The sequence below is a fragment of the Ochotona curzoniae genome, unplaced genomic scaffold (genome assembly GCF_017591425.1).
Source record: "Ochotona curzoniae isolate NIBS_2020 unplaced genomic scaffold, NIBS_Ocur_1.0 contig_523, whole genome shotgun sequence".
In the NCBI taxonomy this organism is placed as follows: Eukaryota; Metazoa; Chordata; class Mammalia; order Lagomorpha; family Ochotonidae; genus Ochotona; species Ochotona curzoniae.
Window position 1 is genome coordinate 10,912,009 of NW_024466459.1, and position 135,296 is coordinate 11,047,304.

Sequence of the window (135,296 nt, forward strand, 5' to 3'; positions counted from 1 at the left end):
GCTACAGCGGAGGGACAAGCGGCTACCCCTCAGCTGGGTTTTGAGGGAACAGAAAAGAGAACTTTCCGCCACGGATCCACCCCGAGGATCATGGAGCGCCAGCGTCCGCGCCTTTTATACGACAGCGCGGCCCCGCCCAGCCCCTCGCGAGATCCCGCGAGAGCGGCAGCGTGATCCCGTCCCAGGGCGGACAGCGCCCCGCCCCCTCAGGCGTGGCTTCTGCATACGCACGCACGCACGCCCCTAGTCTACGCGCGTGGTGAAGTCACTTCCCGGCGTCGTCGGCGGCGGCTCGGGGCAGCTTCCGGCTTCCGCCGGGTGCGCGCGCTCTGCTCACGGGCGGCTCGGGATCATGGCGGCCGCGGCCACGATGGCGAACTCGGGGTCGGCGCGGAAGCGTCTACTCAAGGAGGAGGACATGACCAAGGTGGAGTTCGAGACGAGCGAGGAGGTGGACGTGACGCCCACGTTCGACACCATGGGCCTGCGGGAGGACCTGCTCCGCGGCATCTACGCCTACGGTGGGTGGACGCTGGGCGGGACCGGCCGGGGCTCGGGGCGCGATCGCGGCTGGGGACGCGGGAAGAGGACCCGGCCTGGACCTAGGGCTGGGGGGACCCGAGCGGGGACGTGGGCTGCGGGAAGGGGACCCGGCCTGGCTCTGGGGCTGCGGGGACCAGGCCCGGGCTTGGGGCGCGGGGCGTGGGAGACCCGGCCGGGATCGTGGGCTTCGGCCCAGTTGGCGGCAGGAGTTTGGCCAAGGCTCCTGACAGTTCGCTTGGCCCCGCGGCGACCACCGAGCTAGGGCTGCAGCGTCCCCCAGGGAGATCCTTGGTCACCCGTCTTCCACCTGCGCTAGGGTGGGATGCACAGATGAGATGGAGATGGGGAAGGAGAGGGAGGGGAACAGCTGGCGCCCCCTTAATGGGGTGGGTGGAGGCAGGTGGAGGGGCCGGATCTTCCACGTGTGAAGGCGATGCGGTGGTAGTCGCGGAAAGATTTGAGAGATGTCAGGTGGCAGGGGCGCAGTCACATTGAGCAGCTTGGTAGGTTATCAGGGCGTCTGGGCTTAGGACCCAGGGACCCCCTGCACTGACCGAGTTGGCTGATGGATTGGACCTGAGTAGCCAGGGAAGGGGGCTGGGCAGGATGCAGGGGACTCCGAGTAGGCCACTGGAGGGTGTTTGCACGCTGGTTAGCAGGCCTTTTCTGCCAGCTGTGTCCGCCTCCCTGGAGCCCTCCAGCTGCTGCAGGGGCGGAGCCTGGGGTGGTTGTGGACAGGCCTGACCAGCATGCTCCCTGGGTGGTGTGCACCCGAAGTCCGGATGGGGACCCGTTTGTCTGCCATGCTTGGTGCTGGAGTGAGCTGGAAGGGTGAGGCCGTGACGAGGGTCAGGTTGCCACTGGCCACTGCTGGCTCTCTGGGTGCTCTGAGGGGGCGGCGCGTCTGCCCAGGCGGGCTGCACAGAGGGAGCTAGGTGTCTGCACGGTCCACTGCTGTTTTACTTGGGGCAGTGATTCCTTCAAGAGTAGTTGCTCACTGCCTGGTGTGCTGTGGGCAGGTGGGGCTGTGGACACCCCATGGACAATACCACTGACTGCGGTGTTCCTGGGGTTAATTCCCGTGAGCTGAGCAGGACCATGTGATGACCCAGGGCCTTGTGTGTCCCTGCAGTGCCGGCCTCCTGTGGGCCCATCCCTCAGTCCCTGCCCCTGTGCCCACACCTTCCAGGGCAGGAGCAGGGGCAGGGCCTGCGGGCCTGAGAGCAATCCCATGTGGATGCTGCAGCCAGCCGGCGCGTCTCCAGCCGTGCTGAGCCATTTTCCGCTTTTCCCCGCAGGGTTTGAGAAGCCGTCCGCCATTCAGCAGCGCGCCATCAAGCAGATCATCAAGGGGAGGGATGTCATTGCACAGTGAGTTGTTTGTGCGTGGGCGACGGGAATCGGGCCGGGGTCCGCAGGGCTGTCTGCCCGCTGTGGTGCCGACCCCTGACGAGAGCAGAGGGCCTTCAGTTACTCTCCCTGCTTTCCATCATAGGAAGCTTTCGTTTTCAGCCAGCTTTGCGTAGCTCTCGGTTGGCCGTGGAACTGTACACTTTGTCAGTAGCTTCATGTTCTCTTTGCGTCTGTAGAGGCTCCTGCTGCCCCACGTGCAGTGCTAAGTCAGTGTTCGTCACCAGTGAATAGAGGCCTGTCTGTGTTTCTTTCTTCCTGCTTGTCTTCCATGTGAAAGGCAGAGGGTCAGAGCTGTCGGTTCACTCACTCTGTGCCCGCTCCAGGCAGGCCTACCAGGCCGGGCAGGAATCAGAACTCCTTACGCAGCGTGCGTGCGGCCCTGTGTGGCCATGTGAAGCCCTGTGCGGCCATGTGAAGCCATCTGCGGCCCTTTGCGGCCCTCTGTGGCCCTGTGAGGCCCTTTGCAGCCCTGCGTGGCCCTGTGAAGCCCTGTGAGGCCATCTGTGGCCCTGTGCGGCCATGTGAAGCCCTCTGTGGCCCTGTGAAGCCCTGTGCGGCCCTGTGCGGCTCTGTGCGGCCCTGTGAAGCCCTGTGAGGCCCTGTGAGGCCCTGTGAAGACCTATGCAGCCCTGTGCGGCCCTGTGAGGCCCTGTGCAGCCCTGTGCAGCCCTGTGCAGCCCTGTGTGGCCCTGTGTGGCCCTGTGAGGCCCTGTGCAGCCCTGTGAGGCCCTGTGAAGCCCTGTGAAGCCCTGTGCTGCGTGTGTGCAGTGTGCTCAGTGTGCGTGGTATTCTGCGCCCTGACACCTGCTGCTTGCTGCATCTGTGCTTTCTTGTGCAGGTCACAGTCTGGTACTGGCAAGACAGCCACTTTCAGCATCTCTGTTCTCCAGTGTCTGGACATTCAGGTAGGGACCACTCCCCGCTCCCCACAGCACTGACCCACGGGGGGACCACTCCCCGGTTCAAACCCTCTGCTTGAGTTAATTGAGCAGCCTTTCCAGAGGCTCCTTGCTGCCTGCCCAGCACTCCTCGCGTCAGCAGAGGGAGTTAGTTCACTTTGTTAGTTAACTCTGTTCTGGTGAGATCCCGATATTGCCATATTGCCGGGTGTGTGGCGTAGGTGCCCTGGGGACCTGCTAACCTGTGTCGACTGCTGTGGTCGCTGTGATGGTCCTGGGCTCCTGAGGCATTGTCTTTCCCACAGGTCCGAGAGACCCAAGCTTTGATCCTGGCGCCCACGAGGGAGTTGGCTGTGCAAATTCAGAAGGTGAGGCATGCAGGGTGCTGGACTGAGCTGGGCTGGGTGCTACGCTGGGTGCTGGACTGAGCTGGGCTGAGAGCTGTGCAAGGTGCTGGGCTGGGCTGGGTGCTACGCTGGGTGCTGGACTGAGCTGGGTTGAGAGCTGGGCTGGGTGCTGGGCTGGGCTGAGAGCTGGGCTGGGCTGGGTGTTACGCTGGGTGCTGGACTGAGCTGGGTTGAGAGCTGGGCTGGTGCTGGACTGAGCTGAGCTGGGTGCTGGGCTGGGCTGGTTCCGCAGGGATTGTGGTTATGATCTGGCTGTACCAAACTGGCTTATTGGCTTCATGTAAGTTTTCCGTTTCCTCCAAAAATCATTTTCTTGACTGCTGAAGTTTTGCTGTAACCCGTCTGTCATTGGAATTTTGGCTGGTCGAGGCTGGGTGCTTTTGGTCACCAGGGCCCTCGGTGCAGCGTTTAACTGCGAGCTTACTTTGATAGAGCTCGGGCGCTGACCTGCTGCGTCCACTTTGGGAGAGTAGGTGCTCATGGTGTTTGGGCTAGACACAACTGTGGACTTGACCTGTTTTCCACTCTGGCTCCCCTAAGAAGGGGAGTTGGCTTCCCCGAGTGCAGGGAGGACCAGGAAGCTTTGGGCCCGCGTGGCACAGGGCGCCATCAATGGCCATCAGCGTGGGGTGGCAGTGGTCGGGCTGTGTCTGACAATGGAACCCGTGCTGTGCCCAGGGCCTGCTTGCCCTCGGAGACTACATGAACGTCCAGTGCCACGCCTGCATCGGGGGCACCAACGTGGGCGAGGACATCCGGAAGCTTGACTATGGGCAGCACGTGGTGGCTGGCACGCCGGGGCGGGTCTTTGGTGAGTGCACCTGTCGCTATGGCTGTCCTGTGCAGGGTGTTGGTGCCACGCGTGAGGGCAGTGTATCCGGCTGTGCGGGGAGAAGGACTGAGTGTCCACCCCCGCTGCTGGCCTGGCCTCACCCCTGCCCTGTTCTGCCCTGCCCTACTGGCCTGGCCTCACCCCTGCCCTACTGGCCTGGCCTCACCCCTGCCCTGCTGGCCTGGCCTCACCCCTGCCCTGCCCTGCCGGCCTGGCCTCACCCCTGCCCCGCCCCGCCGGCCTGGCCTCACCCCTGCCCCGCCAGCCTGGCCTCACCCCTGCCCCGCCCCGCCGGCCTGGCCTCACCCCTGCCCTGCCCCGCCGGCCTGGCCTCAGCTCTCCCCCCACTCTTGTAGATATGATCCGACGCAGAAGCCTGCGGACCCGCGCCATCAAGATGCTGGTGTTGGATGAAGCTGACGAGATGCTCAACAAGGGTACGCGTCCCCACAGCCTCGGCCCGCCCTCGTCCCAGCGTCCACTGACGGACAGCGCCGACGTGCAGGCGGGCAGTGCTTCCTCTTGGGGGAGGATTCTTTACACCGGGAGCGTGTGTGGCTCTGGTGGGTTGCGTGGCCCAGAGCCTCAGGGCTGGAGGTACTGCTCACCTGGGTGCCTGGCGCTGCCCGAGTGGGGAGGTGCGCAGGTGCGGTGGGTGAGCTCGCCGAGCTCAGTCACGGGCCGTGTCGCTCCGTGTCCTTGCGAGGCTGTCTCGCGCAGCTGGGTGGCCGGTGGAGTCCCGGCAGCTTCTGCTGCTTAGGAAGGCCGTGGAAGGTGTCCTGGTGACTTGGGCCCCGCCGGCCCCTGGGAGACCAGGCTGATGCTCTGGGCTCCTGCTTCGGCCCAGCCATGGATGGCGGCCATCTCTCCTCCTCCACATCTTTCTCTCTTGCTCTGCCTTTGAAGTGTGTGATTATTTAAGCAGTGAACACACTGCTCGGGCTGCCCGCCTTCTGAATTGAGCTTCCTGCTGGACCGTGGGGCACAGTGGGAGACCCAGAAGGGGTTGCCGGCTCCTGGCTTCAGCCGGGCCCGGGCCTGTCTGGTGGGCGTCTGGGCGTGTGTGGAAGCACAGGGCATGCCGGGTGTGTGCCTGTGGGATGGAGCGTGCTGCCCGCACTGCAAGCAGACACGTGTGTGCTCTTCGGCGAGTGCTGAAGCGCTGCCGGGTGCTGGCCTTGGCATCTGTGGAGGGATGCCTCCGTTCTTACAGGAATGCAGGTCCTCACCAGCCCCAGCTTCTCCCCAGGGCAGACACTGGGTGACAGTGCTCCACCGGCCACGGAAATTGGAACAAGTGCAGGCCTCTAGTTTGGCCCAGTGGAGGGTGAGGGCCGGAGGCTCTGAGGGCCCCCCAGGAGTGGGTCAAGGTCAGATGAGCCCCGAGGGGCTGAGGGGGTGCGGAGTGGGTGCTCTGTGGGGCGTGGAACCCTTCTAGCCACCTGTCTGAGAGGCTGTCAGCTCTGAGTGTCCCTGTTCCCCACCTGTCCCTGAGCGGTGGTGCGGGCTGAAGGGCAGGTTCCTGGGCTGTGTGCACTAGCCCTGCGGTCCTCCCTGTCTGGCTCTGCCCGGGCACCATTCAGTCATAGCAGTGAGCTGGCAGCGTTTCTCATTGTGAAGTTTTGGGTAAGAAATCCAGGCTGATCTGGGCAGGCCTTGAGTGGGCTGAGATGGCGGGAGACTTGGGGTGGCCAAGGTGGGGAGTGGGCCAGGGCGGCGTGCTGTCCCTGCCGGGGGCTGGGTCTGACAGGGTCTGTGTTTGGGTTTGACAGGGTTTCCCATGGTCTGACTCGGGGTCTCCCTGGCCCGACGCGGGGTCTCCCTGCTCTGACGCGGGGTCTCCCTGGCCCGACGCGGGGTCTCCCTGGCCCGACGCGGGGTCTCCCTGGCCCGACGCGGGGTCTCCCTGCTCTGACGCGGGGTCTCCCTGCTCTGACGCGGGGTCTCCCTGGCCCGACGCGGGGTCTCCCTGGCCCGACGCGGGGTCTCCCTGCTCTGACGCGGGGTCTCCGTGGCCTGACGCGGGGTCTCCCTGGCCCGACGCGGGGTCTCCCTGCTCTGACGCGGGGTGTCCCTGGCCCGACACGGGGTCTCCCTGGCCTGACGCGGGGTCTCCCTGCTCTGACGCGGGGTCTCCCTGGTCCGACGCGGGGTCTCCCTGGCCTGACGCGGGGTCTCCCTGGCCCGACGCGGGGTCTCCCTGCTCTGACGCGGGGTCTCCGTGGCCTGACGCGGGGTCTCCCTGGTCTGACGCGGGGTCTCCCTGGCCCGACACGGGGTCTCCCTGGCCCGACGCGGGGTCTCCCTGCTCTGACGCGGGGTCTCCCTGGCCCGACGCGGGGTCTCCCTGCTCTGACGCGGGGTGTCCCTGGCCTGACGCGGGGTCTCCCTGGCCCGACGCGGGGTCTCCCTGGCCTGACGCGGGGTCTCCCTGGCCCGACGCGGGGTCTCCCTGCTCTGACGCGGGGTCTCCCTGGCCCGACGCGGGGTCTCCCTGCTCTGACGCGGGGTCTCCCTGCTCTGACGCGGGGTCTCCCTGGCCTGACGCGGGGTCTCCCTGGCCTGACGCGGGGTCTCCCTGGTCCGACGCGGGGTCTCCCTGGCCTGACGCGGGGTCTCCCTGGCCTGACGCGGGGTCTCCCTGGCCTGACTCGGGGTCTCCCTGGTCTGACACGGGGTCTTTCCCTGGTCCGACGCGGGGTCTCCCTGGCCTGACGCGGGGTCTCCCTGGCCTGACGCGGGGTCTCCCTGGCCTGACTCGGGGTCTCCCTGGTCTGACACGGGGTCTTTCCCTGGTCCGACGCGGGGTGTCCCTGGCCCGACGCGGGGTCTCCCTGCTCTGACGTGGGGTCTCCCTGGCCTGATGCGGGGTCTCCCTGGCCCGACGCGGGGTCTCCCTGGCCCGACGCGGGGTCTCCCTGCTCTGACGCGGGGTCTCCCTGCTCTGACGCGGGGTCTCCGTGGCCTGACGCGGGGTCTCCCTGGCCCGACGCGGGGTCTCCCTGCTCTGACGCGGCCCCTGTCGTCCTGCCCCACGCAGGTTTCAAGGAGCAGATATACGACGTGTACAGGTACCTGCCCCCAGCCACCCAGGTGGTCCTCATCAGTGCCACGCTGCCGCACGAGATCCTGGAGATGACCAACAAGTTCATGACAGACCCCATCCGCATCCTGGTAAAACGGTGCGCGCTCCCGCTGTCCCTGCGCTCGGCTGTCGGGTCCCCGTGGGAGTGGGAGGGGGCGTTGCAGCGCCTGTGGGGAGAAACAGCTTTTGCTTGCTCACTTGGCCTTGAGCCGGTGACTGAAGTTAGAACGCCATCCTGCCTGGCGGCCAGTGGGTTTTGTGTGGAGTGTTAGCTGTTTCGGCTGACCCCTGACTGGGGCGTGGGGTAGAATGAGGACCTGGCGCCGGGCCTGACCTACGAGCTGGCGGAGCTGCCGTGGCGTGACACGCTCTGTGTTTGTCCTCCAGTGATGAGTTGACTCTGGAAGGCATCAAACAGTTTTTTGTGGCGGTGGAAAGAGAAGAGTGGAAGTTTGACACCCTGTGTGACCTCTACGACACCCTCACCATCACGCAGGCGGTCATCTTCTGCAACACCAAGAGGAAGGTAGCGCCTGCTTCCCCGTGGGCTGCCCACTGCTTCCCCGTGGGCTGCCCACTGCTTCCCCGTGGGGCCTGCTCACTGCTTCCCCGTGGGCTGCCCACTGCTTCCCCGTGGGGCCTGCCCACTGCTTCCCCGTGGGGCCTGCCCAACTGCTTCCCCGTGGGCTGCCCACTGCTTCCCCGTGGGCTGCCCACTGCTTCCCCGTGGGCTGCCCACTGCTTCCCCGTGGGCTGCCCAACTGCTTCCCCGTGGGGCCTGCCCACTGCTTCCCCGTGGGCTGCCCACTGCTTCCCCGTGGGCTGCCCAACTGCTTCCCCGTGGGGCCTGCCCACTGCTTCCCCGTGGGCTGCCCACCTGCTTCCCCGTGGGGCCTGCCCAACTGCTTCCCCGTGGGCTGCCCACTGCTTCCCCGTGGGGCTGCCCACTGCTTCCCCGTGGGCTGCCCACTGCTTCCCCGTGGGGCCTGCCCAACTGCTTCCCCGTGGGGCTGCTCACCTGCTTCCCCGTGGGGCTGCCCACCTGCTTCCCCGTGGGGCCTGCCCAACTGCTTCCCCGTGGGGCTGCTCACCTGCTTCCCCGTGGGGCTGCCCACCTGCTTCCCCGTGGGGCCTGCCCAACTGCTTCCCCGTGGGCTGCCCACTGCTTCCCCGTGGGGCTGCCCACCCGCTTCCCCGTGGGGCCTGCCCAACTGCTTCCCCGTGGGCTGCCCACTGCTTCCCCGTGGGCTGCCCACTGCTTCCCCGTGGGCTGCCCACCTGCTTCCCCGTGGGCTGCCCACTGCTTCCCCGTGGGCTGCCCACTGCTTCCCCGTGGGGCTGCTCACCTGCTTCCCCGTGGGGCCTGCCCACCCGCTTCCCTGTGGGCTGCCCACTGCTTCCCCGTGGGGCTGGTCTGCTTCCCATGGCGTCTGGTCCCTTGTCGGCCCAGATGCTGCCCCGTGGCCCGTGCCTGCTGAGCCCCGTGGCCCGTGCCTGCTGAGCCCCATGGCCCGTGTGCGTGTGGCCTGCAGGTGGACTGGCTGACCGAGAAGATGCGGGAGGCCAACTTCACGGTGTCCTCCATGCACGGGGACATGCCGCAGAAGGAGCGCGAGTCCATCATGAAGGAGTTCCGCTCCGGTGCCAGGTGGGTGCCCGCGGTCAGGCCTGCCGGGCTCGGCGTGAGCGGGCTTCTGGGGTGTGCTCCGTGACACGTGTGTCCAGCCCGTCTGGCAAGTGTGGGCCGGCCCTGACCCGGTGGTTCTGGGGTTCTCGCTCTGTCCCCCTGCCTTGAGCTGCTGTGGCGGCTGGAAGCGTCCTGTCTTCTGAGGTAACAGTGTCGCTGGATGTTGGTTTCCTTTAGATTGTAATAACCATGGCAGTCACCCGCCTCCCTCCTGCCTGGTGCTTCACAGCCATGGGCTGGAGCTGGGAGCTCCACGGGCAGTGCCAGGGCCACAGTTACTTGGGCCCTTACCGCTGCCCTCAGGGTCAGTGTTGGCAGCAGCTGGAGCTGGGTCCGCCAATGGAAAGAGCAGAGGTGCAGAGAGATGGTGGCGAGGGCTTCCCCCTGCTGGCTTCACTTCCCGGCCAGGGCTGGGAGGGCTGGAGGCAGGAGCAGCGGCCGAGTGTCGTGCGGGTGCCTGGGACCAGGCTGTGGGCCGTCCCCCGCTGCCTCTCGGGGCACGCCCTGCAGGAAGCTGGACCGTGTGCCTGGGAGCCAGGGCTCAGTCGGGCCTAGTGCCTGACACCTGGCTTTCCCTCCTTGTCTTCAATGTCTACACTGAGAGTTGGCGTAAGGCAGGAGAGATGCAGTCCTGCAGGAAGGGGGCGCCCGGTGGCTGGTGCCGAAGTGGCTGGGACCCGGCACAGCAGGAGCCGAGAGCTTGGCCCGGGCCCTGCTGGTCCTGGGGTGTGCGGCTGTCAGAAGCCTGGGGCGGGAGAGCGGGATCTGGGCCTGGACTCGGGCACTGGGACTTGGGAGGTAGGCACCCCAACTGGCATTGGTGCTGTCGCCTCAGACACCTCCCTGTGGGGCCAGGTGAAGCGCGGGGGGCGTGTGCTCAGCTGGAGGGTGTGGCTTGGTGACTAACGCACCAGCAGCCCCTGCAGCCCCTTCAGGTCTGTCTCTGGCGCTTGGGTCTGGGGGGCTTTGGAGGCGGCGGCTGCTCCTCCCGGCTGAGCTGTGCTCTCTGCCCGCAGCCGGGTGCTCATCTCCACTGACGTCTGGGCCCGGGGCCTCGACGTCCCCCAGGTGTCGCTTATCATCAACTACGACCTGCCCAACAACCGCGAGCTGTACATACACAGGTGGGGTGGCCGAGGGATGGGGGAGGGCCGGGTGGGGTGGCCGAGGGCCGGGGCGGGAGGGGAGCGGTCCCCAGAGCCTGGTTTCCGGGTGCTGAGCGGACTGTGCTCCATCTTGCAGAATCGGGCGGTCAGGGCGGTACGGCCGCAAGGGTGTGGCCATTAACTTCGTGAAGAATGACGACATCCGCATCCTGCGGGACATCGAGCAGTACTACTCGACGCAGATCGACGAGATGCCCATGAACGGTAGGGGGCGCGGGGGACGGGGTGAGACGGGGGGGGGGAGAGATGGGGTGAGAGACGGGGGGGTGCTGGTAGGGTCTGTGTGTGTGTGTGTGTGTGTGTGTAACGGTAGGGGCGGAGTGGGAGTGTTTGTGAGCGCGCTCACGAGGGGCAGTGTGCATGGGGCTGGGCGAGCCCACCGGGGCTCCCAGGGACAGCCTTGTCCGGGCATTTCCTCAGTGTGTCCCTTCGCTTGCAGTCGCTGACCTGATCTGAGGACGTGGCACCTGGCCACCTGTTCTCCCGGGAGCGGCCCAGCGGTGGCGTCTCCAGGGACCCGTGTGGACTCGTGTCAGGCCCCAGAAGCCCGAGGGTGGCGAGTCTGTCTTTTCTTAACACATGTATATAGTGCGTTTTCTTTTTCATTAAATCTTGGAAACTTTTCCACGCAGTCTGCTTCTTGGGTGACTCCAGCTCTCCAGTCACCCGTGGTTACAGGCAGGTCACTCAACGTGGGCCCTCATGTTTGAGGTGGCGCCTCAGCACTGCCTGGCCCTCCCTGCCCCTGGCAGCTGGGTGGCCACAGCCTGCTTGTCCACACGGGATCCCTCTGCTCGGGCAGGTGGGCAGTGGGGAGAGATGCGGGTCCCTCAGCCTCAGGCGGGGGCGTGGAAGGAGCCGCTGCTAAGCCTGTGGTGTAGACACGAGGGCAGTGGCTGCTGACTGACTCCTGGTCCCTGAACCGCCATGTCGGTCTCTTGCTCTGGCCAGGAGTCCCGCAGGGGCAGGCGTGGGGCCTGGTCCTGGCGTGCCCCCGTACTTCCCAGTGTCTGTGTGGACAGGAGGTGGCTGTGGGTGGCAGCCAGTGGCGGGAGGGTTTGATGCATTTATGTGCAGGTGGGCTTCGGCTCTCATGGCTGCAGGTGCAGACGGGGATGGGCCCAGTGTGCGTGGCAGAGTGCGGGTTCAGCCTGTCCCTGCCATCCCAGGTAGGTCCTCGGGGGTGTGCTCACTGCAAACAGGAGTGTCCTGGTGGGGCAGGGGCACAGTGGGCATCTCCGGGGTGGCTGGTGGAGGCTGTCTTTGGGGGCAGCATCCTGGCTGTGGGCATGTCCCTTAGGCTGCAGCTTGGCCGCCCGAGTGCCATCTTGTCGCCCTCAGCGGTAGGCAGTGCCTGTCGGCCGGGCGTGCTGCCGACAGCAGCCGCGTTCACATCAGTGCTGAGTGGGGAGGGGAGCCCGCTGGCCTCCCAGCTCAGGTCCAGCCGCCCCCAGGCAGGGGGTCCTGAGGAGTCCTGAGGCTGGTACCTGCCCCGTGCCTAGCTGTCCCAAACCCTGGGTCCATTTCACCTCGAGCTCGAGTGGAGCTGTAGTACCAGTCAGCTCCCACGGGGGCCCTCTGCAGGTCACACGCCCTCCCCGTCCTCCTGGGCTGTTGGCGTCTGCCCCTTCCACTGCGAGGTGACCTGGATGCCCGCTTGCCCCCGTCCCCCTGCCCGTACCAGCTGTACCTGCCAGATGTGCAGGCTGCCAGGGCTGCAGAATCTGGGACACATGAAGGGGGATCTCCCGTGAAAACACTGCCCCTTTATTGTAAAACCCATGAAGCACACACAGAAAACCCCGTAACAGCCCCGAGCTGCCCTGGCTGCACGGTGGGCCCGTCACCTCATGGTCCTCTGCTGGCTGTCTCACACTGGCCTGCCCCCCACCCTGCCAGCAGGAGGCAGTTCCTTGCAGCCCACGGAGTCCTGTCTGTGAGGGAGCAGGGTTGGCAGCCATGCGGGTTGCTCTGCGTGTGTTGCCAAGTGGTTCAGCCATGGACACTGCCAGGCACTTAGGGACTGGGGGCAGCTGAGCCAGGGGTTGGGGTCGGGGCTCTGGGCCAGGCTGACTGGTGTGGCCCCAGGGTCCAGCGGCTTCTTAGAGGCCACTGGTGCGGAGAAGCCCACAGGAGTGGGCCACAGCCAGGAGCAGGAGGCTGCCTCGGACCCTTGGGACCCCAGGATGCACATTCACCTCGGGGCCGGGCGGACACCCCAGGCCTCAGTCCAGGAAGCAGCCTGAGGCAGAGTCCATCCTTTCAGAAGGTGACCACGGGGACTGACAACCTCCTTGTTTGATGCCCCATGTGGGTTACTGTCCCCATGGCGGCCAGTCCGTCCAAAGCTGTGACTGCATGGACGAGGTTCAGACTTGGGTTAGCACCGCAGTGACTGCAGCTGTGGCGATGGGCATGGGGCACATGTGTCACATAGGCACTGTGGGCCCCAGGGCTGGGTGTGGCTGTGCCCCTAAGGTTCCCCCAGCCCCGAGCTGACGCCTGTGGGGTGGGCGTGATGCTAATGCCACCTTCCCTGGTGGCGGGGGAAGGGGACCGCCAGGGCAGCTTGCGGCTCTGTGGCCGGGCCCTGAGCCCACAGTGGTACATCCTCTGGGAGTTGGCCACTCCTGACTACGACCAACTGATGAGAAACTGCTTCTCCACAGACAGCACAACCGGGACCTCCAGGGTCTGAGGAGACGAAATGACCAGTCAGGTGGCTTGAGGCCTGGAGCATGCGCGCCCATCCCCGGGTGGCCCCGCCCCTCTCTAGCTGGCCCCGCCCTGCATCTACTTCACCCCAGCTGTGTGGACTGAGCACGCTCCGCCCCCCAGGGCCCAAGCTCCTCCCCACGACCCAGCCCGGTCCCCACCCTGGGGCTGCAGCCCCCTGCCCACTGGGCCTCTTGCCTTGGAGTCAGGGCTGTAGGTGAAGTTGGGGACTGGGACACCGTTGGAGAGGACCTGGCGTGGGGCAGTGGCCACCCCCAGGACAGTCAGCTTCCTCAGCTGCAGGCCGGCCGCCTCCCCGGCCACATGCTCCAGGTGGTTCACAATGGTGTTCTGGCCCAGCAGGCGGGGCGGGAGGGGTAGGAGGACATGGAGGTGGCCGTCAGCCTCAGCCCACAGTGGTTGCGGGGTCTACTGGGACCTGGCCCATCCAGCCCACGGGCACCCAGCCCTGCCCGCCTCCTCCAGCAGTCACCCACAAAAGCCTGCCCACAGCCAGACAGGTCCCAGACTCACACTCCTGGCCAGGAAGGTGACCTTGGTGAAGGCCCCCCGCTCCAGCACCCCCAGGCTCTCCCCGTCGTCCCAGAAAAGCTCCCCGCGAGCCTCGCCAGTCCGGTTCAGCGCCACGGCCAGGGCCATGGGCTGCCTGCGGGACTCTGTGGTCGTGAGGCCGGGGCCCTGGGGGAGGGACAGACATGAGTGACGGCTGAGGCCTCCAGGGTCATGAGATACCAGGCCCAGACAGCCTTGAGTTCAAGAACACAGGATGTGGGGCCACACCCTGTAGTCACCGCACTGAGCAAATGGGTCAGAAGGGTCCACGTCCCTTACAGTCCAAGGCCTGCCCACCTGCAAGGAGGCCATCCTCCCAGCCTCTGGCAGAGCCGCCCCGGTCCTCCCGCTGGCTGGCACCCCGGGGTCCCCTGCCCCCAAGCCCCTCCATGCCTGTCCACACTGCACAACAGCCAGCCCATGTACCTGCAGGGGGATGATGTACCCAGCCCGCAGGTGGACGTTAATGGTGTCCAGGGGGGCTGACAGCGTCATCCACTGCCCCTCACTGTGGATGGCAGGGCTGGGGGGAGCCAGAGGCGGGAGGCTGCCCAGGACTTCGAGTGGCATCTGCAAGGAGGGCTCACGTGGGGAGGGTCCAGGCAGCGCCAAGCCCCCACGCTGGCCCTGGGCAACCTGGGGGACATGGTAGGGACCTGGCCTCTAGCAGGGACTGAGCCCAAGAGGCCTGACCTCAGGTCTGGGGCAGGGCAGCAAAGGACACTGAGCAATGGCCATGGAACCCCAGTTCCCCCAGCTGGAAAGTAGGACTGCCTTGAGGAGTTGCTGGGCTGAGGCCCCTGGCCCATGGGCAGAACCCGCATCCGGCCCAGCCACGGGTGAGGACGGCCCGCACCCGGCCCAGCCCACGGGTGAGGACGGCTGGCTCTGCCCATTGCTAGTCTCAGGGTCCCCGTGACTCACTGTGTGCAGGGGGTACCACGTGCCCGCAGGGAAGTAGCCGGTGACGTTCACCTTCCCTGCCTGCAGCACCGGGGTAACCAGCAGGGCCTGCCCCCACAGGAGCTGCTGGTCCACAGCCCAGGTGTGGGGGTCCTCAGGGAACCTTCCAGAGGGAAGAGCAGGCAGGTGGGCCTGGTGGCCAGGGCTGGCGAGAGCAGCAAGGACCCCAGGGGGCAGCTGTAGGGCAGCTGGGCAGGGGGCAGTCCCTGCAGCCAGAGCCCTGGTGACCTTCCTCACCTCAAGGTAGAAGCTGGGGGAGGGGGTTTGGCTTGGGGGAGTGTGTATCTGTGTGTGTGTGTATCTGTGTGTGTGTCTGTATCTATGTGTGTATCTGTGTGTAGTATCTGTGTGTCTGTGTGTGTAGTGTGTGTGTGTGTGTATCTGTGTATGTAGTGTGTGTCTGTGTGTATCTGTGTGTGTCTGTGTGTGTGTGTGTGTGCACGCGCAGCTCCCAAGAACACTGAGGACTTAACGGTTCAGTCCACAATGAGGGGTTCCCTGTGAGGTGCCAGTGCTGGTCTCCTGGGCTGGTCCACAGCCCTGAGGTGAGATCTGGGGACCCATTAGGAGACAGGCATCCCCGGCACTCACTCCAGGAAGAGGGGCCGGGCCATGGTGTCCCCGTGGACGTGGGCCCGGTGGAAGAGCGTGTAGAGGTGGGGCAGCAGGGCGTAGCGCAGGCCCAGGGCCCTCCGCATGGCCTCCTGGGCCTCTTCGCTGAACCGGTATGGCTCCTGGGGCTGGGCGGGGCAGGGACACGAGTGGGCACAGGTTCTGGCGCCAGGTCGTGTGGGGTCTCCTAGCCCCTGCCCCCGGTGGCCCCGCCTACCAGGCTGTGCAGGTCATTGTGGTTCCGCATGAAGGGGTAGAAGGCGCCCAGCTGGGTCCAGCGCACGCACAGCTCCTCGGAGGTGTTGCCTAGGAAGCCGCACACGTCCGCCCCCACCAAGGGCACCCCGAGCAGACTGAACTGCAGGACCTCTGTGGGGCAGAGCCAACAGCTCAGAACGTGCGGGCAGGGCCCCCACGCTGGTCATCATGACTGTTTCCTGGCACGGGTGGGCACAGCCACCTGGCCCCTGCTACAGGTTTAAGGCCGAGCCCTGGCTTCTGAAGTGTCCCCCTGCTTCAGCTAAGACGGGGTCACTGGGCAGCCGCCATCAGCAGGACTGGTGTCCTGTGAAAGAGACGGCTGTTAAAAGGCACAGACACAGCGAGCAGTGTGGACGACAGGCCAAGACCTGAGTGACGTGGCCCTGGGGACAGGCTGGTGCCGACACGGGGCAGCAGAGCGGACTCTCCCTGCGGGCCCTGCATGGTGGCCTCAGGACTGGAGTCCCCTCCTAACCCACTGTCCTGGGCTCTTGGGCCACTCCTGGGGCTTCAAGGCTCTGAAAACCATGATCAAATTCCCACAGGCAGAACAAGACCGGGCGGGCAGAGGGCACTCCACAGACAGGGTGACAGTGCGGAAAGTGGTGCCAGAGCCAGGTGCGGCCTGGGAGAGGTGGGAACCTGGCGGCTTCTAGGGCAGTGGCCGGGCAACCCGAGAGGGGAATGCGTGCAGGACCCACCGCAGGCAGACCACACAGGAGGGCTGATTCACACAGGTGGGCTGACTCACCCGGGTGGGCAGACTGCACAAGCTGACTCACACAAGTGCCCTGACTCACAGGTGGGCAGGTGCACAGGCGGGCAGTGCTGAGCCCAGGACCTCCTCCCTGCCCCCGCTCTGGGCAGACCCACTCCAGAGGGGCCCATGCTCTCTGGGAGCAGTCCCCGTCACCTGGCAGGCATTCTCACCTGGCACGGAGTAGGCCAGGTGCTCCCAGCTGCTCCACACATCCCCCGTCCAGTGGCCAGCATAGTGGCCGTGGCCAGCGAAGGTGGAACGGGAAATGACAAAGGGGCGTGTCCTCCGGGTGTTGACCAAGGCCCTGAGCAGAGCAGGGGACCCATGACCTCTCACCACCCACCCCTGCGTGCAGGGCCTTCAGCAGGAGGCAGAGGTGGTGATGGGAAAGGTGGCAGGCAGTGGCAGGGAGCAGGGTGGGCGGCAGCCGGCTCCCCCACTGGGAGCAAGCCCCAGGCCCTCCTTGAAGCCCAGAGCTGGGCAGCCGGGGCAGGAAGCTGGGGGGCAGGAAGCTGGGCTCACCTGTGGGAGGCGATGGCCTCGGTCAGGCCGTACAGATTGTGCAGGTTGTAGTGCGTGGACAGGAACTGGCGGCTGGAGACGCAGATGGTGGCTGCCCGGAGGGCTCCGCCCACCACTCCTGGAAGAAGGAGTTGTTCCTTGGGGCTCCCTCCCCGCTCCTCTTAGCCCTGGGGTCCCTGCCTCAGCAGGCTGGGTCCTCAGCCCACCCGCTCCTGGGCACCGATGCAGGGTGCTCACCTGGCAGGTAGGGAGGGTTCTCCAGCTCGTTGTCAGGGCAGCCATCCTCAGAACCCTTCACGAAGTTGGACGGCTCGTTCATGTCCTACAGGGAGATGGCAGGTGGGCCCATGCCCTAGCCAGAAGCGCGGAGCCGCCCAGGTCAGGCTCACACTTACAATCCACATGCCATCGAAGGGCACCTGGGCATGGAACTCGGCCACCATGTCCTGCCACCAGTCCAGGGCTTCGGGGTTGGTGAAGTCGGGGAAGACAGTGGATCCTGGCCACACCTAGGGGACAGGAGCTCAGGGGACCCTGACCCCATCCAGAGCTTGCTCACAGGGAGGTAGCTCTGAGCAGAGTGGCAGGGCAGGTTGGGGCAGCCTCCTGGCCACCAGGCCAGGGCCCAGGGAGTGGGTCTCCTCCCATGGTGGCAAGAGCCAGAGGGACACTAGTCCTGGGAGAACAGGGGAGCCCCAGGCACAGCCCACTGGGAAGAGGGGTGACGGTGGCAGGGGCCACCTCACCTCAGCCTCCACTGTCAGCCCCAAGCCTTGGAGCCACATCTCCCACGCGTGCACACGGGTCTGCGCAGCCCCCTCCCTCAGCTGGCAGCAGTCCTGTCAGAGCTGCTGTCCACTGCAGCTGTGGCCCCATCTGCTGGCTCTGCTCCCCTGCGACCCGCCCTCCAGCTGCCCCTCCCGCCCCCAGCGCACTACCTTGCCTGTCAGCGGCTGCCCGGTCTCGTTGGTGATGAAGACCCCTCTGCGCAGGCCCTCGTCGTAGGGCCGATAGCTCCCAGGGGGCGCAGAGCTGCTGATGGCAGGATCCTGAGGAGACAGCCCCCTCAGAGGAGCATGCCTGGTGCGGCCACAGGTCCGCACGGGGTGGAGGGGGGCGCTGAGGGGTGGGCACCTGGGCCCCTTCTCCGGCCTCCTGACTTCCCATGTGCTCTGGGGCCCACTCACTTCCTTGAATGTTACAAGGGTGACAGCTGAGGGCTGTAGACACCCACGCTGCTCCAGGCGGTCCCAGCTGCACCCGGAGCACACACAGTGCCCAGCCTCTTGGCAGCCATGGTCTCCCCTGGGGTTCCCAGGGGCTGCCAACATGCTCTCCCTTCCTGCCTCCTCCAGGCAGGGCCAATCCTGGGGTGGCTTGCCTCAGGCTGTGGGCTGGGCCTGGAGGTGGACCACTCAGGGAGAAGCAGGGCCAGGGCCACTTGGCTGCTGCCACTCTCATCCCCCGCCCCAGGCCCTTCAGGCACTGGGGGCACTGAGGGCTGCCAGTCTGCCAGCACCCCTGCTCCAAGGCAGCTGCCAGCACCCCTTCCTGAGTCCTGGGCCCGGAACTCTGCACAGCTGGCAGGGCCCATGTCTCCTCCAGGACTCACCACAATCATGACGTAGTGCCGGCCGCCCTCATGCAGCTCGCGCACCATGGCCGGGAAGTCGGCGAAGCCGGCCTTGTTGAAAGTGAAGTCCCTTCGGCCGTCCATGTAGTCCAGGTCATTCCACTGCACGTCCTGCGGCCGCACGCAGACAGGGCCGCTGTGGGGCGGGCCTGCTGCTGCCTGGGGGTCCCCCACCCCACTCCACCCTCCTCACTTACCAGGGGGAACCCAGCCCGGGTCATGTTCTCCACCACCTGGCGGGTAATGGCCGTGGATGAGTAGCCCCAGCGACAGAGGTGGAAGCCCAGCCCCCAGTAGGGCGGCATGAAGGGGTACCCTGCGGGCCAGCAGGGCAGGTGAGGCGGGGTGGGACAGGTGTGGGGCCGGTTGGGTGGGGAACGGGCCGTACCCACGACATCCAGGTACTGCTGCACCACACTCTTGGGCTCTGGGCCCAAGAAGACGTACAGGTCCAGGATCCCTCCAGTCGACCGCCAGGTGAGGGCCGGGCTTGGCTGAAGGACCACGTCTGGGGAAGGCAGCGTGGGCTGAGGGACCATCGCCAGGGCCCTTGGCATCGCTGAGCTGGGCCAGTGGGGAAGGCTCTGCCTGTTCTGCCCTGAGCCGGCGTTCCTCAGCCAACCTCCAGCAGCAGGCACCGGGATGACTTACCCATGGCATTACTGTTGAGCAGGAAGACCCCGTGGGCCATGCCACCCTCCTCCAGTGCCAGGTAGAAAGGGTGTGACCCATACAGGTTGGCACCAGGCTGGGAGCAAGAGGAAGGCACCTCAGTTCTTGCCCCTGGGCTCCACACCTGCATTTGACCCCCAGGCACCCTGCTGGGTGTCCCTGCCCCCATTACCATGGGGGCCACGTCCCGGTTCCAGAGGGTGACCTTGGTCCAAGCGGTGCTGAGCAGCAGTGGGCTCAGGTGCTCAGCCAGGCCGGTGAGGAAGTGTGAGGGCAGCGTCGTGGACAGCTGCAGGAACTGGTCAGCGAAGAACAGCGGCGCCACGCTCGTGTTCAGCCTGCAGGGGCACCGAGGGGCTGGCACCACAGGCCCACATGGCCCCCAGCCAGCAGCCGCAGCATCCCCAAGGGGCTACCACAGCCATGCCTGCCACGGAGCCAGGGCCCAAGCGAGTGCCCTCAGCTCTGAGTGGGTTTATGTGGGACTCTTTCGTCCACGCAGGGGTCCTGCCTGAAGGCCAAGCACGCTGTACTGTGGGCAGAGAGGGACCAGGTGGGGCCTCCAGCGTCACAGCTGTGGTCTCGGAGTCTGAAAATGAGCTCTGGCCACTCCTGCACATCTGGCAGCTGGGGCATGTGGGCAAGGAGCACTGGACGAAGCCTTGGTGCCAACATGCACAGCCAACCCCCCTGAGGGACACAGGCTCACTCTGGAGTCTGCCTGAAGTCCCTGGCCTCTCCCAAGGGCACGGTGCACTTGGTAAGCCAGGAAAGTGTAGGTTGATGCCCTGCATGGTGGGTACCCCGCCTCAGCTCTCTGCATGCCAGCGCCTCCCCCATCTCCTGGTGCGAGCTGACAGCAGAGCAGGGGGTGCTGCTGTCTGACCTGCAGACAGAACAACCCCTCCCAGGAGCTTCTGGCCCTGGGGGTTCACTCTGCACCTGCCCACCCTATGAGAGAATGTGGGGACCGGGCACTCACAGCACCCGGCCATCCAGCTTCCGGCGTACAATCACCCCAAAGGGCTCCTCCGAGAACTCCACGCTGTAGAGCGGAGATGGGGCCGGGCCTTGGGCCCGCGGCGTGTGCAGGGGCACCTCATAGCGCTGAGCAGCAGGGTCCTTAATCTGGAAGACAGACCCGTTCTTCATCCTCCAAGGAGCAGGGACCCAGGCTGTGCGGCGTGGGCTGAGGCAGACCATGAGACCTCTCTGGGCCAAGGGACAAGTATGCTTCCCATGCAGCCAGCCCACCGGGAACCCTCCAGCAGCGATGTCCCTTCGGTGCCCGGGGCTCCTCCCAGCGGCCCTGCAGTCAGACTCTGGCACACGACCTGCCCAGGGTGTAACCATAACGGGCACAGTGCGCTCAGTGGCTCCCGGAAGCCTTGGAAGGTGACAGCTGTTCCGAACTGTTTCCCATGCCCAGGGGCGGCCCACACAGGGGCCGCCAGCAGTCAGCAGCTGTGAGCCCAGTGCCCATGGCCCAGAACGTCTCCCCAGGGGCTTTTTCAGAACCCAGAGGGTCACTTCTGGGGAGGCTGGTAATAGTCTCCCACCCATGCCCTGCCCTGCTCCTAGGCCACCCACACAGCAGCAGATAGCTGCCTGAGGAGTGTGTATGTGTCCCTGCCCCGTCCTCCCCGGGCCTTGCGGAGGCCTCTCTGCCCACCGTGAAGTGGAGGCGGCTGTCCGTCTCCATCAGCACGTCCAGCTGCAAGGTGAGGATGTCTTTGGGGAAGAAGGTGGGCACATCACGGGTCAGGGTGGCCGTGTAGCCGGTCTCCGAGGGGCGCAGTCCCTCCAGTCTGTAACTGGGGTAGTTGGGTGGGAAGAAGCACCAGGGCTGTCCCATAGGGGCTGCCTGCTGCGTGGGTGCGTAGCAGCAGCCGCGGGCCTCGCACTGCTCCTGGGTGATGGCCCGGTCCGGGGCGCAGTCGAAGCGGTTGTTGGGGGGCACGTCACACTGAGTGCGTATGGTTCCAGGCCGGCCAGGGAGTGCCTGGGAACCCAACTGGCGGGCTCGCGTGGGGACCTCGCGTCCTCGGAAGACACTTCCCAGCTCTCGGGGGACCAGCGGGAAGTCATAGAGCAGCACGTGGCCCAGGAAGGCAGCTGTGGCCAAGGAGATGAGGACGCAGAGGCCCAGCACGGGGCAGGAGCAGCCCTGCATGTGCATGGCGGGCAGCGTGGGCAGCTCCCGGGGAACCTGTGAGAGAAGGAGCCACGGTCAGTTGGCAGTGCTAAGCGGTGCTGGGCTGCCACCGGGGCGGGCTTACCCTGCAGCGCCCAGGGGGCCTTGACAGGTGGGCACACTGACCCAGGACAAGGGGAGGCCAGGGCAGAGGGAGAGCCGCACCGCTAATGGGGGCACTGAGAACTCTGACAAAGCAACACAGCTAAGGGTGTCTCACACACACACACACACCCACACCCGAGGAGCAGCTTGAGAGTGCCAAGGCCCCATCCAGCCCACAGTGACAGTGGGGTGAGCAAGCCCCGCTTCTACCAGGAGGCCAAGAACAAAGTGGGGGCACTGCCCCAGGCCTGGTCTCTTTCCCACACACCTTGAGCACAGGGCCTGGGCGCTGCACTGCCACCCAAGTCAGAGGTCCTGACCTCCGATGACCTGGCAGCTGGGGCCCGGCTTGCCCTGCATACACAGGGCCCTGGCCCAGCAGGTGGGCGCTCACCTGCACTGGCTGCCCCGGCATCTGCAGGTAGGGCCAAGCCCCTTCCTGGAGCCCCACCCTGCCGTGGCAGACACAAGAGCACCCGAGCAAGGCTGCTGTCCTCCCTCGGAGCTCGGGGAACGTGCGGACACGGATCGCATGGGCGGGAATGTGGCCTCCCCGCACTGTGGCACCCACGTAGGTTTCCCTCTGCGTGTCTGAGAGATGGCTGGGAGAGTGGGTGGACTCACTGTGTCCTGGGGTAGGGATCCAAGGCCACGGGGCTTGGGGAGGGACTCCTCAGGCCACAGTGGGCAGCATGTTGGACCAGGCCAGGTTTGGATGCCACTCACACGGACTCTGGGGAGAGCCAGCTGCAGCATCCCCACAGCGGCACGCAGCAGAAGGGGCACCCAGGCCCCACCACCTCCGTCTCAGCTGTGCAGGTCTGCAGCTCCCGGCTGACCCTGACCACCTGCTGGCCAGGCAGGCCCCCTCCACACGCCACCCTCAAGGGCACCGGTCACTCGCTGGTGGCTTGGGTAGTTCTCCAGGGCCGACCACTTCACCATGAGCCAGGTACAACCTCGAGCCCCTGCAGGGACCACCCCTCCTGGGGGGACATGTCTCCTGCCCGGCCTTCCACTCCTGGGGGAGCTGCAAGCCAGCAACCAGGGGCACAGGGCAAGGCCAGGCGGCCGGCCCAGACATGGCAGGCACCTCGGGCACGCGTGACTCAGCCCTCAGCAGGCGCCGCCCAGCACACACCCCAGGGCCCAGGCGCCCGGCCACCTGTGCTCACCGCCCACTGCTCTAACGGCAGGCTCGGCTGCCGGGCCCTTCTAGGAGAGGGTGCAGCGCAGCCCCAGGCCCAGGGGTCCCGCAGGACGGTTAGCGCCGGGCAGCCCGCCGCCTCCAGGCTCGGACTTAACCCCAAAGGAGGAAGAGCTGAGCGGAGGTCGGGCCGGTCCCGCCGGGGCGCAGGGGGCGTGCGGGGAGGCCCGCGCGTCCGGGGCTCCCTGTCCGCGCCCCGTCCCGCCCCGCGCGGCCGCGGCTCCCACTCGCTTCACCTAACGCTCCGCACGGAGGAGGACGACCGCGGCCACCCCGGCCACTCCGGCCGCCCCGGCCACTCCGGCCACTCGCCGTCAGGTCCGCCGCCTCAGGCTGCGCGCACGCGCGGCCGCGCTCAGGCGGCCTGGTCACGTGGTGTGGCCGCCGGCGCAGGCGCCCGAGGGGCGACTGCGGGTGCCCCTGACGGGGGACCCCGGGGTGCCGGAGCCCGTCCCTCGGCCTCCTGATGGGGGACCCCGGGGTGCCGGAGCCCGCCCCTCGGTCTCGGTGACTGGGGGATCCCGGGGTGCCGGAGCCGTCCCTCGGCCTCGGTGACTGGGGGACCCCGGGGTGCCGGAGCCCGCCCCTCGGTCTCAGTGACTGGGGGACCCCGGGGTGCCGGAGCCCGCCCCTCGGGCCTCCTGATGGGGGACCCCGGGGTGCCGGAGCCCGCCCCTCGGCCTCGGTGACTGGGGGACCCCGGGGTGCCGGAGCCCTTCCCTCATCCTCGGTGACTGGGGGACCCCGGGGTGCCGGAGCCCGCCCCTCGGTCTCGGTGACTGGGGGACCCCGGGGTGCTGGCAACCTCTTTGTACACACTCACTCGTTGCCTATTGGGAAAGAGCCTTTATTGTGCCTCAGCCGGGTTGTGGGCTTTTATTTCCACAGGGGCCAGAGTGGGGGGGAGGGCTCATGGGGGTCTCCACCCCGCACCCCTAGGCACTGGACTGCCCTGCCAGCCCTGCCTGGAGACGGGGTGACCAGGGGACTTTCCTCCCTTGGGGCCCCCCTACCACACTGTGGTTGGGTTCTAGGCACAGTCAGCCTGTGATCCCCTCAAACCCAACTCCTGCGGGGTCGCATCTTCTCTGTCTGGGCCAGTGGGGCTTTGCCAAAGGAAGGAAGGGTCGTCAGTGGCCAGCAAGGGCAGTGGGCGCCCAGGGTCTCACGCTGCAAACTAAGGCAGCCCCCCAGTGCTGAGCCTGGGCCGTGCTGTTGTGAAGAGCAGGTGGAGATCTCGTTCTGTCTGGCCGCAATCTAGGTGGGCCCCAGGGACCGGAGCTGGCTGGAGACCTTCTGGCTGACCTTGTGCAGGGCCTCCTGGAACTGAGGGAACTCGGACTGCACGTGGGCCAGCACGGTGGCCAGCTGGGCCAGCCGGTCATCCAGCCGCCGGCGCTCCAGCTGCAAGGCCGATGGGGAGCGGCACAGAAACACGTACCGCCCGTCCTTCACGGCCTGCAGGTGCTTGAGGCACGTCTGCAGCGCCACGATGTCCAGCAGGTTCTGGGCAGGAGAGAACCCTGTCAGCCGCACACAGGCCTGGAGGCACCTGCTGGCCTCCTCACAGACAGCCTGCTGCGGGGCGTGAGGCCTCCCACAGGCCCTTCCACCTCGCGTGTGCCAGGCCCTGCACCACCAGCTGCCCCAGCTCGCCCTGTCTGGTCTGGCTGGAGCCCCCTAGGGGGCTTCAGGCACATACCACCACAGGCAGCGGCCCCCTGTCTCCCTCCCATCCAACTCAGCAGGAAGAGCTGCTGAAACCCGTCTCCTCAGCCCAGCTCAGCCCTGGGAGACCACCTTGCAGCCCCCTGCTCCCGGTCCCTGGATGCCCTTGGAGGAGTCCCGAGCTCAGCCCTGGGGGACCCCCTTGGACCCCCTCTCCTGGCCCCTGGATGCCCTTGGAGGAGTCCCGAGCTCAGCCCTGGGGGACCCCCTTGGACCCCCTCTCCTGGCCCCTGGATGCCCTTGGAGGAGTCCCGAGCTCAGCCCTGGGGGACCCCCTTGGACCCCCTGCTCCCGGCACCTGGATGCCCTTGGAGGAGTCCCGAGCTCAGCCCTGGGGGACCCCCTTGGACCCCCTCTCCTGGCCCCTGGATGCCCTTGGAGGGGTCTCCAGCCTCCCCCACATGTGAACTCAACATCTGTTGTTTCTGACGCTCCTGCTGCCCACCCTGAGGTTTTTCTCCTTGGGGTCTCTCCTGGGGACACCCCCCAATCTGTGGTCAGCATGGGTTCCAGGTGGGGGGCAGTGGTCTCTGCTCTGTTCCGTGGCCCCAGTGCCCAGGGTGTAATGGGGCTTAAGGAGTCGCTGAGTCGTTGGCCTGGGAGGGCCCAGGCGTGCACACCTGTCTTTTGAGGACCGTGAGCGCCTCCAGGTCAGCCTCGAGCGTGTCCAGCTCAGCCTGTATGGTGGACAGCTGCTGCTGCTTCTGCAGGAGCGAGCTGCTCAGCTGCTTCTGCGTGCCCTCTAGCTCCAGGATGGTGTTGCTGCACTCCTCAGAGGCCTGGGGGACGGGAACGCCGCAAGCATCAGGGCAGCTCACACGCACTGCGGAGGGGTGTGACCACGCGGGCCTAGGGCAGCTCACACGCACTGCGGAGGGGTGTGACCACGCGGGCCTAGGGCAGCTCACACGCACTGGGAAGGGGTGTGACCACGCGGGCCTAGGGCAGCTCACACACACTGAGGCTGGGACCACTCACCCCATGCTCACAAGTACTGAGGAACAGCAGGCCAGGCAATGAGGTGAGGTCTGAACCGGGACAGGAAACGGCGGGAGGCCAGACTTCCTGTTGCCATTTGGGCTGACAGACCCCTCCCTTGCATCTACCCGCCTCCATGGCTCAGTCAGCTGGGAACCCACGTCTCAAAAGACCCAGAGGCCTGGGGGCCACACAGCCTGTGTACGTATGTGCATGTGTTTGTGGTCCTAACTGCCTTCATTCTCTCCCAGACGGGGCTGCACAGGCTGGCAAAGGCTGAGGGCCAACCTGGGAGAGAGCAGCCTCGAACCTGGCAGAGGGCTCCTGGGGCAGCGCTGGCCCATCCCCACTCAGGACAGAGAGGCCTTGCGGACAGGGCACAGCTGCCCTCAGCCTCCATGCACTCCCAGGCTGCACACAGGGCAAGACCTGGGCAGGTGGCCGCCCTCACAGCCACGGCCCACGGAGGGCTCAGCAGCGTTGCCCTGTCCAACGGCTGTCTGTTTGCTGCACCGTGTCGTGGCCCCTCTGCCTGGAGCTGCGTGAGGCCCCCTGGGGGACACCCCTTCGTGGAGCTGCGTGAGGCCCCCTGGGGGACACCCCTTCGTGGAGCTGCATGAGGCCCCCTGGAGCACACCCCTTCCTGGAGCTGCGTGAGGCCCCCTGGGGGACACCCCTTCCTGGGTGGCTGTTCCCCACCTTGTGTGTGTCCCTGATCTTGCGACGCAGCTCCGCCTGCCGGTGGTGGAAGTCCGTACGGGTGAGTAGCTTGTTGTCGGCCTTGGCCTGGCTCTCCGCGCGGGTGGTGATGGTCTCTCTGTGGCTCACAGCTGCCTCCATGGCGTGGATCATCTTCTCCTGCTGTTTCAGCAGCTGCCCGAGCCGGACCTACGGTAGGAGACATGGGCTGGGCCGGTGTTCCTACTGACCTGCCCATTGCAACTGCCTGGGACCCTGGAACCTTGCTGACCCACGCCTGGCAACCACCAGGGCTGTCCGAGTGGCGGGGAGCCACTGGTGAGCACCCTTTGCGACAGTCCCTGCCCAGCTCTGCGACTGTCCAGAGGTTGCTTTCTGAGCCAGGAATCCCTCCACTGGGAGTCCGACAGGCTGATGGAGGAGGGGGGCCCTGGGCAGTCCCCAGCAGCCCGGGGCAGTCCCCAGCGTCCCCAGCAGCCCGGGGCAGTCCCCAGCGTCCCCAGCAGCCCGGGGCACCCTCACCTTCATGCGATGAATCTCCGCCTTCATGGCACACATCTCTGTCTGACCCATCTCCGAGTCCACTGAGGCACGCATCTCTCGGGCCAGCTGGATTCTCTTCTCCCAGACCATCATCTGGTGTCTACAGGGGCAGAAGAGGCAGCACCAGGGCTGGGGGAAGCAGGGGCTTGGGCACTGCGGGCAGTGAGCACCTGCTTTGAGGCCTTGGCACAGAGGCTGATGATACGGGCAGCACAGCATTCCATATGGTCACCAGTCCCAGCGGCTCCATTTATGATCTAGTTCCTTGCTAATGGCCCGGGAAGGCAGGCCAGGTAGCCCCAGTGCTTGGGCCCCTACCCTCACGTGGGGACCTGGAAGAAGCTCCTGGCTCTTGGCTCCTGGCTTCAGGCTAACTCAGAACCAGCTGCTGTAGCCATTTGGCGAGTGAACCAGCGGATGGAATACCTCTCTATAACTCTGATTTGCACAACATAAGATAAATCTTAAAGCACAAGAAGGCTGTACAGGCTGGCAGAACCGGACGCTCTGCGTCCACCCCTGTGCGGAGGCCTCTGGCCTTGGGCCCCGTGGTGAGGAGCTGGGAGCAGCACGAGTATGTGACCAGGAGAGCAGAAAGGTCAAACGTTACCTACAGAGGGCGGCTGGCCGGAACAGAGCAAGGGGGCTCTGAGCATCACCCCGACTCGTGTCCCCCGTGGGCCCAGGGCCCTGGTGGCTTTGTGCATGATTCTCTCCAACTGCTGGGAATGGCCGAGCCCACACCATGCGCGTGGGGACCCCACACCGTGCGCATGGGGACCCCACCTCCCTCAGAGACCAAGAGGCATGTGCACAGGTGGCCTCCGTCCACATGGAAGTCACACTGCATCTGGACTGAATCCTGCAGATGCCGGGCACGGCCAAGGGCTCCCAGGTGGTTTCTGAGGACCTCCCCCAGCACCCAAGGGTGCCCTAGGCCCAGGACTCACTCGGCTTCCACCAGGTCCCTCAGGATGGCCGCCTTCTCCTCGGTGAGCTGGCTCAGCTTCTCCTGCAACTCGATGGTCTCACGCTCCAAGTCCTGCAGGGGCAGGGAGAGCTGTGTGTGTGTGTGTGTGTGTGTGTGTACGTGCGTGCGCAGTGGCGCTCCGGACTGCACACGAGGACCCAGGTGCGTCACGGCTGGAGCGGGGCGCCTGACCTTGAGCTCGCGCACGAACTCGTTCTGAGCCACCAGGTTGCCGTGCTGCAGCTCCTCCGAGCTGCTGCGGTTCTGGCTGTTTAGCACGTTGAGCTTCTTCAGGTCGTGGTCCAGGTCCCGCAGGTGGCGCTCTATCTCCTTTTGCTCCTTCTTCTCCTGGTCAATCTTGCCTGGGTGGGGAGGGGCATGAGGGCAGGGCGGGGCCAGGGCTCCTCTGTCCCGCACTGTCCCGTCCCCGCCCCGTCCCTGCCCCTGCCCTATCCCTACCCTGCCCTGTCCCTGCCCCTGCCCCACCCCGTCCCCGCCCTGCCCTCTCCCCACCCTGCCCTGTCCCTGCCCCATCCCTGCCTCGCCCCATCCCTGCCCTGTCCCCGCCCCTGCCCCGTCCCCGCCCCACCCCATCCCTGCCCCATGCCCCCTCCTGTCCCTGCCCCACCCCGCCCCGCACTGTCCCGACCCGTCCCTGCCCCATCCCTGCCCCGTCCCCACCCCTGCCCCATCCCCGCCCCGTTCCTGCCCCACCCCGTCCCTGCCCAGCCCCGCCCCTGTCCCGCCCCATCCCTGCCCCATGCCCCCTCCCGTCCCTGCCCAGCCCCGCCCCTGTCCCGCCTCGTCCCTGCCCCTGCCACATCCCCGCCCCACCCCGTCCCTGCCCCATGCCCTCTCCCGTCCCTGCCCAGCCCCGCCCCTGTCCCGCCCCGTCCCCGGGCTCACTCTCTGTGCGCAGCTTCTTCTGCTCCAGGATGTGCATCTCCTTCTTGACCGTGTCCAGCAATGCCAGCTGCTCCTCGCGCTCCTGCGTGGCCTTCACCATCTCTTGCTGCAGCCGCAGCCATGTGCCCTGGGCCTGCACCAGCTGGGCTCCCTGCTCCTGCAGCAGCTTCCTCAGCCTCTTCAGCTCCAGTTCCAGGGGCCCCATTTCTTCCCCCTGAGGGAATCGCGGCCGGCTGGATTGGAGAGCCGAGCCTCTGGCCACTCGGAGGAGCCCCTGTCCGTCCCCCAGTGCTGGCCTGCTCGGGCTCCAGAAGCTGCCTTTGATACCAGCCTGACGCGGGCTGTCCCATGCCTGGGCAGCCCCCCTTGCTGCACCTGCAGCGGGCTCCTCGGCTGGCTGACAGGCGCCACTGCTCCAATGCCCACACTTGTCCGAGCAGGTGAGTGGCACACCACACCAAATCCAAATAATCAAAACCCAACAAAACCAAGAGGGTTGTGTGCTTGAGAGGATGCCAAGGAACACATACTGTGCCAGAAACCACGAGAAGGGCCACACACACACGGCCACACAGGGCAATGCCATAGCCACACAGCCTGCGCCGCCCCGGAGCTGGGCTTGCCCCACGACCCTCGCTGCTTGTGAAGTGAGCATGACAAGTAGTGGAGGGGTACTGGACAAGGATGCCATAGTGGATTCTTCCCTCACCCAGGGCTCCTCCCCCTCCTGCCCTGCTCCTCCCCTGCCCAGGACTCCTCCCCCTCTGACATGGCTCCTCCCCCTCCTGCCCAGCCCCTGCCCTGCCCAGGGCTCCTCCCCCTGCCCAGGGCTCCTCCCCTCTGAAATGGCTCCTCCCCCTGCCCAGGACTCCTCCCCCTCTGACATGGCTCCTCCCCCTCCTGCCCTGCTCCTCCCCTGCCCAGGACTCCTCCCCCTCTGACATGGCTCCTCCCCCTGCCCAGGGCTCCTCCCCTCTGACATGGCTCCTCCCCTTCCTGCCCAGCCCCCGCCCTGCCCAGGACTCCTCCCCCTCTGGCATGGCTCCTCCCCCTGCCCAGGGCTCCTCCCCTCTGACATGGCTCCTCCCCTTCCTGCCCAGGGCTCCTCCCCTCTGACATGGCCCCTCCCCTTCCTGCCCAGCCCCTGCTCTGCCCAGAACTCCTCCCCCTCTGGCATGGCTCCTCCCCCTGCCCAGGACTCCTCCCCCTCTGGCATGGCTCCTCCCCATGCCCATGGCTCCTCCCCTTCCCGCCCAGCCCCTGCCCTGCCCGCTGCTCACCCCCAGCTCCGACACGGTCTGCTCCAGCTGCTTGTTGAAGAAGTTGATGAGTCCCTGCTTCCTCTCGATCAGAATGGTACGCCGGGAGATCTCGTTCTCGCTGTTGGTGATGAGCTCATTCGCCTTTTTCACCTCCTTGTCCAGATCGGCCAGCGCCTTGCGGTGCGAGTCCAGCCTGCAACTGGTGTTGGTGATGTCCAGAGTGGTCTGGGCGATGTCCCCGTCGATTTTGGAGAGATGTGTCACCTGTGGCCGGCAGGGGACATGGGTGTGAGCTCTGGGCTCTGGTCCTGGGCCCAGCTGTCCTCCCTCCGCATCCTGGCTCTGTCCACCCTCTGTCCCGGCCCCCAGCCCGGTGGGCCTTCCTTGAAAAACCCCAGAGGATGTGTCTGTTGACCCAGTTCTCTGCTGGACACTTGCGGCAGTACAGGTGTGACCTGTGGGCATCTGGCAAGGGGCAGGGCTGGAGACCCAGTGCCAGGGCACCTGGGACCTGCCAGGCGGTGCCGCTGCTTCCCACTCGGCCCCTCTCGGCTTCCCCAGCACACCTGCTTCTACTGCCTGGCAGTCTAGCTCCCTTCCCAGCAAAGCACGGGCAGGGTCCCCCACCCCAGCCTCATCATGTCAGCCAGGACGCTCCAGGAGCCTCAGCCGGGTCCAGCCCTGTGTGCCGCGTGTCCCTGGCACAGTCTGGGGGATGTGCATGTGTCAGCGTGTCTGAGTGCATATGTGCATCTCCGTGTGCCTGTGGCCCCACCATGTTGGTCTTCTCCTTCTGCAGGCGCCGCAGGAGCTGGCTGAAGTACTTGGTCATCTTGTTGGACGTCATGTGCTCCTGCAGCTTCTCCAGCATGGAGGCATCTAGGCTGCGCTTCAGCTCCAGCTCCTGCCGGACGCCCAGGCGCACAGCCTGCAGCTCCTCCATGACTGCCGAGTGCTCCTGGCACGGGAGAGAGGGAGGGGAGGCCAGGTGAGCTGGTGGGCCCTGGTCTCAGCCATGGCCAAGGGTCAGATAGTGGTGCTGTGGGCTGGCCCAGGTCTCGACCATGACCATGGTGCTGAAGAACGGCTGTGGGCCTCTCAGCCATGGCTGTGGGTGAGCTACAGTGCTCTGGGCTGGCTACGGGCGGACCAGGCAGTGCTGTGGGCTGGCTACGGGTGAGCCGGGCAGCACTGCAGGCTGGACTCGGTTTCGGTCATGGCAATGGGGCTGTGGGATGGCCCCGGTCTCAGCCATGGCCATGGCTGTGGGTGAGCTGCAGTGCTCCGGGCTGGCTGCGGGCGGACCGGGCAGTGCTGTGGGCTGGCCCCAGTCTTGGCCACAGATCAGCCGGGCGGCACTGTGGGGTGGCTCTGGTCTCGATCATGGCTTGGGGAGGTGCACCTGGTGGCCCTTGGCCAGGGCGTCCTCCGTGTCCTGCAGGGTGAGCCTGTAGGTGTTGAACTCGCTGTGTAGGGCCTCCTGCCTGGCCAGGCACTGCGCCGTGAGCTTCTGCATCAGGCTGGCCTCTGTCTCCACGCGCGTCAAGATGCGGGCCAGCTTCTCATTCCGCTCTTCCTCCTGGACAATGGACTTCTTGTAGGCCTCTACCTCACCGTCCACCGACTTGGCATGGTGCTGGCACTCCCTGCAGAGATAGGTGAGATGGCCAAGCCAGTGAGGTGCCCGTAGTATGGCTGGCTTGCAGCTACACCTCCCGCCCTGACACTGACGATGCTCATGCCGGGACGCCACCCATGGGCCACCCATGGGAGCTGCTGGCTCACACTAGCCATCCAGTTCCTCGGGCACAGACAGAACCACCACCTGCCAAGCTCACAGATGGCACAGACAGGACTATGCCCAGGACGGGGGTCTCACCTCGTCCCACAGCTCATGGTGGGGACCCCAAACTCAGGCCACTCCGTTACACAGCTTGTCCCAGGTGGGCAGTGGATTATGGCCCCCCTGGCATGGAGCCACCTGCCACAGGGACACATCACACCCCAGAACACAGACACAGGACAGTGGGGTCCTGTGGGGAACACTCTCAGGGCCCTCTCCCCGCACACAGCGTTTCCTCTGGACATGTCCTCAGACACCGAGCAGCCCCGCCGCGCCCTCCCAGGAAACTGCGTCTGCAGTCTTGGCAGGCATGGTGTGTGCACACGGGCGTGCAGTGTGGACGTGTGGGTACTCGCCTGCACATGGCTGCTCTGGACATGTGTGTTCACACACGCGTGCATGTGCCACAGGCGAGGCTACACACACATGAATGAACACACGTGAATGAACACATGTGCCTAAGTGTGCAGGTCTAGTAGAGGTGTATGTGTGTGCATGCATCCATGGATGTGTGTTCCTGTATGTGGCCATCTTTGTGCGTGTGGCGGCTCAGCATCTCCTGTTCTGTCTCCTGGCTCTTGGTCGGCCGTGGAGATCTCAGCTCCACCAAGATGCATCTTTGTAGGCACGGTGCGGTTAGGACTGAGGCACATGGTGCGGTTAGGGGCCGAGGTACAGGGTGCGGTTAGGGGCCGAGGTACAGGGTGCAGTTAGGGGCCAAGGCGCACGGCATGGCTAGGGACTGTCGGTTGCACCAGCTTTCCCTGAGACTCCCTCATAGCACAGCCCACTCCTGAACATGGGCAGGTCTATCAGGCCCACAGGACCCCAGACACAGCTGAGCCCTTGCCAGTCCCCTGGAGCAGCTCAGCCGAGTCCCTGCGTTGTTGTTGCATCTTAACTCTGCTCAAAGTCACGCAGCATTCTGCGTATACGCATTCTGAGACGCAGGATGCCTGGCTGCCTCTGCGACCCACCCGTGTGTGCATTCCTGTGTGGGGCATTCCTGGGGTCCCACAGGCAGGGATGTGACTGCACAGTCCCTGGAACCCAGGCAGCCCACACTCGGTGGGTGCAGCCATGCACACCAGAAACCAGCCTGCGACTTGGCTGCTTGGCCACCTGTGAGGGGCTGACCGGAAGAGCTGGGGTCCTGGGGGGACCAGGACGCTAGCTGAGTGGCAGGGAGGAGTCAGCTCGCCAAGGACAAGTGAAAAAGTGAGGGCAGGGGCTTGCCACTCCTAGAGGAAGGGAGAAAGCCCCCAAGACACACCTGGCCCTGGCACAGGAGGCTTCACCAGGAAATCTCTGAGATCCTGGATGCCACAGGGAGCCTTGGGGTGGAGCCGGGAAGTGCCAGCTGCAGGGCCCTGGGGGCTCCCTTTGTCCCTGGCGCTCACAAGGACCCCACGGGGAGGCTGGGGCTGTCTCGTCCTTCTCCATCCTCCTTGCTCCTGCATCCTCGCAGCATCACTCCAAGCCCTGTCCCTTGGACCCTGCACCAAGGCCCCTTGTCCAGCACACCCGGCCCCGCCCACAGCCAGCCCCGCCCCCACACCTGAGCGCCTCCAGGATGGCCAGGTGCTCCTCGTCGCGGTGTCGCATGCTCACCAGGCTGCTGGCCCATTGCCGTAGGATGCGCTTCTTCTCCAGGCTGATGGTCTCAATCTCCATGGAGGCCTGCGGCCCAGGGCCGGGTCACGGCGCCTGTCTGGCCGCCCCAGCCCCAAGCACGCCCAGCTCCCCAGGTTCAGCAGAACCCTATCCCCAACTCTCCAGGAAGGTCGGCCTTGGAACCTCTGTCCCCAGCTGGGGAGCCGGGCATGGCTAGTCTGGCCAGACCCCAGGATCCTGTGGTGGGCATTCAGGGAGTGAGCCAGCAGATGGAAGATCTCTCACTCTGTCTGCCTCTCCCTCTCTCTCTCTTCCTCTGACTCAAATCTTTCTGAACGAATGCAAAATGAAAATACATTGTCTGCTGTAAGCTGCTGTTACAAGTTAGCCCGCTGTGAGCAGGCTGCGCCTCAGCAATGCTCTGCACCACGGGGCCGCCACCGTGTGTAACTAAGGCCTGGGCCCCATGACACGGTGGCGGCCACGGCTGCTGGCGGCTGCTGTCTGCGTCTCTTCCCTTGAGACAAAGTCCTCCTTGTATCGTCCCAGGAGGTGAGAGGGCCTTGGCTGAGGGAAGGCACCTTGACAATTGAAGGCAGAAGGAGGCCAGGGCAAGGGTCCTGCCAGCCGCCCAGCGCTCACGGCTTCCAGCAGGTTCCCTGGAGCCTGGCTGCAAGCCTGGCACGGGGAGGCCGGCTTCTGGGTGCTGGTGTGCAGGCGGAGCCACTGGGCCGACCAGGGGAGGTGTGGGCTGTCCTTCCCAGGCAAGCAAGTGCACAGTGCCCTCCTGCCCAGGCTGGACTGACTGGCAGTCATGCATGCTTCCTACCCGATGTCTCCTGTCCACTCAGCGGCCAGCTGTGTCCAGCTGCACAGTCCTTTCAGCACTGTTCCTAGGTCCTGCCTGTCGCTGGGAGCTAGACCCCAAATGTCCCGTGTCCTGACGCCCACCTGAATGCCCTGGTCACGGTGGCGCGGCTCAGATGCTCTCTGTCACCTGCTGAGCTTGCTCATCAGAGGCTGCCCGCCCCCTTGGCTCACTGCAGCCCAGCGGGGGACCATTGCCCTCCCACCCACTGGTCCCAGCAATGCAGGCAGGGTTGGCCCTGGGCACTTCCTCTAGCCGCTCTGAGACTGCCCCAGAAACAAACTGTGGCCTCCCTACCACGCGGCCTGCTGGCCTGGTGTTCTCGGAGGCTCCAGCACTGCCACTGGCTGACAGCCGGGCGCTTGGGGGTGGGCGTGCTGACAGCCGGGCGCTTGGGGTGGGCGTGGCTCTCACCTTGCTCACTGCACTTCGCAGCACCCGGGTGTCCTCTGCCTGGGCAGCATACTGAGCCTCGAACAGGGCGATGTTCTCTTCCAGCTGTTTGGCCCGCGTGGTGAGCTGGTCCACGAACAGGTCCTGGAGGCAGCGACAGCGGTGAGGATAGGGCCAGGGCCCCAGGACTGATGGCGGGCAGCCCGGCCCAGGCCCAGCAGCCAGCAGGGCACACGCACCACACCCAGCACACCTGCTTCTTCTTCTCCATCTCCGCCCGCATCCTCTCTGTCTCTGCCTTCTTCACCACCTGCTTCATCACGCAAATGTCATCCCGCACGTCCTGGTCGACATTCTGCATGTAGAACAGGTGCAGGGCCAGGTTCTCCATCTCCGTCTGGAGGGTCGCCACTGCCGAGAGGAGAGGGGCTGCTCCAGCTCCACCCCATGGCTGGCAGCCCCTCTGCCTGTGCCAACGAGGACAGGGGGGCTGCTAGGGAGCTGGAGAGCCTCCCCAGCCCCTGCCCCTCAGGCCTTCGCCCTGGTAGTCTAGTCTGTGTCTCAGCCAAGAGCCAGGACACAAGTGTGTGGCCGCCGTGCCCACAGCACCCTGACAGAGAGCACATCCGACCCGGGAGGCGAGCCATCGTGGGAGGGTCCGGAACTCCCGAGTGTGGCTGGCTCAGCCACCCGGTGCCCCCGTGCTGCCCAGGCCAAGGCACACGTGGGCTGGACAGCCAAGACAGCACCATTCACCCCGACTCAGGCATGGGCTCTGGTCCTCACTGCTGTCAGCAGAGACCAGTCTTCAAGGGCTGTCTGGATGAGACCCACACGAGACTGTGACGGCTTGTGTGAGTGGAGTATACTCACGCTGTGGGGCGTCCCTGCTTCTGAGGCCAGGCCCTGTAGGAAGCCCAGGAGAACAGGGCCCAGGCCAACTGACCCTAGCAAGCATTCTGGGACTGAAATCGGTGCCATGGCACAATATGCTAAGGCTCCGCCTGCAGTGCCGGCATCCCATATGGGCACAGGTTCAAGTCCTGGCTGTTCCACTTCTGATCCAGCTCCCTGCTTAGGGCCCGGGAAAGCAGCAGAGGTCGGCCAAAGGCCTTGAGACTCTGCCACCTGTGTGGAAGACCTTGGCGGAGTTCTGGGTTCCTGGTTTGGGTCTGGCCCAGCCCTGGCTGTTGTGGGAACTTGCAGTGTGAAACAGCAGGTGACAGTTCTCTGTAACGATAAAAGCGCGGCAGGCCTTCAAGGGACTCCTAAATGCCGCTGGACCCGCCCTCCGGGACTGGCTGCTCGCCTGCTCTCGCAGCCTCATGCTGTGCTGGATGTCAAAAATGGCCTTCATTGCCCTCCTTCTTCAAAGCCTTTTCAGGGATCCCTGCCAGGGACCGCCCAGTGCAGGTCAGGCCCAGTATGCCGGGGGTCTATGCCGGGGGTCGGGGGCAATCTCCTCACTGGGTCTGAAACCTTGTCAGCCTGCATGGTGCAGAGCCAATGCCAAGGCCGGGGTGGGAGGCATGGCACCCAGACAGGGCGAGCACCATGAATGGACCCATTTTGGCTGACAGACACCAACACGCATAGAAGCAAGCCCATATGGGTGTCCAGCTCCTGGCTGACCCGTGCACCAGGCCTTCCTCCAAGGCAGGGGTGCTGTGACACCCTGCTGTTTTGGTGCCTTTGGCGTACAGAATGGACCTTGGTGTTCACCCAAATGTCTTCTTTTCCTTTAATGTATGGGTGGGTCCGTTGCCACCCTTCACCCGCTGACCCCGCACTGAGGGTTTTTGCACCTGCCGGGACTGGGGTGGGGCCTATCATGGCTCCCCTTGGCTTTGGTGGCAAGCACCCAAGGGCCTGGGGAGGGTCTCCCACAGGTCCTGGCCCCTCAAACACTGGGGACAGTGTTCCGAGTTCCTGCGGGACACCTCGTGCTCAGCTTCCACAGCATTCACCCTGCAGGGACCATATCACACCATATCTGGGACTCGTCTGAACGCTTGCCCCCGAAGCCGCTGGCTCTGCCTGGCTGCTTCCTTAGCAGTGTCTTTGAGCTGGGCCTGGGTCGGGATCTTTGTCCTCTGGCGCCTCGTCCACGGGGTCTGCATAGGAGGGCCCAGGGCTGGCTGGGCTTTTCCTGGCTCCCGCAGGAGGCTGGAGCTGCGGGTGTTCTTAAGGGCCCAGACTCCGAACCTCATCTTGGCCGTGTGCGCCCCACGGTCGGGGGTGCCCAGGGTGAATGGGGCTCCTGGAAGGGCCTAGGAGGCCCGGTAGGGTCTGAGTCCTTCATCCACGGCAAAGGGGGTTAAGGTTTCAGCTGGTTCGTCCTTTTTCGGCATTTTCTGTTAATTCAGGGTTCACCGGGGGCGGCTGCCGGATAAGCATCCCCCTTCCTCAGCCCCAGAACCCTCTCTGCCCTCGGAGTGCAACAAGGCCGCTGGCACCACGACCCTATTCCACCGCCGACCCCAGTCTCCCCGTGTCCCGAGGCTTCCGGGTTCACCTTCCTCCGCAGCTGGCGACTCAGGCGGGCACGGCCGACTTCTCGCTTATATGCCAGCACGGGTTCCCACATGTGCACGCTCCGTTCCCGCCTCCCGACCCGGGCATTTGGGTCTCCTTGGGCCACCGTGCCCAGAGCGCGCGGGGCGCTCCCGGGGCGCGCACGCACAGGGAGTCCCTGGGGCGCGCGCGGGGCCGCCTTACGCTTCTTGCGCTCCTGGCCGGCGGTCGCGCAGGTTCGCGTGTAGAGCGCGCGCGCGTCCTGCAGCTCCTCCTCCTTCTGCCGCCGGGCGCACGCGATCAGCGAGTAGCGGTCGTGGCTCTTCTCCAGTTGCGTCTGCAGGCGGGCCAGGTGCTGCTGCACGCGGTACAGGTTCACGCCCAGCTCCTGCCTCTGTGCGCGGCTCTGCTTGTTGGCCACGTCCTGTGGTGGCGGGAGGGAGAAGCGGCGGTCATGGGGAGGGGAGCGGGCGGGGTGGGGGTGGGCTGGACACGCACGTACGCACCAGCTCCTTCACGTCGAGTTTCAGCTTCTCGATCTGCCGGTTGAGGTAGCTCTTCAGGGCGCTCTGGAATCTCTCCATCAGGGGCTAGGGCGGTGGGCAAGCCACAGGCCACCGTCACCATGCGCGCTCAGCCCAGGCCCCGCGCAGGTGTGGCAGGGGCAGAGGCCGCCTCCCTGCGGGCCGCCCGCTTCCGCCTTAGGGTCTTTCTTGGGAAGCCTCAGTTAGGGGCACCTGTGGTCCCGTCCCAGGCACTCCAGGAGCAGGTGGGGGCTGGTAGCGAGCGGAAGCTGGGCTTGTGACACGCAGTGTGCCTGGCCACCGTGTCCCATGAGTGAATGCCTAGGCCCCCACCTCCCCCCAGGGCGTGGTGGGTGGGGCCGCTGGACCATGGCAGAATATGGCTTTCTGTGTGCGCTGAGGGAGGGACAGCAGCTCCTGTCTCGCAGCGGCTCTCCGTGGGAAGGGGCCGACTTTGCCCACATTCCCTGCCTCAACCCCACTCCAGGAGTGACTGGGCTCCACATGGCCCTGTGCCAGGAGAGACCTCCCCCTCCCCCCAGTGGTGCTGCGAGCAGGTGTGGGCTGCAGAGGGGGCCCAACCCAAAGCACCCCTCCCCCCGGGCACTCCTTACATGGTTTGGATCCAAAACCACCAGCTGAGTTGTGTCACCATCAGCCTCGCCACTGCTGTGCGACTCGCCTCTGTCCCCGGAGGCCCCTTCCTCTGAGGGTGGCTGTTGGATCCTGTCCAGAAAGCTGCCCAGGGGCACCTCCGGAGACACCCCTGGGGCAGGGTCAGTGGAGAGAGTGGGCTTCAGTGGGCAGAGCCAACTCCACGGCCACGCGGCGCAGCCAGCCAGTGCAGGGCTGGGCAGTGTCTGGCAGGAGGTTTGCGTGGCTCCAGCTGCCCCATCTCCAGAGGGCACTGGCTGGTATGCAAAGTGGATGGCAAAGAGGACCCTACTGGTGGGCTAGCTTTGGTAGTTCCGTTGATATATTCTTTACTTTAGAAACATATTTATTTTATTTTCATTGGAAAGTCAGACATACAGAGAGAAGAAGAGAGACAGAGAAGAAGATTTTCTGCCCAATGATTCACTCCCCAAGCAGCCGCAATGGTCGGAGCCGAGCCAATCCAAAGCCAAGAGCCTCTTCCGGGTCTCCCACGCAGGTGCAGGGTCCCAAGGCTTTGGGCCGTCCTCGACTGCTTCCTCAGGCTTCCAGCAGGGAGCTGGATGGGAAGTGGGGCTGCCAGGATTAGAACCAGCGCCCTTATGGGATCTCAGCACATGCAAGGCGAGGACTTTAGCTGCTAGGCTACTGCGCCAGGCCCTATGATCTTTACTTTTAAGACAGCATCTATTTCAAAGACAAAGTGATAGAGAGAGAGAGAGAGAGCGTCCGTGTGCTGGTTCACTCCCTACGTGGCTCCAACAGCCAGGCTTGATCCAGGCTGAAGCCAGCAGCCAGAAACTGTATCCAGCTTTCCCACGAGGTGGCAGGGGCCCAAGGACTTGAGCCATCAGTGCTGCCTGCCAAGTGCACCGGCAGGTTGCTGGATCTGAAGTGGAACAGCTGAGCCTTGATCCAGAGCCCTGACTCCCCTGCCGCTGGCCATGTGGGGAGTGAAGCAGCAGATGGAAGAGCCCTCTCTTTGTGACTCTGCCCTTTGACACACACATAAATCTTTGTGAATTGAAACAATGGAAGCTGGACGGTAAGATTGGGTGCAGCCTTTCTGAACAGGTGGGAGAAATGCCTGTTCTATTTGGTTCTTTCTGGGTCGGACGGGGGCTGTTCTCGCTTTGCTTGGGACCCACATGAGGGTCTGTGAGCCGGGCTCTCGGGCGCCTGTACCTGAGGGTGCCTTTCCATGTCCTAGGGAGACAGAGTAAGACAGCCGTGCCCTGACAGCCTTTGAGATCAGTGGGCAGGTGTCCCCGGGCCTCTCCGAGAGGCCAGGAGGCTGTCAGCCTGGGCAGGGCGCAGCTAGCAGCCATGGCTTTGGATCCACTCTGCCATTCGCTCGGTTGCCTAGCAACGCTCCAGGCTCTTGTCTGACTGGGAAGGGGGTCCCCACACTGCCAGGGCCCGAGCTCTGTCAGGGTTCTCCCCCACTGCCAACCATGTTCTCCAAGATGTAAGGTGACCCTGTGATGGTGGGGGAGGGGGGGCAGCCCTCCCGTCTCCGGAAATGCAAGGGGCTTCTGAGCCTGGCCATACCTGGCTCCTCTGTGCCGGGCCCGCCCAGGTCTGAGGACAGGATGCTGCTCTCCCGGCTCAGCCGGAGGTTCATCCACCGGGGACCGTCCTGCAGCACAAACAAGGGACCTTGAGCCGGCAGGGGTGCACTGGGCCCTGGGCGCCCCTCCATAAGAGCCCACTGGCAAAGACTCACACGGCTGTCCACTCGCCTTGTATAGCTACCCTACCCCCAGAGGTCCTGGGGGCCTCAGCCTCCCGACACACCTGCTGACCACACCCATGCACGTGGTGAGACAAATACGGGGCTCAAGTCCTTGGTGCCAGCCTGGTTCCACATCATTCCAAGTTGCTACTCACCGGGCGATGTTCAATGAACAGCCGCTCACAGACAAGGCTTCCCCAGTCTGCTTGCCCCAGGGACAGAGCTGGTGTCTGCTCCTGGGGGGGCGCAGAGGGCCCCTTCTGGGCGGTGCAGGGGTGTGTGCCAGGACACGGAGGGCCCGGCTTTGCCTCACTGGCCCTCCTCCAGGGGTCCCCCACTGGAGTCTTGTCCTGCAGGAACCCCTGCCCTGGCAAAGCTAGGCTGAGACTGATCATAACAGTGAAGTGAGTCGAGGCTGGGGGAGCAGGCAGGGCTGGAAGGGTCGCGGCTCTCTGCCCTGGCGGCCATCCCAGGGACATGGGACACTGAGTCTGTCCCTGTCAACAGGGAGGCCATGGCTGGTCAGCGGGCACCCCACTGCCCCGAGGTTCCCAGAGTGAGATGGGCCCAGAACCTGCTGAGTTGAACAGCTTCTCTCACACAGCAAAGACCTCGAGGAGGGAGCGTGCACCTAAGACTCCTGGCCAACTACAGGCACCTTCTCGCTCCAATGTTGGGATTCTTGTGGATTCAAGTAGAAAAAAATGAGGAAGTCCTACGTTTTTATTCTATTTCATTGGTTCCTTCAAGTTTATAATTGTTGGAAACATTTGAAAAGTTTTAGAAGGTTTAGAAAATTTTTAGAACCAATGGGTGGAAGTTGGACCAGGCAGTTGGACGGTGGGATATGGAGTCATCCCGGACCACGGTTCTGGCCTTCGGTGGCCTTGTGTGACCACTGGCCGGCGCCCTGCCTGATGCCACTCCGGAAGGCTGGGACCCAGTGGCCACGGACATCGCCAGACTCACGGATGCTGAAGCAATCCTCCCCCGCTTCTCGCTACGGACCTTGCCCCCTCCCACCTAAGGGGGAACCCCGAAGCTAAGAAAACCCTCACCCCGGCCACTGGCCGGTAGCAGGAACGGTGCCGCTCAGACTCACCGGCCTGCTGACCACGGGCTCCGATGACGCCCGGCCCACGGCTTGCTGGGGCGGCTCCATGGGGAGACTGCTTGGTGTCTGCGGCTCCGAGGGACCCTCCAGGTCGGCGCCCCTGCCCGTGCCCTGGGCCAGCTCCGGGGGGCCCACGTCATCCTGGAGACTGGTGTCTGAGAAGGCTGTGTCCACAGAGCTGACCTGCCCCTCTGGGGACTGTGCTTCCATGTCCGAAAAGAATTCTTCCTCCGACTCCCACTCCCTGTCCAGGCGGGCCTTCCAGTCCTCGGGACCTTGGCTGCCCACCTCCGCACCTTCATACTCCTCCGCCTCTGCGCCTCCACCTCCTGTCGTGCCTTCATCTTCTTGAGGGCCTCCATTGCCCTCCGCGCCTCCATCGCCCTCCGCGCCTCCATCGCCCTCCAGGCCTCCATCGCCCTCCAGGCCTCCATTGCCCTCCGCGCCTCCATCGCCCTCCGCGCCTCCATCGCCCTCCGCGCCTCCATCGCCCTCCAGGCCTCCATCGCCCTCCGCGCCTCCATGGCCCTCTGCGCCTTCATCGCCCTCCGCACCGCGATCACCCTCAACGCCTCCATCCCTGTACGCTTCTGCATCCCTCACAGCTTCTCCATCCTCCTTGCCTTCCCGCTGGGCTGTCTCAGCCCCTTCAGAAGGCTGGATGGCACCTCCAGCTTCTGCGTCGGTCCAGTCGCTGCTCCCAAGTGGTGATCTCTGTAACAGGGTGGCAGGGAGCGACCAGGAGGACCACAGCCAGCTAGCTCTCCACAGCGAACTCTGCTGGCACATGCCTGGGCCTCCCGCCCTGCCTCTCCCACACATCCTGTTTCTCAGACATTTGAACCCCCCAGCCCCGGTCCAGCCCTCTCCCCAGGAGTTTTACCGGAGCACCGTAGTCTTGGCTCCCTGCTGTCTCCTCCTCTGACGGCTGCCCGCCCTCCGGCTGAGACCTGGTTGGTTGCAAGGGAACACCTTGGGCAGTTCCTGGGGACAGCTCTCCTCCTGGGTCTCTGCCTCCTCCTCCAGGCTGTTGGCCAGCCAGGATGTTGTCCTGTTTGTCCCTGACTCTGGGTCCTGTCTGCTGGGTCGGAGAGGTGTCACGGGGAGAGAGGACACCCCTGATGAGGATCGGCAAGGTGGGACAGCGGGAAATAGCCACCTTGGGATTCCAGCCTCCCTCGTGGGCGCCTGTCCAGGTCCGGCCCGCTCCACTTCCCATTCAGCTTCCTGCTAATGTGCCTGGGAAGCCAGTGGAGGACAGTCCCAGTTCTTGGGTCTCTGCCACCCAAGTGGGACCTGGAAGAAGCTCCTGGCTCCTGGGTTCAGCCTGGCCCAGCCCTGGCTGTTGGGGCCATCTGCCAAGTGAACCCGCAGACAGAAGATTTCTAACTCTGCCTTTCAAATGAACAAATCTGTTTCAATGCTCACTCCAAGCCTGTAACACAGAGGAAGCCAGGATGAGCCTGCCCAAACCTTGCCCGTCCTCTGCACCCAGGCACCTCACACTGGTGCTCAGACCACACCCACTGCCCCGTGTGGGCCTCGCCTGGACCACAGCAGTGCCAGCACAGGGAGGTGCAGAAAGGTGGGACTTGGTCCTGGGTGCCCAGGCAGCCGTCACCCCATCTGAGAGGCGGCCTGAGAGGGACACTCATCGGTATCCTGGGGGACTGTGTGGTCCCGGCTGGTCCCTCAGTGGGGCCAGAGGGACCTGCTGGGGTTTCTAGAGTGGACTCCTGCCAGGCCAGGCCAGGCCACCGTGTTCATCGCCAGGTAAGGAGGGAGGACAAAGGAGCAGGAAGTGAGGGGGAAGAGGGGGAGCCCAGCAAGTGGGGATACTGTGAGGCTGAGGGCATGGCCACCCTTCCTTCTTGTATTTCATTTCCCTGTCCCTCTGCTCCTTGGTTCATTGTTCCCTGCCGCAACCCCCTCGCCCCATCTGCCTTTACCCCTCGCCCCGCAGCCCCACAGCCCCTCTGCTCCGCTTACCCGCCGGTTGGGTCGCCCGGCTCCGCCATCACCTGTTGCTAGGAGACTCCGTCAACACGCGCCGGTCGGATATGCGCTTTGCCGTGTGCGCGCCCCCGAACGCTCGCGTCTAAACGTGCCAGAGGGTGCAGGCGCCAGTCTGGATTTCCTGGTCGCCGGGAACTCCTCCCTGTGCGTCCCCGCACCTGGGACCGGCTCTGCCCAGGGCTGCAGTCCGGGTGGCGGTACTGGGGCCAGGACGCCTGCAGGTTCCCACTTCCACCCGCTCTGGGCGCCCCTTCCGCATAGGTCCTGGGATCCCCCGCCGAGGGGGGCGCCCGAGACCCTCCGGTGGGTGTGGGTCCCTCCCACCTAGAAACCCAGGATGCACATGGGGCGGCGGGTATAGGGTGGGCTCCGTGCTCACCCCCGGCAGCCACGAGTTCGGGGAGCCGCCCAGGTGCCAAGGGGCGCGGGTGGGCACTATGGGTCCGGCCTTGAGGGGCGGTCCGGAGGTCGGGCCTCGCAGCATGTCTCCGCCCCTCTCCGCCTCACTGGTAGCGGTGGCGGCGACAGAGGAGGTTCTGGGCCCAGCGCAAAGCAAATCCCGCCCCCAGGCGGGACCCAGGTGGGTGTCTGGTTGGCGGGATCCCTGGGGCGGAGTGTTGGGTGGCCCGGCCTGTGGCCGTGGGGCCGGGAGGGGCCAGGCCGGCAGCAGCCCCCGGGTGCGCGTGAGCCTGGCGCGGTGGGTAGCCCCAGATGGAAGCGGGGAGCCGGGGTTTCCCTGGGCAGTGGGTACGGGTCCGAGCGCGGGTGGGCCCGGTGCGAGCGGGCTCGGCCCCCGCGTCTGGTGCGGTGTGAGCCACGTGCCCCCAAGCGCGCCCTCCCCGCGGCATGCCCGTGGCGTGCGTGGCCTGAAGCTGCTGGGAGTGCAGTGTGAGAGCCACGCGTGGGAACTCATTGCCTTCTGGGCTGACTCCGCCTTGAGAGAATAAAAAGGCTAGGGGTGTGTGTGTGTGTGTGAGGAGGCAGTTGATTTGAGATGGCTAAAAATAACCCGAGGAACCCTGCCAGGAGGCGCGAAGCTTGTGCTCCTGACGCTGGAAGTTGGTGTCGTGTGTCAGCCATGGTGCAGTTGGGATTTGATTTAAAATGAAAGGTGACTCTGCCGCCATAGTGTGAGTTGGCTTCCTGTTGCTGGTGGTCACGGCCTGGGGCAGCATGTGGAGTGGGCACTCCTGGGGTCTCATGGAGCTGGACCCCAGGGTCTGCGCCTTCCCCTCTCCTGCCAGGAAGAGCAGGGAAGAGACAGGCCTGTGTGTGTGTGTGGGGGGGCAGGTGCAGGCCCGAGCAGGTGTGGCCACAGACCGGGCACTGGCGAGGCGGTGTGGCCATGGGCCGGGCACTGGGGAGACGGTGTGGCCATGGACTGGACACTGGGGAGGCGGTGTGGCCACGGACCGGGCACTGGGGAGATGGTGTGGCCACGGACTGGACACTGGCACGGCAGGTGCCTTGGTGCGATTGGTCGGAGCGATCCCACGGTGGAGAGGCCAGTGTGGGTTTGTTCCAGCCAGGGATGCACTCCCTCTGCTTGTCTGGGGCCCTAGCGAGCCAGTTCTCTTTTTGAACATGTGAAAGACAGAGTATCAGGAGGAGAGAAACAAACTGAGACAGAGCCAGGGGGTGAGGGGGAGGAGGAAGAGAGATGTCTTCCTTCTGTGGATTCACACCCCAAATGATTGCAGTGGCTGGAGCTGGGCCAGGCTGAAGCCGGAAGTCCCGTCCCGGTCTCCCACGGGGGGAGGGATTCAGTCATTTGGGCCATGCTCTGCTGCTTTTCTCTGTGCATCAACAGGGAGGTGGATGGGAAGAGGAGCAGCCGGGACTCGAACCAGAGCTCCCATATGAGATGCTGGCTTTGCAAGTGTCAGCTGAGCTGCTGTGCTGCCACACGAGCCTCGGGAGCACTCTTGCCGATCCAGGGACAGTGGCAGCTCTGTCAGGTGTGGGTATGTCCTGCCCACAAAGCAAGCTCCGGGGTCCGGGATGCCATCCTGTCCAGCCTCATCCAGGACACAGCTGGGAGCATCTGGGATACTAACGGGAGCCCGTCTGGGATCCTGGAGCATGCAAGGCGTGGGTTTTAGCCATTGAGCCACTGTGCTGGGCTCAACAGCCATCCCTTACACAGTTTGTGCCAGCTTCCTGTAGAGTGAGGTTGGTTACTCGGTTTCTTGTGGGAGAGTGCTTGGCAGGGCAGGATCTGGGCTGGGCACTTGGTGCAGGTGGATGCGAATTGTAGAATTGTACCGTTGTATCATCCATTGTGTTTCATTTGTATCTCATGTGTGCTAAGCTCTCAGCCACAGCACCTGCAGGGAGAAGGCGGCCTCTTCCTCCCCGAAGTACCTACAAGTGGTGGTTTTGTTCTCTGTAATTCTTCTACATTATTTACTGGGGAAGAGAGAGCCAGAGAGCATTGGCGGCTGCTGGTCCAACCCCGCATGCCTGTGATGGCTGCAGCGTGCCCGGTCAGGGAGCTTGGTGGGTCCTGTGCAAGCGGCGTGGAGGCCCCAGCTCCTTGGACCTGAACCCTGCCTGCTAGGGTGTAGGTCCTCGGGAAGCTGGGGTCAGGAAGAGAGCCAGGGCTTGGCCATGGTGCAAAAATGCCCAGTGTGCTGGTGGCTTTTTAAAGCTGATTTTATGTGCCTCTCTTAATCCGTGTGCCTTGGGGCACCTGGCTCAGGTGTTAAAGTGTGTCATTCCCCATCTCCTGGGAGCCCAGCGGGTTTGGGGTGCCTTGAAGACCCTGTGCTTGGTTTCCACCTGATGCAGCTTCTGCTGTGGGGGCGACACAAAGAAAGGGGCAGAAGGCAGCCCGGCCTGCTGTCCAGCAGGGACGCTGAGCCCTGGGTGGGCCGTGAGCTCCTCTGTGGTCCCCTCTGGGCTGGCCCCTGCTGGCCCTTGTTCCTCTTGTGCTGTGCCCTCGTTCCTACTGGCCTGGCCCCTGGGTTTGCTATGGGCTGTGTGACTCTGGGCCAGTCCTGGCATTGCGGGAGAAGACACTGCTGCCCCCTTACCTCGTGCATTCTCCACGTGGGGTCAGTGGGCTGCCATGTGGGTGTCACCGTGTGGTTCCCCGGCTGGATGGGAAGTGGGGCAGCTGGGATTTGAACAGGCACCCACGTGGATGCTGCTGCTGGAGGTGGCAGCTCTTCCCGCTGCACCACAGCTCCAGCTCCGGCAGCTTACCCTGTGGGGTACAGGAGGCAGCAGGAAGCACACAGACGGCTTGGAGCTGTGTGACTGAGGGGGTGTGGTCTCCGGAGGCAGCACCCTCTAGTTAGGGACAGAGCCTACGAGTGAAGACTTGATGTGCATGAAAGATGCTCATGAAACCGCAAACACTGCGCCGTGAGACTTCATTTTACAAAACAAACACTCCTGGCTAAGGTTAGTGGGCAAAGCCCCGTGGGCCCAGAAGCAGCCTGTTGGTTTTTCTCCAGAACATTCTGGGGGAGGGTGTCTGTGGGCACAGGATTGAAGAAGGGACCACCATGTTCCAGGAGGAGGCAGAGATCTCATTACAGGCTCTTCTGTGCTGAGTGACAGGGGGCCCTGATTTCTGGTCAGGGGACTCCCACAGGGAGTGTGGGCGGCACTGGGGCATCCTAGGTGCCCATGTGCTGCCGTCTTCTGCTGGGTGCCCAGCACAGCCTGCCGGGGGTGCTCAGGGGCAGCCAAACACTTCCTCCCAAAGCCGGCTTTGATTTAGGCAAGCAGCTGTGAGGGAGGGGTTTGCTGCCAAGCCCGGAGATGGCAGAGGGTGACACTGGTTCTGGACAGAGGCCACAGCCATGGCCACCACAGAATGCCCAGGCCGTGGCCAGCCAGGTCGCGGCTGACGGCGATGCCCGCAGGGTTGGGTAACAGACCACCAATGTGACGTGGTGGCCATGTGTCTCAGCTGTCTCGCGGGCTGCCTGTGCTGCCTTCAGTGTGGCTCCTAGGAGACGCGACGGGGTCCGGGGCTCACAGGGTACGCTGTGACTTCATTGGGTTTGCAGGATTCTCGAGTCTGGCTGTCTCCTAGCCCAGAGGAGCTGGGCCGGGCTTGGGATGCGGCTCTGCCTGGTGGCTCAGGGCAAAGGGCGGCGTTTCCCAAGACTGGCTCCCCGGTGAGAGCTCGGCTGTATGTCCCTCAGCCTGGGGGTGCTGGCATACGCAGTCCTTGGGGGCTGCTGTCTGGGGTAATGGTGGAGGTAGGGGCAGATGGCCATGAAGCAGAGAGGGCACCCAGGCCCTGGCTGGCATTTCTGCCCAATCCCCACCAAGAATGTGTCCTGTGGGGCCTGGGGGCTTCTCCCAAGGACCCATCCCGGACCCCATCACGAACAGGCCACCTCCTTCCGTCTGTGGCTTTGGGACTTAACAGGAGCCAAGTCCTGTCCTACCCCTGGCAGTGGCCATGTGGCCCAAGTGACTGAGTGAGGTCTTTGGCAGAGAGGGGCATTCCTGGTTTCGGGGCAGGCTGGCCTGGGGGAGCTGCTGTCTCCTGCCTTGATACACTTTGCGATGTCTGGGGACTTGGAGCTGCTTTCCCCTGGTCCGTGGGATCCTGGCCGCTCTTGGGAGCTTGGCCATTGTCTGCGTCTCGGTCCCCTGTTGGGGGTACTGGCCTGGTCCTGCTGGGGATGCGGCTCCCGTTTGTGGTGTCTCTGGAGGCACTCTCTCTGGTTCTCATCCTGGTGCGGCAGCTTGGCTTGTCGGAGGCCTTGGGTCTCCTTCCAGTGGGGTGTGTGGCACCTGGGCATCGGCAGGGGGCAAGGAGGGCTCGATGGCGCCAATACCCATGGGCACACAGCAGATGGAATTCCTGGAGCCTGTGGGAATCCCTTCCACAGTGGGGCCAGGCTTCCTGTGGGGCGATTCCACCCAGTCAGGTCAGGAGGTGCCCTCCCTGGCTGAGCCCGAGGAAACACTGGGCGGCCTGTCCTTGCTGAACCTGCCCTCAGGGTGTCTGCCAGTGAGAGGGGGTGCCAGCCTCGGGAGTAGTGGCTTGCACCCTCATCATCCCTCTCCTTCTCCCAGACAGGAATGGACGCGCCCCGCCCGGGCCGGAACCTGGGAGGATGGAAGCAGCTGCCCTGCCATGACTCTGGGCCATCTCCTGCGCCCGGCCTCCTCCTGGGCCTCTCACCTCCTGACCCTCACCCCTGCGGGCGGCAACCCCGCTGTGCTGCATGGGGAGAGCCTCTACTCCAAGAACAGTGTCTGTCTGCTCCCCCCGAGGGCCTGCAGGGGCTGGGGGAGTACCACCCAGGTGAGCTGGCCCAGGAGGTGGGGAAGGACCAGCCCATCCCTCGCCCATCCTTCACCCCTCACCTGCCCTGACCCTGGCTGCACAGGTGCCCCATGACCTCGGCTTTGCACGTGGGGAACAGGAGGAGCTGGGGACTCCTTTTTTGGGGATGGCAGTGGTCCCGTTACTGCTTGAGCCACTGAAATCCACACCGAGTCTGGGTGGTTCCACTTCCTGTGCGGCTCCCTGCTAAGACCCCGGGGCAGTAGCAGAGTATGTTCCAAGTGCCTGGGCTCCTGCAGCACAGGGTCACCCAGATGGAAGTCCAGGCTCCTGGCTGCAGCCTGGCTCCCGCTGCAGCCCTGCTCCCGCTGCAGCCCTGCTCCCCATTTCAGCCCTTTGGGGACGTCAACCAGCAGACGGGAGATCTCTCACACTGCCATTCAGATGAATAAGTGTTTGCAGAGGTCCTTAGAAAGTTCTAGAGCTGTAAGAGGTTGCCTCCCAGGGCAGAGGAAGTGGGGCCCTGCCCAAACCTGGGACTTGCCAGAGTCAGGACTCCACCCCCAGCCCCCCACATTTGGAGGCAGCCCGCCTCAGCGTTTTCTTTGTCTTGTCAGCAGCTGAGACAGCTGTGCCCCCCAGGAGGGCTCCTTGGGGTGTGAGGCCCCCAGGCAGAGCCACGAGTGCACACCCCCTAGAACAGAGCGGCCCCCAAGGCCTCTTGCAGGAGTGGGCCAGGCCTGCAGTGAGCAGATGTCTGCTAGGGTCCCTGGCAGGCTGCTGGGAGGAGGCTCCTGGGCCCTGGCCCTGTAGCCCTGGGCTTCCTCTGCTGCGGGCAGGGCCCCAGGCAGGTGTCGGGATGCTGAGAGCTTGGGAACCACCATGACTTTTAATTTAATTAATTAACTTATTTTTAAAGGTTGATTCTCAAGATTGAGTGGGAGCGAGATCCTTTGGTTGCAGCCTCAAATGCCCGCTGCAGGAAGAGCTGGGCCAGCCAGGTGTTCTGGTGGGGGCGTCACCACCCGCTGCCTCTCACACCCTGGCAGGGAGCTGGATTGCAAGAGGAGCAGCTAGGGCATCTTGGTGCTGGGCGAGGGTGTCCCAGGGGGCAGCTATGCCACAACGCCCACCCCAGTGAACTGTCTGAGCCAAGCTCGCTGCTCTGCCGCCGTGGCCAGCATGCACGCACGCTGTCTGTGAGGTGTAGGGACATGTCTGCCTGGTCACTCCCCACACTTCCCACATGGCCAGGGCTGAGCAGGCTGAGCTGGGCTCCAGGTGCCAGGGAGCTGCATTCCCTCAGCTGTCTCCTGCAGGAGCTGGGAACGGGGTCCAGGCATCTGAGCCAGTGACTTGACTGCAGGGCAGAGTGCCCACTGTGGCCTGGGGGCCCTCACACCCTGGTGACCGGAGTCCGAGCTGAGATCCAGCCGGCTCAGCGGCCAGCCCACGCTCCCCCAGCCCCAGGCCTGTCCTTGTGGGTGGATGGGGTGTGGACCCTGCGCAGGTGAGAGTGGAAGGGCCTGTGGGCACGGCCTTTTCGACAAAGCCCCCAGGAACCAGCACCATGAGGGAAAGGGGACTGGGGGCGGGGAAGAGTCTGAGGGTGGAGCCATGGACGCTTGTTGCTGTCCCCGGAAGCAGAGGACGTGGGCAGGTGCCAAGCAGTGCTGGGGGACTGCCTGCAGGCTGCTGCTCCAACCCTTTTCAAATAGAAGCAGGGGCACACGTGGCCCTCCTGATCCCCTGTCCCGCTTGCAGGTCACCTGTGCTTGTACTTGGAGGATGAGCTGCTGGGGGCCACCCTCATCCTGGCCTGGGTCCCCAAATCTCGTATCCAGTGGCAAGACGAGGAAGCCCTGTGCTACATCACGCCTGACAGCTCCCTGTGTGCAGGGCACCGCCGGTCCGTGGCCAGTGCACCCAGAGCTCGGACGGCCCCAGCAGGCCTCACCCACCACCATCACAGGGACGAGGATGTGCTAGAGGAGGCTCAAGGGGCCGCGGACACTGTGGACACCAGCTCCTCCGTGGAGGAAGCAGACGGCCTGGCCCGGGGCCCCTGCACCGACAGCGCCTTCCCGGCCCCAAAGCTGGCTCATCCACCATGAGCCCACAGGATGGTGAGCCCACAGGATGGGCCGGAGGACAGCCAGGAGCCACTGGCTAAGGCCCCGGAGGAGGAGGGCTCCCTGGAGCTGTTAGCCGACGGTGTGAACGGGGACAGTTCCTTTGACTCGGCCTCGGCCTCTCACCCACCAGCGCAGTGCGGGCCGAGTGCAGCGGCAGCAGGCAGGCCCCGCACAGCCAGGGTGGGGACCCTGCTGGGCTCAGGTGCAGCCCCCTCCCCAAGGTGAGTCCCAGGCCACTCCCGTGGCAGTCTTGGTCCTTTTGGGGCTCATTTCTCAGAGATCTGGTGGGCACCCCGAAGCCTGTGGCACTGCCTGAGGTACATGACCTCCAGCCAGGCCCTGGCTCTGCCTACAGCCCATGGGACTCCTCTCCCAGCTGGCTGGGCGTCCGCTGCTCCCCTCTGTGAGCTTGGGAAGGCAAGAAGGTTGGTGGCAGCCCACCCTGGGGGAGGCCTGGTCTGCTCGCAGGTGGACTGCAGGGCCAGGACCACCATCTGTAGCCCTGCTGAGCAGGAGGGGGCGTCCTCACATTTCCTGGGCCCTTGCAGTTCTCAGAGACAGCTTGCATAGCCCCCGCCCAGGCTCGGTGGGAAAAGCAATTGTGATGATGGCAGGCGGTGGACAAGCAGGGTTCAAGTGGTCAGCGGAGGAGGGCTCTGGGCCGTGCAGGGTTCAGGTGGTCAGCGGAGGGTGGCCCTGGGCCATGCAGTGTCCAGGCGGTCAGTGGAGGGCAGCCCTGGGCTGTGCAGTCAACACGGAGGGCCCTGGGCCGTGCAGGGTCCGGGCGGTCAGCGGAGGAGGGCCCTGGGCCGTGCAGGGTCCGGGCGGTCAGCGGAGGAGGGCCCTGGGCCGTGCAGGGTCCGGGCGGTCAGCGGAGGAGGGCCCTGGGCCGTGCAGGGTCCGGGCGGTCAGCGGAGGAGGGCCCTGGGCCGTGCAGTGTCCAGGTGGTCAGTGGAGGAGGGCCCTGGGCCGTGCAGGGTCCAGGCAGTCAGCGTGGGTGTTGATGCCCTGAGCTCCGTGCTATAGGCTGTGTCTGTGCGTTCTCCAAACCCGAGCCCCGGGGACAGGTCCAGTGGCGTTGTCTTGGGCTCATGGGGGGGAGAGAGGCTGGAAGGGAAGGAGGGCTGGGGTCCCCCTGGCAGGACCACTGTGCACTCCAGGTCCGGTGCTCAGGCTGTCTGCAGCCCTGGTGTGGCCGGGCCGAGCAGAGGGGCTGCCCAGGAGGGGACTGGGGTAGATATTGTCTGGGCGTCTCCTTGGTGAGATGTGTGAGATGTTCCCGTTCGCCCTGGCTGTTTGGGGGCACAGAGAAGGGGGCTGGCAGCCTGGAGGAGGGCTGCAGGACAGATGGGCTTCTCTGAATGCCCTAGGGCTTGGCACCCAAATCCTGCCTGGGTCCCGCTGCCTGGGTACAGCCGGAGCGCCCTCTGGTGCTGCCACGCGGCACTGCAGGGTACCTGGGGTGATTCCCAACTCTGCCCACCTGGCAGGGACGCCCGCGTGACCTGTGGTCGGGGTGGCAGGGTCTGAGTCGAGGCCTGGCAGTTGTTTAACGGCCCTGCCGTTGTTTAATATGGCTTTTTTATCAGCAACCCAAAGATCACTCATATCTAAGTATTCGAAAGGCAGAGTTACAGAGTGGGGGAGATGGCTGCAATGGCCAGGGTGGGCCAGTCCTGCGCTGCTGGCTTCCGCAACCCTTCAGGGCCATTGGCCACAGTTTGCACAAGCCCCAACTCCTCTGCCTGGGAGCCACAGTCCGTCCCCTCTGGCCCCCTGCTGGGTGCCGGCCTCCTCTCCTCACTTGCCAGCCCCTCGGGTGGTGCTGGCTCTCTGTCCTCCTGTCCACGGCTGTTGGGCAGGGGAAAGACGCACTTGGGAATGGACATATCTGCTTCAGCCCCCAACTCCACGGTGGTCTCGAGCCTGGAGTGGTGTACCTCAGAGCTGCAAACGCCGCCCCGGATCTGGAGGGGTAGGGTGGCCCTGGTACCCGTATCCCCAGCGGCTGCCCACTCCTTTCTGCTGATGCCCAGTGTGGGGGTCTTGGTCCCACTGCACCTTCCCCAGCCTTTCTGCTCCCTGGCACTTTTGGAAACGGCAAGCCCTTGACATTTGCTGGGGCTGCAGAGCAGGTGCCCGGCTGGTTGCTCCTGGCAACCCCAAGCGTCGTGGAGGCGAGCCCCCACCAGGCCCTGAGACCCTGTGGGAGGTGTGGCTTCTGCTTGGGAGCCGGGTTCTTGGTTCTTCCTGGAGTGCGAGTTCTTGGGGTGCCCGGGTTGAGCAGCCAGGCACCCAGACCCCCTTTGGGCAGGGCAGGGAGGCTGGTTCACGGGGCCCCTCTAGTGGCAGAACTGGAGAACTACATGCCCAGGCTGGGGCTGGGCTCGGACCAGGAGTGGACCCCCTTCCTGGGAACCTGCGTTTCCCTGCAGTGTTTGGTCCCCTGAAAAGGTGGCCCTGGTCCTCTACTCACTGCACATTCCCGTGTCACTGCGTGGGACACACGAGGGCAGGACCCAGTTCCCAGGGGGTAGGGGTGCTGACTGGCACCCAGCAGAGGGGCCACCTGGACACCCTTGGCCAAAGCAGTGCTCATGGCCTGGCAGGGCAGTTGAGTGAGTCAGTGATACTCGGACCTGCACCTCCAGTCACACCCCACCCCCACCCCGGGATGGCATGGTCCTGGCATCCACCTCAGTTGGGGTTGAAGTCAAGGCCTGTGGCCTGGCGCTAACTGGGAAGGAACTGTGGCATGGAGGTGCAGCCCGGACGTATGTGGGGGGCAGCAGGCTGGGGTCCCGGGGGACGCTCCCACTCAGCAGCCGCTCTGCCCCTGCCTCCAGCTGATGCAGACCCTGGGGCAGCAGGGATGGTCCCAGTACCAGCTGGGGGACCTGGCTGGGGTTCCAAGCTCCCATCTTCGGTTCAGCCCCAGCCGTTGTGGCATTCAGGGAGTGAGTCCGTGGGAAGGAGCTCTCTGTTTCCTTAGTAAATATAAGTAAATCCCCCTCCCCCTTTAAGAAAGGTATACTATTCTCTGGCTTATTTTCAGATCATATAAATATTTTGCCTTTTAAAAAAGGTGTATTTGGGCCTGGCGCCATGGTCTGGTGGCTAAAGTCCTCGCCTTGAACGCACCGGGATCCCCTGTGGGCACCAGTTCTAATCCTGGCAGCCCCACTTTCCATCCAACTCCCTGCTTGTGGCCTGGGAAAGCAGTTTAGGACGGCCCAAAGTCTTGGGAACCTGTACCTGCAGGTACAGCTCATGGAGGCCAGCAGAGGACGTCCAGTGCCAGACGACGGAGAGCAGAAATGGTTGGACAACTCTCCTGGCTGAGGTCTGGCAGTGTCTGGGCGAGTGGATACACTGTGGTGGACTTTGTCAGCCAAAGGACCTTGGAAAGATTTTCTCAGTTTCGTGCAATGAAGCCGACAACATCTCAGAATTATCAGAACCACTCCAGCAGTCACTGGGAGCATTCTCCACATCGGGTTTCTAAGCTCACGTCTAGTGGGCGGCCCTCATCCCCGGGTCCTGATGTGGTTTGGCAAAAATAAAATATATGAATTAAATAAAAAGGAATATAATTAAAGACAAACATAAAACCCACAGGAAGTAAACAACAAAAAAACCCTCAAAAAACAGTGACAGAGGGACAGAGAAATCCGCCCGCTGGTTCACTCCCCAGGTGACTGCTGGTCTAGCCGGCACCTGCTACGGGTGGACCCAGGCTGTCCTTGCCGCTAGCTCTCCCTGCCCTTGGCCCTTGGTACTAGGGGAGGCAGCAAGGAGGCGGTGGACAACGACTGCTCCTTCCAGAGGGGCCCCAGCCCTGTCCCCCACTGCTCCCCACAGCCAGGTCCTGGAAGTCGCCACCTGTGGGAGGGGTCCCGGCACTGACCCTGTGGGCTTCACTCCCCCCAGAGGACTGGCAGGTCATTCAAACGCCACCCTCTTCCCCCTGAGGTCCTCTGGACCGGCAGGACATCAGCGTGTCGGCCTTCCCACACCAAACAGAAGAAAGCCCACCCAGCCCTCCCCCGACCTGCTGGGGACTGGGGCTCCCTGGACCTGAGAGTTGGCCCCTGTGGTGCCTGACGCAACCCGGGCGGCTCGTGGCCCGTGCCACGTGAATGCAGCTGCCCCGGGGAGTGGGAAGCCCGAGGCCCCAGGGGCCCGGCTCTTGCATCAGCCGTGCTGGCACGGCCCCAGCTGGTCCCACGTGTGCTCGGCAAGATGTGAGCTTGTCGTGAGCGCCGGGGAGCATGATGTGGCTGAGCCTCCAGGCGAGCAGGGAGCTCAGGCTGTGCCTCTGGGGACCACCTGGCTGCTGCAACGCAACACGATGCTGATGAAATCGCCCCAAAGTTGGTGCAGGGCAGGGCACTGCACCCCTGTCCTTCCCGGCACAGCACACTGGGCGTCTCCACTCCAGGTTCCCAGGCACCTGCAGTGAGGCCCCACACCATGGGGCTGCGGCGGCCCCTCTGCCTGCTGGCTCTTGGGGGCTCTCCTTCCCTGGCAGGGGCTGGGCTCATGTGAGCCAGCAGACCAGGGCAGATCAGGACGGGGCTGGTCCCTGGGTGTGGGTCCCTGGCCCAGGCCCTGTGCTGCGTCCCTCGCAGCCTTGTCTGGCCGTGTGCAGGTGCAGGCACCCTCTCTTGGCCTCTCATGCAGAACAGGGTGCCGGGAGCTCTTGTGGATGCCACCCCAGGAAGGCAGGGGTCCCCCTGTTTGGCCCCATCCTCTGGACTCCTGTGGTGGGGTGCTTAGGTGGCACATAGCACAGGTGCGGTTTGCAGTGTCCTCTCCAGGGTGGGGTGCAGACCTCGTGGAAGGAGCAGACCCACCCCAGGGTCAGGGTTGGGGGCGGGCAGGGCCAGGGAGGGGGCACCGAGTGAGGGGTGAGCTGGGCAGAGGAGGGGCGAGGCGGACTGGCCTCTGCAGGGAGCCCTGGCCACTTGCCGAGAGGGCAGAGCCGGCCCACTGCAAAGGCTGGGGATCTGCGAGCCTTCTGTCAATATTTAAACACTGGGTGGATTATTTTTGGTAACCACAGTCTCTCCCAGCCTGGAAGGCTGCCCCACAGTGTCGAGTGACACCACGCACCCTGTTTGCGGATCCAACGGCCAGCCGGGCCCGCCTTGGGACACACCCAGGGGCCCAGGGGCGGCCAGGGCGAGGCCAGCGGGGCCCTTCCGGTTGACGGTAGTTGGAAGTGACTGTTCCGTGAGCGGCCAGTCTTGACTGCAGCCAAGAGCAGCAGTCGCTGCAGGGTGGGTGGTCCCCTGGGATCCAGGGTGTGGGGGCCAGGCCCAGGCAGCGTTGGGGGTCTCTGGGAGGGGCGGCCATGGACCCTTCGGGCAGCTCGTGGCCGGGGCCAGGCCCAGCAGGTGGCGGGCTTCTCCCCCGGGCAGTGGGCAACGATGCTGCGGGGAGAAGTCCGCCCCGGAGCGGATTCTGTTCCGGGGACACGCAGCGGGCAGGCCCTGGAGGGCCAGACTGACCCCACCTTGACCGCTCTCTGGACGTGGGGGTCGGGGGACGCGCTTCCCTCGCCCCCTCCTGCCCCCAGCACAGGTAGAGCTGGCCAGGCAAGACTGATGCTGCGTCCCTGGCTTCGGTATTCAGCCGGGTGTGGCCACTCACCGTCTGCACCCTCTCTCGTACCCCCTTTCCGGTTCCTTCTGCCAGGATAAGTGGATCCCAGGCCCCGCCAGCTGAGCCGCCAGGTGCTCTTGCTGGAACCCACTGTCTGGGTGGAGCCGCATCTCGGATGGGCATCAGTTGGAGCCCCAGCTGTGAGCTCTGATCCAGCTCCTCTCACGCCCCCGGGAAAGCAGCCCACGATGCACTGAGGTGGAGTCTGGCATGGAGTCCCAGGGGGCTGGCCCTGCCCCCGTCCTTGTGACCATCTGGGGAGTGAACCTCGGCATGGAAGACCTCTGCCTCTCTCCCTCTAACTCTGTCTTTCAGAAAAGATAAAATCCTTAAAACAAGGCAAATAAAATGTGTAGCTGTGAGGACAGCTCGTGGTCCGTTTAGGAGTTGGGCACCGAGAGATGGCATGAGGACCAGGAAGTGGGGGCCAGACAGGGGTCACGCACCTGTGCCTGCAGCCGTGTTGTCCACAGTGGCCATGACCTGTCACTGGTGGACAAGGGCACACACACGTGGCCCACCCAGGCAGTGGGCGCTCCTTCAGCCTTGTGGACCCAAGGAAGAAATTCAGGCTTAGGGTCAGGGCTGAGCCATGGGGATCCCATGCTAGGTGACCTGAGGCACATCACAGCCGGGCAAGCCCGTGACCCCACACATGGGGTCCTTGTTAGTCCCAGCGGGTGCAAGGGGGCCTACGGGGTGGGAGTGGGGTAGGCCACCCAGTCACGTGAGTGTTTCGGGTGGACCGTGCGCTTTGAAACAGCTCCCCTGGTGAATTTACGTGCTGCAGGGGCAGACGGTCACAGGCCCCTGGTCCCAGCTGCAGGGAGCAGCCTGCAGTCTCCACCTTGCAACCCAGTTCTGGGGTGTGGGGCTGTCGCCTGGGCAGGCCCCCCCAGAACTTAGACTTTATAAAATCACACCTGTACCATCGAGGCTGTTGGCTATGGACGGGGCTGGGGGGTGGCGAGGAGGCTGGCCTGGCCGCAGTGGCTTCCCTCCTCTGCCCCCTGGAGCGAGTGAGCGAGCGAGCTTGTTTTCTTCATTTTGAAACTGATACTTTTTTTAATAATTATTTGATTTTTGATGACTTCTTACATGGTTGATTAGGGTGATAAGGTTCCAGGGCTGCAGGAATGTGGGGGAGGCCATTATTTCTACATTCTGTTTCCTTCCTGTATCCGGGGGAAGGGGGGAGACAAGGGGAGAAGCCGCACCCAGCCTCCCAGATGCCTCTGTGCCCCGGGATGGAGGGCAGCCACCCGACACCACCCCAGGGTCCCCGACATGGGGCCTGCTCTGAGGGTCCTGCTCAAGAGGCTTCACCACTCCCATCACGATGAACTCTCTCCAGGTCCCACTGGCTGACATAGTCCACCTTAGGGTCTCTGTCTGCCCAGGTAGTCACTGCCAACTCTTGGCTGGGGGAGTTGATTGATTTGTTCTGTCCTCCGTCCTCTGTCATTACCAGGTGTCCTCTGCAGGCTCCACCGGACTGCCACATCCTCCATGTGCATCTGGATATGCTGTCCACTGCTCCGTCTGAGCCACTGAGGAGGCGAGCTCTGACACAGGCACTCCACAGTCAGACAATGGAACTGCAATTCTCTCCATGCTTGGAGTTCTGAGTCCAGCGATTCACTGGGGGAGGGGGATCCCCAAAGAAACTTCATCTGAGGTGACCCAGACCTGATTCTTCCGTGTGCTTGCCAGTACAAGGTTCGGTACAGTCTTTCACGCACACGCTGGTGGTTGCAATTGCTGAGTCAGTTTTGTCTTCAGCCCTTTTACACAAACCAAGGGGTGTTACAGCCCAGCCCAGTCCTGCCCACCACACGCTCGGCCCTCATACAAAGCAGTTGGAGCTACAGCCTAGTCGGAGCGACCCGCAGTAACCTCCTGCCCGCCTCTTGCCCTGGTTCCTGTGCAGACTGGTCCAGTCTGACCCATGTCCCATTCAGCTCTCATGCGTGTCAATGGGCATTGAAGCCTAGTTCAACCCGACCAGCCCCACTCTCCAGCCCACACACGTGACGGCGGGTGCTACTCTCTGTCTAGCCATGCCTATCCCAGTCCTGGTTCTCATGCTCACCAGTCAGTCACAACCCAAGAGGGAGGTGCCCACTGTTTCCCTGCTGGGCTCACTACAACTCCCAGATCTTGCACTCTCCAGGTGGTTCTTCAGGTTTCAATTGACGGAATTTGTCCCCCAGTGCCAGCATCTGCTAGCTGATGCTGTGGCAAAGCCCAACCAACCCACACCCTCTCTGACTTATGCATTGTACCAACAGAAACTGTCAACCCAACCTGGCTTTTCCCTGGTCCAGCTCACATGAGGCCAACAGGTGTTATAGCCCTGCCCGGCCTAGTCTGCCCCCATCACAGCTCTCATGCTTTCCAGTGGAAGTGGTGGTCCAGCAGAGGAGCCCCACGTAGCAACCCCTACCGAGTCACCCCTCGCCCTGGGTCTCACATGTGCTGGTTGGGTGCTGCAGCCGTCTGGCATGGCCCATCTCACCTCAGCATTTGCCAGCTGGTGATGTAGCCTGGCCAGGCTCAGCCCACCTCTAATTCCAGCTCACACAGGTGGCGGCTACAGCCCAGCCCAGCCCAGCCAACCCCCAGTCCTGTGGGAGCTATGACCCACTAGGGGAGTTTCCCATGTTCCCCCACTCAGCCCACGTCCAGACCCACTTCCAGATGTGCCAGCAGGTGCTAGGCCCTTGCCCAGCATAATCTGACCCTCTATCTTTGGGTTGCTGAATGTTGTGGTCTGGCCCGCCCCACACCCTGTTTTAGGACGCACATGCGGGTGCTGCAGCCTGGACCTGCTTAGACTATTCTTGGTCCCTGTACCTATGAGTGTTGGCAGGTTCCATGGTCACAGCTAGCTCAGCCCGTCACCATCCCAACTATTGAGCTAAGGAGCAGGACTTGTATTTCTACAGGGTTGGCCCACACAGCCCCCACAGAATCTACCCCTGGACCTGATTCTCCCGTGTACTGTATAGTGTCATAACCCTGCTTAATGTGAGCCATCCCCTGTTCCAACATTCAGTCAGGTGCTGGGATCTAGGTCCCCACCCTAGCTTTCACATGGACTGGCGTGTGGTGGTCAGCAATGTTCTATGCTAATAAGCCCAACTCCAGATTCCCATGTGGGCTGGTCCATGAGTCTGACTCATACAAATCTTCGGGTCTCTGCCCTCCATATCACCAGGTCTCAGTCCCTCACTTACCTGCGAGAACAGTGGCCTTGTCATTGGGTGTCCCCCAGGCAGTAATTCCACACCCCAAGGCCCCAGAGCTCGTCGCCAGGTGGCCAGCAAGCTCAGGATTGGCCCACTGCCTGGAAGACGAGGAGCTAGGCTTTCTTTCTTTCTTTCTTTCTTTCTTTCTTTCTTTCTTTCTTTCTTTCTTTCTTTCTTTCTTTCTTTCTTTCTTTCTTTCTTTCTTTCTTTCTCTTTCTTTCCTTCCTTCCTTCCTTCCTTCCTTCCTTCCTTCCTTCCTCTTATATGTTTGCAGAGAGAGAATCTTTTATCTGCGGATTCATTCCCTAGCTGCTACAATGGGCAGGGCTGGTCCGGTCTGGTCTGAAGCCAGGAGCTTCCACTGGGTCTCCCATGCGGGTTCAGGGGCCCAGGGGTTTGGGCCATCTTCCACTGCTTTTCCCAGCTGCATTTGCAGGGCACTGGATCAGAAATGGAGGCACCAGGTCTCAAGCCAGCGTCCACAGGGCATTGCAGGCAATGGCTTCACTTGCTGTGCCACTGTGCCAAGCCCCAAGGGGGTACTCTAGTGTGAGGCCAGGCTTGTAGTCTGCAATGGGCACTCTGGTGTCTTGGTTTTCAGATCCCTGGAGAGGCTGCTGGCGAGGTGTAGGGGGTCCTGGGGCCTCGACTGACCATCCTGGAGGGGGTCTCATGTTGGGTCGTGTTGGGTGATTTTGTGCTATGGCAGCAGAAACTCCCTGCCTGCCCCTAGCTTCCCTACGAGGCTGGCCCCTGTGACCTGGTGGCAGGTACATGTGGGTGGTGCTGGGGTCCCCAGGGAGGTCCACTGCTGGGAGCTGGTACTGCTGGGCTCCAGGGCGGAGGCTCACTCGGCGTGCTGGCCCTGCAGCCAGTGCAGGGCCCATGTTCGTTCTGTGTTGTTGCCCTGAGGGAGGGGACGGGCAAGCCTGAGCAGGTTCCTCTGGGAAGCACCTGTGGGGTCCTGGGAGGCAGCGTGTGGATTTGGAGGCAGTGGGGGGACGACCTCCTGCACAAGGGCCCGTGGCTGCGCTCGGCTCTTGGAAAGGCAGACACGTGGCATTTATTAGCCGGTGACAAGATCTCACATTTTTATCCTGTTAAATAAACCCCGCCGAGCCTGCTGACTGCTCACCTGGTGTGTGTGTCAGCCCGGGGCCCTCCTGTCCTGTCCCCCGTGTGAGAACTTGAGAAGCAAATGACGCGGAGCGCGTGGGGGGCTCCTCTCGCTGAGGGCTGCCCAAGGGTGGGAAGTGCATGACCCTGACCATGCTGCAGGCTTCTGGGGGCTGCAAGGACACGCTTTCCTCTGTGTGGCCAAATTTGGATTGGAGTCTTCTGGCAGGGGCCGCTCAGTTCGCTTAGGAGCTGAGCGCTGGCCAGAGGACTGGCATCTGGGGTGTTCTCTGCCCACCGTGTACTTCTTCCCATCGTCAGAGCTGGCAGGCTCCGTGGCCTGGTGTGCTGGTGCGCTGGGCCAGGCAGACCCTGGCAGCAGGAGGGGCCAAGCCAGGTGGGCAGGGCAGGCGGCCAGTTTGTCAGACGCCTATTGTCTTTAAAAATTATTTGCTATATTTACCTTTCATTTTATTTGAAAAGGAGAGAGATCTTCCACTTGCTGGACCACTCCCCAAATGCCTGCCACAGCTGGGCCTGGGCCAGCCTGGAGGTGGCAGCTGGGACCACCATTCGGGCATCCCTCGGGGGTGGACGTCAGCTGCCCCCTCCCAGGGAGCCCGAGTTGGAGGTGGAGCCGGGACTCAGACACAGGCGCTTTGGTTTGGAGATGCTGCTGTCCCAAGTGGGGTCTTAGTGCTGTCCCCACGCCCCCCCAGCCGCAGGCTCACGCCAGGTAGCCCCCAACAGGCTCCTGCCTGCACTCTGTCTCTGAGGGCTGGACTTAACTTGCAGCCCCTGCAGCTGGTGGAGAAGCCCGTTTTTTGCAGGGCAGTCCACCAGCCAGGTACATGGTCTATGCCAAGTGCAATGGGTGATCCTGGGCAGGCACCTGCGTGTGGCATCGGGGCCCGGGACTGGAGGTCAGGCTAGCACCTCCCAGGTGGGCGCCAGGGTGAGTGGCATGACTCCTGGGCGTGATGCCCCCTGCCCAGGCAGAATGGGAGGCCTCTGGATGAAGGACACCCCTCACGCTCTGGTTCTGTTGTTTCTCTCTGTAGGTCATGAATAGGGCTGCTGCAGTCAGTTCCCAAGGCTGAGGGCCCCGCCCCAACCCTGGCATGCTCAGCTCTGAGTGCCCTGAACCAGCCTGGGCACCTGCTAGTGCCACTTCCCGACCAGCACACGCGTGAGAGCATGTATGTTAGTGCCGCTCCCCTTGCCGGGAGCACACGCGTGTGTGTGGGTGAAAGCCTGAGGGAGCCGCCGTGCTGTGGGCTGCTGCTGGCTGCCTGGGATGCTCCTGCCCTGCCCCCAGCCTCTGCAGCACCTGGGGTCAACATGCAGATCCAGGCCAGCGTCACGGGGTCCAGACACGCCCAGCCGGGGCCACCTGCCAGGAACACCCAGCCAATCGCTCCTGGCCCTCGGCCGGCAGGTCGCTGTGCTCTGTTGACCAGTCGCCATTGCTGAGGCCGGTGTGACTCAGCTGACGGAACCACCGTGTGCTGGGAGCCAGTACGGGAGCGCTGGTTGGAGTCTGGCTGCCCAACTTCTGCTCAGCTCCCTGCTAATGTACATGGGAGAGCTGCGGAGGATGCCCCAGTATGTGGGCCCTGCAGCCATGTGGCAGACTCTGAGAAACGCTTGGCTCCTGGCTTTGGCGTGGCCCAGTCCTGGCTGTTGCGGCCATTGGACAGCAGGTGGAATGTTCTTTTTCCGTCACTCTGCCTTTTGAATAAATTAAACATTCTTTAATTAATAACCATCTCCAAAGGAACGCTTATCTCCTCTCCTCCCAGGGGTACTGGGTGGGGCCCCAGTGGGTGGCGGTGTGTCCTACTGGGTCCCATGACATCCTGATTGCCTGAGACGCCTGAGGCTGGCCCCAGGTGGGCAGGGGGCAGGTCCAGCACAAGATGTCGGTCCAGAGCCATGCCCGCAGGCTAGGCTCGCTGAGCAGCTCAGGAACAGAAACAGCTGCTGGCTTCTAAGCTCGAGCCGTCATGGACCATGGAGGCCCTGCCCTTCGGCAGAGCCACGGAGCTGGGTGCCGTTTGTCCCTCGTGGGCGTGAGCTGCCCTTCCCCCAGCCGCAGCGTTTTGGCTCTTGGCTTCTCTCTGCTGAGGGCTTGGGGTGACTACGAAGGGACTGGAGGGGTCGCCTGGCATGGGCTGCCGTGTGGATCTGTGAACAGGTTCCAGCGAGGGAGGGGCAGGTGGCTTTGGCCCCGAGCGGTGGGTTGGGACCAGGCAGGCACCCTGGCTGCCTCCCACCTCCTCCCCAGCATGCAGTGTGCCCGGCAGTAATTGGCATCAGGGTGATTTATGCAGAAGCTAATCGAAAGCTTTTATTTTCTGATTGTCCTTGTGTGTGATGGATGGCAGATGCCAGTGCAGGCAAAAATCTAAGCAGATCCAGTCGGGAGCCGTTGAGAGCGAAAATCAGTCGTTGCGAAGAGCGGAGCCCGGGCCGCTCCCGCCGCTCTGCCTTGGCGCTCCCGCCGCTCTGCCTTGGCGCTCCCGCCGCTCAGCTTTGCCTAGCAAGTTCAGCGGCAGCGGCCGTGCAGGGATCCTAATTTGGTCCCCCTTGACCTGTGCGACGTTGATTGGCAGCTTGTCATGGGGCCGGCGGTGGCGCCTGCGAGGTGGGAGCCAGCAGAACGAATGGCCCAGGACAGCTGGGCGTCCCCGAGGAGGCTGAGGGGAGGACGTGCAATTAGACAGGTCTTCGCCCAGGAAGTTAATTAGCTACTAAATAGCATTTAGCGCAGTGTGGGAGGGAAGCGCAGGTCGGAGACCCAAGAGAAGCAGCTGCAGCGGGGCGCTGTGCCCTGCCCCCACACACACGCAGGCATCTCCCTGCCCCTCACCAGGTCTCAGAGCACGGGTGGGCGCTCCTGGCGCCTAGAGGAACGTCACCCACTCGGGTGTGACCGAGTGGCCTGTGTCGCCAGGGGCAGTCACAGGCCAGTCTGTGGACACCAGCCTGGAGAGAATGCTGAGCTAACTGCCCTGCCCCCCCCCCCCCCCACATGAATGCGTTTGAGAGGATTGGCAGGTGGGGCAGAGGCAGGGAACATGGCCGCTGCAGGAAGGTGCTCCAGGCTGTCACGGGCCACCAGGGCTGGGAGGACAGCATCACTGCGCGCTGCTGGCCTCCAGGACTGGGAAGAGCTGGCCAGCCCCACGGTGCTTGGTGCAGGGGCTGCAGCCATGGGACCGTCACGACATGGCGCTCTGTCCAGGGGGCCTGAGGCCCGCACATGGCTGCAGATCAGGAAGTGGCTGGCGAGGACTCAGTTGCCTTCGAGCACACTAGGGCGGGAGAAGGGGGCTCGCTCTGGCTGCCCGTGCCCACCGCGATGCCCCAAGGGCTGACCACAGACCTCTGACCAGTACGTGACTGTTGGAAGTATTTTTTTTGGTTTCTACTCAATTTTTAAAACTTATTTTAAAAAATATTGTTTATTTGGAAGACTGGGTGCGCACACGAGAGAGAGAGAGGAGATTTCCTCCATGTAGTAGTTCCTTCTGCGATGCCAGGAGCTCCTCCACGCAGGTCTCCCACGTGGGTGCAGAGGCCCCAGGGTTCGGGCTGTCCTCTGTTGCCTTGCCTGGACCATCAGCAGGGAGCTGAATGGGAAGTGGGGCAGCCTGGGTTTGAACCTGCGCTCATATGCAGGTGGTGGCTTAACGCACTACCCCACCACACCAAGCCTACTTGTGTGTCTCGTGCTGGGTGCTGTCCCTCAGGGGAGCTGGCACAATAGTACTTGACCTTGCCCCTCCAGTGCTCTAAGACCTGGTCCGTTGTGTCCCCTCCTGCACCGTTGCTGGCCCCCAGACAGGCACTCCCCTTTCCCTCTGGGTTCCTGGAAGCGCTGCCAGCCCACAACACAGCTGCCAGGAGGCTGCTGCTGGATGCTGGGCCTGTCGGCAGAGAGACACACGACACTCGCGTGCAAGGAGCTGATAGTGGGTATGTCCCAGGCATAGGTTCAGTGTGCGTGTGTGGTCGGAGGGCACGCTGCTGCCAGCCAGGCAGGACTTGCTGCCCTCCCAGCTGGCTGGGCAGTTGCCCATGGGAGTGGTTAATGTCCCCATGCTGGCATTGGGTGACATCACAGAAAAGCTGAGTATCGTCTCCATGGAGCGGACCAGCGGGAGCCGCCGGGAGACCCCAGGGCTGCATTGCGCAGTGTCCACGGCAGTGTTCCACGAGCTGCAGGGCCTTCTGTGGTCACTGCGGACCTGCCGGGGATACACAGGGCCCTGGGCCCCTCGTTGGTCCTGAGCTCTGGCCCACAGAACCCCCACCCTGCTCACCCTGTGTGAGGGCCTGCTTATTGCTGTTGGTCCTCAGGGGGCCATTCCTACCTGTGTCCATTCCTGGGTGGGGTTGGGGGGCCTTTGCCATGGAAGGACCACGGTCATTCCTGCTCCCGGGGGAATTGGCATACCTTAGGGATTACAGGTGGAGCAGCCTCTCCTGTGTGCTGCTGTAGAAAAAGCTCACGTGTGTCCCTGCCCCGCAGCTGGACCTGTGGGAAGCATGGCTGGCCTCCTTCTGTCCCCAGACAGCAGTGAGGTTACCACAAGCCTGACCTTGCTTGCCTGCAGTGCTCTCCTAAGCCCTGCCCTCCTGCTGGGAGAAGCTGGGTCCTGGCGTGGCCTCTCTGGGTACTGCTGGGAGATGCTGGGTCCTGGCGTGGCCTCTCTGGGTGCTGCTGGGAGACGCTGGGTCCTGGTGAGGCCTCCTGGGTGCTTCTGGGAGATGCTGGGTCCTGGCATGGCCTCTTGGGTGCTGCTGGGAGGCACTGGGTCCTGGCATGGCCTCTCTGGGTGCTGCTGGGAGACGCTGGGTCCTGGTGAGGCCTCCTGGGTGCTGCTGGGAGACGCTGGGTCCTGGCATGGCCTCTCTGGGTGCTGCTGGGAGACGCTGGGTCATGGTCCAGGCCGCTGGGTTGTGAATTATTCTGCTTCATTTCTGGGCGATGCCTGGCACCCTTCAGCCTGCAGGCACATTTGCAGAAGTGTTCGGGGCAGCAGGAAGGCAGCTGGGGCCGCCACATGTCTCCTCGCCCGATGGTGACAGCAGACAGGAGGGAGAGACTCTCCAGCCCCCGGGCTCCGACAGCCAACATCACCCCGGCCCTGGGCTTATCGTGGCTGCTGTTCTGGAAGCCACTGATGCGTGTCCTGCGGTGCATGGTCTGGCTGGTCAGAGCAGGGTGGGCGGCTCGGCAAGTGCAGCCCGTGAGCAGGTTCATGTGTGTGTGTGCACGTGTGTAGGGGCTGCACCTGTGTGCACAGGCATGCTAACGATGACAGATACGCCTTGCCTGCTCTGCATTTCAGAAACTGCCAGAATGTACCAGCCAGTGGGGTCCTGGAGATCAGAGTCTGGGCAGTGCCCACAACATCGCACACCTGGAGGAGTTAGTCCTTCCCACCCTCCCACTCTGTGCTGGGCCGTCGGGCAGAGACCTTGCCATGGCACCGTCTGGGAGGGGCTCAGGGTGGGCATAAGGACTGGAGGGAGGCCTGGGGTCTGAGCTGAGCGGGCTGCTGAGGAGGGAGGGTGCTGGGCAGAGGGGTGTGCACGGAGGGGTGCTGGACAGGGCAGCTGCTGGGCGGGGGTGTGCTGGGCAGTGGGGTGCTGTGCCCCCTGCACCCAGAGCCCAGGGCCTCCCTAGAGACGACCATCCTGTCCTAAGTGGTCTCAGAACAGGCCCTGGGGCCCTCCCTGTGGGCCTCGGGTTCCACAGGGGCGGGTGGAGGGGGTGGGCTGAGGCGCAGTAGAAGCACGGCCCACCCCAGCAGAGTGGCAGTGATGTTGATGCTGGACCCCAGCCCTGCCCGCCCTGTGTGCTTGGGACCCTGGAGCCAGGGCTGCAGGAAGTTCTGGGGGTCACAGGTGCCGTGCTTTGAAGCCCCTTGTGTCTCACCCATCAAGGAGCCTTCAAGCTGGCTTAATGCACACCTGGCTGACTCAGCCGCCTTTGAAGTGGGCTGCCTTGGAGGCACGGCTTCCGGAACACCCCACGGCCGGCTGGGGCCCCTGAGGTGGGACAGTCCTGCCAGCTGGTGGAGCTGGGCCGGAGCTGGGCCGGAGCTGGGCCGGAGCTGGACCGGAGCTGGGCTGGAGCTGGGCCGGAGCTGGGCCGGAGCTGGACCGGAGCTGGGCTGGAGCTGGGCCGGAGCTGGGCTGGAGCTGGGCCGGAGCTGGGCCGGAGCTGGGCCGGAGCTGGGCCAGAGCTGGGTTGGAGCTGGGCTGGAGCTGGGATGGAGCTGGGATGGAGCTGGGTCGGAGCTGGGATGGAGCTGGGACACTGGGCGTTCCGACCCAGGGGATTAGCAGGTCTTTTGTTCTTCCCGGAGGAACTCTGCGGGCTGGCACTCCTGGCTCAAGTTTTTGTTTTGTTTCTTCTATCTGATTATTGATCACGTTTATGTAGTTGATCGGGATGGGAAGGGTCGAGGATCAGGGCAGAGTGGGAGAGAACATTATTCATACATTGCTTTTTCTTCTTCCTGTTTCTGGGGGAAAGGGAGAGACAAGGCCCCCCAAGTGCCTCAGCACCCAGGGATGGGGACAGCCACCCGCTGGCGTCCCGAGGTCCCCTTTGTGGAGCACGTTCTGAGGGTTCTGTGACACTGCTGATGTCGCTGCTCCAGGGGGGAGGAAATCCTGCCAAGGCCCGCTGGTTCACAGAGCCTCCTGTTCGCCGTCACCCGCTGGTTCACAGAGCCTCCTGTTCGCCGTCACCCGCTGGTTCACAGAGTCACCTGTTCGCCGTCACCCGCTGGTTCACAGCACCTGTTCACCGTCAACCTGCTGGTTCACAGAGTCACCTGTTCACCGTCACCCGCTGGTTCACAGAGTCACCTGTTCACCGTCTCCCGCTGGTTCACAGTCACCTGTTCGCTGTCACCCGCTGGTTCACAGCACCTGTTCGCCGTCACCTGCTGGTTCACAGAGTCACCTGTTCGCCGTCACTCGCTGGTTCACAGCACCTGTTCGCCGTCACCTGCTGGTTCACAGAGCCTCCTGTTCGCCGTCACCCGCTGGTTCACAGAGTCACCTGTTCGCCATCACCCGCTGGTTCACAGAGTCACCTGTTCGCTGTCACCCGCTGGTTCACAGCACCTGTTCGCCGTCACCCACTGGTTCACAGAGTCACCTGTTCACCGTCACCCGCTGGTTCACAGAGTCACCTGTTCGCCGTCACCCGCTGGTTCATAGCACCTGTTCGCCGTCACCCACTGGTTCCACCCGCTGGTTCACAGAGCCTCCTGTTCGCCGTCACCCGCTGGTTCACAGAGTCACCTGTTCGCCATCACCCGCTGGTTCACAGAGTCACCTGTTTGCCGTCACCAGCTGGTTCACAGAGCCACCTGTTACCCAGCTTCGCTGGGGTAGTTGACCAATTTGTTCTGCCCTCCTTGCCCTGCCCAGCACCGTTCAGTGCTCACATACACCAGGGGGAGCTGCAGCCCAGTCAGAGGGACCCCAATAACCCCTACTGCACCAGCCCCCAGCTCTGCCTCCTGTGCCTGCCAGCATGTGCTGGGGCCTGGTCCGGTCTGTCCCAACTCCCATTGAGATCTCTGGACATTGAAGCTAACTTACCACAACCAACTCCACCCTCCAGCCCACACTCATACCAGGGGGTGCCATTGGCTGTCCATCCAGACCCGCCCCCACGCTCACCAGTGGGAACTGGAGCCCGTCAGAGAGGTGCCCACAGCCTCCCCACTGGATCCACTCCCTGCCCCAGATCTTGCACTTTCCAGGTGGTTCTGCAGCAAAGCCCTTACTCCAGCTCATGTCTGCACAGGTGAATACAGTCACTTAGCCCAGCCTGGCTCTCCCCCTAACGCAGTTCACATTCAGGCCAACAGTGTTGTAGCCCTGCCCAGCCTGGCCTGTCCCCACTCCCAGTTTTCACACTCAGAGCAGGAGCAGTGTCCCAGCAGGGCAGTCCCCACTGCACCCCTGCCAGGCTTGCACACCCCCACCCCCAGTCTCACATGTGCTGGTGGTGCTGTGGCCCAGTCTGGCATGGCCCATCTCACCTTGGCATTTGGGTGCTGTAGCCTGGCCCAGTCGGGTCTGCCCCCATTCCAGCCTGTGCTGGTGCGTGCTGCCACCCAACCCGGCACAGTCAGCCTTCAGTCCCGGCCCTGATGTGAACTGGCCTGTCCTGAACCCCATCCTGCTTCTCATATCTGCCGCTGAGTGTTATACACTGGCCCAGCCCGGCCAGCTGCCAGAACTGAGTCGCACATATGGCAGCGGGCACTGCAGCCTGGTCGGCTCTGGTTCTTGCACTCACCTGCCGGGACTGCACCCTGGGCACTCCCCACGCTCCTTCATTGGTCTGCTCCCAGTGGCAGACCTTGTACACACGGGATGTCCTTGGCCCAGGCTGACATAGTCCACCTCCTCTGCTGGTAGAAACAGTGGCTCCTGGCTCAAGTTTACCAAGAGCAAGAAAATGAGACAAAGGGAAACATAGCGTCCGTCCCTCTGGAAGCCAGGGTATCGCCGGGCTTGGCCTGTGTGCTTGCGGCCGTGTGGCTGAAGGCACACACTGTGTTCCTCTGTGCCCACCAGGGGAGGAACGGGGTGAAGGGGCAGGGCCCCCAGTGCCCCACAGGAGTCCCCACCACCTGAGGCCAGAGATGGGAGCCCCCAGGCAGAAGCAGGAAGTGGACCCTGGGGTGGCCAACCTCCTTCACCCTCCCTGGTCACAGGCAGAGCCACAGCCGAGCTCATGGGCAGGGGTGTGTGACCTGGACTGACCGAAGCTCCTGGCTCCTGGCTCCTGGCTCCTGGCTCTGACCCAGCCCCGTCATTCCAGGCGCTTGGGGAAGGAACCAGCAGATGAGAGCTCTCTGTGCTTCTCAAAGAAGTGGAACAAAACGTGAGGGCTGGAAATCCAGCTGAGGGCCGTCTCCACTGTCCCCTGGTGCCCACACCCCAGCAGCCTGGGCTGGCCTCTGGTCCGGGCGGTGGGCATTTAGCCTGGCTTGTGGCTGCTAGGCCAAATATCTACCCCCTCTTGTGCCAGGTGGGATGCCAAAGCACCGTGAGGGTGGGAGTCCTGCCTCAGTGTCCCCTTAAGTGGCCTCCACTGTGAGCTGTGGGAATGGAGCTGCTGTGAGTGCTGGTGCGCACACACCTGTTCACACACACACCTGTTCACACACACACCTGTTCACACACACACCTGTGGTGTGCCATCCGGCTCTGCTCTTGTGTGCCAGCCAAGACACTGGGGACAGAATTCTGTGTCTAGCTCAGCCTCCGCCTGTTGGCGCTGTGAGGACAGAATGGCTGAGGCTGGGCGAGTCATTTAGGAAGTGAAGGAGTTTCCTGCACACCGAGTTCTGGCCGCTGGACACGGTGCTGGTGGCCAGTGAGACGCCGAGGGCAGCGGAGAAGGAGGGAGCCTCACGGGCCGGAGCCACCTGCAGAGCTGCACAGAGAGGCGAGCCCTTCATTCACTGGTTCACTCCGCAGATGCCCACAGCGGCCGGGCCAGGTCAAGGTCAGCAGCCAGGTCTCTCACGTGAGTGCCCAGCAGGGAGCAGGAGCTGGAGTGCAGCCATTCGCATGCCGGACTCGGGGGCCCGGGCAGCAGCCAGCCCACCCACCCTCCCTGGCGCTCTGACCTCCACCTCTGGCCGTACTGCTGTGGTCCCAGGAGAGCAGGAATCGGGATGAGTCTGCCTCCAGGGTGGTGCCACCAGGCCTGAGGATCCCCCAAAGCCCACCCCTGCACTTCTGGTCCAGCTCAGGACCCTCACAGGGCAGCCGGCAGCAGCCCACAGAGCTGGGCAGTGGACCTCGCACCGCTCACGCTGGGTGGGGTCAGGGAGGCTCCACGGGGTGCAGCCCTGGTCCTGGGCGACAGGTGCAGAACCCGCACCTCGCCTGACCCCGCCCCCTCTTCTGAATCCTCTCCTGTGGTTCTGTAGCAGAAGCCAACACGCAGACTTCTTATCTAGGAGGCGGGCGGGCCGAGATCAGCTTGTTCCCGGCCATCGCGGTGATGCCTGATTCTAGTTAGCAACTAAAAACATGAAAACGGAAGCCGGCTGTCGAGGTGCCACCTTGAGATGGTCGCGTTACGGCTTCAGGACTGTGGCTCGCTTAGGTAGGGGTCAGCGCTGCCCACCATCGACATCGCGCAGGAAGCCGTGTGACCATCGTGTTTCATGGTTGGCATCTGCTTTCTCCATGCGCGTAGTGAGGAGCTGGTCGCTTGGTTATTCAGGGGTGTGTGTGTTCAGCACTTTTAATTTCTTTGACAGGCACAGATAGAGTAGGAGAGACAGAATCTTCCATCCACTAGTTCACTCCCCACATGGCTGGGGCTGGGCCAGGAGCTAGGAGCTTCCTCAGGTGTCGGCTGCCTTCCCAGGACACGGGCAGGGAGCTGGACAGGAAGTGGAGCAGCTAGGACACGAACCAGCATCCACATGGGATGCTTGCATCACAGCAGAGACCTAGCCACAAAACCAACAGTTTTTTTTTTTTAAATATATATTATTAGCTTATTTATCTGAAAAGTGGTATTCTTCCATTTACTGGTTCTGGCTGCAAAAGCCAGGTCTTGGCTGGGCCGAAGCCAAGCGCCAAGGACTGCCTCTCGCTCTGCTTTCCAGAAAATACCAACGAACAACAGAAAAGAGCAGGTGTTGGCAGCTGTGTGGGCGCACTGGGACCTTCGTGTGCTATTGGGAGGAATGCACACTGGCGTAGCCGCTGAGGAAGAGGGAGCGGCAGCCTCTCAAACAGTTCAGAATAGGGTGACATTGTGGCAGGCGACTTAGGCCTCCACGTGTCATGCCAGTGTTCCACACAGGCGCCAGTTCAAGTCCCGGCTGCTCCACTTCCGACCCATCTCCCTGCTGATGCTCCTGGGAAAGCAACTCCAGCTCCAAGTCCCTGGGTCCCCGCACGCAGGTGGGAGACCCGGATGGTGGAGTGTGAAAGCCACCCTTCACTCCACGTTTGGCCGTTTAACAATGTGGGGCTGTTTTTGACTCTCAGCCACATGTAAACCTCTGCCGACACTCGTGTGCGGTCTGAGTGTAGCTTCTGATTTGCTGGGGAGACACGGAGACAGGCTGAGATACCTGTGGCTTCACTCCCCAGCAACCTGCAGGGCCCCGTGTGTGCAGGGCCGCATGTGTGCAGGGCCGCGTGTGTGCAGGGTCCCGTGTGTGCAGGGTCCCGTGTGTGCAGGGCCCCGAGTGTGCAGAGCCCCGTGTGTGAGCCCTCGGTCACCTGCTCCCCAGAGCCCACAGTAGCAGGAAGCTGGAGCGGGGAGCCGAGCCAGGTGCTGCACTGGGGTGGACACTACATGGTGTCCTGACTCAGTCCACACCCCCCTGCACCCCATGCCTGCTTTGCTCCTCTGGGGGGAGGAATAACTGGGGTGTGTGGTGGGGAAGGGCATGTCAGGAAGCAGTGCTTCTCTGCCCCCAAGCCGTGTGATTTCTGTGCATATGTGTGTGTGCATGTGTGCGTTAAAGCAAGAGTGACCACAGAGAGAGATCCTCCGTCTGCTGGTTCACCTCCGATGTCTGCAGCAGACAGGGACGGGCCAGGCTACAGCCAGGAGCCTGAGGGTCCACTGGGGTCCCCTGTGTGCTGATGCCTGCAGGAGGCAGAGCCGGTGGGAGGTGCTGAGGTCCCAGGGGCGTTGCTGGGGCCGGTCCCAGGTGCCTCCTGGGGGTGTCTAGGCCTTTTGTCCTCCTGGTGGCTCCGTGGCAGGCCCCAGGCACTGTGTCCTGCCTTCAGGAATCGGACCATTGAATTGGGTTAGGCCGCTGGCCCCTGGGACAGAGGGTGTGTGCATGGCTGGGGGCAAGTGGGTGGCAGCCCCGTGGGGCTTTCTCCTCTCAGCCGCACTCCTGACCCCAGGATCACTGCATCTCTGGTATCAGCGGCAGAATAGGGGCTTCTGTCCTCCAGGCCCTGCCCCGTGAGGATGCTGGGTGCCGCTAGGACAGACAGGGCTCTCAACCTGCAAGTGCTGCGGGCCTGGCCCCGGGGGCTTCGTACCCTCATGACGCAGTGTGCAGCTCAGCCGGCCTGACCCCAGGGGCCCGAGGTCAGGCCCGAGTCCAGGCCTCTAGGCCCTGCCTCTCCGGCTCTCCCTCACCGCACAGGGCACACCTGCTCCAGGCATGTGCGCTCAGTCGCTTCCGAGACGTTCTGCTCAGCCAGGCCTAGCGACGCTTGGGCTGCGGGCTCTCCTTCCCGGCCCGCCCATGGGCACCTTCCGGAGGCCGAGCTTCTCCTGCCTAGGGCTGGCGCCAGTAGGTGCCCAGTACACAGCAGGAACAGAACAGCAAAACCAGGACCGGGGCCTTGGACTTGTCCTTGACACCTCCAGCCTTGCCAGTCACTCTGCCCTTTCTGGTCCCAACAGCCAGGGCTGCTCCGTCCCCATAGGCCCATCCTGTTGGGGCCCCCTGGGGACACTGCTGCCCTGTGGGCCTTGGCGTGACTCCCAGCCCCCACTGCTTCCTATCACCATTCAGGACTGGGCACCCCAGACACACCTCAAGACCCATTCCCTGCAGCACACAGGGGCATGTGTGCCAGGGGCCTGGGCATGGAGGTGGGAGATCCCTGACCTGCCTGGGCCTTCAGGGAGCTGGGAAGGCGGTGTCTGGTGCAAAGCCCAGGCCTGCTCCCGGGGAGCAGCCTGGAGAACGTGGGTTCATGGGATGGAACCCCCAGCAGTGCCCACAAGGCCCCGGCAGTGAGGGGACGCTGCCCGCCCATGCCCTCACCAGCTGCTTCTCCGTGTCCTTGTCCCGGGGTGGGCAGCCACGAGAGTCAGTACAAGGTCTTCCACTTCCACCACGGTGGCCTGGACAAGCTGTGTGACACGCTGCAGCAGTGGAAATACTGCAGAGACGCACCTCAGCGACCAGGCAGCCGTGGCCCGTGGGCGCAGCACTTCCCTGGGTGCTGTGCACGGGGGCTCATGGGCCATGACTGCGGCGCTGGCTGCTGGCAGGCCCTGGGGGAGCCCCAGACCACGCTGCTGCCCCCCACCTCCAAAGGGGATCAAATGCTGTGTGCGTGGGCTCATGGGAAGCCATGTTTTGACAAGGTAGGGCTCCATCTGCATACCAAAGCCCCTAGGAGCCCCTGAATGCCCTGTTGCTGCCATGTCCGTGCTCTGGGCAGACCTGACGCTGGCACTCGCTGGCTCCCACCCTGCCTGCCCGCCGTGTGGACCGATCTTTGATTTCTGAATCCAGTGTCAGCCCCAGTTGCACCCGGGATTCGGGCCTGCATGGGGAGGTGACGTGACAGGCCGGCTCCCGGCTCGGGAACAGCGGCCCTTTGTATGTGGCCAATGACACGTCATTTAGCGAGGCCCTTAGCAGGCATTCATTCCGTGTTTGCGGCTGGGGTGGGAGAGAGGGGGCATGGAGCGGGGGATGGGGGATGCGAGTGGTCCGGGAGCGGGCGAGGAAGGCCGTCTGGGGACGGAGGGGTTTTCATCTCAATTGCATCTAATTGCACTTGCCACGTAGTGCCCCCTTTCAGCTCCTGGGAACGCCAGGGCCCCGGGGTGCCCATCGTGTCCCCTCCCCACCCCGCCAGCAGGTGGCCGACAACGAGGACATGCATGCAGTTCTTGGCGTCCCAAGCTGCCGTCCTGCGGTCCACCCTCAGGAACACACGTACAGGAAGCTGGATGTGGCTACCTGGCTCGGGCACCTGAACGACCCGGGCCGGCTGGAGGAGTACAGGCCACGGAAGGTGAGCTCTGGAGGGCGGGCAGATCACTGGGGGCACAGGACGGTGCAGCCATCAGGGTCTTGATGGGTTTGGGGGAGCCCCTGTCAGCTGCATAGAAGAGTCACAGGATTAGGACCTCCACGTTGGAGTGAGCGCGCCCCGGGGGGGCATTGACATGAAAATGAGGCCGGCTTGTGTCCTGCCTGGGAACCGAGGGCCAGGCCCTTCCCCTGGCAGTCAAACTCACTGCCCCAGAAGCTCAGGACACCCATCACCCCTGGAGGGGCGGGGCTGGGTCCCTTCAGCAACCTCCCCTTTCCCAACACGTGCGCCGCCCGCAGGCCATTTTCTTCGGTGGAATGGACATGTCCCTCCGTGGGGAGGTGTGGCCCTTCCTGCGGGAGGCACTGTGGGCCCAGAAGCACCAGGAGGACGTGGCCATCCAGCAGGGCAGGTAACCGCTGACTGCTGGCAGGCGTGCCCCTGGAGATGCCCAGCCACCTGGCCTCCCTGGCCTGGGCCTCCAAGGAGGCAATGCAAGGGCCTGCCATGGCCCCTTGGCTGCCCTGGGCTCCTTAGCTCCTGGGTCAGGGTCTTGGCATCTTTGCCCTGCAAGGCACCTAGCTGAATGAAGCTGGAGGGGGGTGGGCAGTGGAGCCAGGAATCCTTGGGCCCAGCACCCAGCGGCTGCGGGCAGCTGGCCCTGGGAGAAGCTCCCGATGGCGCTGGGCTGCGCTCAGCTGTCTCTGGGCTGCTGGGCTGCTGGGGCTGACCCCACCCCACATGTCATCTGTGTCTGTCCTATGGCACAGCTTAGCACCTTCCCTCAATCAGGGTTGGCGGGAGTGGGGGCCCTCCCCAGAGAGTGACCCTGTGACCCCCGCTGTGGCCCTGCGCTGCCTCTGACACTGCCCCCGCAGGCTCTGCACGACCCCCGAGGGGCAGAGGGACTTTTGGTACAACGTGCAGTTCGCTGTGGACAAGGGTGTGGTTCGCACAGACTGCAGCAGCCAGTTCTTCTGAGGGGAGGGGACCCCAACATGGAGAGCATGAAGTGTGTCCCCGCAGACCCCTCCCCTTCTCCCTAACTCAGGTACTCCCACCCAGACTCTCCAGGAGCCCCCGAGTGCCTGTGCAGCCCCTGGGCACATCCCTGCCCAGTGCCTCCCAACCTGCTACACTTCTCATGGTGGCCAGTGTTCAGGGCCGACCTGGGGAGCTGCAGGTGGAGCCCCACCCATCTCGACCAGGGCCAGGGCCCAGCCCCCAAGACAGGCCCGGCCCTGCCAGCAGCCAAGAGCAGCCAAGGCCTCGGGCCCAGGGTTCTTGGGACCCCAACCACAACGAGGACGGGGAGGGAGGGTCGTGCCCACCCTCTGCCGTCTTCCCCTCCCCATCCCCAACCAGGAGGATCCTGTTGAATCATGCCGTATGCAACCCAGCGGTCAGCTACTCCCAGGGTGAGGCTGACCTGGTGGCACCCATGCTGGCCGAGGTCCTGGATGAGTCGGACACCTTCTGGCGCTTTGTGGGCTTGCTGCAGGACACCATCTTTGTCAGCCCACCCCAGGACAAGGACACGGAGAAGCAGCTGGTGAGGGCATGGGCGGGCAGCGTCCCCTCACTGCCGGGGCCTTGTGGGCACTGCTGGGGGTTCCATCCCATGAACCCACGTTCTCCAGGCTGCTCCCCGGGAGCAGGCCTGGGCTTTGCACCAGACACCGCCTTCCCAGCTCCCTGAAGGCCCAGGCAGGTCAGGGATCTCCCACCTCCATGCCCAGGCCCCTGGCACACATGCCCCTGTGTGCTGCAGGGAATGGGTCTTGAGGTGTGTCTGGGGTGCCCAGTCCTGAATGGTGATAGGAAGCAGTGGGGGCTGGGAGTCACGCCAAGGCCCACAGGGCAGCAGTGTCCCCAGGGGGCCCCAACAGGATGGGCCTATGGGGACGGAGCAGCCCTGGCTGTTGGGACCAGAAAGGGCAGAGTGACTGGCAAGGCTGGAGGTGTCAAGGACAAGTCCAAGGCCCCGGTCCTGGTTTTGCTGTTCTGTTCCTGCTGTGTACTGGGCACCTACTGGCGCCAGCCCTAGGCAGGAGAAGCTCGGCCTCCGGAAGGTGCCCATGGGCGGGCCGGGAAGGAGAGCCCGCAGCCCAAGCGTCGCTAGGCCTGGCTGAGCAGAACGTCTCGGAAGCGACTGAGCGCACATGCCTGGAGCAGGTGTGCCCTGTGCGGTGAGGGAGAGCCGGAGAGGCAGGGCCTAGAGGCCTGGACTCGGGCCTGACCTCGGGCCCCTGGGGTCAGGCCGGCTGAGCTGCACACTGCGCCATGAGGAGGCGCCAGCTGCCCATGTGGCCTGGTCCCTGTAGAGGGAAGCTGACTCACCAGGCCGGGCTGGGAGTGGACTCTGGCAAGGGGGCCATAGGCGAGGGCTCGGATGCTGGCAAGGGCACGGGTCATGGGCCCGCCAGGCCCCAGGGACTGTGCTCTGCAAAGCCATCCCCTCATCGGCCATGCCTCTGCTCACCGCCTGCCTCCCTGGCCATGGGCCTTGATGTGACCTTCCGGCCCCCAGCGGGCAGTGGCAGTCTGCCTCTGTGGTCAAGCAGCACAGGGCTGGGCCAGCCAGCGACAAAGCAGGTACACGCCCTTCCTGTTGAAGTCAGGGCTGTCCTCGTATCACTGGGAGGTGACTCTGGGCTGGGAACCCTCCCCTTCCCACCCTCAGTCCCCAGGAAGGTGAGGGGAGTTGTCAGTCGGGGGCCAGACCTCCTGGGGGCTCCCGGGGAGCGGGCACAGGGCTGACACGGCCTGGCCTTGCCCCCAGCTCTACCTGCAGGAGCTGCTTGCCTGATGCAGCCATGCTTCCACCACCACCTGCTGTGGCTGAGTGAGGATGCTTCCACCACCACCTGCCGAAGCTGAGTGAGGATGCTTCCAACAACACCTGCTGTGGCTGAGTGAGGACGGCCTGCAGCTGCTCTTCTCCCACTGCTGCCTGCTGCTCTCCCCGAGACCCTGCGCATGTGGGCGGCCTGCTGGGCCCACTACCAGGTGAGCCCGGGCTGAGGTTTGAGGGTCCCTCCTCTGGGGTCCTCCACACAGTGGCGGGGTCTCCCTCCAACCCCTGCAGTCCCTTGGGTAGGCTCAGCCGTGGCCAGGTTCAACCCCTGAGATCTGGCAGTGCCCCTGGGGAGCTCTGGCTGTTCCCGGCTTCCTCCTGCCATCCGGCATTATCCACGTCTCCTTGCCGGATGCCCCTGGGAGTGCAGGTAGTCCTGTCCTGCAGCTTTCCCGCCCGGACTGGGGGGACAGGCCAGCCACAAGCAGGAGAGCCAAATTTCTCTAGTCCTTCCATCAGCCTTGTAAACCCAAGCCTCCGGGCGCCAGAAGGAAGGACCGCTGGATCTGAGCTCAAGCGCCCCTCAAATCTGCATACCTGCGCCTGCCAGCCTGTGGCCATGGGGCCAGCGTCACCCCTCCTGGCAGGAGCACGAGGGAGCTTTGGGGAGATGCTTTGCGCTCCTTCGACCCTGGCTCAGGGCTGTTTCCTGTCTGAATGAGCGCTTCCTCCAGGGTAGGAGGGAAGCCTCCACCTAGGGCAGAGTTGGGGGGCAGCCCTGGCATGGTGCCCCATGTGCTGGCCCCCCAGGCAAAGATGCAAACTGGTGTCTTGCTGCCTTGTTTTTCCAGCAGCACTCCCCTGTTCTGGAGACGGCCGTTCTAGGCTGACAGAGAGAGAGACGGGGACAGGACAAGCGAGCAGTGGCCACCACTATGCCCCGCCCACATTCTGTGAGTGGAGTTGGCGTGTCGCTCGCTGGCGGCCTTGGAGCAGGCTCTGAGTGGCCGCACAGGGGACTGTCCCTGGATCTGCTGAGCGCTGGCAGAAGGCCACTGCTACATGAGGCCCTTAAAAAAAAAAAAAAGATGTATTGATTTGAAAGGCAGAATTACAGAAAGGGGGAGAGAGAGCACCTCCACCTCCCAGTTCCTTCCCAGGCGGGATCCAGGAGCTAGGAACCCCAGCTGGGTCTCCCACGTGGGTGCAGGGGCCCCAGGCACTTGGGCCATCCGGGGAGCTGGATGGAAGTGGAGCTGCCAGGACTGGAGCCAGCGTCCATGTGGGATGCTGGCAGAGGTTTTGCCCACTATACCACATGCAGTCCCTAAGCTGCCTCGCTGAAATGCATAGACTTGGGAGAGACATCTGTTTCCCTCCATGTTTGTGTCCCAGAGGAGCTGGGGGCTTCCCAGGGATGCCCCTGCTGTCGCTCCCTCATTGGAGTCAAGATGAGGCCATTGTGCATCCACTGGGAGAGTGGATACATCCACTGGGAGAGCTAAAGCCCAGTGCCGGCTGAGAGCAGGCTGCTGGCGGGCCTGAGCCTCTGCCCAGTTGGGTCCAGGGGCTGGCTCTGGCTGCCTGAAACAGCAGAGGAAGGGTCTCTTCTGGATCCTGGAACATACAGGCCCAGTGGGGGCCAGGCTAGCACACTTAGGGAGCAACGGGCCAGCACCCAGTGTCCACTGCCCATGGTGGCCTGTGGGAAGGGCTGACAGCAAGGTTGGGTCCCCGTCAGGGAGCTGCTGGGCTTGCCCACATACTCTGCTTCACACTTCCTTGCAATAGACCCGACACTTGTTGCAGGCCATGGGCTGGAGACATCACGGCTTGAGGGAAGAGGACAGAGTGACCGCTGGGCACGTAACAGAAGGTTCTTCCTTGACCATCCGTGTGTTCTGACCCAGCCTTGTGCACACAGGCCCTGGGGACGAGTCTGAGAGCTTGGAGCCAACCAGGGTGCTTGGGCAACACTGCACACTGCACACACCCCCTGTGCTCACAGACCCTCTGCACACACCCCCTGTGCTCACAGACCCTCTGCACACACCCCCTCTGCTCACACGCCCTCTGCTCACACGCCCTCTGCTCACACGCCCTCTGCTCACACCCCCTCTGCTCACAGACCCCTACACACAGCCCCCTTTATACACACCTCTTCTGCCCCACCCCCCTGGACCAGCCACTCTGCTCCCCTCCCCCCAGGGCCTGTACCTGATTACCCCGTCCCTCCCCCCTCAGATTACTCCCACCTCCTCATCGGTGTAGCCATCGTGGCCATGTGCAGGGATGACGTCATTGAGCAGAGCTGGTCACTGACCAGATGCTGCTGCACTTTGGAAACCGTGCCATGCACATAAACGGAGAGCTGGCACTCAGGAAGGTGAGTGCAGCCCCACCCCTGAATGAAAAGCTCCGTCCCCATGCTCAGAGCCCTGCCTCCACGCTTGCAGCCAGGCCCCCAAAACTGCAGGCCACACTCTGCCCGGGGAGACCCTCATTCACAGCGCCCTCCCACACTCAGCCTTCCCAGCACTCCTGTGCCCCACTTCCAGCGCTGGATTCTACACTACCCAGGTCCAGAGGTCAGCAGGTGTCGCTGGGCGTGGGGTTCTGAATGTCGGAGCCTGGCTGGCCGCTGCACGTGCTCTGAGGTGAGCCAGCTCCAGGCAAGGCCTTGCTCCTAGCCCAGACCTGGGGAAGGAGCCAGGAGACCTGCTTTGGCCTCAGCAGGCCCCTGGGTGGGGAGGTTCCCCGGCTGCGCCTGCTCCTCCTCTCCAGGTTCCCTCTCTCCGCAGGCAAGGAGTTTGCTGTATCGGTTCCGCCTCCTGCCTCGCATCTCCCAGAGCCTGCGTGACATCTGCAAGCTGTGTGGGACAGGTATGTGGGACGGCGGGTCCATGCCTGCCGTGGAGTGCACTGGCCAGCACCCGGGCTCCGAGCTGCCCATTCGGGGGCACCTTGGAGTTGCCTTCGCCCAAGCCCCCTACAGGCTGTGGTGCCCGGAGGACTGTATGTGCAAATGTGGCCAGCAGCCTCACCCCAAGACATGGGCAGCTGGTTCCAGGAGGGCCCCAGAAGTCGGGGAGGAAGGGACCCAGCCTGATGCATCTGCCAGCATGAAGGAGACCCAGACAGCAGCGGGGCTGGCCCAGGCTTAGAGCCTGTCTGCAGGTGAGCCAAGTGCAGGGCCCCCGTGCCCCCATCCTGCCAAACTGTGACATCCATAGAAAATCCTGCCCAACTGGCAGTAGACAGGTCAGGGGCAGCTGGGCATGCACCTGGCTTGCCCCTTGAGGCCAAGCTACAGAACCTGGGGAGCAGTGGGCTTCCTGTCTGCTGGTGGGTCAAAGGTCTCCCTGGGCAAAGACAGCAGCCAGAGCCAGCAGCCAGAGCCAGCAGCCAGCAACCAGCAGCCAGCAGCCAGCAGCCAGCAGCCAGCAGCCAGCAACCAGCAACCAGCAGCCAGCAGCCAGCAGCCAGAGCCAGCAGCCAGCAACCAGCAACCAGCAGCCAGCAACCAGCAGCCACAGCCAGCAGCCAGAGCCAGCAGCCAGCAACCAGCAACCAGGGGCCAGCAACCAGCAGCTAGCAGCCAGCAGCCAGCAGCCAGCAGCCAGCAACCAGCAGCCAGCAGCCAGAGCCAGCAGCCAGCAACCAGCAGCCAGAGCCAGCAGCCAGCAGGGGGTCCAAGTTATGTATGTGTGTGGAGGATCCCCCGCAAACCTGCTGTGCCTGGGAAGTGGCCAGCTGTGAACTGGACAGAGCCAAGAGTTACTGTCGCGTTCAGGGTTCCCCAGGCGGTGGGCCGCTGGAGCAGCCCCAGCAGAGCAGGCTGCAGTCAGGGCTCCCTGCTTTCCTGTGGGAGCACTCTGTGCCCTCAGCTCCCAGACCCAAGTGCCTGCTGGCTCCCAGACCCAAGTGCGTGCTGGCCAAAGGGAGCCGCCTCCTCCAGCTTTTCTTGGGCGCTCTTGGCAGGCACCTCCCAGCTCCTGCGCCTCAGGGTCCCCGCGTGGGAGCGTGGGCTTCCTACCTGCTTGTTTCTGGAGAGACACTGGCTTCCATGCCAAGGCTCCCCCTGCCCCCATGTGTGTCTGTAGGTGTCACTGCCGTCAGGCCGGGCACAGGTGCGCCATGCCTCAGGGGCCACAGTTGCTGTCACAGCCAGGCAGTTCTGGTCTTGTCTGGACTTGGGGTGTGAGTTCTAGCAGGGGGGTCTCTCTCAGCCTCCTGCAAGCCTCGCCTTGGTGAAGGGAAGGGGTAGCAATGGTCAGGCAGCTGAGCAGACCCCCCCCGACCAGCACCCTGTGGGCCACAGCAGGTCCTACGGCCAGACTGGGCACCACAGCACGAAGTGGACGAAGGCTGAGGACGGAGTGGGTAAACCCCTGGGTCCCCTCATGCAGACACCCCCCTCTGGCACGGCCCCTCGCCTGAGTGGCCAGCCTCCATGTATATGCACGCCCAGGCTGTTGCTCTGTTGTCCAGCCTGGGAGTGCTGTGCAGAATTCTTCTGAGGTGAGAAGGCACCTTGGTGGGCCTGCGCTGCCTCCCACGGGGCCACATGGTCGGGCACAATGCCCATTCATGCTGGAAGTCCCCGCTAGCTCATGGCTCCTGGGGCAGAGGGCTGGGCATGCGCCCTCGGCCACCTGTCCCGCTCACAGAGGCGCAGCGGGAATCAGCATAGGGTTCTGACCCAAGTTCCATGCAGGAAGGCCAGAGGTCACGGCCTGCCAGAGCCAGTCCCCCACTCGCAAACGCATGGAGCGTGTACGAAGTCCGGAGGGCCAGCTCCGGGGCTGGAAGGCCACAGGGCCGCTGGGAAGGAGGACTCTGCCTGTCCCCTGGGGGTGTCTGGAGCATGTCAGGGGTAAGGGGCGCGGGAGGGCAGCCAGACACAGGGAGGCTCCCCTGGGCTGTGGCCAGCTCTGGCCTTCCGGGCAGGGAGTGGGGCTCGCAGCTCCCCCTGCTGGAGACCCAGCGTGGGTCAGGGGTAGACTCCTGTGAGCCCCGCCATCCTGGGCAGAGGCGCTGCCTGCTGCGAAGGAAGGAAAGAGAAGTGAAGCTTGGGCCAGGGGTCCCCCAGTGTGGAGGGACCACCCCAAACTAATGTGTGCCTGCCCCAGAGTTTGTACAACCTGAGAGGTGGGGGGCGGCCCCCTGCCATGGGCCCTGGCTGCCTCTACTCTAGCCTCAGCTTTCACATCTGAGAGATGGGCTTCCCCACACCCACCCAATATGATCACAGAGGCTCTCACATCCAAGCTGCCATGAGAGTGATTGGCTGTGTCCCCAGCAGCCACCCCTGTCACTCAGGGGGACACCCCTGGCCCTGGCCCTCGGCGGCAGGGGCTCATGCCGGAGTCAGCCACACGCCTTCATGTGCCCAGCCAGTGGCGCCCCGGCCGAGGGGGCCTCCCCATGTCTCTTCTGTGGAGTCCACTCCATGCCACCCACCACAAGGCATGTCCCAGCTGTCCCGTGAGACGTGTGTCTGCATCGCAAGCTTTCCTGTAAGAAGGTAGCGTGGGCCTGTGGGCTGGACAGCCCTGTGAGTTGCAGGCGCCAGCTCCTGGGGCGGGCTTGGAAAGTGGACAGAGGCGTGCTGGCAGCCTAGATGGGCGGGGTTGACCATCTGTGGGGAGCCCTTTGCTCCCACAGCTTTGGGAGAGTGGGCACTGCTGTCACGGGCTCTGCCAAGAGCTCGCCAGCATTCATGGCACGCTGTTTGTCCTCTGCTTTTCGTTCCAGTCAGGCCCTGGGACTGGCCAGGCAAATGCCCAGCAGTGCCTGCTGGCTGGCCCAGCGATGCCACTCCACTGCAAAGCAAATAAAACCATCCTGACAACCAACGTGTGTTGCTCTGCACTGCTGGTGGGGTTGGCGGGTTGGCGGACTGGGTATGGGCACCCCGTGGGAGGGCAAGGAAGGCCACGTCCCCCTGCCCGGTGTCCTGCAGGTGGGAGGTTGGCAGGGAACACAAGGGGTCACTGCCGTGGAAGGACCTTGCCCACTGGGCCACAGGGGGCATGCAAGGGGCAGGACAGCCCCAAGTTAGGCAGAGCTAAGGGACTGCTGGACATCCCAGGCTGAGGTTGGACTCTGCCGGACATGCTAGGGAAGGGAGGGGCCGCAGGAAGCTGCAGGACTCTGGCCTCAAGGCTGTGAACTTGCCCAGGAGGCAGACAGGTGCCTGTGACCCTGTTAGGTGGGGGCAGCTGATGGGGAGACAGAGTCCTCAACCTGCTGCCCCTCCCAGCCCCGCACTGGCCACCGCGTGGGGGGCGGGTAGAGGCTAAACTGGACACAGGGGCAGCTCAGTCTCAATTGGGCGATCCGTCCCCCACGGGGCACCCTGTGGGAGGACTGGGCCACAGTGACCACCAGCTCGGGTGACCACCACCTCGGGCCATGGGCTGGCCCTGTCCCCAGGCGGAAGGACCTGTCCCTGGGTGCTGCCCAGAGCGGATGTGGCCTGGGTTGTTTGCATTTGCTCCACTGTAGTTGTCCTGAGCTGACAGCCCCGGGGTGGGGCCGCCCTGGGGACCACAGCCCCTCGGGGTTGGAGGAGGGGCTCTCAGGAGAGGCTCTAGGGGCCATGTGGGCTTCCAGGAACACATGCTGTGCCCAGCCCCAGGCCTGCCCAGGGAAGTGAGTGCCCGCTGTGCCAGCCCTCACTGCTGGTAGCTGGGGCTCCTCTCCCTGCAGACCCTACTCTGGGGACACAGGAAAACAGGGTCACTGTTCCTTCCAGTGCAAGTCCGGCCTCATGAGCCCAGGGCCTCCAGCCACTGGGGCCACCTCCCCCGACCCCACCATACACAGGGGAGCCTGGGATCAGCAGGCGGCTTCTGGCCCCTGGTGTCGCTGAGATACCCCTGGGGCATGACTCTGTCAAGTTCACAGCTAGGGCTCCAGTCCCCAGGCACACCTGCACTTGTGTGTAGGGGGAGAGGGGGTACAGAGCTGCCCACCCACACGTGTGCCCTGGGAAGGAATGAGTCCTGTGGCCACATTCACACCTCTGCCTAGTACTAGGGACCTTGGGGACAACATGCAGACCTGGCAGCTGAGGACGGCCACTCCAACGCAGCTCCTTCTCTCCTGCACAGGGAGCAACCGGGTCAGACACCTTGGCTGGCAGGGAGCTGGCCGGGGCTGTGCGTGGCACCTTGGCTGCAGGGAGCTGGCCAGGGCTGTGCGTGGCACCTTGGCTGCAGGGAGCTGGCCAGGGCTGTGCGTGGCACCTTTGGCTGCAGGGAGCTGACCTGGCTGGCAGGGAGCTGGCCGGGGCTGTGCGTGGCACCTTGGCTGGGAAGGAGCTGGCCGGGGCTGTGCGTGGCACCTTGGCTGGCAGAGAGCTGGCCGGGGCTGTGCGTGGCACCTTGGCAGAGAGCTGGCTGGTTCTGTGCGTGGTACCTTGGCTGGCAGGGAGCTGACCTGGCTGGCAGGGAGCTGGCCGGGGCTGTGCGTGGCACCTTGGCTGGCAGGGAGCTGGCCGGGGCTGTGTGTGGCACTTTGGCTGGCAGGGAGCTGGCTGGGGCTGTGTGTGGCACCTTGGCTGGCAGGGAGCTGGCAGGGAGCTGGCTGGGGCTGTGCGTGGCACCTTGGCTGGCAGGGAGCTGGCTGGGACTGTGCGTCCCGGGTGTCCCCTCACTGCCCCGCCCCCGGCTGATGTTCAGTACGTGTTGGCACTCACTTTTACAAGCTGTGTACTTTGCTGTGGGCCCGTGCCGGGGACTTCTCCACAGTGTTTGCCAGCAGGGGCCTACAGTGATGCTTTTATTACCCAGCAAACACCTGCCTAACCGCGTGGGGGTGGAGGCCACCCCGCTGCCGTGCCTGGGACTCTAGGGAGCCTGAAGGGTCGGGGTGGGGGAACAGGGCAGGGCAGGAATCGCTCTAGGCCAGCAAGGCTGAAGCCAAGGACTAGGGGCCTTGGCTGCGGGAGGGGCTGCTGACAGCCGGGTGCACAGAGAAGTCATGACCGCCTGGCCCCAACAGCCTTGGGCCATTTCACAGATGGGAAAACGGAGGCAGAGCTGTCGTTCGGCCTGGCAGGGGGCCAGGATCCAACCAGGGCAGCAGGGAGGTAGGGGTGAGGGAGCCCCGTCCAGGCAGGGATCGTGAGCACCAAGCACCCTGAGCTCCCGAGGCCAGGGAACAGCAGCCACCCCACGCTGCTGCCGCTCCTGGTCTTTGTGCTGAGGCAGCCCCAGCCCCGGGCACTGTGCACCAGCCCCGGCAGAGGAAGGAGGACCCCGACTCAGGAGCCCCCTCCCCACTGTGATGTCAGCGTGTGTCTGTCGCCACTCACGGTTGTGGGTGCTGAGTGAAGACCTCAATGCATGGCTGCAAGGGCTTGCCAGTCGGAGCCTCCTAGCTGGGGGAGGAGCCCTGGGCCAGGAGGCTGGGGAGCTGCCAGGCTTAGACTGGTAGTACCCAGCTTTCCCCACCCTGCCACTCCAGTGACTCACCCAGCAGCCCCTGCTCCCAGGGAGGGGCTTGAGCCTGTCTGGAACCTAGCGGGCAGTACTGCTCGCGCAGGGCACAGGTGCAATGCCGCAGTTGCCTGGGAGAGGTGACCTCAGAAACAGCTGGAGCCCCAGGTCCAGAGCCAGGATGGTGAGTGTGAACAGTCCGGGGCAGGGGCTCCTCCTCCCCGCAGCAGGGACCCAGCCCAGCACTCTGTCACGCCTCCTGCAGCCCTGTGTCCACACTGTGAGACTGAAGCAGAGAGAGGAGGCGACCACCAGGGCTCCCATGGCAGCTCAGTGCCCAGCCTGGCCCTGAGCCGGAACCCCAGGCCCGTGCCAGTTCACTGCTGTGCTGGCCACTCCCCTTGCCAGGACTGGGCAACAGGTGCCCCGGGGCGGCTCCAAGGAGGACAGGGGCGTGGGGTGCTGTGGTCCTCCTTGACCCTCCTGACCCAGGTCCAGCTCGGGGAATGCAGGGGAGTTGGCCACGGTGCCCCTCCCACGGAGAGATTGCCCAGCCAGGGGGCAGAAGGTATGGCTCCGGCCCTGCTGGCTGTGATGTGACCACCGGTTAAGTTGAGGCTGTGGCATGAAATGGCGGGTGGTGGCAGAAGGTACCCTCTGAATAGGAAGCCCGGCCCCGGAGTGGGTGCGTAGGGCAGGACCCCCGCGCAGCAGCTTCCCTTTTCCAGGAGCCTCAGGGGACGTGCCGGGGCTGTGGTCTCAGCTGGGGCCATGCTATCTGCTGGCCTTGAACCTTCCATTCTGTTTTGCAATTGGCTCAGAAGGCGGCGTCTCCAGTGCCCTTATCACCGGGAAACTTCTAACCCAACAATGGCTGATTGTGCTGAGCGCTGGGCGCGGCAGATTCCTGCCCACCCCCCAACCTTTCTTTCGGTAGCTCTCGCACTATAATGGATGCCATTGTGGTTGTTCTGAGCGGGTGACAGTGCAGTCCTGGAGTTCACAGCCAGGGAAAGGAAAGGCGTGCAGGAGGCGGAGGCCTCCCTGGAATCCCTGCCTGTGTGGAGGGGTGGTGGCGTGCATCTTCCATGCAGCCTGGGTCACCTGCGGACGCCACTGGGCCAGGAGCTGTTGGAGGCTGGCGGCGTTGAAGGAGCTGGCCCTCACTGAGCCACCAGAAGGGGACTCCCAGTGCCTGGATGAGGTGGCCGGGCAGGGTCCCTGTAATAACTAAAGTGAAATAACAGCCGGGCCAGCTGCTGCTGCTGCCAGGGAGGAGGGGCTGTGTCCTGGAGTCCAGGGAACCCCCTTGCCTTTGCCCCAGCCCACCCTGTCCTGGCCAAGGACAGCTGGGAGGCCCAGCCTGGTGGGGGAGCCCTCAGCCTAGGTGTGGGTGCCAGGGGTGGGTTGAAGTTGGCACGCTTGGCCAGCTCACCAGCCTAGGCCCCTTCCGCCCAGGGCACCTCCGCCCAGAGTGCTGGATGCCGCCTGCCACCATCCCCAGGCCCCAGGGGACTTCCTGCCTCCCCAGAAAACCCCAGGCAGGATTTCTCAGAACACCTGACAGTTGCTTTGCAGTCAGAGAGGGCTGGGGGGAGGGGAAGCCAAGTGCACGCTGCGTCCTGTCACTGGCCGAGGCCGGCAGCCAGCTTGGTGGGGATGCCTGGACACAGAGTGGCCTCCCAGGGGCTGGCCAGGGTTGGCAGCAAGCACATCGACAGAGAGGAGCCCTCGCCAGCTCCCGGCTCTGTCCACCAGCGATCCCTGGAGGAAGGGACCGCATGCTGTCTGCTGGACTCAGGACCCAGGGGTCACAGAGCTGGCCTGCCTGAGCTCTGTCGTTCCCGCCACCCACTGTCCCCCTCCCCTGCCAAGGAGCTCCAAGACCCACGGAAGATTTGTGGATGTCTAGGACAAGGGGGCAAGAGAGCCATGGTCTCACCCCAGGGAGGAACGCGGGGAAGGGCACAGCAGGCAGGCAGGGCCGCTCACGGCACCTGCCCAGGACAGGGCTCCCTGGGGACCAGGGCAGAGACTTCCCTGGGGACTGGGCAGTCCCAGCGCTGGCAGCACAGCAAGGCCTGGCACTGCTGGGGTCAGTCCAGGGGGAGATACAGGAGAGCCCCCCGACCAGTTCAGGCCAGGGGAGGGCTGGGGAAGCACTGGGCCCTGGGGGAGTCGGAAGCGTGTGTGTGTGTGTGTGATTGTATTCATGTGTGTGTATCTATATGAATGTATGAATTAATGTGTGCAGGTGGTGTGTATGTGTGGCTCCCCTCCTCCTGTGGCCGGCTCTGGAGGGCTCCCCTCTTCCTGCACAGGACTCCGGAGGGCTCTCCGCACTCCCTTCAGGAAGCTCCTTCCCTAGCAGTTTTAGAAGGCAGTAAAAGGGCTAGGGTTTGGGCCAGTGCTTAAGCTGAACACCTGATTCCAGGCCCACTCCCCAACTTCTGATCCAGCGCCCTGCCAACGTGCTCTGAGAGACCGGAGGCGATGGCTCAAGGGCAGGGGCCCCGGCCACGCGCAGGGGAGACCTGGAGAGGCCTGCGCTGGGGCCAGTGCAGAGCTGGACGGGTCATGAACACACAGCACCTGGTGCAGGGTCTGCCCTAGGAGCCGTGGGTGTTGGGTGTCAGGGCCTGGAGGGGCAGCCTAGCCGCTGGGCGTGGTCCAGGCACGGGGCTTCAGGCAGCTGGCATAGCTGTTCCACACCGGGTCGCAGTTTCCCTGCCTGTCATCGGAGACGCAGCCCTTGCAGGGCTGAAGGGCCGAGCCTGACAAGGTGCTGGGCGAGGGGCACCCAGGGAGGCGTGATGGTCCCCAGCAGGCTGCGGCAGGGTGACCTGGAAGGGCAGCAGCTGGCTGCCGCCACCCAAGGCCACGGTGACGGGGGCTGGGGCGACCTCCCCTGTGTCTCTGCAACCAGGCCTGGAAACAGGTGGCCGAACGCTTCCTGTCCTGCCTCCCCCTGGCCAGCGATCCGTCAGCTCTGGCGGGGACGGCCCAGAGCCCTCGGGTGCCATAAACAGCACCCGCTACCCCTCCCCCAGCTGCGCAGGTTCCGTGTTGTAAGAACACGGTGGGACGCCTCAAACACACGGCTAATGACAGGCATCACCAAGCAATAAACGTGCCGGGCGGCGGGGGGTGGGCTGGCGGCAGCGGGGCGCCCGGCCTGCTCCCGGCGGCGGGGGGAGCGCTCCGAGAATTGATTAGTCTTGGACGCGCTGACCTTTTTGTTCTTGAAAAATTGCTTTTGAGCAGCTGAGGCAATAAAAGTAAATTGATTCCGAGAGAACGAGGATGAAATTTGCGTTAGGCAGGGAGCAGCGGATAAGTGCCCCGTGATGTCAGCGCGCCACCCCCACCACCCACCCACACACACGGGCAGCAGGAAGGTGGATGCGCAGTGACCCCCAGGAGGGGCCGGAGGGAGCAGCAGGAGGCAGGGCCAGGCAGGACGGGGTACCCAGGACACTGCCCCAGGCCTGCAGAACAGGAAGCTGCTGGGGTCACTCCGCTGGGGAGGTGGTAAAGTGCCCGCAGAGCCACCCAGGGCTCCCCAGGGCACCCAGCGAGCGGGTGCTGGCACCTGCAGTGGGGGAGGGGCGCCCTGAGGTCTCCAGACCCATGCAGCTTGGTCAGGGCTGGGCGTGCAGTGTGATGGCAGTGGAGAGGCAGGGGACCAGGCCCCTGGGTGAGCCCGGCAGCGGGTCTGTGAAAGCTAGCCACTGCTGCCAGACCAGGTCCCGCTGGCGTTGCCCCTCCAGGTGCCTGGGAACACTCCTGGCCTCGCCGTTGGCATCCCTTATCCGGGTGCTCGTCCTGGCTGCTCTGCTTCCAGGCTGGCTCCCCGCCAATGCACGAAGAAGTGCATGGGCCCCTGGCTGCTGGCTTTCCGGCTGGCTCAGTTCTGGCTGTTGCGAACTTCTGGGGAAGAAACCACTGGCTGGAAGAGTTCTTTTTCCCTCTCTCCCTCTGCCGCTCTTCCTTTCAACTCAATACATGCAGACAGACATACACGCACAGTGTTAATAAAAGACGTGGGCTCCTGCAACTGGCGGGCGTGCAAGCTGCGAGGTGGTGACTCCGTGTCAGGCCCTGGAAGGTGGCTGAGGTCTCCCCAGTATGCGGGTGCAGCACAGAGAAGCCCCCAGCCCAACAGGAGGCCAGCAGCTCCAGGCCTGATCCGCTAGCTGGGCAGCACCAAGCGCGGGTCCCTCGTGCTGCCCGCAGGCCCCCAGCCAGGCCGCCCCGAGAATCCCTGAGACCCGCCCAACCACTGGTCCTGCAGCAAGCGCAAGGATGCGCTCCCCGGCGGGTGCCCCGGCCCCTGGAGTGGCAGATACGCCTTGCCATCAGCACCCCGTGCAAGGGGGAGGGGCTGCGCGGTGCCGCAGGGCGCCCCTGCCCCCCTCAGGGCTCCCAGGGGCACGGCTGTGGGCGGGGGGGGGCGCTCAGGTTGTCAGGACGACGGCGCTGTTGCCAGTGGAGACGCTCACGCACACGCCCCCCGGGGCGCGGAACCTGGGGCAGCACGCGGGTGGAGGCTGCCGGGAGGTCGCGCGCTGTCAGTCTCGTTCTGCTGGGCATGGGGTGGGAGTGGGGGCGGGAGAAAGACCACCTGACTCCTGTGACCCTTCCCCAGGCCCACAGCTGTGAGAGGGACAGCGACGGTGGCTGCAGCCCTACCCATCAGGCCCATGACCAGGGATGGCCCCATACTAAGGAGGGCTGGCACTGGGACTTGGGCTGCTGGCCGCCCAGCCAGGGTGGGTCAGGTGCCCTTCACCAGCAGCAGCTTGACCTGGGGCCAGCACGGCCCTCTCCCTTCCTGGGCTGTCCCTGCTTCTGGGAGCAAGGGCCCACTTTGGGGCACAGACCATGGCTGGACACCGGCTGGGAAATCACAGCCCCTGGCCTGGCCCTGTGCCGGGGAAGGTGCTGGTTCTGCAGCCTTGTGGCCTGGCTGCCCAGTCCCTGGCCCATGCCCTACTCAGAAGAGCACCAAGATGGTGAGCCCCCGGACAGGGGCTGTGCAGCAGAGGTGGGGGCCTACAGCCCCGTGTTTTTGCCAGGTGGGGTTTGAACCTCAGGCCTGTTTTCGGAAAGACAGCAGCTGCTGGAACCTAGGGACCACTGCCTCCTCGGCCCCAGGAATGCTGGGTGTCAACACCCGAACCACTCATTCCTAATGGGGGTGAGCAGAGGAGGTGTGCGCAGAGGGGGTGTGAGCAGAGGGGGTGTGAGCAGAGGGGGTGTGAGCAAAGGGGGTGTGTGCAGAGGGGGTGTGAGCAGAGGGGGTGTGAGCAGAGGGGGTGTGAGCAAAGGGGGTGTGTGCAGAGGGGGTGTGAACAGAGGGGGTGTGTGCAGAGGGGGTGTGAGCAGAGGGGGTGTGAGCAGAGGGGGTGTGCGCAGAGGGGGTGTGAGCAGAGGGGGTGTGAGCAGAGGGGGTGTGCGCAGAGGGGGTGTGAGCAGAGGGGGTGTGAGCAGAGGGGGTGTGCGCAGAGGGGGTGTGAGCAGAGGGGGTGTGAGCAGAGGGGGTGTGCAGAGGGGGTGTGAGCAGAGGGGGTGTGCGCAGAGGGGGTGTGAGCAGAGGGGGTGTGCAGAGGGGGTGTGAGCAGAGGGGGTGTGCGCAGAGGGGGTGTGAGCAGAGGGGGTGTGAGCAGAGGGGGTGTGCAGAGGGGGTGTGAGCAGAGGGGGTGTGCGCAGAGGGGGTGTGAGCAGAGGGGGTGTGAGCAGAGGGGGTGTGAACAGAGGGGGTGTGTGCAGAGGGGGTGTGTGCAGAGGGGGTGTGCGCAGAGGGGGTGTGTGCAGAGGGGGTGTGAGCAGAGGGGGTGTGCAGAGGGGGTGTGCAGAGGGGGTGTGAGCAGAGGGGGTGTGCAGAGGGGGTGTGTGCAGAGGGGGTGTGAGCAGAGGGGGTGTGAGCAGAGGGGGTGTGCAGAGGGGGTGTGAGCAGAGGGGGTGTGAGCAGAGGGGGTGTGTGCAGAGGGGGTGTGAGCAGAGGGGGTGTGAGCAGAGGGGGTGTGAGCAGAGGGGGTGTGCGCAGAGGGGGTGTGAGCAGAGGGGGTGTGAGCAGAGGGGGTGTGAGCAGAGGGGGTGTGTGCAGAGGGGGTGTGAGCAGAGGGGGTGTGAGCAGAGGGGGTGTGTGCAGAGGGGGTGTGAGCAGAGGGGGTGTGTGCAGAGGGGGTGTGAGCAGAGGGGGTGTGAGCAGAGGGGGTGTGCGCAGAGGGGGTGTGAGCAGAGGGGGTGTGAGCAGAGGGGGTGTGAGCAGAGGGGGTGTGTGCAGAGGGGGTATGCGCAGAGGGGGTGTGAGCAGAGGGGGTGTGTGCAGAAGGGGTGTGAGCAGAGGGGGTGTGTGCAGAGGGGGTGTGAGCAGAGGGGGTGTGAGCAGAGGGGGTGTGAGCAGAGGGGGTGTGAGCAGAGGGGGTGTGAGCAGAGGGGGTGTGCAGAGGGGGTTTGAGCAGAGGGGGTGTGTGCAGAGGGGGTGTGAGCAGAGGGGGTGTGAGCAGAGGGGGTGTGAGCAGAGGGGGTGTGAGCAGAGGGGGTGTGAGCAGAGGGGGTGTGAGCAGAGGGGGTGTGCAGAGGGGGTGTGAGCAGAGGGGGTGTGCAGAGGGGGTGTGTGCAGAGGGGGTGTGAGCAGAGGGGGTGTGAGCAGAGGGGGTGTGAGCAGAGGGGGTGTGCGCAGAGGGGGTGTGAGCAGAGGGGTGTGAGCAGAGGGGGTGTGAGCAGAGGGGGTGTGTGCAGAGGGGGTGTGAGCAGAGGGGGTGTGAGCAGAGGGGGTGTGTGCAGAGGGGGTGTGAGCAGAGGGGGTGTGCGCAGAGGGGGTGTGAGCAGAGGGGGTGTGAGTAGAGGGGGTGTGCGCAGAGGGGGTGTGAGCAGAGGGGGTGTGAGCAGAGGGGGTGTGAGCAGAGGGGGTGTGTGCAGAGGGGGTATGCGCAGAGGGGGTGTGAGCAGAGGGGGTGAGAGCAGCGGGGGTGTGCAGAGGGTGTGTGCAGAGGGGGGGTGTGAGCTGAGTTGGTGTGTGCAGAGGGCATGTGTATAATGGCTGTGTGCAAAGCGTGTGTGTGCAGAGGGGCCCTGTCAGGTGTCATGGCTGTGTGCCCCTCCCACAGGCAGCTGTCCCCTGTGCACACAGGCACCTGCTCCTGGCCATGGCCTTGTACAGGCAAGGCCTGCCAGGTGTCCTGAGCAGTAACCTGCAATGAAAGCGGGCACTCCCAGATCACCCCCCGTGCTGAGTCCCGGGGGAGCCGGACTGGGGATGCAGAGGACCCCGTGCTGAGTCCCGGGAGAGCCGGACTGGGGATGCAGAGGACCTTGTGGCTGGCTGTGGCTGAGAATGCTGGGGAGGTGCTGTCAGCAGGCACCTGCTGGCTCCACGCCCCATCCTCTACAGCCTCTCCAAGCTGGACCTGAGCTTCGCCCTTGCCTGGGCAGCTCCCCATCCCCAGGGCTCACTAGCCTCTGGGACCCCACCAGGGTGGCTCTCTGCAAAGCATCAGGAAGAGTGACCCCCACCCCGCCTGGAGAGACGGCTCTGTTCTAGGGTCTGCCTGGGGAGACTTCTGCGCGTGGGCAGGACAGCGACTCCGAGTAGGCAGAGCTGAGGCCTGGACCAAACTGCCCCACCCCCTGGTGCCCAGCCCCCTAGCTGGTGCTGCGTGAGGGAGGGAGGAGGGTCCTGGTGTCCGGAAGAGGTGAAGCTGTGTGTCACCCATCCGGCCGCTTCCAGTCCTGCTTTGGGCTCCTGCTGTGCCATCCTGAGCACGCAGCCTCCCCCTCAGGCGATGGTTGATCCCACAGCCCTGGGGCCTGGGAGGCCTGTGCAGGGATACACTGGCATGAAGGTGCCCTCAGACAGCAGACGGGAAGCAGGTTCTGGTGGGTCCTGGGCAGCGGCGGGATGGGCTGGGGAGCGGTGAGCAGCGTGTTCTGTGGTCAGGTGGCACTAATGGCTGGGCACCGGGGGAAACGGACTGGAAAGCTACGCTCTTGTCCTGGCAGGGGAGAGTGTCTGATGCGTCCTTGAGTCCACGAGGCAGTTCATGCCCCGAGTCGCCCAGGAAAGGCTCCTGACGTCAGTGCTGATGTCATCGGTACCAGCCAGACATGTGCAGGTCCTGGCGTGCGCCCCACACGTCAGCCCGGCCTCATCCACGTCATTTCCGGCTCTGTCCGAGACTGACGCATCCCTCTGTGCCCCAGACAGCCAGGACTTCCGGCACAGGGATTGGCGGTGGCGGCAGTAGGTTCCTCCCGCATGCGGAATGTGGCAGGACCAGCGGAGCAGCGGCTGTCCGGCAGGACGAGCCAGGGGTTAGGCCCCCTGCCCTGTGGGTCCCCTAGGGGCAACCCGCAAGAGACGGAGCAGGAATCATCTGTCCTTCCCACGGGGGGTGGTCACCCCTGGTACCCCGCCCTGGTGCCAGGTCATGGTGGTCACCCCTGGTACCCCCGCCCTGGTGCCAGGTCATGGTGGTCACCCCTGGTACCCCGCCCTGGTGCCAGGTCATTGTGGTCACCCCTGGTACTCCCGCCCTGGTGCCAGGTCATGGTGGTCACCCATGGTACCCCCACCCTGGTGCCAGGTCATGGGTGGGTGGTCACCCCTGGTGCCCCCCACCCTGGTGCCAGGTCATAGGTGGGTGGTCACCCCTGGTGCCCCCCACCCTGGTGCCAGGTCATGGTGGTCACCCCTGGTACCCCCCACCCTGGTGCCAGGTCATAGGTGGGTGGTCACCCCTGGTGCCCCCCACCCTGGTGCCAGGTCATGGTGGTCACCCCTGGTACCCCCCACCCTGGTGCCAGGTCATAGGTGGGTGGTCACCCCTGGTACCCCCCACCCTGGTGCCAGGTCATAGGTGGGTGGTCACCCCTGGTACCCCCGCCCTGGTGCCAGGTCATGGTGGTCACCCCTGGTACTCCCGCCCTGGTGCCAGGTCATGGTGGTCACCCCTGGTACCCCCGCCCTGGTGCCAGGTCATGGTGGTCACCCATGGTACCCCCACCCTGGTGCCAGGTCATGGGTGGGTGGTCACCCCTGGTGCCCCCCACCCTGGTGCCAGGTCATAGGTGGGTGGTCACCCCTGGTACCCTCACCCTGGTGCCAGGTCATGGGTGGGTGGTCACCCCTGGTGCCCCCCACCCTGGTACCAGGTCATGGGGATCGTGATGTCTCCATTGCGGCCCCCAGCACAGGCTCCAGAGGGGGCATTGAGGGCAGCTGCTGCGGGCCTCTGCCCGACTTCCCCCCAGCAAGTCCTGCGCAGTTGTAGCCGGTGCTGTCTGACTGCCCCCACCCCCACCAACTACGGCCAGAGCGCTGTGGCCCATTTCAGACCCCTCTCCCCTGACCTGGCCCCACTGGCTCTGGCCGTGCCTCCTGTCCTGCCTCGGCACCTCTGCTCCCAGCACAGGCCTCCCTTGCATTCAGTCGCCTTGCTTCCACATGCTGCCCTTCCTCTCCCAGGAGCCCCCCATCGTCCCCTCTGCCCCTCCCAGCTCCCTCAGGCCCACTGTCACTGCAGCCTCCGGGACCACCACCTAGGCGGACACACGCAGAGTCACATGTATGCATGAGTCTGCAAAGGAGCTTGCTCAGCAGGTGCGTGAGGCTCAAGTGGTCCTGCTTGTCGCCCTGGGGCTGCTGCCTTGTCGGAGACAGGACGGGATGCAGGGCAGCACCACCACCCAAGACACTTGGTGATTCCCAGCCATGGAGGACACGCCAGGTGGGAGCAGGGCTGGGGGAGGCCCTGGGAGGAGCAGGGGTCAGATGCATCGCTGTCCAGAGGCCAGCGCCGTGGGTTCCCGGGGACTGCAGGCCAGTGAGGTCAGCCCGGCTGCTCTGTGGGTTCCCGGGGACTGCAGGCCAATGAAGTCAGCCCGGCTGCTCCGTGGGTTCCCGGGGACTGCAGGCCAGTGAGGTCAGCCCGGCTGCTCCGGACGCCCCTAGCCCCCTGCTTTGTTCCCCAGAGCAGAGACGAGGGCCCTGCCGGGAAGGCAGAGCCTGGCAGCTCATCCTGCTTAGGCGACCAGGGTGCAACCAGGAATCAGAAGGCACAATTAGCTGCACCTCCCTTCCACTCACCACTGGCCAGACTAGGAAGAACGGCTGCTTGGCAGTCCCTGGAAGCCCAGGAGACCACGGGCACAGCCAGACAGACCGAGGCCGGTGGGAAGCTCCTAGCAGCTGGCCGTGAGTGCCACTGGGAGGTGGGAGGCTGCCCGAGCCGGGCACAGGCACAGGAATCCATGCCAAGTCCTCACAGTGCCCCTTTAGCTGTGTGACTCAGGCAAGCCACCTCCCCACTCCCCTGGGACAAACAGCCACCCTGACAGGTCCCAGCACAGAGACCCTGTGGCAGTGAGGAGCAGGTGCAGCTTGCCGGCAGGGCTGCAGGCCTCAGGAAGAGCTGGGTGGATGACTCCCAGGCCAGCCAGTGAGGCTCTGGACACGGCGCTGCCCTGGACACGGGGTGGATGGGCAGGGGCTGCTGTGGGGCTTGGAGTGCTGGCTCAGGTCCCAGCTGCTTTGCTTTCAGACAATGTGTCTGCGGAAGGCAGCAGGTGCCAGCAGGTAAGGCTGGGGTTCCTGTCCCCGTGACGAATGACCAAGTGGCTCCGGGCTCTGGCTGCGTGACCAGGCGAGGGTCGGGCTCTCTCTGCCTTGGTGGGGGAGGAAGGCCCTTGTGCAACTGAAACATCAGCTGGGAACCAGTGAGTAGGTGGGTGGCCAGGCGGGCCTGGCCTCGCGCCTGGTACTGAGTGAGGGTCCCCCTGCCGTGAAGCCTGCCTGCCCAGCAGAGACACAGACCCTAGGGCGGCTCCTGTGAAACCCACCAGCGCGGCCATCTGGGAGGTGAGAGCCTGAGGCTGGGCCCCAGACGGGAGCTTGAGGGGAACACGAAGGAATGGGCATAGAACTTAGGGACTGTGAGGAAGCCAACCACCATGGGCACAAGGTGGGGGCAGCCGGGGACGGTGGGTGCTGGTGCTATGTTCTGCCCCAGGACTCCTCTGCCGTCTGAGACTGCTCCAGCTTTAACAGTTTATTTAGGGGCCAGTGCATGGCACAGTGGGTTAAGCCACTGCCTGTGATGCTAGCATCCCATACAAACACTGGTTCAAGACCCAGTTGCCCCACTTCCCATCCAGCTCCTTGGAAAGCAGTAGAAAATCGTCCAAGTGCGTGGGCCTTGCACCTGCGTGGGAGACCTAGAAGACGCTCCTGGCACTTGCGGCCATCTGAGTTCCAGCAGGTGGAACATCTTCCTGTCTCCTGAGATATCACATTGCCTTTCAAATAAATATATCTTCAAAACATTTTAATTGTTAAAAATAAGCAGCATGCCGTGTTTGCCCCACAGGGCCAGCCAGGTCAGCTGACGTTTGGGAAGATCCCCATCGTAGCAGCAACTAAAGCAAAGTTGAACCAGCCACAGGAACTTCTCACTCCCCCCCGTCCAAGCCGGCTTGAAGCTGCGGCAGCGCTGGGGTTGGTGGGCACCAGCGAGCCTGGGAATGGCCACAGGGGAGGGGTCGCAGCTAGCTGGGCTCTGGCCACAGCCACTTTTGTCCCCAGCAGGCCAGCAGCTGCCTTTCCCAGGCTTGGCTCATCCCTGGACGCCAGCTGTGAGAAGCTTAGGGTGGGCAGCTGAGGGACCGAGTGCTCGCTGGGCAAGCCTGTGGGTGTGCACCCACTTCAGACGGTTTTGAAGAGTAGGGGATTCCTTCCCACACGGGCAGTTTTTCGAGCTGTGTCACTAAGTAGCCCATGCTGGCTCTCACCTAGGGAGCAGGTGGCCCTGGGGGAGCTGCCAAAGCAGAGGGCACAGAATGTGGGCTGGCATCAGCTTCGGATGCCCATGTCCCACACCCATGTGCCTGCACCTGAACCCCGCTTCTTTTTCTTCCCAGCTTCCTGCGGCTGTGCCCTCTGGGGGCAGCAGGACTTGGGGGATGGGACTCCTGGCTCCCGCTGCTGTGGAAGGGGACCCAGCGACTCCAGGAACTCCTGCCTTCAGCAGGTGCGTGATGCGGGTGCCGGGCAAACAGTGGAGTTGGCTTTGTGCCTCGTGGGCGCTGCTCAGCCAGCCGTAACCTGCTCAGCCACAAACAACCACAGACAGAGGCCGTGAGCCCTGGCTGGGTCTGCATCCGAACGAGACACTCCCCACGGTCAGCAACCCGACCCAGCTGTGTTTCCAGTGACGCTCAGCGGCAAAGGAAGACACGTGACACCAAGAGACGCCAAGCAGGGACGTGAGGAGACACTTCTAGGTGAGCGTCCCCACGGCGTCCCTTCTCCTGTGTGCTGGGAGTGTCACGGCGAGCAGGATGGGACCGGCCACGGCGTCCGTCCCTTCTCCTGTGTGCGGGGAGTGTCACGGCGAGCAGGATGGGACCGGCCCCTCAGACAGCCCAGGGAGACACCACTGCACGCAGAGGACTCAGAGGGTTCACCCCACAGCCCGAGCCAGGAGGGAGCGTGGCCAGGGAGAGACCGTTGGACAGCAGGAGGGCGGGAGCCTTGCAGGACTGACCTCATGCCCAGGGAACTGACGAAAGCCCTTGGGCTGCCCTGGTTCTGGTGGCAGGAGTGGGGCGTGGGCATGCTTTCGCTGTGAGCAGTGCCAGGGTTTGGCCCCAGGGCAGGCACACCCCCAGACAGAAGGGGAGTGGGCTTCCTGGCTTCAGCATCCTTCTAGCACGGAGCCGGGGCGGTGGGGAGAAGGCGGTGGGGAGAAGGCGGTGGGGAGAAGGCGATGGCGAGGACTTGGGTTCCTGCCCCCTCATGGGAGCCCTGGACCCCAGGTTGGCCTGGCTCAGCCCCAGGCATTGGGGGTGAGTCCTTGGATGAGCTCCCCCTCCCCACTTCTTCAATGCCCCCTCAAAATAAACGGATGAGCAGCCAGGGCAGGCTGGCCCAGCTGGGGCAGCCGAGCACGCTGGCCGAGGGCAGTGCGGGCAGCTAGGGGCGTCAGCACAGCCTCTGGGCAGGGGCCACTGGCCTGGGGCTGTCTGTCTCTCTCCTCTCTGTACCCCTCCTTCGCCCGTCTCTCTGCCTTATCAACAACAGTGTAACTGATGGAGACAGGCAGGTGGCCCTGCAGGGTGACCAGCAGCCCCCTGGGCAGGATATGTGGCCATGATCCCCGCGTCCACTTCCAGCGCTGAGGTGACCCGGGGACCCGGTGTGGTGCCGTGGTCTCCCCACTGCAGCAGGCTGTGTGTGACAGCCGTAAGCACCCACCCCACCCTGGCGGCAGGTCCACAGCCCCACGAGCCTGCAGCGGCTGCTCCCTGACGAGGAGACTGGCCCGGATGGGACCTTGCAGCTGTTTGCCGCTCCTGGCCTCAGGCGCTGCTGGCCGAGGCCACTGCAGGCGTTTGGGCAAGACCCTGAGGTGTGAGTGTGCACTCTGTCTCCCCCCCCCGTGTGTGTGTGTGTGTGTGTGTGTGTGTTCTCCTGAGTAGATGGTGATTGTCAGCACCTCCCTCGAAGGCTCAGGTGCCATCCAGGTGGCCCTGGAAGATGCAGTAGCTGGGAGGAAAGGTCCAGGTTGCCATCACTCGAGGAACCCACGTGGCTGTGCCACCACCCCTGGATGGAAGGTGCAGCAGGCAGGACTCGGACCAGTGTTCACATGGAATGCTGGTGCAGCAGATGGAGGCTTAATTTGCTGTGCCACAGCATCTGCTCTAACCCCCACAGCTTGCAACCCGGCCTGGGGCCCTCAGGGTCCCCCACCAGGGCAGCCCCCTCAGCCGAAGGTGGGCAGGGAGGGCTGTGTTGTCCCACAGCCCTGTCCTGGCACCCTAAACCCAGGGAGACACGGCACAGCATTCCAGGGCCTCGTGGGACATCCCCAGCCAGACTGCCTGAGCTTCAAGCCCTGGTCCCACTTCTGACATGGCAGGCAGCAGGGCTGTTCAGCGCCAACGTGACCCAGCTCCGCACACCAGCAGGCAGTGGGTCCCACTCAGCGCCAACATGACCCAGCAGGCAGCGGAGCCACTCAGCTCCAACGTGGGAGGCCCGGGGCAGCTCCCGGGGCTAGCCTGGCCCTGCCCTGGACACAGTGGGCATTTGGAGGCCTGAACCAGTGAACAGAAGTTCTCTGTTGGCCTATCTGTCCATTTACCCAGCAAATAAAGTAGGCAATTCATTATTTTAAAAATTACATATAAAAAGCCTGGTGGAAGAGAGCAGAGACGCCTCGGGGGCCGGTGCCATGTGCAGGGGACAGACACTGAAGCCAGAACAGGACGGCGGGCACCCACAAGTCCGTCCTGACCCCCGAGCTCCAGGCCACTGCTCCCAACCTGGAGTCAGCCACCCACCCGGGGGGCCGTTTGCTGCAGTAGCCCCAGGAGGCAAGCAGACAGGGCCCCCGGGGCAGTGTCCCAGTGGGTTGAGCAGTGGAAGTGGGCACTGGCAGTGTAGGAGAGCCTGGCAGGGGACATGTGGACAGCGGTGGGCTCTGTGTACAGATGGCCACGACACTTGGCCCTGGTTCTTCAGTGCAAGGAGGGCTGCCCACGGCTGAGTCCCCTCAGCACCGCCCCTCCCCACGAACCCAACCCTGTCTCTTGTCTGGGCAGCCTGCAGTGGGCATTGGTGGGACAGGGGCCCCTGCCTCTGCGCAGGGTTCCCTAGGGGCTGGCCACACGCAGGCTGGCCCTGCAGCAATGTCCCAGCCCAGCCTCAGGTCCAGAGCCACCCCCCTCGGCTGCTGCCCCTGCGAGTTAGCCCATGGGACCCCCGGCCCAGCTCCCCACCCTCTGGCCCAGTCCCGAGAGCAGAGCAGTGAGGGGCCTGCAGGCAGGAGGAGCAGCTGAGGGTTGCAGAGGTGAGGTCAGGTTGAGTCTGCTCATACCCAACACCAAATAAATCCCAGGGGACTCAGAGATTTAAAAACCGTAAGAATGGAGCCTGGCACAGTCGTTCAATTGACTAAATCCCTTGTAAGCACTGGGATCCCACTGGGCACCAGCTCATGTCCTGGCAGCTCCACTTCCCATCCAACTCCCTGCCTGTGGCCTGGGAAAGCAGTCGAGGACGGCCCAAAGCCTTGGGACCCTGCACCCGTGTGGGAGACCCAGAGGAGGCTCCTGGCTCCTGGCTTTGAATCAGCTCAGCTCTGGCTGTTGTGGTCACTTGAGGAGTGAACCAGCGGATGGAAGGTCTCCTCTGTGTATATCTGCCTTTCCAATAAAAACAAATAAATCTTTAAAAAAAAAAAACTAGGAATGCTATAAAATACATGAAGGACTTTTTAAATGATTCTAAATTTCACTGCAAATCAGATGTCATAAAACAAATAGTAAATATAATACCAATTATAAGTTTAGAGGAAAATCCCCAGACCCAAACTCAGCAGGAAAACAAGGACTTATAATATATCACAGAAACACAGTCTCTAAAACAAAACAAAAGATACACACACACAAAAGCACTCACAAAGCAACATGTGAGGACAGCTTGGGGGGCCTGGTGCTGCAGCGGGCGTGGCCACTGCTGGGGACACCCACACACCACGTCGCAAAGCCCGGGGTACAGCCAGCTCCCCGCCTGCCCCTGGGAAGGCAGTGGACGAGGGGCCAAGTCCCTGGCACATCCTGCCGGGGCCCGTCCTGGCTCCTGGCTTCAGCCTGGCCCAGCCCTGACTGGTGCGGCCCTCTCTGTCATTCTGCTTTTTAAATACATCAACAAATCTCTTTTCGGAGGGGAGCCTAAAGGTGTCGCGTGGACACCTGTTCCCGTAGCAGAGTGCCTGGGTCACAGCCGCTTCTGCTCCTCAGCCATCTCCTGCTGGTGGTGGAGGCTGACGCTCAGGCCCAGGGCCCCTGCCAGCCCTGGCCAGGGACTGAACAGGGCACTCCAAGCATGGCCGCGCCGGAGGCTCTGCCTCCCATGCTTCGGTAGAGAGGTGCTGGGACTTAAGGTAAATCTACAGTTAGCTCTTGAATAGTCTGTGTGTTTACTTTTGCTTTAGAAACCAAGACAGAGAGAGAGGAGACGACCTTCCCTCTGCTGATTCACTCCTCAAGTGACTGCAACAGCCAGAGCTGAGCTGATTCAAAGCCAGGAGCCAGGAGCCTCCTCTGGGTCTCCCACACGGGTGCAGGCTCCCAAGGCTTTGGGCTGTCCTCGACTGCTTTCCCAGGCCACAAGCAGGGAGCTGGATGGGAAGTGGAGCAGCCGGGACATGAGCTGGTGCCCAATGGGATTCTGGTACATGAAAGATGAGGACTTTAGGCACTAGGCTATCATGACAGACCCCCACAACTTTTTAAAGGCTTATTTATTTAGACAGAGTTCTAGAGAGAGAGATTTTTCACCCATTGGTAACTCCTTAGAGAGCCACATGGCCAGTACTGGGCCAGGCCAAAGCCAGGGGCTTTATCTGGGCCTCCCACATGGGCAGCAGAGGCCCAAGGCTTTAGATCATCCTCCATTGCTTCCTTGGGTGTGTCAGCAGGCAGCTGGTTGGGAAGCAGCGCAGCTGGGACTCAAACTGCAATCAGATGGGATGCCAACACCCAGGAGGTGGTTTCACTCACCCTGCCACAGTGCCAGCCCCAATGCCATGCTGGTTCCCACAGTGCCCCCACCAGAACAGGAGGTCCCAGGGTCTTCACCCGCCCCACGAGCGCTGGCCATTCGTTGCTGCCCCCTCACCCTGGAGCGGCCGTTCTGGTGGCTGGGGCTGCATCTCACCAATCCCTCGGGCCCTTCGGACAGAGGCGCCTGCAGCTTCACTCCGTGCTGGGCTTTGGGGGCCCGGCCCACCAGAAGCGGGGCGCCGAACCCCTGGCACCTCCCTGGCTGTACAAGAGAGGGGCAAGAGGCCCAGGCCAGGCCCGGCCACCGGCCACAAGGCTGTGTTCTCCACCTTTGTCCCTGGGAAAGCAGCAAAGGTTGGTCTAAGTGCTTGGGCTCCTGCACCTGTGTGGGAGATCCAGAAGATGCTCCTGGCTTCTGGCTTCAGCCAGGCCAGCCCAGGCCAGCCCAGGCCAGCCCAGGCCAGCCCAGGCCGGTGGAGCTATCTGAGGAGTGAATCAGAGAGCGGAAGACTCTGTGTGAATGTGTGAGAGAGAAAGAGAGAGAGACCTGCCTTCCAAAGAAATAAATCTTTAGGAAAATGAACCACTGTAGCCCAGTTACATACCAACACAACCTCATGGGGAACCCGGCATGATGAGTCAGTGGCTGAAGTCCTCACCTTGCACCCACTAGCATTCCGTACGGGTGCCAGTTCAAGTCCCGGCTGCTCCACTTCCCATCCAGCTCCCTGCCTGTGGCCTGGGAAAGCAGTCGAGGACAGCCCAAAGCCTGGGTCCCTGCACCCACATGGGAGACCTGGAAGAAGTTCCTGGCTCCTGGCTCCTGGCTTCGGATCGGCACAGCTCTGGTTGTTGAAGTCACTTGGGGAGTGGATGATTTTTCCTTCTGTTTTTCCTTTTCTCTAAATCCTGCCACATGGGGCCCCGCCCACAGAAGGGGCTGTAGATGATTGAGGAAGGAGCTTGGGGCTGTGGGGCTGCTGAGGGAGTGTTTGGGTGTGCAGTGACTTCTGAGGACTTCCAGGGACCAGGCCAGTACACAGGTCAACGAGAGAGCTGAGTGATGTAACGGGGGGAACTGGAGGGCCTGTCTGAGTCACACAGAGGCACCTGCCCACGTGGAAGACCTGGGCTGGGCAAAGAAGCATCGCCCGCCGCCTGCAGGCACATGGGAAAGCTAGGGCTGGGGGCCTGCTGGGCAGCGCTAAGCCACAGTACCTGCCAGCCAGTGCTGGGGCGAGGGGTGGGCTTGCGAGAGATCCGGGTATGGGAGCAGATTTTGTAGGGCTCCGCCCTGTGGGACTCTAGCAACCTGGGGGTTTGCACAAGAGCTGGGGGTCGTGACAGGCCAAACAGGAATGACCTTGGAACTAAACCATGGGAGCTAGGGTTGGGGCAGCCAGGCTTGGCCAGGCCGCAGCACCCACTGGCTAGAGTTGGGACGGGGAGCAGGCCAGGCTGGACGGAAGCACCTGCAGGTCCTGCAACATCTGGGTGTGGGAAAATCACAAGATTCGGGGTCTGGCGTTGGAGTGCAGAGCCAGTCCCTGACGCACAGGGGCCAGCACAAGATGTCTAGGCCAGCAGAGGCCATGCGGCTGTCCCCGAGGATGGAGAGCAGGACAGTTGGACCACCGTCCTGCCAAGCTCCGTGACAGGTTCTGGGCCTGCGGGTGCACTACGGCGGACAGCGTCAGTCAACGCACCGTGCAGAGGTTTTTCTCTGAGCAGCACATCCCTCAGGATTCGCTCCCTGGAGCAACGGAACTGACATCATCTGAGAAGCAGGAACTCTGCTCGCGTCACAGGCCGGGAGCGTGCTTCCCCACGTCAGAGTGCTGAGGCATCAGACGATCGCACGCCATCCCCGGTGCCAACACAGGAGAAAAGGGAAAAATGGAAACAGTAGTCCCACCCAACTTCCTCCACACCTCAACCCTCCCCTCCGTAGTCTGAGGCCCACTGGGCACGCATCGCTGTCAGCTATGTAAACAAGATTTTAAAATAAGATTAAAAAGTGCCACATGGGGAGCAGTGCCACGGCCAAGGCAAAGACCTCTGCCCTGCCACCCTCCTCCCTGCCCACGTCCTCTGCCCTGCCACCCTCCTCCCTGCCCACGTCCTCCGCCCTGCCACCCTCCTCCCTGCCCACGCCCTCTGCCCTGCCACCCTCCCTGCCCACGCAATCTGCCCTACCACCCTCCCTGCCCACGCAGTCTGCCCTGCCACCTTCCCTGCCCACGCAGTCTGCCCTGCCACCCTCCCTGCCCACGGCCTCTGCCCTGCCACCCTCCCTGCCCACGCCATCTGCCCTGCCACCCTCCCTGCCCATGCCGCCCGCACACTCAGGAGCCGCACGTCCAGCAGTGCCGCCACACCACACTGGGCGGGGGTGGTCCCTGTCCATCACGGGGAGAATGTTCCTCCCACTGCACACCTGCTGTCCGCCTAGTCCGACGCCCCTGCCCCTTCTGCGTGACCTGACATGGGGTGACCCACCCCTTCTCGACAGTGGTGACAAAGCTGGCCCCTCCCAACACAGGCCCGCGGAAAGCGCCTCCCTTTGCGTTTCACGTCACTCTATGGGGCTGCTTTCGCCACCCGGCCGTCACACCACGGTTGGGGAGGCTGGGGAGGCTGGGGAGGTTGGGGAGGCTGGGGAGGCAGAAGCCCTGGGTGAGGATCGGGTTTCTTCCTGGTGGACGTTGCTACATTGCTTTTCCAGAACTTGCTGCAATGTGCTTCCTGCGGGAATGTACAAAGTGTCTGTCTCCACGCGGTTTCACATATTTATTGATGTCTGGTCTCTCTAGCTGCCCCGGCTTGCAGTAAACTTCAGCGTGTGCACAGGTCTCTGAGGGGGGCTGAGCCATGCCTCTGGGTCCTGAACTGCACCTTCGCGCATGCTGCCCTTGACGGAGCTGTGGAACTGGCCTTCGGAGCCAGCTTTCCTCGGAACTATCTCTTTACATCCTTTCTTTGGCTTTCTATTATTTATGGCTTTTTATAAAAATATTTTTAAATGAACTTTATTTTTTAACATTTATTTTATTGGCCCTGGTGCAGTCGCCTAGCGGCTAAAGTTCTCACCTTGAATGTACCCAAAGGGGCGCTGGTTCTAATCCCGGTGGCCCTGCTTCCCATCCAGCTCCCTGCCTATGCCCTGGAAAAGCAGTCAAGGACAGCCCAAAGTCTGGGTCCCTGCACTCGTGTGGGAGGCCTGGAAGAAGCTCCTGGCTCCTGGCTTCGGACTGGCTCAGTTCTGGCTGTTGCAGCCACTTGGGGAGGAAACAGTGCATGGAAGAGCTTCTTCTCTGTCTCTTCTTCTCTCTGTAAATCTGACTTTCCAATAAAAATAAGTAAATCTTTTAAAAAAACAAATAAGTACTACAAAATATAAAGTAAAATGTATTTCTATTGGAAAGGCAGATTTTACAGAGAGGCGAGCTGGAGGAGAGCCCCCTCTGCCGCTCACTCCGCAGACGGCTACTGCAGCCAGAGCCGAGCGGTCCAAAGCCAGGAGTCCCGAGCTGCTCTGGGTTGTGCAGGTGGAACATGGGGAGGGGCATGTTCCAGGACACATGGCAGCAGGCAGACCTGGGCCTGGCAGGGTGAGGGCAGGGCAGAGGGCAGAGGGCAGGTGAGGGATGACCAGGGATTGGGGCCACTTGGCCGGCTCCAATAACCTGCTCCCCCTCTCGAGGCCCCATACCCTGCCCCCCATGCCTCGCTTCCCCAAAGTGAGCAGATGGGACCAGCCTGCAGCCACTGCCTGCTGCGTGCCGTGGCAGCCCTGGCACAGATTGGCAGCTGCGTGCAGTGGCAGCCCTGGCACAGATTGGCAGCTGTGTGCCTTTGGCAGCCCTGGCATGGATTGGCAGCTGCGTGCCGTGGCAGCCCTGGCATGGATTGGCAGCTGTGTGCCTTTGGCAGCCCTGGCATGGATTGGCAGCTGTGTGCCTTTGGCAGCCCTGGCATGGATTGGCAGCTGTGTGCCCTCAGCAGCCCCAGCATGGATTGGCAGCTGTGTGCCTTTGGCAGCCCTGGCACAGATTGGCAGCTATGTGCCCTTGGCAGCCCTGGCACAGATTGGCAGCTATGTGCCCTTGGCAGCCCTGGCATGGATTGGCAGCTGTGTGCCCTCGGCAGCCCCGGCATGAATTGGCAGCTGTGTGCCTTTGGCAGCCCTGGCATGGATTGGCAGCTGTGTACTTTTGGCAGCCCTGGCACGGACTGGCAGCTCCTCTGCCCTCTGTGTGCCCTGAGCAGTGCTGGCACGGATTGGCAGCTTTTTGGGTAGCTTTGGATGAGCAGTCTCTGACACGCTGAACGGGGACTTGCTTCTCCCTCCTGCGCAGGAGGCTTGGCTCCTAAGACTTTAATTGCAGGACACTCCGGAGCAGTGAGGGCGGCTGTCCACCCGGCAGGTGCAGGCAGCAGCAGGGCCGAGGCGGGGCAGTGTGTCGTGACAGGGTTGGGGAGGCGAACTCATTACCTTCCCGACTCCCATGAGACCTCCCTCTCCCCGCATCGTGGCCAGGCCCCCCATCCCTCCCTCCACAGGTCAGTGCCATCCCACAGCCACGCCCCAGCTCCAGGCACGTCCCAGGCACTGAAGCCGGGACTGACCCGGCGAGGCGTGGCCGGACAAGGAGTGACGTTCAGCCTGTTTCTCCTTGTAGCCACATCTTCAGCTTTTCCTCTACCAGCTCCTTCTCACAGATTTTCAAGTTTACTTTCATCCCCAAAACTACAACGGAACTCATATTTCAAACAGGAAACGGAAGCACATCCAGGAGGCCCGGAAATCGAAATCCTGAGACCCAGAGGGGTGGAGGGAGGGGGTGGCCGGGCTGAGGCCCAGACTGGAGGGACAGCATGCCCACCAAGGTCACCAAGGCACGCTGACCCTTAACCCAGCACACGGAGGCCGACTGGACAGCTCTGTCTCTCCCATGGTTGAAGCCAGGATTCCCCCCACAGCACCCACTGATTGGCAGCACGGCTGGGGACCAAGCAGCAGCCTCACTCCCCCAACAGGAAGAGCCCGAGAGGTACCTCCTACCCCCGCGGGACCCGAGACCCCCCCACATACCCGGGGCTGCCAGTGGGCAGGGGCAGCAGCGCAGCACCTCGGCCCCAGCAGAGCCACGGCCCCCAGAGCTGGGGGCTGGAACACAGCAGCCCCACACACGAAAATGCCATGTGAGTGGGTCTCCCCGAGTCCCGCAGCTCCCGCCTAGGCAGGGCCGAGAGCACAGCTTGTCCTGCCGTCACAGGGAAGGCAATCCGGATGTAACAAAAGCAAAAACTTCGTCACGCCAAGAGCCACGGAAGCCACAGCCTGACAGGAAGCCAGCCAGGAGGTGCCAGGCTTGAGGCGAGCCAGACACGGGATTACGGGCAGGAGTTGTAACCAGCAGAGGTGCTTCTGCAAGAAGCGACACGTTCTGACACGTGAGACTCAGGCCAGAGCAACGGAACGGAGCTGGGACAGGCTGCTCGGGTGAGGATGGGAGAAACGGGGTCTGTGAACACGAGCAAGGATCGTGGGAACGCTGGAAGAGCCTGCTCGCTCTCAGATCTCTGAAATTCAGAAAGGACAGGAAAAGGACGCCGTGTTCTAGTCCACATTTTTTCCAGTGAGCAAAGTGAAGGCCCTTAAACGGAAGCAGACTTCCCCACAGCAAGTGCAAAGCATTGGGACCAGCACGCGGCTCCCCCGTGGGCTGTGACAGCCTGAGCCCCCGGGGACACCTGCATCAGGATGGGATCTTAGCACCCAGGGACCCACGGAAAGGTGGGAGGGAGGGCAGGAGACACCTGTCAGCAGATCCCAGACCCAACAGAAAGGCAGAGATGGGCAGGCCCGTTTCCTTACAAGAGATCACTTGAAGCTGGGCCAGGGCACTGCCAAGCCCACCAAGTTTAGCCCGTGAGGAGACACCACTACGAGCCCGCAGCACAGAAGCCCAGTGGGAGCGCCACACGAGTGATGAGCAGTTTCAGACCCCAGCAGCCAGGCACCCACACTGCCTCCGGTGCTGACTTGACAGCTGGGAGCTCCCCATCACGTTAGAACCTACACGCCCAGCCTCAAGCTGCACACCCCAGGGGCTTCAGTGGGCAGCCGGTATGCACTCCACCACACCCCACTGTGCTGTGCACTCCCCTGGGCACCCGAGGGAGCCACCACTGGTAGATGCACACTGATGGACCCACATTCCCAAGGTTCCAGAAAGCAAGACAGTCGGTCTGGGGTCAGGGAGGGCGGAGCCAAGCCAGAAAGGCCACATGGCACAGATACTGTCTATGTAAGAATTTTGAGGGGGCAAAGGGCTGCATGAGATGGGGCAGGTTTGTCACTCCAGAGTGAAGACAGGGCTGGGGACAGCAGGAGGGGTCCTGACCATGGGCAGCATGTTAACCATGTCAGTGGGCACCTGAAGCCTCACTGGGGAAAGCATTAGGGCACCTGGGGGTGTTGCACCATGGGAGCACCGGGTGCCCCAGGGAGGCATTCCACGAGGACCGTGGCTTTAAAACCTGTAAGCCATTTCCTAACAATCCCGTGCCTTTGAGAAACGAAGAGACACAGAGGCAGAGGGACTCACTCCACAGCCGAGGCTGGGCGGGGCCAACGTGGGAGCCTGGTACCCCACCTGGGTCTCCGATGTGTGACTGGAACCCCGTTACCACTTACCACCTGCCAGCCCCTGGAGGGGGGGCATCCACAGGCAGCTCGAAGCAGGGCCAGACCCAAACCAGACGTTCCAATGGAGAAGGCGGCCTCCTTACCGCTGAGCCCAATGCCTGCCCAGGGAAATTCCTGTAAATAAACAAAAAATAAAGCCAGCCATGTGGCAAGCATGCGGCACAGTGAGTTAAACTGCCACGTGTGGCCCTGACACCCCAGCTTGCGGTACTGGCTCTGGTCTCAGCACCTCATTCCCCGTCCGGCTCCCTGCTGACGGCATGGAAGACAGCAGAGCGTGGCCCCAGCCCTTGGGCCCCTGGATGAACTCCTGGCTCCTGGCTTTGGCCCAGCCCTGGCTGCTGCGGCTCTTCAGGGGGTAAGCCAGCAATGCAATATCTTACACTCACTCATTCACTCTTGCTCTGTCTTTGGGTAAATTAATCTGTGTGGTTTTATTTTTAAAGCTTCATTTATTTTTATTGGAAAGTCAGAAATACAGAGAGATGGAAAGTCAGAGAGGAAGATCCGTCTGCTTGTTCACACCCCAATCAGCAGCAATGGCCAGAGCTGAGCCGATCCAGTCAGGAGCCAGGAGCCTCCTCTGGGTCTCCCATGCACGTGCAGGGTCCCAAGGCTTTGGGCCGTCCTTGATTGCTTTCCCAGGCCACAAGCAGAGAGCTGGATGGGAAGTGGAGCAGCCGGAATACAAACTGGCACCCATATGGGATCTTGGTGTGTGCATGGTGAGGACTTTGATCACTAGACTATCATGCCAGGCCCTGAATCTGTGTTTTAAGGCTGGTCACACAGACTCCCAGTTCTGCCCATCGTGGAGTCCTGGATGGAGGAGGGGCCCTGGGGATGCCGCTCCGTGTGCTGTGCATGGACAGGCCTTGGAGAAGTCTGGCCCCCCCGGCCCAGGCCCCTGAGTCCCTTAGCTCTCAGCCCCACACTTCCTGGGGCTGCTATCCTGAGGAGATGCACAGGGACCAGGCTGGCAAGTCCCGAAGGGCCCAGGGGCAGGACCCGCACACGGATGTCACCACCTCGGGTCGCCAGGTTCCTTAGGCTAGCAGCGAGGACAGGTGGTGGTGTTGCTGCTGGGACCACAGTGCAGGGCCTGGTGTGAGCACTGGGGCCAGGCTGGCCGCATGCAGTGCTGGCCTTCCTGTGTCACTCTGTCTCTCCGATGGACCCCCACAGCCGCTCCAAGCATGGGGAAGGGACAGCGGCTCAGCCAGCTCGCCACTCACACACGGCACCTGCACCAGCTCAGGGCAACACAGTCTTTACACTCACCCCACTGCTCCCCCCAGGAACAAAGCACCACGTGACAACCCACTGGAGACCCCGGGACCCGTGAGACACCCTAAAATGCCAGCTTCCCTCCAGCCAACCCAAGGCCCACACTGTCACATCAGCTGGCACTCTGCGCCCTCCATTCCCCAAGAGCACCTGGTACCAACCCACGGGGGCCTCCTCTCCCCAAACTGCCCACTCTGAACTCAGCAATCAATGTCTTCCCCTGCCACCCCATGGGGTCAGACCCCGAGCTCAAGGCTCCACCCAGGCTTGGTGCCCACTCGGCTGGACCACTCTGCTGCGTGGCTTCCAGATGGCGGAGGGTCCTTTCTGCTCTACCCCTCCCACTCACAGACCCCCAGGGCCCAGACTGAGACTAAGAGGAGGAACACGGGAACTGGGGGGACCTACACCCAGCACCCATCAGAGCTAAGCAGGGAAGAGGCGAGGCTCCCAACCTCAAGACACCTGCCACCCTTGGAGCGCCCAAGCTAGCCCACAACCCTCTCCTGGTCTACACCACGGTCTCTCTCCTGGTCCACACCACGGTCTCCCCTGGTCTACACCACGGTCTCTCCTGGTCTACACCACGGTGTCTCCTGGTCCACACCCTAATCTCCGGCCCAAGCTTCCTGCTCTGGTACCTCTTACACATGCCGTTCCAACACATTGTTAGAACTTCCGTGCTTGCTACCTGTAGGTACGTGTCTGTCCCAGGGCCTTGGTGACAATCAGAGAGGAGCCAGCCCAGGCATGGGAGGTGGACAGCCTGAGATGGGGTGGGGCAAGTGAATCCAGAGCCCGCCAAGGGCCTGCGCTTCCCTGGCCAGCACTGAATCCCCCATCGCTGCCACTGAACCCCTCCCCCCAGGGACCAGGCGCTTTAATGCCTCTTTTCTTTTTTTTTTTTTTTAAATTGGAAAGGCGGATATACAGAGAGGAGAGACAGAGAGGAAGGTCTTCCATCTGATGATTCACTCCCCAAGTGAGTGCAACGGCCGATGCTATGCTGATCCGAAGCCAGGAGCCTCTTCCGGGTCTCCCACGTGGGTGCAGGGTCCCAAAGCTTTGGGCCGTCCTCGACTGCTTTCCCAGGCCACAGGCAGGGAACTGGATGGGAAGCGGGGCTGCCGGGATAGAACCGGCGCCCATATGGGATCCCGGGCGTGCAAGGTGAGGACCTTAACCACTTGCGCCACCGCGCCGGGCCCTTTAAAGCCTCTTAAATAAGCCCTTGAGGACGCAGGTGAAATTACTGCCAGGTTCATTCAAAGTGCTGAACTCCAGCAGCTGTGGGCTGGGATATTCCCAGAGACCCCCTCAGGGCTGAAGCCAGGCCCACCCATTGGGCATGGAGTGCCCCAAGGAGGGTAGCTTCCCTACAGCCTAGCCAGGCCTCCTGGGCCCGTCCTGGGCAACTTGCCACGTCTGCTCTCTGAAAGGGGCTCCAGGCTGGCAGAGGCAGCCCCTGCATCCCTGGAAGGGGTTTAGCCTGGGCTTCCCCTAGTGATGACCGTTAAGTCACCTGCGCGTCCGACCAGTCGGGAGGGCGGGGCATGGCGGCATCCAGCCACCGTGATGGACAGGAATGCTCTGAGCACTGAGCCCCTGCCACCTGCGGCGTCCCCACTGTCCCCGGACAGGACACAGCAGAATGCCATCTGCCCAAATGTCACTCCCTCCGAATCCCCTCCCACATCAGCGCACACTGATGCCTTGCTTTCCAAAAGCACAGATCCAAATGGCCCCTTCACAGAATCTGGCAGCTTCAGCAAAAGAAATCCATTACCTGGGGCTTTGGCAAGCGGCTTGACCTGCCACACTCACTAGACCCTCGCTGGCCGACGCTGCCAGCCCCCAACCCGCCGGTCAGCAGCCCAAGCACCCTGCTGGGTATACCCAGTACCCAGTGGGCCAGACAGACAGAGCAGAACCATCCCAGGATGCAATCCTGAGGCCAAAGAAGAGGGAGGGGTGGGTTCCAGCCCCATCTCTGCAGGGAGAAGAACCCCCTGCCAGGCCACATCTTGCAGGACAGAGACAAAACCAGGCCACACACCTGCTGAGAAAACTTTCCCGGGCCCAGGGAAGGCCTCAAAGCTGTCCATCACGTGGCCTCGGCCTCCTCCCTTGGACTGGAGTCTGAAGAGATGAAGAGTGATGCCAAAGCAGCTGCTGGCTGAAGACAGACGCCACCCCACACTGGCGTCACGCCAGGACGCGGCCGTCTCAGGAAGCTGGCACCGGAGCACTTCCTGTGGGTCACCTCCCACTGGACAGGGCGGGGAGATTCCGGAGAATGAGGCAGAGCTGTGTCCCAGGTCAGTTAGGACAGGGAGCAGCTGGGAAGTGGTGATCTCCCCCTGCAGAGAGGAGGGGCCAGGACCATTGCAAGAGGGGGCTGCAGGCAGAGCTGGGGCAGCTGGGCGTGTGACCACGGCCACGCGGAGAGGCCTGGGCTGCACGGCGGGAGGGGGCCGGAGGGAGCATGGGACACTGACATGGGGCAGCTTTTCCGTGGAGGGGGCCTTTCAGCTGGGGGCGGGCCTGCTGCACTGTGGGGTGATGCCACCTCCACACCCTGCCCCATCGAACTCCCAGCCGCAGCCCCCCACCCCCGCAGGTTCCACCCCTCCCGGCAAGCCGTGGCTTTGGGCTGAGAAAGGCCTAGAGTGAACGAACACAGGACTGCGGAGGAAGGAAGCGAGCAGCGCCTGGCGCCAGGCGGCCCTGTGCCAGCTCATACTCACGGGCAGACGGTCCCGCCCTTGCGGCTTCAGCCAAACCTCTCTGAGGACCCCACACAGGCAGGAGGGGGGGAGGAAGCAGCAGCTCCCCAGCAGCCAGCCCCCGGGAACCATGCAGGTTCCAAGCTCCAGGTGCCCGGCTGGGCACAGCCCTGGGCCAGAGCCTGGCTGTGCTTGTGGTGGATGGGGCCGGTCCCACAGGGCTGTCAGCACCCATCTGCAGCCCTGCACCCACCCCAGCCTTTGGCCCCCCAGCCAGCTGCTGGCCACCTTGTCTTCAGCTTTGCTGGAAGGACCAAGCCAAGCGAACCGGCTGCCTCCTGCCTCGACGGTGCATCTCCGGTTCCCGGCAGGCAGGGACCCAAGTATGTAGAGGGGTCCTCCTTCCCACCAGCTCCAGACCAGCCACCCCCCACTTCCAAAGTGCACCCACCTGAGTTCCCAGCCCAACCCACTCACTTCCTCTGACTTTGGCTCCACCCTCACCTGTGTGTCCTGACAGGAACCACACACAGCCTGGCCCACCCTCTGCCCCGTCCTCTCCTTCTCCGACAGCCTGCCCCGGGCCCAGCTGCTGCCTGCGTGTGTGGGGGTCACCGTTTCAAGGCCAACACCGAGCTCACACGCCCCAGCTTCCGGCCGACGCAGACCCCGGAGGAAGCCGTGACGGCATCCCTGCGCACCCGGGGAGGCCTGGATGGAGTTCCGGCTCCCAGCTTCAGCCTGGCCCGGCCCCGGGAGTGGACAGCAGCGTGTGTGTCTGCATCCGTGTGTCATGTAAGCACGCGCTAGTCCGTGTCTATCCTTCCGTAACTGCCCCTGTGGCAGAGCTCTAATAAGCTAATAAGCAGGCTAATAAGCTTAGCCTTATTTGAAAGAATCACAGAGAGACAGAGAGAGAAAAAGCGAGACATGGATTTGCTATCCACAGTCACTTCCCCTGACAGCCCCAACAGCCGGAGCTGAGCCGATCCGAAGCCGGGAGCCAGGAGCTCTTCCAGGTCTCCCACACAGGTGCAGGGTCCCAAGGCTTTGGGCCGTCCTCGACTGCTTTCCCAGGCCACAGGCAGGGAGCTGGATGGGAAGTGGAGCAGCCGGGACTCGAACCAGCACCCATATGGGATGCCAGTGCCACAGGGGGCGGCTTCACCCGGCGCACCACTTTGTTCTTTCCCCACCTGTTCCAACCCTAAAGGGCGCGACTGTCCTCCTGGTCTCCCTGAACAGCCTCCTTCCTTTCATCCTTCTTGCCCAAGCCGCTGGGATGCTCCTGCCTTGTTCTGTCTCCTCCCGGCTGTCTCCTAGGACGTTGCCCGAGAGCTGCCTGGGGATGTGTGCACAGTGAGCGGCCCCAGCCTCTCCCAGCCACGTAGAGCAGTGGGGAGAGGGCTCCCTGGTCCCAGGAGGCCCCACGGTTCCTGGCTCTCCCTGTCTGCTCGTGTAGCCTTCACCACCTGCCAACAACCCCCTCCACTCCCTGATGCTGACTGGTCTCCGGAAACTGCCATCTGAAGGCAGGTGTCGGTCACCTTGCTGGGCAGGTGCAGAGCTGCGGCTGGGAGGGGCCAGCGGCCAGTGGGGCAAGTAAGTCCTCCCGAGTCCTGGCATCCATCTCCCGGGAAGTGTGCACACAGGGCTGGGCATCAGGGCCTGCGTGCGGGCAGCTGGGAGTGGAGCCGGGGAGCGGCTGATGCAGCAGCCAACAGCCAACAACAGGCCCGATCCCGGTCCTCTCCCGGGCACGCTGGCTCCCTGCCAGTCTCGCCCAGGCCACAGGGCTCCCCCATTCAGGACAAGTTCATCCTAATTCGGTTATCTTGGCAAAGATTTTTACCTCCAAGCAAGGTCACCTCTAGAGGGTCCAGAGAGCAATGAACTTGGAGGTGGGAGAACATTATTCAACCATCCTGCAGGAGAGACGCCACAGTGGCTAGCAGGGCTGGGCAGCCAGCCTGGAGGTGCACGCTGTGCCTGGAGGCCGAGGTCTGCGCTGGCAAGGACAGCCCACGGATGGCTTGTCCATGGTCCTCCTGGCCATCCAGCTCTGCCCCCACCAGCTGGGCCGCCATCCCCGTCAGACACATGCGCAGACCCGTCCTCAGGCGCAGCCCATAATTAGCCTGGGCAGCCGGCGAGCCCCTCCCCGCTAATGATAAGCAGGAGGTGGTCCACCCCGCGGGAGGGGGCAGGGGGGGCGAGGCTGCTGACCTCAGCGGCTTTGCTGCCTGTTGTGTCCGCCCCAGAGCTGCCCTCGGGGCAGGAGAGCCCCCCTTCCCCCTCCTCTAAGAACCAGCTGCCTCCAGGGTGAAGCTGTGCACGAGGCCGCCTTTGAGCAGGTGACACAAGATTAACATGGACTTCCAGGAGAAGGTCACTCCTGTGCCGCTCCGACCTCATCCTCTGAGTGCCTGAGTGGGTGTCTGGGGCCGCACGCTGCAGGCAAGAAGGGCCTATGTGTGTCCCCAGGCCAGCCTGCGCCCAGGCCCGACCACACTGGGCCGTAAATGACCCCCGCCGACCAGCTGCGCGGTCCTGAGCTTCCAGGGCTGCAGGGACGCAGCTCAGCGCAGGACCTGGGTGTCGCCACATCGCGCCCCAAGCTTGGCTGCCCAGGACGGAGGCCTTGGGGAGAGATGTGGGGGCTGGGCCTCTGCCCCACAGCAGCAGCCGGGAGAGAGGCCCTGCCCCAGAAATGCTGACACACACCGTCTGCATGCAGGGGCTAAATAAAAGCCTTTGTCATCCCTCTGGGCCTGGCGCTGTGGCGCAGTAGGCTGATTTTTCTGGCTGCAGCACTGGCATCCCGTTTAGGCATTGGTTTGTGTCCTGGCTGCTCCATTTCCAATCCGGCTCCCTGCCAATAATCTAAGAAGACAGCGAAAAATGACCCAAATGCTCAGGCCCCTGCACGCACGTGGGGGATCAGAAGAAGCTCCCGGCTCTGGCCAGACCCACCTCCGACCACGGAGGCCATTTGGAGAGGGAACCAGCAGGTGGAGGATCTCCTGGCCTCTCCTGCTTCCTGGAACTCTGCCTTTACAGTAAGACCTTTAAAAATAAATCTTTAAAATCTATTCTGTTTCTTGTTTATTATGGCCATTAGTAATTTAAAACTTGGGGGTGCCACTGTGGTACAGTCCAGCACGGTGGCCTAGCTGCTAAAGTCCTCACCTTGCACCGCTGGGACCGCTTATGTGCACCGGTTCTATTCCTGGCAGCCCTGCTTCCTATCCAGCTCCCTGCCCGTGGCCTGGAAAAGCAGTCGAGGACGGCCCAAAGCCTTGGGACCCTGCACCTGTGTGGGAGACCTGGAAGAGCTCCTGGCTCCTGGCTTTAGATTGGCTCAGCTCCGGCCATTGTGGCTGCTTAGGGAATGAACCATCAGATGGAAGATCTTCCTCTCTGTCTCTCTTCCTCTCTGACTTTGCAATAAAAATAAATCTTAAAAAAAAATGCCATCTGTGGTGCCAGCATCCCACATGGTTGGCTAGTTTAAGTGCTGGCTGTTCCACTTCTGATCCAGTTCCCTGCTGATGAACCTGGAAAAGCAGCAGAAGGAGCCCCCTCACCCACCGGGAGACCTAAACCAAGCTCCTGGCTCCTGGCTTCGAAACGGCCCAGCTCCAGATGCTGTGGCCACCAGGGGAGTGACCCAACAGAATGTCCCTCTCCCTCTCTCTATAACTCAGGCTTTCAAATGAAATAAATAAAGCCCTGGGCTCCTGCCACTCACCTGGGTGACTCAGGTGGAGCCCTGGGTTCCTGCTGTGTTCCAGAGATCAGAACAGTTTGCACTGCGGCTGCTCTGCTTCCCATCCAGCTCTCTGCTTATCACCCGGGAAAGCAGCGTGGGACCGTCCGCGTGCTCGGGCCCCTGGGCTGGATGGCGTTCAGGCTACTGGCTTCAGCCTGGCCCGGCTCTGGTCGTGTGGCCATTAGGGAGATGAACCCTGCCTTCCCCCTCTCTGTAAATCTGCCTTTCCAATAAAAATTAATTTAAAGAAGAAAGCAAGCAAGAGAGAACGTCAGTCAGTCACACAGGGGTCCTGTGCCGTTTGACCAGACCGTCCATCCCCGACACACTCCCCAGGGGCGTGGGGCCCCTTGCTGAGTGACACTGGGCCTGGTCAAGAGGAACGCAGCCACCTCCTGCCCAACTGGACCAGCAGGTGCCTCCACCGAGGAAGCGCCCAACCCTAACCCTAATCCAGCAGGGACCCGGCGTGGCTTCTGGCCGTCCAGGGGAGGCGTTTGGCCTTGTGGTCAGCAGTCCTGTTTACTGCACATTTCATGCATTCCTGCAGATAGCGTCACCCACGGGGCCTGCCGGGGACCGCAGGGACGCCAGGGAAACGGCAGGTGCGGCCCTGGCGTCTGGAATTTACAGGGGCGTGGGGAAGATAAGGCAGGCACTGCTCACTGCTGGGAGCGAGGTGGAGAAGCACCAGTCAGGGCTAGGGACCCTGGTGTTGGCAAGGCTGGCGGGGAGGGACTCACAGAGCTGGGGACCCCAGCACTGGCCAGGCCACAGGGCAGGAGGCTGATGGAGCTGGGAACCCCAGTGCTAGCCGGGACAGGGGGCTCACAGAGCTGAGCACCCCAGTGCTGGCCAGGCTCAAAGGGGGAGTCAGCAGAGCAGACACAGGTGGTTTGTGAGGCCGACACATCCTTGCCTGGGCCTCAACTTTGCTCACCTGTCAAGTGGGGCTAAGATGAAGCCTCAGAGGCCAGTGTCATGGCTCTGCCAGCCGGACCGCCACCCACCATGCCGTGGGAACACTGGTTCAGGTCTCAGTTGCTCCAGTTCCCACCAATGCCATTCCCTCTAACACAGCTGAGGGGCCATGTAGGTGGGAGCTCCCGGTTCCTGGCTCCAGCCTGGCCCTGGCTGGTGAGGCCGTCCCGGGAGTGAAGCAGCAGATAGAACTCTCTGTGTCTTTCTTTGTAATGCCACCTTTCAAACAAATGAATTAATATTTCTTAAAAAGATTAAGCCCTGGGCTCCCAGGTCATGAACTAAGGACTCAGCCCTACCCGGCCCAGCGTAGCGTCCTCTCCTTCCTGCCTCTCCCCTGGAGGGACTGGCCCATGCAAGCAGGAAGGCACCCCCAGACAGCGGGGTCCTGGGGCGGCAGGGTCCTGGGGCGGTGGAGTCGTGGGGCAGCGAGTCCTGGGGCAGCGGGGTCCTGGGGCAGTGGGGTCCTGGGGCAGCAGGTCCTGGGGCAGTGGGGTCCTGGGGCAGCGGGTCCTGGGGCGGCGGGTCCTGGGGCAGCGGGGTCCTGGGGCGGTGGAGTCATGGGGCAGCGGGTCCTGGGGCAGAGAGGCTGGTGCTGTAGGGTTTGCCCAAACCCAGAGTTGGGCTGGGGGGTGGAGGGAGGCTGGAGGCGGCCACTACCCCATGAGGAAGGAGGGGCAGAGATGGACCCAGGCAGCTCCTGGCAGAGGGCTCTGCAGCCGTGCCCCAGGCATCCCCTCCACCAGCACCTATGCTGTGGTCATGCAGGGCCACCCCATGAAGCGTATGGCGAGGCATTCCTGAACACGCTAGCATCTGAATTGGAAAGTGGGGTGGGTGCAGCCACCTTCTCTGGGTAAAGGAGGGGAGCTCCGGGCTGCCTGGGCTGGGACCTGGCTAGGCTGGCATCACACGGCACACGACGGTGCAACAGATGGCACCTGTGGGAGTCACATGCCATCTAAAGTGCTTGTTTCTATTTCTCCTTGTGGTTCTGTCTGGAGATCTCTGAGTGGCACTAGGCAGAACAGCCCCTCCTGCCCGCATGCCCCTGACGTCCTCAGAGCCGGCCTGGGGCTGCAACATTGACAGTGCAGACCACAGCCTGGCATGCCCGCACGGCCCACGGCCAGTGTGCAGTGGGCCTGGCTCTCCTTGTTCCACAGTGAGAGCAGGACGTGGGACTTGCCCACCAGGACCAGGCTGAAGTGGCAGGCCCATCCCTGGGGCGCCCAGGCGGGGTCCCAGCCCTCGCAGCTACTTCGTTCCATCTGCCCAGGGCTTCTGACAGCTTCTGCCAAGGCCCTAAGAACACGGTCTCTGTTCTTCTCTGCCTCTTACCCGGGGCCACTTGTGCTGGAGTTTAGGGCCCACCCCACCCAGGAGGACCACAGCTCGAGGTTCCGAGCCCTGAGACACCTGCAAAGGGTGCACATGGAGTTGTGGCAGATGGGCCACACGAGGGGGCGTGGCAGGCGATGGAGGGGGCGTGGCAGATGGGCCACACGAGGGGGCGTGGCAGGCAGGCGACACAATGGGGCGCGGCAGGCCGGCGATGGGGGCGTGGCGGGCAGGCCACACGAGGGGGCGTGGCAGGCCGGCGATGGGGGGGACAGACAGGCACCCAAGGGGGCCATGGCAGACAGGTGACCGAGGGCTGCAGATGAGCACTCCCCTGCCCCATCCATGCCCTCAGACCACAGACTCCCCTGTTCCTGGGCCTGGGGACCCCTGCTCTCTCTTCACCGTTTTGGGGTGACCACCCATGGAGGTGATACGGTCCTTTCTGCTCCATTTTATTAAATATAGTCCTTTCATTCTTTCTTTTTAAAATTTTTAAACTTATTTTTACAGAGAGAAGGAGAGAAAGAGAGAAACATCTTCCATCTGCTGGTTCACTCCTCAAGTCGCCGCAAAAGCTGGAGCTGCGCCAATCCAAAGCCAGGAGTCAGGAGCCAGGAACTTCTTCCAGGTCTCCCATGCGGGTGCAGGGTCCCAAGGCCTTGGGCCGTCCTCGACTGCTTTCCCAGGCCACAGGCAGGGAGCTGGATGGGAAGTGGAGCTGCCGGGATGCAAACTGGCAACCATATGGGATCCTGGCGCATGCAAGGCAAGGACTTTAACCATTAGGCTACCATGTTGGACCCAACCCATTCACTTTTTACAAAGATTTTATTTGTTTGAAAGTCAGAATTACAGAAAGAAAGGGAGAGAGAGATTGAGAGAGCTTATCCATCCATTGCCACAGGCAAGTCATGAGCTAGTCTAAAGCCAGGAGCCAGGAGCTTCAGCCGGGTCTCCCACACGGATGCAGGGGCCTAAGAAGCTGTGTCATCTCCACTGCCTCCCCAGGTCATTAGCAGGGAGTGAAATCTTAAGTCAAACAGGCGGGACTTGAACCAGCATCCCTACGGGATGCCGGTAGCGCAGGCAGTGGCTGAAGTCACTGCACCACAATCATGGCACCTGTACTTACTACCATTAAAATAATAATAATAACTGTACTTATGTATTAGAGAGAGATCCGGTACCAGTTTACTCACTCTTCCAACTTCCTGCCACAACCAGGGCTGGGCCGGGCTGAAGCCAGGAGCCTGGAGTCCCATCCGGGTCTCCCAGGCGGATGGTCACCTGCTGGCACTGGGTGTGCACCTCAGCAAGAATTTGGAGAGTGAAGCTGGGACTCGAACGCAGGTGCTCCGAGACAGGACTCAGGGTTCCAAGCTGCACCTTGGCCGCCAAAAAGCTCACGCCCCGTGTGGCATCTGTTTAGGATTTTTTTTTTTAAGATTTATTTTTATTATTTTTTCATTGGAAAGGCGGATATACAGAGAGGAGAGACAGAGAGGAAGATCTTCCATCCGATGATTCACTCCCCAAGTGAGCGCAACGGGCCGATACTATGCCGATCCGAAGCCAGGAGCCTCTTCCGGGTCTCCCACGCGGGCGCAGGTTCCCAAAGCTTTGGGCCGTCCTCGACTGCTCTCCCAGGCCACAGGCGGGGAGCTGGAAGGGAAGTGGGGCTGCCGGGATTAGAACCGGCGCCCATATGGGATCCTGGGCGTGCAAGGCGAGGACCTTCAACCACTTGCGCCACCGCGCCGGGCCCTGTTTAGGATTTTTGAAATGTCTGCTCTGCAGTCCCGGCAGGAGATGTCAGTGTGTGCTCGCATTTGCAACTGACACTTGGGATAGAGCCAGAACCTTGCGTACTATGCACCCGGTGTTGTAAGGGCTGATCTCCCACACTCGGTGAGCCCGGATGAGCCCCTCACTGCCAGCAGCGCCTCCTCGCTCAGGCCGGCCTCCGATCGGCAGCCACCCAGAAGCCAGTGTGGGTCCAGGTGCGTGGTGGCTCTCCCTCTATCGCCTTGTCTTTCAAAGAAAGACACAAGCAGATGTTTACTTCAGAAAAGAGGAGGGAGACGTGGTGGGAGAGCTAAGCGGCTGTGTGTCCTCTGGGGTCCGCTCAAGGGAAAGGTCACATCCCAACAGGAGAGAATGAGGCAGACAGAGGAGCAGAGGCCAGCCAGGGCCACAGCTGGCTCAACAGTCCCGGGGCCACAGCATGCCCAGGCAGGGCAGGGCTTGGGAGAGAAGCTCGGGTCCCACAGCAAGTGAAGGAACTTGCACCTAGAATCTCACAGTAGCAGGTGGGGTAGCCAGGCTGGCCTGGCTACCTCTGCCAGCAGGGCTGCTGCCAGCTGGGGTAGCATATGCCCAGCTCCTGCCTATCTCTGCAGCCCTGACCGGCCATGCCCTGCGAGGCCTATGGGGCAGAGCCCCTGAGTTGCAACCACCCTGGTGTGGGGCTCACAGCCACTGGCTGGGCTCACCTTTCAAGGTTGGCACCTGGGGTTCAGCCAACTACGCAGTTGGGAGCTCTGACGTGCCTATGCAGGGGCTGAGCGGGGTGTGCAGGAGGGGAGGGCACGCTCCCACCCGGGAGGGGCAGCTGAGGGTGCCAGGCACCCCACGGGGAGCTCTGATGTTCCCCAGATGCGCATGAGCCCTCGGCTCTGCTCTGGCCATGTTTCCCTGGTCACCTTGGCAAGAGCTGTACAGCTGCCAAAGGACCACCGCCAGGGTCCCCCCAGCAGGGACCACAGCGCTCAACAGGATGCGTAAGGACCCACGGCCTGGGGGGAGGGAGGCCAGGGCGCCTGTGGCAGGCACCAGGCACACATGCCCGCTCAGCTCTCCCACCCAGCACCCCTGGCCTCCGCCTGCTGGCCCCACGCTCCGCAGAGCAGGGCTGAGGCGTCTGCTTGGAGGCCGACAGCCATGACTGCTTGGGCCTGCCTGTTCAATACACGATCGACAGCTTCACCTTGGCAACCTGGAGTCCTCTCCCTGCGCGTGCAGGCAGCCACCTCGTGCTGTCGCTCGGGCATTAAAGGCACATGTGCAGAAACCCCCGCCCTCAACAAAGGGCACAGCAGGAACGGAGCTGGGCCTCCCCACCCCCATCTAACTCCCATCCCCACTTCCACTCTGCAGGGAGGGGGCTCCTCCTGCACACCCCCGCTCCCAGGCCCAGAAACCATGCAGCAAACCACTGGGGTTGCAAAAGCGGTTCGACTTTTCTGCATCAGCCCCCAGGGGACAGGGCTGGGGCGGGGGCTCTGCAGCCTGGGAGGGTCTGTGTGCAGGGAAAACCACTGGTGTGCATGGCTGCTAATCAACTTGCTAATGAGCAACATGAAAGACCAGGGCTGCCCACTCAGCATTGCTGGGAGGCAGGGCCCAGGAGCCCGTGCTCGCTGCTCGGACCACCAGAGCCGGAGCGTGGCTTCCGGCAGACAGCGGCAGGTGCCTCGGCCGAGCGGAGCCACAAGACAGGCCCGGCTCCCACGACCCGGGAAAGGATCCAGGAGCCTAGGGCGCAGGCGTGGCTTCCCATCCGGCCCGTGTGGGGAGAGCAGGCAGGAAGCAGGCTCGGTGTGGGGAGGGTGCGCGTGGGCCAGCATGGAGGAACTGCACGGCCTTAGCGGCTCCTTCAAACCCAGCACCCCCACAGGCCTGGCCTCTGCGGTCCCTCGTTCCTGGTCTTCAGGCAGAAAAAGCAGAGCGTGGGAGAGAGAGAGGACCTTTCTGCCAGGAGCGGCCCCTCCTTCACTGCCATTTCTTTCCGTCTGTGGCCCGGGTGGGGGTGGGGGACACCAGGCGGCCTGTTAACCTCCGGGTCCGGCGAGCGAAGCCACAGAAACCGGCCCATTAGAATCATTACTGTCAAGCCACAGGGCAATCTGCCTCCTGACACAGGCCAGGCGGCAAGGCAGGGCCGGCGCCAGGCCCATGGAAGGAGACCTCGCGCCTCCCCTGCGCCCACAGCACCAGGCTGGCCCGGAGAGCAGCCTCCCCTGCGCCCACAGCACCAGGCTGGCCCGGAGAGGGGGACCCTGCCAACCCCCGGCCCCCCTTGACCGGGCCAGCACTTGTGGCTCCCAACCCAGCACCTCTGATCGGACCTGTGAGTTGCTCCCCGGTGTGGGACGTCCACAGGCCACGGGCAGCGCTGTCACACGCTCCTTGTTGGCCACGTTCCCCACCACGTTACGGCACGGACGGGAGTGTCTCTTCCATTTAAAGGCTATCTTCCTTCTTGTTCCTAAAGGTGTGACACCCCCGACAGTGGAATATCACTCAGGCACAGACAGGTGCGTGAATGGTCTGGGATAGCATCCGCCAGCTACCACAGGACCAAACACAAAAAGGCAATCCCACTTAGGTGGGGTCTTCAGCAGTGTCACTCACACGGTAGCAAGAGGTGGCAGGATGGCCTGGGACTTGGGCAGCGAGGGATGGGCAGACCTAGTCGTGAGGGCACACAGGTGCAACTTGGTGCTGGCTGCCACCGTTGGCTACTGAAAGCTCAAGATTCCAACAGCATGGGCACAGAGCCCCTTGAGGGGCACGGCCGCCTCAGTGAACAGCTGCTGTGGCACAGCAGGCCGCCCCGGCCGCCCACGTCCCGTGCCAGGGGGCCAGCATCCCGCTGCCTGCTCAGATCCTTACTCGTGTGCCTGGGAGTCAGCCAGTGCCAGCATGGGTCCCTGGCACCGATGGGAGAGATCGGATGGGGTCCTGGGCTGTGGTAGCAGGTGAACCAAAGGGTACATTCCGTGTGTGTCCACTCCCCTTCCCCTCGCTCTGACTTTCAAGCAGACGGACAAGGGTCTAGCTGAATTCGGCAGAGTGCGCATCCTGCTTGGGGGACCCTGAGCTCTGCTTTTTGTCCAGCTCCCTGCTGATGTGCCTGTGGGCGCCTCCACGTGGAAGAGCAGCATGCAGTGCGGTGATCTGGCTGTGGCCTGTCTGCCCAGCCCCGGCTGATGCAGCCACTGGGGAAGGAGTCAGGGGACGGAGGCTGCCTCTATCCCTCACTGTCACCCTTGACAAATGTCAATCAATTAACCAATTACTTGTTTAAAGAAAAGGAGATTTCCACACCTATCGCAGTGCCTGGATTCGCAGGCTGGCCCCTAGTGCAGCTCCCAGCTAAGCACACTCCGAGGCAGTCACAGCAGCTCCTCCACGGACGTGCGGATCCTGCCGTGGGCCTGAGCCCACCCAGGCACCATGTGCGTGAATATGTCATAGGTCTCGCTGCCTCGTGAATTTGCAAGTTGATTGAAATGGCACGAGGCTAGCATGATGGCAATGCAAGCTAACCCTCTGCTCGTGGTGCCAGCAACGCACACAGGCCCCTGTTCATGTCCCAGCCCCTCTGTTTCCCGTCCAGCTCCCTGCTCATGGTCCTGGGGACTCTTTACCGCTGGAGGAAACTTGGAAGCTGCTGGCTCCTGGCTTCAGATCAGCCCAGCTCCAGCCATTGCAGCCGTCTGGGGAGTGAACCAGCAGACGGCTCACTTTGTAAATCTTTCAGATAAAGATAAAATCTTTTAAAATTACAAGTTTAACGGAACACGTTCTTTATAGGAATTTTTTTTTCAATGAATCATTTTTAAAATTCCTAAAACGAGGAGCTAGTCTAGGCCTGGTGTGGCCTCCCTGGCTGCCGGCGGCTGGGGGTGGGGGTGAAGGCTGAGCCCCCGGGCCACTGCAGCCTGTCTCTCCCAGCCACTTCTGTCGGAGCCCCCAGACTGCAGACTCAAGTCCCCCTGGCACTTCACCCACAGCAATGGAGCCCCCAGGACACAGCCGCCTGGTTCTCATGGCCACCGTGCCTGCCACAGGCCAGGGGCCTGGCATCCTCCCCTCCTCGGGGCTGCGGAACCCCGGAGCCCCCAGCCAGCAGCGGCATTTCTGGGGGGACTCCCAGCTTAGGGAAACAGCTGGTGTGTACGTGTGGGGGCGTCTTCGGGGCTCTCCCCAGGACGGTCAGTCCTGCAGCCCTCCCCGGGCCAACCTGTGATCCAGAACACGGGGCAGTGAGGGGTCACCGTGGCGAGGCCAGCAGGGGACCCGAGGTTCAAAGTTCCCCCCTGCCGGGAGCCGGCCACGCGCGGCTGCTCGAGGGAGGAGGCGGACGGAGCTGTGCGGGAGGAACAGCCTGCGGGACGCCGCGCGCCAGCCTCCCCGACCGCGGCCGGACCCCGGCGCTGCCCGCGGACACGCAGCCTCCGCGCCCTCTAGGGGAGGGCAGCGTCAGTGCGGCTTCTGGGCGACCCTGCCGGGCACCCCCAGATCGGAGGGCGCAGAACCCAGGGGGGACCCCGGAGTCCTCAGGGCCCGCCCCCAGGAGACGTCGCTCCCAAGAAGCTAGGGAGGGGGGCTTGTGGTCCCGTTTGGGGTGCCCTGCTGAAGTGGGATTCTAGGGGTCACCCACACATGTGGTCCGGATTCGGGGGTGGAGGGAGGAGTGGGGCGAGCGGTGGGAAGCACCGTGGCAGCCTCCCACCCCGTGACCTCGTCGTCGGCATCGGGGTGGGGCGGAGTCCCGCGGCGGCGGACTGGGCTCCGGAAGTGTCCACGGCCGGGCTCGGCGCAGACCACAGGGAACTTGGGGGGAGCCCGAGGCGTTCCCGCCGCCACCCCGGCCTCCGCAGCGCCGGGCCTCGCTGCGCTCCGGCTGGGCCCTGCCGGCCGCCATGGCGCTGCCGCAGGATCCCCGAGCCCCCGCTGCGGCCCGAGCCCGGCCCCGCGGGGACGCGCTCCCCCAGGTGTCCGGCGGGGCCCGCCGCGCTCCCGCCCCTGGGGATCGATCGGGCGGCGGGCGACGCGCGCCCGCGGCTCCCGCGGCTCCCGCGCCTCGGCCCCCTCCCCCGCTCGGGCTGCGCGGGACGCGGCCTCCCAGCCGCCCGGCGCTTCCCGACCGCGGCCAGCTCGGGCTCCCGGCCAGCGGGGGCGGCGGGCACGCACCAGGCCCTTCTGCCCCGGAGTCTGGGGAGAAGGGGACGAGGGCGCGCCCCGGCGGGCCCCCCTTTCTTCTCGCATCCACCCCCACCCCGCCAAACACCCTCCAGGGCGCGCGTTTAACCCTCGGCGCGCCGCGAGGGGGACGCGGAGGGGGCTGGGGGGGCGTCGCGCTCGGGCTGGGACCCACGCCGGGGTCCTCCGAGCGGTTTCCCTCTCATCCCCGGGCCTGCAGCAGCAGCTCTCGGTCGCAAACAGAAAGAAAGAGATCTGCCCTGTGTGTGGGCCCCGCTGGGTTTGGGGGTGGGGGGGCGGGGGGCGCTACGGGGACACCGGGAGCAGAGCGCAGGGGCGGGCGTGAAGGGGCGAACCCCGCAGGCCCGAGGGAGCCGCGGGGGAGACCTTGGGCAAACGAAACCCAAATAAAAAACACACAGTTGGCCGCGGCGGTGTGAGCGCGCGGCGACGGCGGCGGCGGCTGGCGGTGCAAGCGGCTCCAAAGATCATACTTGAAATATGGATCCCGAGGGCGCCCAGCTCCAGGCCGGCGGAGCCTGGCGACGGAGCGCGGGGCGGGGGCCGGGTGGGCTCCGCCGGGCGCGCCTGGCGACGCGGTCCGGACGGTGGGAGGGGGCGGGCCGGCCGGCAGCGAGCGAGGCTGCCCGGGCGGCCCCGGCGCGGCGACCCCGGCGTGCCGCAATGCGGAGGCGCGGCCCTGCGCGGGGCCCCGAGGGCTGCCCGGGCCCTGCCAAAGGGCCACGGCGTCGCGGCGCTCCCGGCCCACCTGGGGATCCGCGCAGGAGGGAGCGAGGGGGTGTGTCGGGGACGTGGCCGCCCGAGTAAAAACTGCCCTTGGCGAGTCGTGTGACAAAGAACAGAAACATGGGCGTGGGGACACTGCGGCGGGCGGTGGAGGGGCCGCCGTGCAGGGCTCCCGCACCAGCCCCCTCCAACACACGCGCGCGCGCGCACCCGTGCGCAGTCCCACCAGGTCGGCCCGCAAGCCCACGGGAAACGCAGCGTCGCAAGCCCCGGGCAGCGGGCATCGGCAGCCCCCTCCCCTCCCCGCTGCCCACACCAGAGAAGAGCCCGCCGGAGCGCAGGCGGCCGGGGTCGGCCACCGAGGTGCCCGGGGCTCTGCTCCTCGCGGCCCCGGCGGCTCCACTAGGCAGCGACCAGCCCTGGCTCCATGGCCACGAGCGGCAGGGACCGGTCGGGGGTGTGCATCCTGGGGGAGAAGTGCCTCTCCCGGGAACCACCGTAACACCACGCGTGACAAAGCTGCTGGCTTTTCCACGGTCCCTTCCCTCAGCCCCGTCCCTTCCCCAAACGAGCCTTGGCTGGTCGCAGCCGCAGGGCCGCTCCTCTCTTGGGGCCCCTGAGGGCCCTTGGGGCCACACAGTGGGCGAGACCCCCGGAGGGCTCCCGCCTTCCAGCGGGGCAGAGGGCTGACCCTGCCCAGTGTGTAAGGGGGCGCCGCTCTCAGCGTCCCCGTGGGGGCTCTGGGTGTCCCTGGTCCGGGGCAGGGGCCCCAGTCAGAGATTCTGGGAACCCGGGGTTCAGGGCCACCCTCTCCTGCTGTCCCTTAGAGGGCTCAGCATGAGGGAGTGGGGTGACGGGGAAGGCCGGGGAGGCAGCTTCTGGGGAAGGGACTGATGGGTGCCTGGAGGGGGGAGGCATCCAGGGACACCCACGTCCCGCGTCGGGAGGGAGCCGAGGCCATCCTGCCTCTTCCCTGCGGCCCCTTCGAGCTTCCAGAGACCTGGGCTCCCTCCCCGCGCCTCCCAGCACCCAGACTGGGTGAGGGCTGGTCGGGGTGGTGGGGTGCTGCCCACCCTCCCCGCAGAGAGGCAGAAGAGAGTTCGCGGCTGGGCTCCCTGGGGGTCGGACCTTTCGGAAGGTCCGCAGGGCAGCGGCCTCTTTCGAATTCCTCCTGCCTCCATCCAGGCACCTCCAGAAGAGTTCGGCCGCGCTCCCCTTCCACCTCAGCTCAGCGACAAGCCCAGCCCGGCTCCGGCGCCACCTCGCCGTCGGGGCAGCGGCTCCCAGCGCGCGTCCCCCAGGATCCGGAGCTTGGGCACCCCAGGAGCCTGGCCCGGGCGAGCTCAGCCGTGGCCAGCGCAGTCCGACGCCCCTGGCGGCGGGGAGGCTACAGCGACGCCGGCACGCCCCGGGCGCCCCCCGACCTGGACGCCGCGGGATCACCCAGGGCAGACTTTCCTGAAGGGGGTTTTCGAATCCAGGGACGGGGCGGACTGGTGTCGGGAAGCTCAGCCCCTTCCCGGACCAGAGGACTGGCGGGACCAACCAGCGGGCGGGCGGCTTGGGGGACGGGCCTGGGGGGACCCTCTTCTTCCGGCAATTACCCGCCCTGGGCAAGAAAGTTGGAAAACCCAAACACTCCGGGAGAAGCCTCTTCTCTGTGACGCACCCCTCCCCAAACAGCCGGCGTGCTCCCAGGCAGAAGGCAGGCCGCCCCCAACACACCCGGGCACTGAGGGCACCCCCGGTCGGAGGTCGGTCGCTGCACACCCAGCCCCGCCAGGAGCCGCCCCCAGCCCACCCCAGGGGCCCCACATGCTCCGGAGGTCGCGGGAGCCGCGCGGTGGCCGTGAAATGGTGGCGCCGCTCGGGTGCCTTGATCCTCTGCAGCCTTCTCCGGGTTCCTGGGAGCCGCGCGCCGCGCAGCAGCCCCCCGGCTTTCGCGCCCGCGCCTCCTGGCCTCGGCCTCCCCGTTGCGCCCACCCAGCGGGCCCCGGGGGGCTCTCTGGCCGCCCTCGCGAGCCCCACTCCCGCTCGGCTTGGGCTTTTTCTCCTCTGTGGACGCTCAGCCAAGGCATTGCGCAAGCTTCCGGCTCTCTGTCCCTCAAGGGCCCGGAGCTGGGGGCCGGGCCGCGCGCCCCTGGCCCGCCGTGCAGGCCGCCGTGCCCGGGCCAGGGCCCCTCGCTCGGCCCCGACCCGACGAGCTCGCGGCCTTCGGAGGCCGCGTGGGGCGCAGCAGCTCCCCCAGCCGGACACTGGAGCCGCACGCTGGAACGCGCCGTCTGGCCGCCGGAGGTGCTAAACTTCACACCGCGCGGCCCGAGGGTCTCGGCTCGGACCAGAGAGCACCGACGCCTGGAGAAGGCGCGGGCCTGCCCAGCTCCGGCCCTCGTCTCTCGGCCCTGTCCGCTCCCTCGCTGGAGAGCCCTTCCGGGACTCCCACCAAGCCCCCTCGGGCGGCCTGCGCACCGTGTCCTCTCTCGGTCTTCCGCCCTACTTGGCCCTGGGGCGCCTGTAAAACCAGACCTGCGTCTGCCGGCCGGCCAGCGCAAAAGCAGAGCCGTCTAGGACGCGGGTGGGGCCCGCTCGGAGCCCGTCCCGGAGAGGCTCTGGGGCGCGGGGCCCCGGGGACAGAAGGGTCCCCGGCCTCCCTCGAGCTCTGGTCGCACCCAGTCCTCCGCCTTCTCCGCCGTCCTAAACGCCCACGTTTTTGGGGGGGCCCAGCGGCGGGCTCGTCGGGTGGGGGCTCGAGCGGCCCCCCGCCCCAATCCCGCCCTCTGCCGGTGCTGTCCGATCCACGCGTGACACAACTCGGGCTCAGCCGTAGAGTATACAGAAAGACCGCGTGGCCCCCGGCAGGGGTCCCCGGCACGTGAGCCGGGCCGGGGTGTGTGTGGCAGAGGGGCGAGGGGCGACGGCCCGGGGCGCGGGGTCGCCGCCGAGGTGGCCACCGGGCCGCGCGCCCCAGGCCCCGCCAGGCCCGGGCCGGCGCACCTCTCCGGCCCTGCGCCCGGCGCCCGGTGCCCGCTCCGGCTCGCGTCTCCCAGGCTCGCAGATCCCTCCCCCTGCACCTCCCGACCCTCCCCCTCCGCCCCCAGCCCTGGCTGCCTCCCCGCCGCCCGCGGCCTCCGGTAGGCCCGGCTGCGCCAATCGGCGGCGCGGCCCGCCCCCTGACGCCGCGCCGGGCCCGGCCAGGCCCCGCCCGCCGACGTCCGGGATTTGCATGAGTTCTTGTGCAGCCGCGGCCCGGGCTCAGTTGTCTGAGCGAGCGCGAGCTGGGAGCCGGCGCGGGCGCGGGCAGCGGCGGGCAGCGGCGGGCCGGCCGGGCCGTGCAGGGCGATCGGCGGCGGCGCGGGCCGCGCCTGGGCCGGGGCGGCAGCCGGGCGCCGGCGGGAGCCAGCAGCGTGTGCAGCCGCGCCAGCCGCCCGCGCCCCGGCGCGCTCCGGCTCGGCCATGGAGCTGCCAGCTGTTGGCGAGCACGTCTTCGCGGTGGAGAGCATCGAGAAGAAGCGGATCCGCAAGGTGGGGCGGCGCGGGGGCGGCGCGGGAGCGGGAGCGGGGCCCGGCGGCCGGCGCTGGCGGCGCGGAGGGGGTGGGGAGGCTGCGGGCCGGGGATCCCGCGGAAGCTGACGGAGTGCGGTCTCTCCCCGCAGGGCAGAGTGGAGTATCTGGTGAAATGGAGAGGCTGGTCCCCCAAGTAAGTGGCTGCGGGGGTGGGGGGCGGGGGTGCGGGACCCGCAGCGCCGGGGGGCGGGGGGAGCGCGCGGGAGGCGGGGTGGAGGTGGGGTGGAGGGAGGAGGGGGTGGGGAAGCCGGTGGCAGGCACTGGGGAGCCGCGCCGCCGAGCCGAGCCCGGCGCCCTGGGTTGTGCTCCGCTCTTCGGGAAATGCCATCACTAATTTATGCGCTAAAAGGGGCCGGAGGAGCGCAGAGCCGCGGGGCGAGCCGGGGAGGCCGGCGGAGGGAGGGAGGGCGCAGGCACGGACTGCTGTGCGGCAGAAAATGGCTCCTTTCCCTTTCCCTCCACCGAACGGCTCCATATTGCAAAACCAAAAAAAAAAAAAAAAATTAAAAAGCGACGAAAATGCAATTGTGTGTCTCCTCCCTGCTGGTGCTGCAGGGACAGGAGGGGAAAGGCAGAACGCGTTGGGGACTGTCACTGCGGCGCTTTTGGTGGAGATTTTTTTTTAATTTGAAATGCGAAGGCACCGGATGGAGACACGCAGGCACACGCACAGACACACACGCGCGCGCGTGCGCGCGCCTACAGGGGAAGAGGCACATTTTTGTGTAGCTGAGTATTTGGGGGGGTGTCTGCGTGGCCGTGACAGCGGGGTGCGAGGGGGGCGGGCCGTCCGTGATCGGATTAGGGGTCAGATGGAGAGAGGGGGAGCCCCCTCGGAGCAGGGGCTGACGGAGCAGCAGGGGAACTGCGACTTTGCCCGCAGATCTGCTGGCGAGCAGCAAGGCTTGGGAACATGTCGTAGTAACAGGCTTAAAATTCTTGACAACTGCAAAATGAACTGCTAGTTTCATTTTTCCGTCACCCGCCCCCCCATCTTCCTGCCCTTGCTTGTTTATTTTGGCTTGGGGAGGGGGTGCATCGGGGCTGTGTCCGGCCTGCAGGCTTGTTGGATCGTCCACCCTGCACATCCACAGCCAGATCGCTTTCGGTTCCAGCAGGCAGAGCAGGGCCTGGCCGCGGCCCTCCCGGAGGCCGCCGAGCTGGCGCGCGGGGGGGTTCACGCCGTGTCCTCTCTTTTCCCTTGCAAGATATAACACGTGGGAACCCGAGGAGAACATCTTGGACCCGCGGCTGCTGATCGCCTTCCAAAACAGGTGAGCGTCCCTCCGCAGTGGGCGCCGCCGCAGCGGCCCTGGGGACCGGAGCGGGCGGCGGGCGGCGGGCGCGCACCCCCAGCCCCGGGCCCCGCGCGCGCCAGCAGGCTGCGGCCTCGGCTGCTCCTCCCGCGTCCTTGGCGGTGGGGGCGGGGCGCGGCCCGGGAAGGCCAGGCGGGTGTTTTGGGGGAGCTGCGGGAAAGACGCGTGTGGGTGGCCCTGCAGCTGCCGGGGAGAGTTCGGGGGCTGCGCCTAGCTCTCGCCGCCCGCCCCCACCCCCTGCTGCGCGGCCGTGGAGCCCCACCCCCGGCCTAGGTGTTGCTTTCCGGAGCCACCGGCTTGGCACCGGTACCTCGCGGGGCAGCTCGGAGGGAGCTGGCATTGTGAAACCGGCGGGACGTCACAGAACTGAACTTAACCTGTTATGGGCTGGAGAGAAGTTGGCAAGGCCTGCAGCGCCCACCTCACGCGCAGCCCAGGGAGTCCGGCACCCCTCCTGCCCCTCCCATCTGGGCCATCTCGGGGGAGGGGACAGAGTGCGGGGGCCCCGGGGTGGAGGGGTGGCCTCCTCCGAGGGACGAGGTGCGCACGAATCCTTGTCACGCCGCAGCTGCTGCAGCTGGATCGGCCGCCCGTGGCTGCGCTGCTGGAAGGGGGAAGGGCGCGCCCTGGGCGCTCGGCCACCCGCGGCCTTGCATCCCTCCCCGCCCCCCTCTATTTTGCGTTATTTCCTGTGGCGCGTTTGGCGCTCAGACTGTAAACTCTGGAGTCCTCGGGGCCGGCGGCGGGGAAGTGGCTCTCCCGCGACGCAGCGGGGCGCCGGGCGGGGAGCCCGCTGCGACTCCACCTGGGAGGTCCCCACCGTGCAACCATGTCGAAGGCTGATGCCATGTTGCATAATGGGTCCCTGGAGAATTAAAAACGCAGGCTGTTGCAATGCCACGCAACTTCGCAGTCAGGCCGCGGCCCAGCCTCGGGGCCTGGTGGGGCTCCCCTGAGCTGGCCCCGGGGCGGCGGGGAGCCCTGGGAGTGGCGTCTGGGGGAGGAGGGAGGCCAGTCTGGACTGGTGAGCGGGCTGCAGCTTTGGCGAGCTCCGGAGAGGTGGAGGGTTGCGCAGGGCCTGGGGGTCGCTCGCCTCGCGTGATGCCGGCCGCTCCCCGGCTGGCGGCTGCGGGGGTCTGCGCCCTCACGCACACACTTGATGAATAATTGGGGAACCTGGGCGGATCCGGAGCTTCTCCGTGCCGCCCCCGCCCCGCCCACCTGCTCGCTGGGGCCGGGCCCGAGCCGGTTCACCAGGTGCCTGGGAGCCCGGCCCCAGCCCCCAGCCCCTAATTGGCTCATTTGCCGCTGTGTAAACAAGGGCACAGCCCCTCCCCCTGCTCAGTGCCCGGCCTGTAGGATCCGCGCGCCCTGCCCGCTGCCGGCCGCACTCGTTATCAGAATCTTAATGAGGTCGTTAGCATCCCCGGTTTCTGAGGGGAGGGACCAGGCCGCTTGCACCTCCTCGGCCCGCAGCACCGGTCCAGGTCCGACCACCCGGTCCCCAAGCGCCAACCTCCGGTCACCTGGGGTAGAAGGGAGTCCATGTCCGCGACTGGAACCCCCCACCCCCCGGGCTGATGCGAATTGGCGCTGGGGTGGGCCAAGGGGTGGGGGTGAAGAGGGCAGGTGCCCGGAGACTGACGCCAGGGCCCGTGTGCGCCCTCCCCCAGGGAACGGCAGGAGCAGCTCATGGGCTACCGGAAGAGAGGCCCGAAGCCCAAGCCGTTGGTGGTACAGGTGAGCCCTGGGGGCACCCAGGGTGGGGAGGGGGTCCCCAGCACTCGTCCACCAGAACCTCTCCAAGATGGGGGAGATGGGGGGTCGGCTCCCCCAGCCCTTGCCTGCATGCTGCGGGCCGGCCTCCCGCCCCCTCTCATGCCCAACGCCGCCCCCTCCAGGTCCCCACCTTCGCCCGCCGCTCCAACGTGCTGACCGGCCTGCAGGACTCCTCCGCGGACAACCGCGCCAAGCTGGAGCTGGGCGCGCAGGGCAAGGGCCAGGGGCACCAGTACGAGCTCAACAGCAAAAAGCACCACCCGTACCAGCCGCATAGCAAGGAGCGGGCGGGCAAGCCGCCGCCGCCGGGCAAGGGCAGCAAGTACTACTACCAGCTCAACAGCAAGAAGCACCACCCCTACCAGCCGGACCCCAAAATGTACGACCTGCAGTACCAGGGCGGCCACAAGGAGGCGCCCAGCCCCGCCTGCCCGGACCTGGGCGCCAAGAGCCACGCGCAGGACAAGTGGGCGCACGGCGCGGGTGCCAAGGGCTACCTGGGGGCCGTGAAGCCCCTGGCCGGCGGCGCCGCGGGCAAAGGCGCGGAGAAGGGGCCCCCCAACGGGCTGGCGCCGGCCCCCAAGGACGGGGTCGCGGGCAACGGCATCGGGGGCAAGATGAAGATCGTCAAGAACAAGAACAAGAACGGGCGCATCGTGATCGTCATGAGCAAGTACATGGAGAACGGCATGCAGGCGGCCAAGATCAAGTCGGGCGAGGCGGCCGAGGCCGGCGCGCGCTCCCCGGGCCACAAGAAGCGCGCCGCCGCCGCCGTGGCCGCCGAGGACCGCCACCCGCCCGCCGCCGACAGGACCTTCAAAAAGGCCGCCGTCCCCGAGGACAAGAAGGCGGAGGCGCCCTGCAAGAGGCGGGCCGGCGACGAGGAGGCGGCCGCTGCGGCGGTGGCCGCGCCCGAGCCCGGCAACCCGCAGGCCCAGGACGCCGCCGGCCCCCGCAAGCTGTCCCCCGGCAAGGAGGCCTTCGGGGAGCAGCCCCTGCAGCTCACCACCAAGCCCGACCTGCTGGCCTGGGACCCGGCGCGCGGGGCGCACCCGGCGCCACACCACCCGCACCACCATCACCATCACCACCACCACCACCACCACCACCACGCCGTGGGCCTCAACCTGGCGCACGCGCGCAAGCGCTGCCTCTCCGAGACCCACGGCGAGCGCGAGCCTGGCAAGAAGCGGCTCACGGCGCGCAGCATCAGCACCCCCACGTGCCTCGGGGGCAGCCCCGGCGCCGAGCGCCCGGACGCGCCGCCCGCCGTCTCCGCCGCCGCCGCCCTCCCGCAGCCCGAGGTCATCCTGCTGGACTCGGACCTGGATGAGCCCATTGACTTGCGCTGCGTCAAGACGCGCGGCGAAGCCGGGGAGCCCCCCAACCCCTTGCTGGTAAAGCCCGAAGCGCCGGCGCCCGCGCCGGCCCCCGCGGCCCAGAGGCCTCCGGCCGGCGCCCTGGACGAGCCCGCGGAGGCGCTGAGCGAGTTCAAACCCTTTTTTGGGAATATAATTATCACCGACGTCACCGCGAACTGCCTCACCGTCACCTTTAAGGAGTACGTGACGGTGTAGCCGGGAAGGAGGCGCCGCGCCCCGGGCAGGGGCGGCTTGCCGGCTCCGACCGCCCCGACCCCGGCCCGCCTCCCGCGCTGGGGCGTCGCCGGGCCCCGCTCCGCCTCCTTCGCCTTCCACTCGGTGCCTGCGGGACTCGGCCGCGGACTGGGCGCGCGGGCCGGGCGCAGAGGTCTAGTATTATATTTTAACCGTGCTAACGTGTCCAGTGCTGACCCCTGCCCGTTTGTACGTGGTGTTATTATGGAAACGTTTTGTTTGAGCTCAGAAAGCCCGACCCCCTCCCTCCTTAGGGCCGAGAAATATAAATATATATATATATTTATTTGTAGGTATTTATATATGGAAATATAAAAGCCTAGATTTATGGAGTCTCCTCTAGATCACGTTATATTCTATATCAGACTATTTTCTGTTCGGCCTTTCTCGCCCTCCGTTCAGTATTTCGGTAGATTCCAACCCTTCGCCCGGTGCAGGAAATGCACTACCGGTAACCTTGGTATATATTTTTTGATACCGTACACATCCATGTGGTGTTTCTATGTGCAAAAAGATTTAAAAAAAAAAAACTTTTGTTAAGAGGTTAAAGGAGCTCTGTAGAAACAGCTGCTACTAGAAAAAAATGTCTAAAACTATAAGCTTCCACTTATTACCTGCTTGAATGTAAATATTAAATGGAGATGTTGAAGGTGCATTTTCGCCCTTGGAGATGGACGTTGGGGTTGGGGAGGCTGCCAGGCCCTCTTCTCTCTCCCCCAAGTCACTCCCGTATCCACGCCGGGACGAAATCTGCTGGTAGCCGGGGCGTACACG

The 135,296-nt window shown here is 64.0% G+C and overlaps 5 protein-coding genes across 6 annotated transcripts; 3 read left to right on the forward strand and 2 right to left on the reverse strand.

Annotated features, from left to right (window-relative positions):
- The first annotated feature begins 307 nt into the window (after window positions 1-307).
- Window positions 308-10,655, forward strand: EIF4A3 (eukaryotic translation initiation factor 4A3). Its single transcript, XM_040989818.1, has 12 exons — window positions 308-521; window positions 1,842-1,914; window positions 2,795-2,861; window positions 3,161-3,223; window positions 3,941-4,073; window positions 4,451-4,531; window positions 7,135-7,276; window positions 7,567-7,705; window positions 8,712-8,827; window positions 9,883-9,990; window positions 10,109-10,236; window positions 10,472-10,655. Exons 1-12 carry the CDS (start codon window positions 353-355, stop codon window positions 10,486-10,488), a joined length of 1,236 nt encoding a protein of 411 aa, XP_040845752.1. The 5' UTR covers window positions 308-352; the 3' UTR covers window positions 10,489-10,655.
- Window positions 10,656-12,643: 1,988 nt separating this feature from the next.
- GAA (alpha glucosidase) lies at window positions 12,644-22,572 on the reverse strand. Of its 2 annotated transcripts, XM_040989810.1 has the most exons (20): window positions 22,486-22,572; window positions 20,416-20,952; window positions 19,726-19,871; window positions 18,916-19,081; window positions 18,723-18,819; window positions 18,460-18,579; window positions 18,269-18,387; window positions 18,051-18,182; window positions 17,377-17,487; window positions 16,834-16,947; window positions 16,676-16,760; window positions 16,439-16,556; window positions 16,087-16,220; window positions 15,113-15,264; window positions 14,875-15,023; window positions 14,245-14,386; window positions 13,747-13,890; window positions 13,282-13,446; window positions 12,946-13,098; window positions 12,644-12,726 (listed from the first exon to the last, which is right to left on the reverse strand). In XM_040989810.1, the coding sequence occupies exons 2-20, from the start codon at window positions 20,920-20,922 to the stop codon at window positions 12,667-12,669; spliced, it is 2,814 nt and encodes a 937-aa protein (XP_040845744.1). In that variant the 5' UTR covers window positions 20,923-20,952; window positions 22,486-22,572; the 3' UTR covers window positions 12,644-12,666. The 2 variants fall into 2 exon arrangements, with proteins under 2 accessions (XP_040845744.1, XP_040845745.1); XM_040989811.1 differs by lacking the exon at window positions 22,486-22,572 and having other exon boundaries at window positions 20,416-20,968.
- Window positions 22,573-23,197: 625 nt separating this feature from the next.
- On the reverse strand, window positions 23,198-43,094 carry CCDC40 (coiled-coil domain containing 40). Its single transcript, XM_040989376.1, has 22 exons — window positions 42,990-43,094; window positions 42,616-42,692; window positions 41,478-41,544; window positions 40,583-41,308; window positions 40,450-40,503; window positions 39,297-39,384; window positions 37,706-37,857; window positions 37,074-37,157; window positions 36,772-36,991; window positions 34,307-34,464; window positions 34,075-34,197; window positions 32,737-32,858; window positions 30,738-30,981; window positions 30,111-30,293; window positions 29,354-29,599; window positions 28,074-28,287; window positions 27,360-27,529; window positions 27,148-27,239; window positions 26,177-26,297; window positions 25,655-25,843; window positions 24,598-24,756; window positions 23,198-23,755 (listed from the first exon to the last, which is right to left on the reverse strand). Exons 1-22 carry the CDS (start codon window positions 43,092-43,094, stop codon window positions 23,507-23,509), a joined length of 3,843 nt encoding a protein of 1,280 aa, XP_040845310.1. The 3' UTR covers window positions 23,198-23,506.
- A 4,623-nt stretch (window positions 43,095-47,717) lies between these two features.
- TBC1D16 (TBC1 domain family member 16) lies at window positions 47,718-94,388 on the forward strand. Its single transcript, XM_040989377.1, is given in 22 exon segments — window positions 47,718-47,844; window positions 47,847-47,888; window positions 49,635-49,779; window positions 49,993-50,226; window positions 72,898-73,017; window positions 73,690-73,722; window positions 73,724-73,741; window positions 73,743-73,845; window positions 74,166-74,278; window positions 74,745-74,851; window positions 74,854-74,878; window positions 75,232-75,418; window positions 76,649-76,703; window positions 76,752-76,826; window positions 76,829-76,879; window positions 78,908-78,970; window positions 78,973-79,049; window positions 79,465-79,607; window positions 79,609-79,678; window positions 93,319-93,429; window positions 93,583-93,640; window positions 94,270-94,388. Coding segments are annotated over 22 exon segments (2,076 nt in total).
- A 35,257-nt stretch (window positions 94,389-129,645) lies between these two features.
- CBX4 (chromobox 4) lies at window positions 129,646-135,267 on the forward strand. Its single transcript, XM_040989814.1, has 5 exons — window positions 129,646-129,769; window positions 129,901-129,944; window positions 131,020-131,085; window positions 132,801-132,867; window positions 133,029-135,267. Exons 1-5 carry the CDS (start codon window positions 129,701-129,703, stop codon window positions 134,481-134,483), a joined length of 1,701 nt encoding a protein of 566 aa, XP_040845748.1. The 5' UTR covers window positions 129,646-129,700; the 3' UTR covers window positions 134,484-135,267.
- Window positions 135,268-135,296: the final 29 nt, after the last annotated feature.

Bases quoted from the DNA above. Each gene is read 5' to 3' on its own strand.
- CBX4 (XM_040989814.1), top strand. From the start codon at position 129,701: ATGGAGCTGCCAGCTGTTGGCGAGCACGTCTTCGCGGTGGAGAGCATC. The intron at 129,945-131,019 runs GTAAGTGGCTGC...TTCCCTTGCAAG, and splicing joins TGGAGAGGCTGGTCCCCCAA to ATATAACACGTGGGAACCCG. The intron at 131,086-132,800 runs GTGAGCGTCCCT...GCCCTCCCCCAG, and splicing joins CTGATCGCCTTCCAAAACAG to GGAACGGCAGGAGCAGCTCA.
- GAA (XM_040989810.1), bottom strand. From the start codon at position 20,922: ATGCACATGCAGGGCTGCTCCTGCCCCGTGCTGGGCCTCTGCGTCCTC. The intron at 19,872-20,415 runs GTGGGCAGAGAG...TCTGTCTTCCAG, and splicing joins ACAGCCGCCTCCACTTCACG to ATTAAGGACCCTGCTGCTCA. The intron at 18,820-18,915 runs GTAATGGGGGCA...TCTTGCTCCCAG, and splicing joins ACCGGGACGTGGCCCCCATG to CCTGGTGCCAACCTGTATGG.
- EIF4A3 (XM_040989818.1), top strand. From the start codon at position 353: ATGGCGGCCGCGGCCACGATGGCGAACTCGGGGTCGGCGCGGAAGCGT. The intron at 7,277-7,566 runs GTGCGCGCTCCC...TTTGTCCTCCAG, and splicing joins ATCCGCATCCTGGTAAAACG to TGATGAGTTGACTCTGGAAG. The intron at 8,828-9,882 runs GTGGGTGCCCGC...CTCTGCCCGCAG, and splicing joins GAGTTCCGCTCCGGTGCCAG to CCGGGTGCTCATCTCCACTG.
- CCDC40 (XM_040989376.1), bottom strand. From the start codon at position 43,094: ATGCTGCGAGGCCCGACCTCCGGACCGCCCCTCAAGGCCGGACCCATA. The intron at 37,158-37,705 runs GTAAGGAGTGCC...CCACCGCCCTAG, and splicing joins TGGTTTTGGATCCAAACCAT to CCCCTGATGGAGAGATTCCA. The intron at 36,992-37,073 runs GTGCGTACGTGC...CCGCCACCACAG, and splicing joins AACTCGACGTGAAGGAGCTG to GACGTGGCCAACAAGCAGAG.